This window comes from Daphnia pulex, chromosome 10, assembly GCF_021134715.1.
Source record: "Daphnia pulex isolate KAP4 chromosome 10, ASM2113471v1".
In the NCBI taxonomy this organism is placed as follows: Eukaryota; Metazoa; Arthropoda; class Branchiopoda; order Diplostraca; family Daphniidae; genus Daphnia; species Daphnia pulex.
This window is the reverse complement of record NC_060026.1, coordinates 8,084,533-8,226,013: the sequence shown is the minus strand read 5'-3', so window position 1 is coordinate 8,226,013 and position 141,481 is coordinate 8,084,533. Positions and strand designations below refer to the sequence as shown.

Below are 141,481 nucleotides of genomic sequence, written 5' to 3'. Positions count from 1 at the left end.
GTAAACACGTTTAACTAAAAAACTACGCAACACCTTAGTGTGGTGACCTTAGTGTGGTGAACCCCTTAGGGAAAAATGATATAAAGCATGCATGATTGATTATACTTGTGGGAACTAATTACCGTTATTTATATTGCGATTGAAATGTTTGATTTCGACGGACCTTGCATGGCGTCACATAAGATAGAAAGTGCTCCTCGGTACTGGGTTTGGATTGCACTACAGTCTTTTCAGCCAGCACATGTAATTAATTGGTCTTTGGTGCTTCATCACGCTAGTTATAGTTCGAGTTATACAGGAAAAAAGGAAATTGCATGTGAAAACACTATGTACGAAAAACTAAACGAAGAAGAGCGTCACAAATACCAGGCACGTCACGTCTTGCTGCGTTATGAAAAATTTATATTGTTTTTTTTTGTATTTTTTGTCCACTCCACACCCTACATTCATTTTAAAACTCTTCTCGCTTGAAAAAATAAACGCCGGGAAATTTTGCTTTCGCGAGCGCTAGGTGGCTTACGGGATGAAGGCCGGCATGGCCAAAAAACGAAGAAATTTTTGAAATTTTTTTTCAAAATTTCAATCATTAATATCTCGGTTTCTAAGCCGAATATTTAAAAAAAATTAAAACGGTTTGAAGAGACGGGCAATCCCACCATTTTAAACCAATTGGATTATTTTTAGGTGCAGCAGTTGACGAGAAAACTGCTGCACAAAAAACGAAAAAAAGTCCTAATTTCGGCTACCCCCTCTCAGTTTTTTTTAAATATCTCCCAAACTACAAAAGCTAGGCGATTGCGGTTTTTAGCAATCGACTTAGCGAAAAATTTTGCACAAAACCCAACTATTTGTTTATTTTTAGAACCCCCAGCGACGATTTCCGCTAAATCAAAAACCCCCCAAACGGTCTCTTTGAGTGGCGGATCGCTTGTTAATATTCTGCTTGGGGTTATTTCGAGTTTCCATGATGGCCTTTCTAATTGATGACACCTTTTCGTGTTTTTGCTCTTTGGAAGTTTGGTGTAATTAAAGTGATTCAGAGTTGGGTCTGCAAGTAATTAAACATAAGGCTTGAATTATTTGGAATATTATCTAGCCAGTTAACCAATAATCTGCTCCAATTCTTTTTCATCCATTGATGCTTTCCCAGTAAGTTTGTCACCCATAGTGTGCGTTTCTAGATATTCTTCCGAATACATGAGACGTTGTAGAGCAGCTACAAAACGTTATGTATTACATTTATATGTTATGTATTACATTTATATAGCGCCTTTTCCATAACATGATCAAAGGCGCTTCAGTTTATCGAGATGTATTATACATCATAGTACAGTACCCACCAAACTATTAGGTACACCCCCCTATTTTCAATGCATTCTTATGGCACTACGTGTCCTAGAAAAAATGCAATAACTCTTGAACCGCTTGGGCTAGATTTTTTTCCTTTTGGCCCTGAGTAGATCTAATGATGATCTACATTTTTTCTACACATGAAGTTATCGTAGGATTAACCCCCACGGCGCTACGGTATCGTTCAGTTTATTAGGTACACCCGTTTTCCCCCCATATGCGCCGTGTTAAATACGGCGTTTTCCAAAATTTACAAAAAATACTAAAAATCAAGCTAAAATCTTTTTCTTTGTGCCAAAAGATGCAGAATTCTTCACTCTATACGAATATAAAGAATAATTTACAATCAAATCAACTCAGAGAACCCTTCCCTATACCTCAAAGTTTTCCACTTCAAAATTTGTACTTTTTTCAACAAACTTGCACTTTCGCCAGCAGAGGGCGCCCAATTTCGCCAAATTTTGAAGTGGAAAACTTTGAGGTATAGGGAAGGGTTCTCTGAGTTGGTTTGATTGTAAATTATTCTTTATATTCGCATAGAGTGAAGAATTCTGCATCTTTTGGCACAAAGAAAAAGATTTTAGCTTGATTTTTAGTATTTTTTGTAAATTTTGGAAAACGCCGTATTTAACACGGCGCATATGGGGGGAAAACGGGTGTACCTAATAAACTGAACGATACCGTAGCGCCGTGGGGGTTAATCCTACGACAACTTCATGTGTAGAAAAAATGTAGATCATCATTAGATCTACTCAGGGCCAAAAGGAAAAAAATCTAGCCCAAGCGGTTCAAGAGTTATTGCATTTTTCTAGGACACGTAGTGCCATAAGAATGCATTGAAAATAGGGGGGTGTACCTAATAGTTTGGTGGGTACTGTATATTTAACGTCATGTTTCTTGACACTATTATCAAGAATCTGTGCTGTGCTGCCATTACAGGCGCGACTAACAATTTGTTGACGGGTTCAGCTGGGGATCGAAACCAGAGCCTCATTGCCTTTTTCCAGAGCGTTGACGCTCTAGTCCACTTCACCCCACATCCCCAAACGTTTGTCAGATTGTTGTTTTTTTTACGGGTATAAGATCAATAACCCTTTGGGTAATTGGGAACTGAGCCACGATTTACGGTGGGTTTTCTGCGTCGTTTTGAGATTCTGAGTTATCCTAATTAAAGAATTTTATTAATATGGTCAAATAACCCACGATGTAAAAAAGATGTATACTATACCGCTTCACTGCAATCGCGAAGTGGCTCATCGACTTGGCCCTGGAATCTGGCAGAGCTAGTTAACACGTTGACACTGCAATCGTGAAGTGGTTCACAAATTTTCCCCTGGATTCTGGCTCTATCTGGGCCAGAGCCCGTTGACATGTTGACAGTGGAAATAACAGCAGATGAAGATGACCGCTGCTTCGTTTTGTGTTTGGCGATGAGTTCGTCAACCCATGACCATTTTTCAAAAATTTCAAAAATTTCTTCGTTTTTTGGCCATGCCGGCCTTCATCCCGTAAGCCACCTAGCGCTCGCGAAAGCAAAATTTCCCGGCGTTTATTTTTTCAAGCGAGAAGAGTTTTAAAATGAATGTAGGGTGTGGAGTGGACAAAAAATACAAAAAAAAACAATATAAATTTTTCATAACGCAGCAAGACGTGACGTGCCTGGTATTTGTGACGCTCTTCTTCGTTTAGTTTTTCGTACATAGTGTTTTCACATGCAATTTCCTTTTTTCCTGTATAACTCGAACTATAACTAGCGTGATGAAGCACCAAAGACCAATTAATTACATGTGCTGGCTGAAAAGACTGTAGTGCAATCCAAACCCAGTACCGAGGAGCACTTTCTATCTTATGTGACGCCATGCAAGGTCCGTCGAAATCAAACATTTCAATCGCAATATAAATAACGGTAATTAGTTCCCACAAGTATAATCAATCATGCATGCTTTATATCATTTTTCCCTAAGGGGTTCACCACACTAAGGTCACCACACTAAGGTGTTGCGTAGTTTTTTAGTTAAACGTGTTTACATAAAAAATTGCGTAGTTTTAACAGTGATGTACGTTTTTTTTTATATTTATGTTAATTGTTTGTGGTGGACTCTTTGATGTTCCCCATTTATACGTAACGAAATTGTGTGATTTACCACGCAATAATTTGCAGTTATTTGACTTTTTGGCACTCATTTGTTTTGTTTACCTTTTTCACGCGAATTTCTAAGTGGGTGAGGTACACGGTCATGTTGCACGAGATACAGCGACAGAAGCTGAGAACGAATTTGATCATGAAAAACTGGGTGCTGTTCATAATTCGTAGTCAGATGGTGGTTATCATCCTTATATAAATACGTACATTACATTACATTAGCAAGCAGAAAGATTGGGTGAATCCAGTGACGACGATTACCCTTACTGTGATGGCGCTGACGGAATCGGCCCCAGTAATATCGATATAAGCAAAGGAGCCATCCTTTCCCTACTTTTTACGTTATTTATCAGATATCTGTTAACTAAAGGTTGTTTAGGTGATTTTTTACACCTCCTCAATCTTATTGTACCAAACTGTGTTCCTGGAACAAATTATTTTTTTGATAAAATGTTTTTCTCAGAAAATTTAGAGAAAATACACTTTTACTTTCACGATTGCCAATCATATTTGAGGTAACCGGGTTCCCCGGAACCCAATCTTGATAAACACCCTTGTAGGATCTGCAGACGGGATTTTGAGGAAACTTCTTTATTATTGCACTCTAAATCTTATTTCTTTTCTACCTCCATTGAAGCTCAGTTCATGGAAATTTTGGAGAATGATGACAGGTTATGGGAGAAAATTAGCGCCAATAAACAGAAAACAAACCAACAACAAAATTTGTATGTAAGGGGAGAGATTTATACAGGGACCAGTTACAAAACACCCGAAATCGTCCGATATCTTTTTTTTCGGGTAATAACTTCTCGTTAGCCGCCACTACGGATGGAATCCGTCCTCATAAATCCTCTAAATGAGAACTTTGGACTATATTTTGCATGAGTTAGATTTCAATGACAAATCACGGTATGTGAAACTAAGTAGCTGTTTGGAGCGGCCTCAAAAAGCCTAGCATAGAGACTTTTTTTGTTCCATTTCTAAAGGAAATTGAAAATCTTTTCATTGATGGTTTCAAATGGACGTCGAATCTGGGCATCACTAATTTATCAAAAATCATTTTTCCTCTTATAATAGCTGATTCACCTGCCCGTGCAATGCTGTCAAACAGCATGCAGTTCAATGCTTTTTAGGGTGTGGTTATTGCTTGAACAATAGAGTTATTATTGAAAAGGGTTCTGGATGGGTGAGAGTGTTTCCATTTATATATCCTATGCCTGAATTAAGAACCCAAAAATCAACATTTCGGCATTCTGTTACAGATACTAGACTAGGCAAACCAGTGCAGTTAATAAAGGGAACGCCAATACTTTTTGAAATTCTGTTTCTAAATGTTATCACTGGTTTGATTCCAGACATTATGCACTGCGTGTTTTTGGGTGTTGTTTCCCAGTTCGTACATTTGTGGTTAGGAAGCCCAGACCAATCTTATTACATCCCAAAATCTCCCCTAATCGATGATGAATTAGCCTATTTAAAAGTTCCCAATGCAATTCTGTGTGATTTCAGAAACATGATTTCTCATCTTGGTGACTGGAAAGCTAGTGAATACAGAAATTTCCTTTTTGTATGCAAGTTACTTTTAAGCGAATTTCATTGACACGGGATGGCATTTTCCTTTTTTAAAAATCCTGTTGGAATTATAATTTTACAGCAGGGATTATTGGCCAATGACACGTCACTGGATAAGGAAAAAATTGCTCCTACACAAGGTCATGAAGGAAACGGAAGTACTAGCAACGCGAAAGGATTTCCGGGAAGATTTTTGGTTTGCTGGTTTTAATCAAATTTTTATTAGAAGCCAAGTGTAATTCAGAAAATGATGAAAAGAAAACCACTGAAATAAAAATGACTGCGTTTTATCATATAAGTATTATATTTAAAATAAAGGACTGTGAAAGTAGATCTAAATTGAAAATTTTTGTGTCTTACGACAACAACGGAAACAAACATTATGAGCGTGAGGGATTGGAAAATAGCACAGTGCTAGTACATAAGCATTACAGCCATGCCTTCGAAACAATAACAGCCACCCCACAAACCATCATTACCGAATCAAACTAATGCAAGTGATTGAGATATTCACAAATAAAAAGACATTCTTACTGTAGATAGAACCATTAATCTCAAAGTCCATTGCTTTAGTATTAAAAGCTTGATAGTTGCCGAGACAAATAATTGCATTCTTGTAAGTTTGATGAGTGACAAAGGACACCAAACGGACGACGACGAGTGCTATTCCAAAAGCAACTGCAACATTTTCGAGAGTAATGATGACTCCTCGCAGGACTGGTTCTATTATATGCCTTCAAGTATATACAGGAAATGGTAAATTGAAAAATGAAACAATATTAGAGTAGACGACGACTTACTTTCTTTGCGCCCAACAAATGACTCAGATGTCAACGAGCAAAATTCCATACAAAACGATCGAATCTATTACATTCAGGATCGTGATGAAGTTCTTACCAGGCAAAGCCAACGGAATAGAACAGAATCTGTAGCAAAGGCGTTATGAACATAAGAATTCAAGCACGATGTTTACATTATTAGAATTTACCTTTACGAGAAGAAGGAATGACCCTACGAATACATTGTACAGCGAAAGTGATTTTTATGCTCAGATGGCGTTATTTTCCGTAAAACCCGTACTGTTTGTTTTCTATATCAACTGCCATCATTCTACTGTACTTGAATCGAATTTGAATTTAGAAGAAACTCTAACTGAACTTCTGACCTATCTAAGAGTCTATAACCACACTGAAAATCATGCCATGAATGGATCTTACACCACACTGAAAACGTTGCAAAACATTTGGTTATTGAAAACTGTAATCTCTCTCCGAATTGCAACCTTAGCAAGGTTAACTCTTTCGTCGAATTAAGTACAATGTAAACGATTATCACGTCATTGCTTATGGATTGAAAACTACAGATTTGTGTCGAATAACACAATCTAATATTAACCCCTGGAGGAACGAATCGACACGAAAGTGTTAATGAAAGCTCCTCAATGGAAAAAGTCGACTGATGCACCAGCTGATGACGGCCACACGGACACTCGTTTCACTCATGATTGATGTCTATCTTTTATTACTGCTTACTAGAATGGCAGAATGCAAAGGTATCATTAATCACAAGCTTTACAAGCAAAATATCATGTAAAGTCGTTTAGGATGAAAACCTGGAATACGACCTTCACTCGTCCTTCAACTTTTTACTGGCTGTACGTTAGAGTTCCATTTATAAAGTTTACTAATTTTCTTAAGTCAGGATAGCATAGTTATTTAAAAAAAGAGCTAAATTGAGCTATCTTTTAATAAGAAGGATATAGACTTTCGTTTAATCAAAATTGCTTTGTATTACAAAGGATTTAATTTCAAATAAACGACGGTGAAAGTTATCTCCGAACAATTTTGAATTGATACAAGGGAGAGATAGTATGCTAGTATAACATGACAATAGGAATAAGGAGAAGCGAAACCAACGTTTTAGGAGTAGAGAGGGGAGAGAGTCCAAAAATTAAGTTGGAGAACAGAAAATAGTTACTCAATACTTGTACACAAAGAGAGCACTAATCCCTTTAAAATTAATGACTACTTAAAAAAAATCATTACGACATAAAATATGAACTGATTGCTGATAAAATCTTTTGAACACATTCCTAACCCAAGAAGCTCATCAAAATGTGTCGTTTCATCCAGAAAATTAACAGCCAACTTGGTCTGAAGTAAAGAAATTGAATACGAGCAGGACGCGATGAGAAGTAGTGCATGCACACTTCGCAAACAAATTATACAAGAAATATAGAGAGTTGAAATGTCAAAATAAAATTATAAACAAAATGAAAGACAAAAATTCTAATTTTACGGGTTTCGGACAGGAGGACAAAGGGAAACCCATTGGTTGTCTACATCTTCTTTTCTGGGGATTCGTTGATGGCTTCTCTCCTTCCATGTTGTGAAGATTTATGCAGCCACGAGAGTGAAGATTGTTCGGGAGTAAAGTGATTGAACCATTGTTCTTTGAGTCATTAATCTAATGCTATAACCAATATTCCAACAGCGGTGATTATAACTGTTGTTAGAAGTTCAGTTAGAAGTGCTGAAAGAATTCAGCTTGCAAATGTCACCACATTATCGTTTTTGCCATACTAGATATGTAAACATGCGAAAAATTCTCTTCTTGGTGCATTGTGAGCTGGCCTATTTTTCCGCTGATCAATTACACCACTCAGCTCACTACCAATAATGGGCTCAGATAGGGAGAATCACGGTGCGTTAAGTGTATAACCTATTGTTATCGCTGTAAAAGAAATAAGGGGAAGGGCTGTAAGACTCTGCTTACAGACTGAAAAAGAAGACGTGTTGAAGCAGCAGACAGACGTATTGACGTGTGTCAAACAAGATGGAGTACAGAAGATAGATTTACATGTAGAAGGTTACAGCTTATATAGTGGGGGTTAATTAGAGTATAAATGATCCTGCTGAATCGTGTTGTTGGTCAAGCTGGACCAGCGTCTTGATTGAGCTGGAACGGCATCTGGATCCGCCTGTCGAGTCAGCGTGAAGCGACGGCATGTTGACTGGTTAGCGTGCCAATGTGACGTTACGGGTGTGACGTAAGCCGCTGGTGCTGATGTCACGACTGTGACGCAGAGGGTTGTGGTGGCCATCGCTGGAGTGGCGGGACCAGTAGGCCTCCGCGGGGAAATTAGGCTACGAATGGCAAATAGGCTCCACTGGGAATTACAAGGCCATGGCGCCCAATGATGATATCCCTACAAGTATCCAAGTTGAAAATTGGGTATCTCGCGTTCATCCAGACAGTTGTGGATAAATTCCGCCCAATCGAGGTCACATTTTCAAGCAGATCATTCAACGTTGATGCTTTCTCTTCAGTTGCCTTACTTCTCTCTGTGGATACCTTGAGAAGGCGTAATATCTGGACATCAGTTTATCTCCATCTTGGGCCGTTTTCAAAATCACAACGCATTTCAATGGGGTTCAACTTGAGTCTTGCTGAATGTTTTCATAACAAAAACTAACATGCCATACTTCAACAGCCTGTTCATCGACCAATGAAATGGGGCTTCACCTCCTAAACCGTCAATACTAATTTAGGAGGTTTATGGGTGTGCATTGTTCGTTCCATCTTGTTCGCTTTTTCATCCGTTCTGGGAATAAAAGTAAAAAATCCTTATCACTACGCTCATGATGCTTTCTGAAAATTGACAGTAAAAAACTAACAAAATAAAGCGAAGATCAATCTGACCCGAAATGTCTAACGCCAAATCACTTACTCTTTGCCAGAGCGAATCTAAACCACCTGATGTCTTTACTGAAAGATCTCTAGCTGCCAAACAAAGATGCACAAACGATAACGGTCCAATTTTGGCAGCGCTGGATCAAAGAAGTGTTAACGAGATTTTGCTGAAAGAGAAAATATGCTACTAGCAACAACCGAATCTGGAAGTAGGCGAAAAAATTGTCATCATAGATTCTACTTTACTCAATGGCACCTGGCTACCCAGAAGAGTTATCAGAACAACTCTTAATTTCTATTTCCGGGCCCCAACGAAGTCGTACGTTCTGCTATGATCCTTACTTACGAACCTCAAAGCCATTGCCTGGTTCACAATTTTCATTTTATTACTATCTATAAATGGCCAAAATTACTTCTCTCTACTAGGCTTAAAGTTTTGTCAGAATCCGGACGAATCTGGGGAGTTGCGGTTGGCCCAGCTAAACATAGAGTGGGCGATGCTACAGAGTTTGTGCCCACCAAGACGGGTCGTTTTTCCGAAAAGGCTAACTTAAAGGATCAAATCGGCATCAAATCGGCAGTCAAGAAATGGAAGAGTATAGGAATCAGTAACGAAGAAAAGAGACAACGACAAAACAAGTAATTTTTAGTCAGTTATCCGGCCATCTTTATCTTGTATCCGACACGCTCAGGCTATCAATGGACAATGGATCTCGTGTCCGGGAAATCTCCTTTCTCTACGTTATTTTTCCTTCTTCATTTGGCTTCGTGAAATCGAACTTGAATTCATTTGGCTTCGTGAAATCGAACTTGAATTCTTCAGTTTGTGTTTTCGAACATCTGGCATGCAACCAGCGTTCCTTTCGTATAGTTGCTCTTTTGTTCGAAATGCGAGTAAACGAACCATGCTATTTTCTAACGCTAGCCGCGTTTCATCTTTAGCTCTTTGCAGTACGTAGTATCACCGTAGTATCCCTTCCGCACTTGGTGTGGCATGTTAGCGCGAATAAATAAACTTCATTTTGTGTTCCATCTGACCCTATGTTCATTTCGCTTAGCTTGTGTAATCGGCAACAAGTGATCCGACTATTCTGAACGAAATACTAAAAAACAGAGTAGCGAAATTAAAAAAACTTGGACGTACTAAAACAGTCTGTGGTAAACATTTTAAAAGTTAAGTGACCATTAGAGAAATTCAATGACCCCAATTTCATCCCTTTTCGTCATCTGACTTAATTTGCATTTCTTTTATATGGAGCTGTTTCTTTCGCCAAAAAAAAACCTTATAAAAACTTAAATGTGACCGTATAATATGAAGGCTATGATTGATCAGCAGTGGGCTGAGATGATCAGCACTTTGATCGTTCGTAATTTTTTCTTTTCTCTATTATACACATCGTAGAGTTGGCTCAGAAGTTTTATCTGGAAGGTTTCAATGTTTGATTCGCTTGGGTTTCAATATACGTACAAATACCTTACATAGAATAATAGTGTGCAGTGTAGAAATCTGCGGTAGGTAGGTGTTCTTTGGTAGGTAAAGGAAGATAAGAATAGAAGAAAAAGGAAAAAGGGCGTAAAATACCGGAGGTACAGTAGACACCGTAGTATCCCTTCCGTCAAATTAAACTTAAAACAAAGGGAGCCATTTGCCTGCTCAAGAAACTTTCACGGATGACTGTATGTTTTTCATTGTGAAAGGTTTACTCCTGCATACCTACCAAACAAATAAATAAAAAAAAAATTATTAATTTTTAATTTTTTTTTTCGCTTTCCGAATTTGCATGTGATATTTGTTGTCATTTGGTCCTTTTGCTATTTTATTTTACAACATTTCACAACACACATTTCTTTTGGCCCGTGTTATCCCCTTTTTTATATTTTTTAACTTAAGGGAGTTGGTATCCCCTCGGCCATTTATCGTTGCTGACCTCTTGTTGACCATTTCGTAATATTTGGAACGTCATTGACCACCACCTGAAGCCAGCAGTAAACAAATTCGTGCAATAAATGAACATTTCAGTTCCTCGATTTACCCTTGGAAGTTGAACGTCTTAATAATTTATAATGGCTTTATTTTACCACAGTTGTTAACAAGGCTATCAGCATTGCTTAGCCTAGCAGATATATATAGGCAAATTTGCTGCAGCTCGTGTTCATCTCAACTTGACAAAATATCCGTTTTGTCTCTTTCATCTATGAAAAAACCTTTCCAATGTTTTTTTTAGTAAATTTTCTAAAATATAACATTAAGAACGAAAGTTTCAGAAGAACTTTTGATATCAAATTGCCAACTCTAGACAGTATTTACATTTTGCACAAGTCTGTCGTCGTTGCGATACTTTTTGGAAGAAATTAACTTAAAAAATAGATTCCCAATCAACATTTTCGTCGATATGTTCGTTTCTTTAGTGTATATGTTACACATGTCAATCTATCGCATCTCTCCTGTGACCCTACCTTCTTTTATGAAAGTCTCATTTGTTGGTGACGCAAAAAAATTTATTTTTCCATTTGCACTCAAGTGTTTACCAGATAGAGCACATGATGATGGAAAACGTCGAAAAAGATTATCTTATGGAAAAACTCCTTTCTTCTATTTTAACATTGGAAGAACGGTATTGATGTAGCAACTTTAGGCGTATGTGATGATTCTGTATTGCGGTTTTCGACATTGTCCGTACTTTTTCGGTGTATAACATTTCTGTTGGTTTTTGGTATTACCCATTTTCACCCCACTCGCCTTTTTCTCTGTCTTAAAGAGAAAAGGCGCGCTTATGAGGGGGCGACAACTCGGCTTGGGTGAAAAGAGGGGGAAGAAAGGAACTAGAATGAAAAAAAAAAAAAATTGGTTTTCAATTTACTACAATCAATGTGACGCAAAAATCTGAAAATCAAACTAGTGTAGAGCTTGTTCATGCTCACCTCTTCATTTCAAAGTTTTCTTGACACTCTAGCTTAACCCGTTCGATAGTTTAAAGTACCATAATTTACATATAGCTCTACGGAGCGTTCCCAAACTTAGGGCTGGTTAAAAAACCTACCCTTCCCGTGATTGGAAAAATCTAAAAAAAAGCTACTTAATCCTAATGCATATGGCTACGTAAAAAAATCGTCGAATTCCATCGAAAACATTATTTTTGGGAACGCCGAGAAAAACGCCTTTTCCCATATGGCGTTCTTGCGCGTTCCCAAATTTAAGGTAGGTGCTGTTGATCTGACCTTAATTCGGGAAAAAATTAGTGTTTCGAACCCGGATGCTGTTTTGTTGCCCCTAATTCAATAAATAATAGTTGCTTTTAATTTCTAAAATCATTTATTGATTTTTTTTTAAAGGATCAGGTCTTGCATTTTTTGCATTCTTGATCTTATGCATCCTCTGCAACTCAAAATATTGTGATTCTGTTCATGTTTTTACTTTTTATTTTTCAATGTTTTAATTTCAAGATCATCAATAGTCAATAATCAAAGGGATGTGGACCAAACTGGATAAACGGGTGGACGAAAATATGACAGTCTGACAATAAACACTTCCATTTTAATTAAAAATATGATAACCTTTACCCTTCCCATCCCCTTTTATAGCAGGTGGTAAAGGAGGAAGAAGATGCCGTTTTAGATTGGAATCAATATTGGCACACAGGAGGGTAGTGAAGTGGAGCGATTCCAATTTTTAATATTACAAAAGCAGTTTCATGATACCAAACTGTAAGTTACAGAAAAAAACAAATTATAGAAGAAATTAAACAAAGCAAGTGGAAACTGGGAGGAAGAAAAAAACAGAATGTTAGAATCCAAAATTCTCAAGCAAAAAAAACTGAAAAAGAAAAAGCAAAAAAAAGCCCAAAACACAAAACAATTGAAACGAAAAGTTTTTGTTTGTTTGATGTAGGAAATCCTTTTAAAAATAGTGTCTTTTCCTGAAAATACTGTTACCCTCTTTCTTAAACTTTCTACTTTTCACTCGATAAGTGTCCAGAAAAATAACACACAATTACAATCTGCCGGAACAAAATAATAGAACACTCACCAAAATTAAAATCTAACAAGAGAGATAGTTACCACACATGAACTCGTGTAAAAAAAGTGGGAGAGGATGAACAAAATATGTCAAGATGGCCGCCGCACATAGGGGACAGGGACAGGAAATGTCGTTGAATATGAACAATGAATGTCAAGGTGGCCGCCGCACAGAGGGGGATGAACATTAAATGCCATTTCATAGTTCATCGTACACGACAACAAGGTTCTCTACAATTACCTCTGAACACTGAGGGAGTTTAGCAAGTCTAAATGCGCCATGTTATGTTAGGGGACATAACATGGCGTGGACAAAACATAGGTTAGGGGACGGTAATTCCGACGTAAATGAATTTAGACAAGCCTGAGTATGTTGGACGCTACCACATGCGCACGAATCGCAAATTATACTGACGGTGGTGTAGAAAGCGATCGGTCGGAGGAGTGGGAGTTACATTTTGCTGTTGATATGGAAATTCCGCATGGCGGAACTTGAGAAATCGCTATGCAAAACCCAAACAATACAGGGAAAGGGGAGTTACCTACCTAACCTAGACTTCTGGACACTGCCCACCCTACCCAATAAATAAACCGCAACCAAATCTATTCAACTTTAGTGACTTCCGAAAAAATCATAATATTATAGATTATCATTCCTCAAATAACACAAAATGATACTGCAGAGCTTGTCAGGTTTTGCTCTCGATAAAACAACGGATATATCGTTGGCCCAATAGCTAACAACCGGTTGGATAATTAATTGCTTTGCGAGAAAAAAGGCCCCCAAAAACAGACACCTGTATAATACGGGTCACAGGTATAGAGGTTTGCTGACATGTCAATGAAAATCCAACCCAAATGACACAAAAAATACGAATTTGCAAAATCCCTCATAAATCCGAAAGGCAGGCCACACAGTTCCGTTATTTACGCAATATTTGAAGCGTAATGGCCAAATGGCACAGGTTAAAATTTTGCAGTAATCGGTAGCTACCTTACAAAAATCGGTAATCGGATGGTTGAACAATCCATTTTTCGTTACATATAGTGCTACATCTTACGTGAACATGTAGCTTTATGTATTAATTGTATTTGATTTAACTATGTAGTGATAAATGTAAAATATATATTTAGAAAATGAGCTTGTATGTAGGCTTTGGCAAAAAAAAACCTCGGTAGTATCGCTATTTCTTCCTTTTTTCACATCTAGACAACTAGTAAACAACACTAGCATTTTTTCAAGTGTCAAACTGGGGTGAAGTGAATATGCCAAATATCAGCCGGGTTGCCAAATTTCTGCAAACACACAAACACTGAATTACACACACTCTTAACACTTGTTGCGATTTCTCCTTTGTTTTCTTTCTGAGGACGGGTAAGTATTTCCTACGAGCTACGAGAACAAAGGTGGTATCCCTCCCCTCTTCGAAAACAAGGCAAAGGAGAACACGTTACGTTGTCGAATTGTTTAAAAATATGTAAAAAATAGTAAGCTCATTCAGGCGGATTCTAAGGAATTTGTCATTGGTCAATAAGCTTAGTCACGTGACATTTGACAAATAAGCGTTTACGTTTTGTAGCCTATTTACTTAACGCACCCCTGATAATTAGGTGAAACTGCGCAAGTAACGATTTAGCGTGACAGGCAACGCCGCATGAGCAAAGCTTAAGCTGAATTTTTACGCCCTATGGTTCCGCATGTGGAATGACGGAGTAAGCACGATATAATAGTAAAGGTACACTCTCGGCTATCCCGAAGACCGGCGGGTGTTTAGTAAAGGGTCCCAGGATTCCTGGAAATTTTCAAATTCATTTTTAATATTTCAAAATTCATTTTTAATATTTTTAAATCATTTTTAAAATTTTAAAATAAAATAAACAAAAATAAATAATAAAAAACACATTTGTTTTGTTTTTTTGCGCAATTTTCAAAAAAATTCGAATTTCAATCACGAATTTAACATTTAAAAATTGCCTAATCTAAATTAATTAGGTATTTAAGGATGGGGAATTAAATGAAGCTTAAACTAAATCAATTTCTGGACATATTGATTCGTAATTTTATAGATTATAAAAACCCCTATTTTTACTATACCCCCGAGAGGCGATCAGCCCCCAACCCTAGCGAACCTGGCGGGGAATCTTGGGGCCCTTTACTAAACACCCGCCGTTTCTTCCAAGAGAATGGGATAGCGCGAGAGTGTACCTTTCCTATTATATCGTGGAGTAAGTATGTAGATATGTGTGGCGTTGGAGAAACGCTTCACTGTGATGACCCCTTCTGGTGGAAGGTCACCTTATGGTATAAAAGCCAGTACCTCAGTCACTTTCTTTCTTTTTTTCTGTTTGATTCCTCGTCAGCTCATCTTGTAGTAGTTTTGGTGGTGGGCACACTGGGCACTGTAGTTTCAATATTTTGCGGAGACTTTGCTTAAACCCAGGCTAGACCACACATTTTTCCAATTTTGGAACGGGCAAACTAGAAAACATGCACCAAGTCCTGAAATAATTTTTTTTCTTCGAAAAATGTGGACACTCGGCCTAGACCTCTACCCATTGCATTTCACAATTGTCTGAGCAAAGTTTGAGACAAGAAAAACAAACTTACTTTTCTTACACACTTACTTTAGTGTAATCAGATTTTTCTGTTTTATTACGGGGGGTTTCATGAAAGTAGTTTTAAAACAATTTTGAATTGATACAGTCTCAGAATAGGAAGGACAATAGAAATGCATGTTTGAAGGGCGCAAAGCGGGGATAGAGTAATCAAGAAGGTTGGAGAACAAAAAAGAGTTATGCATACACAAAGAGATCACTCATCCATTGAAGAAGAATAACTACTACCCCAAAAGAAATCATTATGACTTGGTATATATACAGATTCTGAAAATATGGATAGCGAGTTCCTTACGAAAAGATTGTCTGAATTTATCGTTTCGCGACAGAGTATGTGATTATCAATCACTGGTAAATGACCTCTAGTATTTTCCTTTGAGGCACAGTACCTCATCAGTGCTTCAGTGGAGTCTACCTGAGACTCCGTAGAATTCTACACTGTATTGTGTCACTCTATGTAACGTATACGTATTTATATTGAAACCCAACTGATTCAACATTTCAACCTCCCAGGTAAACTTTTGGGCCAATTCTACTATGTGGATAATGAAGAAAAGTAATAAATGCAAACGAAGTGTTGCATCGTAGCCTTCAAAATATACGGTCAAATTTAAGTTCTGAATAGGCTTTTTATGCGATGAAAGAAACAGCTCCATATTATAGAAATGCAAAGAAACTAGATAGCCATAAAGGATGAAAATGGGGTCATTGAATTTCTCTAATGGCCATTCAACTTTTAAAATGCTTACCAGAGTTAATTCTTAGCTTCTTTTCCGCAGACGAAGCCAATCATCTTTTTGATATCGTTTAATTGTACAATCGTATCCGCTTATTCCACTAAAAACTCTGATGACATTTTCTCCGCTGACGTCAAAGGGGAAAGAAGGGAAATGCTTGTGCAACAGCTGGATTGCCGGATAGGAAATTGAAATAGACAAGGCAATTCATGTTTTTGAAAACAACATTGTGTTGGTGTTTTCTTTTTTTCTGTTTTTTTTTTTTTTAGATGGGGGTTGTAGGGGTTTTAACGTCATTTTCCACTGCCATCTTGACTTCTTTACCCCCCCTTTAGCAGATTTTACCGAAGATGAAAAGATATCGTTGAGACCGCTGAGTCCTGATACATCTTCGACGCCAGCCAAAGAGATCTAGTAAGCATGTTGTGGAAAGGCATGCAGTATGTTGGACATGTCACAAATGAAGGTAAGGCTGAGTTGGTAATCAATTAAAAAAACAACAAAGTAGACTGAATGGACAGTAGGGTTGATTGGCAGAAGGCAATCATCCATGGCAGTGATCAGGCATTGGTAGAAACCTATGTCAGCTGGACATGCTACGATACAAGGGACGCCAACATTAAGAGAACCTGGAAGGGATGTGGAGCTACCGAATCAAGAGCTTTACGTAGATTCCGATGAATTTTTGACTCTTTTGTCAGTCGAATGACGAATTTGTAGAGTCCATTTGCAATGTTGAAAAAACAACATGTTGACGCCCTTCTTCGGAAAGTTTGTTAGTCAAGTAGCTTCTATATGAGGCTTCAAAGACAATTTTAGAGACTTTAGTTTTTGGTGATGAAGAAACGTTTAGTACATCGACCTTAGTTTAAAAATCTTGGGTGGACGACAGTTTGCCGCATTTTGTCCCAAATGTTTATACCATCTTTAAAAGTTTGAGCTGCAACTTCTAGTCTTCGATCAACCAGGTACTTGGCCAACAGCTGGATATTAAAACGGAATAGCATCACACCCCAACGCTCTCCATCGACTTTGTCTATCCGTGGTGGTTGGTAGAATCGTTAATTCGTCGACTATCTTGGTGTGATCAGTCGCTTGGATGGATCGCCCGATGTGTCCGGCTCTATTTTCTTCCGTAAATCTAGTTCTTAACTACTCTGATTTGTTGATCACTGATCTCCAATGATTTCAAGCCAAATGTTCTTGTCTTCATTCCTGGACCGCACGTCCGTTTCTGCCTAGGCTGTTGCTGGTTGAGAAAAGCATCAATCATATGGCATAGGCTACAGTGTGTGTATAGTATACAGTTTCTTATGGATTTTGCATTTCAAGAGTTTGGTAGGTTATTGTGGTGGTTGTTGTTGTGGAGGCAGCACTTTTGATGTGCCGGGCCATTTTCCGTCTGAGGAGTTACATGTTGACGGCTTCCGGTATTTTACCAAACGGCCATTTTGGAATATGAACGACCAGACCAGCAGGCCCTTTTTGTTTTGTTTCAAATATTATATTCAAATGAATGAATCATAATTTAATAAAAATTTTAAAAAAGACGGATCATATATAAAACAACGACTATGACAACGGGCCAATGCCGGCTCCCGCTAAATGTTGTTGTTGGGCCTTCGATTAGGGTCTCTATCACCAAATTGATGGAAACTTTTTTGATATTTTCAATGTTTTTCGTGTAGCGGTCGACCAGCGTCATCTTGACGGCTTCAAGGAAAGGATTGCGGATTTTTTTGAAGTAAAATAACAAAAATCAGTAAAATTCTAAAAAAAAAAATGCCCGGACAAAAAATTCGGTTTATACACATACCCAAAAGTATTCCTTTAGAAATCCGGTGATGTTGTAGTGGGACTTGCCGACCTAGTGGAGGTAGAGGATGAAAGCGTCGACGTTGTCTAGCGACCTGATGTTCTTGTCCAGCGAGGTCATGACGGAGACGGCGTGCTCAGCCAGCTCCTCGCTTCTGGCCTGCTCGTCTCTCTTCATCAACTTGTGGAACTTTGTGAACAAACTCAGGAGCTCATTGTGCTCCTTGAACAACTTGTCACAAACATCAGTAACAAATCAATCCAAATCCAATCGTCAGCTCATTTTCCATTCAGCCATTGCCAACTTTTGTCTTTTCAGCAGCCTTCATGTAAATCAACACAAACAAGTGCCGTCGGAGCAGAGAGAAATTATAACACCAGACAATCCAGTTTTCTTACATTATATCGCCTGTTTACGTTAAAGTATACGTATATGTGACAAGAGCTGCCAAGATTATATTCATTTAAACAAAATTGCATCATTCCTTGGTCCTGACCTCTGCTCGTTGACCTTTTTTTATTCGGTCACTTCGGTTAGGCATTGCTCTTGTTTACCAGATTCACTTCACACCATTAGTGAAGTGCAACCAAGTGAAAATCATTTAAGCTCTTCGATTTTTCCATCGATTTTTTAGGGTCTAGATTTTTGTTCTAACAGCTTCGTTTTGCCACATCATTGTGTTCCTCAGAAGCAATCAGTAATGTTTATCCTGTCGGAGATATTTTAAATTTTACTGTTGTACGTGTTCATCTCCTCCACTCAATAAAACATAATTTTCGTCTCCGTCATCTAACAAAAAACTGTACTAGTGTTCTTTTTTTCGCGTTCTCAAATACTACATTGAGAAAGAATCTGTCGAAAACGTTTTTGACATTTTGCCACCTTGGAAAATTTACGCTGTGCACCTGTCTGTCATCATTCGATATGTACAAATTTCGTTCCGACAAGAGTTCTCAGCAAGAAATACGACTGACTTCCACCCAAGATTTGTTACGATGTCATCGGGGAAGTGTGTATGTTGCCTCACGTCAATCTATCGCGTCCCACTTGCGGCCATACCTTCTGTAATGATTGTCTCATCAGTTGGTGTCGCATCAAAATTACTTTTCCTGTCTGCAGTCAAGTGTTTACCAGACTTTAGCGCACCTCAGATGGCCAACCTCGCATCATTACCGTCAACAAGGATTTTCTTTTGGATAATATTCCTTTTTTTATTATAATGTTTCCAGAATGGAATTGAATTTTCAACATTCTATTCTTTATTTATATTTTAATAAACTTTACGGTTTTATCCGTACGTATATCATATGGTGTGTTTGAATTCTTGTCAACCTTTATTTATCCCACAAAATGCTTGTGTTTCAAATCCAGATGTTTCTTTTTTCTGTTCCTGGAACTCAATAAGTAACAGTTGCCTTGAAACCATTTATTGTTTTTTCTCTTCGACCAAAAATATTGTCATACTCTATAGTCTTTGGATAAAATTGGGCTTCTAGTCTACGTACAAACTTCCAATAGATCAATCACTGGATTTGAGTCCCAGAATTCCAATTCGTCTTTTGGTATCAACATTCTAAAGAATAAAAATTTATTGCTCTCAGATGCAGTAAGTTTTTGTACGTAAATACCGAGATTTTAAATATTAGGGGCAGGGGGAGAAAAAAGACAGGCCATCTCTAGGACCTTTTTTTAGACTTGGTATTTGGAAAACCGGCAACTACGGGAGGGGGGAACAAAGGGAAAATAACTGAGAAATGAAAACTTTTCATTTTCACATCGAAATTAAAGTGATTTCTCAAATGGCATGGAGGTCAACATTGCATATGAGGTTATAGAGCTAACGATGTTCTTTTTTTTAAACCCTAAAGAACTCTCCTAGCCCTATTTTCCGTCCAGTACAAGAGAGCCAAAGTAGTACGATTTACTATTGGCCCTCTCGACTGTGCGGAAACTTTTACTTCCAATTTAAAAGGGACGTTTGCGTGAACGAAAAAATACCCAAAAAATATATGCCATAAAACTTAAGTCTAAGAACCCCCTGTCCAAAAATCGTTTTCGTCCGACGAAAACTCGATTTTTGGCGAATTTTCAAAATACCCGTTTTCCCATAAGCTTCTCTCAGCTGTGCGGAAACTTTGTGTAGCTACTGTACAACAACAGCAGGAAGAAGAAAAAGAAATCAACCGGGGAGAGGTCGAGACTCCACATTTCCCGATCCTCGCCAAATGTGTACGCACACAACACAAAAGAATCGACGTGTCACCATTGGCAACCGATCCTTGCACCACATCCTCACGACAAGATAACCAAAACAGCAACACGAATCGATGTTTTCTTACCTGATTTGTTGACCAGAAGCCGAAATACGTCGCGTTCGACAAGACTTTTCACTGGAATATACTCGCACTGCTACTAGACACGACGGTCTTCCACTCGACTGCTGCCGTGACCGGTGTCGGCAACGACATCTAGGCCACTCGATCTGAATCACAACGATACATCGATCAAGTCACAAGTCACACCAACATAATCTTAACAAATAACAATAAGACATTTTATTCACTTTGTTAATAAAACTAAACCTTCTTCGGCAACAATCTGACTTGTTCATCTCCCATTTTTTTACGATGCTCTCTGCAAAGTCGTTGTGTAACTGAATAAAGCAGACTTGTCTAGCTTCTTTAAATTTTATCGGATTTATTCAAGTATAGATAGATTTCGAAGCGCATTGAAATGACTAAACTAACCAAATTAGAAAAAAACAACTTTTTCTTAATTACTAATATAATTTGTAAAATGTATTGTATTAATGCTTACTTGAATATTTGGTGTGGAGCACACGTGAATTAACGTTTTTAAAATGTAAAGGAAACTTGCGATAAGATAGATCTAAGATATATTGTACCTACCAGAAGTTTGGAAACGCGCGATAGAAGCGGAGAGAAGCTTATGTAAAAAGCCGATTTTCGCCGCGTTCCCAAAAAATCGGGTTTTTGACGGAGGGTGTTTAATTTTTTTTTGAAGTAGCCATAATGGTTGGCTACTTCCTGAATTTTTTTCAGATTTTTATATCTAATGGGAGGGCAGCTACAAATGGATCTAAAAGTTTGGAAACACGCTGTAGAAGCGTATTAAAAAGTGGCTACTTTGCCGCTCTCTAATTAGGGAAAAAATAACCCTACAAAGACGCCAAAAAAGCAAAAAAAAAGAGCTTCGTTAGTTCTATGACAAGTGTCATTTTCAAATTTTTTGAGTTTCAGTTAATATAATGAATTTTAAATTGAAAATGAGATTTGTCATTTTTGCCCATTTCTCCCCTTCTATCCCACCCCTCGGTGTTTTCGCGATTTCTCCTTTGTTTCATTTTCGGAGGTGGGAAATTTTCGCCTTTGCTCTAGTAGGTGATATTTACCCTTCCTACGAAAATGCTTTCTAGTAGATAGTTAATCTTACTAAATTTATATTTACTGTATTTTTCTTAGTTTTAATCCAGGATAATGAAACGCACCCCGAGAGTCCTTGTTACGACTGGGACAACATTGACTATGAAGGGATTGTGAGGATGGGCAAAGTGAGGATGATCAAGACGAGGTTAGAGACAAAACCGAGAAGGATGAGCCTAAAGTTGAGGAATCAACAGCGGCAACAGAAACTCAAGTCAAACAAAAGGATGAGGGAAGTGTTGCAGGCCCTAGCAACTGGAAAAAAGGCAAACCAGAAAGAGAGAGAGGAAGAATGCGAAGAAGCACAGAGCTGAAGCATCAACTGATGAAGTCAACACCACTTTGGCCGATGAATTTAAGGAAAAATGCGACTGGAGCAGTGGATTGTGAGGATGGGAAAAGTGAGGATGATCAAGACGAGGTTGGAGACAAAACCGAGAAGGATGATCCTAAAGTATAGGAATCAACAGCGGCAAAAGAAACTCAAGTCAAACAAAGGATGAGGGAAGTGTTGCAGGCCCTAGCAACTGGAAAAACTGGCAAACTAGAAAGATAGAAAGGAAGAATGAACGCACGAAGAATGAACGCACGAAGAATTAGGATCCTGGCCCTGTGATAGGTAAAGTAAAATAGTAATATTAATTTCTTATTTTTACTCATGCAGGTGCACGTTTGTTAACAAACCTGAAGACTCGGAATGCGTCCTGTGTGAACCCACTAGTACGTAAGGTTTTTTTATTTTAAGTTTATATTACTAAATATATATTTATTTGTACTGTATTTTTCTTAGTTGTAATCCAGGATAATTTAACGCACCCCGAGAGTCCCGACTATGACAACATCATGAATGATTATGAAGGGGATGAGCCTAAAGTAGAGGAAGCAACAGCGGCAACAGAAATTCAAGACAAACAAAAGGATGAGGCAAGTGTTGCAGGCCCTAGCAATTGGAAAAAGACGCAAACTAGAAAGAGAGAAAGGAAGAATGCGAAGAAACCCAGAGCTGAACCATCAACTGATGAAGTCAATAAAACTTTGCCCGATGAATTTAAGGAGAAATGCGACTCGAGCAGTGGTAAGAATGTGATTTTACTTTTATCTCAACAATTACTAATTAGCCCTAATTTTAAATTATAGATGACAGCGAGTAAAATCATTTGGGAATCAGCTCAGGACTACCCAAGCTTATTACTTTTTCAATTTTTCGATGCAAGTGTCTGTAGTCTTGTCTTTTTTTCTAATAAAATTCTCAAACTCAATTATTATGTCTCTATTCTTAAAAAGATGTGCAAGTGTGCTTAGTCACGTTGATAAGAAAAATAGGCTTTCCTTACCCTCCCTTGACAGAATGATAGCTTTCTAGTAGATAGTTTATCTTACTAAATTTATATTTACTGTATTTTTCTTAGTTTTAATCCAGGATAATAAAGCGCACCCCGAGAGTCCATGTTACGACTGGGACAACATTGACTATGAAGGGGATTGTGAGGATGGGCAAAGTAAGGATGATCAAGACGAGGTTGGAGACAAAACCGAGAAGGAGCCTAAAGTAGAGGAATCAACAGCGGAAACAGAAACTCAAGTCAAACAAAAGGATGAGGGAAGTGTTGCAGGCCCTAGCAACTGGAAAAAAAAGGCAAACCAGAAAGAGGAAGAATGCGAAGAAGCCCAGAGCTGAAGCATCACGTAGCTGATGATAGTTGCTTAGTAATTTTTTTGTTTGTGCATTTGTTAACAAGTCGACCGATTCGAAATGCATCATGTGTGACGATGCCGTAGGTAAGGATCCAACAAATTTAATATTTTTTAAATTTTACTTTAATTATTGAAGAATCCTAATATTTGCAGAGCTCTTGGTTGATAAATCAATTGATGTTGCTTCTTACCATTACGATTACAAGGCTTACGACTATGAAGGAGAGGGCGACTATGAAGAAGAGGGCGACTATGAAGGAGATGATAAAGATGAAAATGTGAAGCCAGATCAAAAGGAGGATAGTAAGACTGAAGAGAAACCAGAGCCAGACAAAGAAATTGCCGGGCAAAGTCAAGCCAAAGAGTTAAATCACCAGCATAGTCATTCTGTTAAAAATTCAGAAAAATTCTCAAATTGGAAACCAAAAACGATCAGAATAATGGAAAAAGAAGATGGATCGTGGGCCTGTGAAAGGTATGGTTTAGTTTTGTTTACTTTTTAATTTGTTTTCTCTAAAATATTAATTCTAATAACAAATTTTTTTGTTCGTGCAGGTGCTCTTTTGTAAATAAGTCAACCGACTCTAAATGCACCATGTGTGAGGAATCCGTAGGTAAGACTCCAACCAATTTAATCTTTTTTAAATTTTACTTTAATTATTGAAGTAATATTTGCAGAGCTCTTGGATGACAAGTCTATTGATGTTTATGCCTACCATTACTGTGACGAGGCTTATGGCGAATGTAACGACCACTATGGTGTAGGAGAGGGCGACGATGAAGGAGAGGGCGACGATGAAGGAGATGAAAATTTGAAGCAAGATCAAGGAGGAGTAGGAGGAAAAGAGGAAAAGGAGGATAATAAGACCAAGGAGAAAGCAGATGAGCAAGACGAAGAAATTGCAGGGCCAAGTCAAGCACAAGAAGAATTGAAATTACCAGACATGGCAGAACCCAGCAAAGGAAGAAAGAAACTTCTTCGTAAAAACGAACTGAAGCAATCGGCTAAGGGAGCCAAAACAGCTACAACCCTGGACGAAGAAATAAATGGGAAAGTGGCAGATGTCTTAAGCGACTGCAGTACTAGCAGTGGTAAGTTATGGGTAGGATGGGTCAAGCGAGGATGATGAAGTTGGAGCAAAAAAGGATGAGCCAAAAATAGAGAACACAACAGCGGCAAAAGAAATCCCAGACCAACAAAAGGACAAGACTAGTGTTGCAGGCCCAAGCAATTGGAAGAAGAGGCAGAATCGAAAGAGAGATAGGAAACAAGCGAAGAAGACCAGAGCTGAATTATCTTCTTCATCTGATGAAGTCAATACTACTTTGGCCGACGAGTTCAAGGAGAAATGCGACTCGAGCAGTGGTAAGAATTTGATTTTACTTTTATCTCAACAATTCCTAATTAGCCCTAATTTTAAATTATAGATGACAGCGAGTAAAATCATCTGGGCATGAGCTGAGGACTACAAACTTCTTACTTTTTCAACTTTTCTATTCAAATGTCTGTAGGCTTGTCTTTCTTTTTCTAATAAAATTGTCAAACTCAATTATTATATCTCTATGCTTAAAAAGATGTGCAAGTGTGCTTAGTCATGTTGATAAGAAAAATAGGCTTTCCTTAACTACCTTAACGAATAAGACCAAGGAGAAAGCAGATGAGCAAGACGAAGAAATTGCAGGGCCAAGTCAAGCACAAGAAGAATTGAAATTACGGGACATGGCAGAACCCAGCAAAGGAAGAAAGAAATTTCTTCGTAAAAAGGAACTGAAGAAATCGGCTAAGGTAGCCAAAACAGCTACAACCCTGGACGAAGAAATAAATGGGAAACAAACCCGAAAACTCGGAATATGCTGTTTGTGATCCAATCACTCGTAAGGTTTTTTATTGTAAGTTAATTTTACTAAATATATATTTATTTTTTCTTTCTTTTTCTTAGTTCTTATGGAGGACAATTTGACGCACCCAGAAAGTCCAGACTATGACAAGATCATTAATGACTATCTAGCGGATGGTGAGGATGGGTCAAGTGAGGATGATGAAGTTGGAGCAAAAAAGGATGAGCCAAAAATAGAGAACACAACAGCGGCAAAAGAAATCCCAGACCAACAAAATGACAAGACCAGTGTTGCAGGCCCAAGCAATTGGAAACGAAGTAAAAAGGAACTGAAGAAATCGGAGGGAGCCAAAACAGCTACAACCCTGGACGAAGAAATAAATGGGAAACAAACCCGAAAACTCGGAATGTGCTGTTTGTGATCCAATCACTCGTAAGGTTTTTTATTGTAAGTTAATCTTACTAAATATATATTTTTTTTCTTTCTTTTTCTTAGTTCTTATGGAGGATAATTTGAAGCACCCAGAAAGTCCAGACTATGATAAGATCATTAATGAGTATCTAGCGGATGGTGAGGATGGGTCAAGTGAGGGTGATGAAGAGGAAGCTGGAGCAAAAAAGGATGAGCCTCAAGAGAAAACAACAGCGGCAAAAGAAATGCAACAAAAGGATGAGACCAATACTGCAGGCCTAAGCAATTGGAAAAAGAGGAAGACTAGAAAGAGAGAGAGGGAACAAGCGAAGAAGGCCAGAGCTGAATTATCTTCTTCATCTGATGAAGTCAATACTACTTTGGCCGACGAGTTCAAGGAGAAATGCGACTCGAGCAGTGGTAAGAATTTGATTTTACTTTGATCTCAACAATTATTAATTAGCCCTAATTTTAAATTTTAGATGACAGCGAGTAAAATCATTTGGGCATGAGCTCAGGACTACCCACTAATTACTTTTTTAACTTTTCGAAGCAAGTGTCTGTAGTCCCTTTTGTCTTTTTTTTTCAAATAAAATTCTCAAACTAAATTATTATGTCTGAGAAAGAGAAAAGTGCGACCTTCCATGGCGCAGGCATAGTCAGTTGTAAGTTCTAACCTTTTGTGGATTAAAGAGAGGGGTGTTTGAAATAGGGGGGTGAGAGAGGGTTGCGAAACATTGTGGGGGGTACGGCATTGCAACATAAATAATTTTGCCGCGAAACAGAGTTTTTGCCCCACAGCAGAACTGTAGAATACTGGTACTGCCACTTATATGGCGAGCCCTTCCATTGCTTTTTTCTCTGGGAGTGAAACCTGCTTGCATGTGACCTACTCCTTAGCTATAAGCGCCACGGCGGGTGTGTGGGAAAGTAGGGTATAGGAATGGAGGGTAAAGTGGAGGAGTGGCAAGGAGCGAGATCGATATCTTATCTCCAATTTTCACTATCGATTCGTAAAGTTGGCTTCAGCCCCAGAGAAAATTTCCGAGAGGAGGAGTTAACATGGCAGTGGCGCTACCAGTATTCTATAGCTCTACCCACAGCGCCATTAGCAACACAGCGGGTGTGTTGGGAAACGGGGTCCGTGTTGATTTAATGAGTCCCAATGATTTTATTTAAAAAAAAAACTTGGGCCTGAATGTCGTCAAAATTGGGTCTGAAAGGCACGTAAAAAAAGGTGGGCCTGTAAGACGCGGGCCTGAATGACTGGACCATGTCGCACACCCACCAGAAATTGTTGTTTTTTTTCGTTTTTTTTGCATCAGTCATTGGGCGAACCAGACGGTTTAAAACAAAAATGTTTTACTGGATTAAAAATTTTGGACTCCTTCACAGACTTCTCGCCCCATTTTTGAGCTTTAATGTGATTAGAAGAAAAATTCACGATTGAAAATCTTAAGAAAATTTTACGCCATTTTCTAACGATTTTTACTAATCTGACGTCTTTCTGCTACGCATCTAGCGGACGATTTTGAAAAGGCATGAGAAAAATAATCTCCCGGCTATCTAGAATTATTTCAACACTCAACAACACTAACTAAGAATTTTCCCATGCTTGCTTGTATGCCTGAATGTTGAAAAGGCATGTGCAAATTCTTAGTTAGTTAGTGTTGAAACAATCCTAAATAGCCGGTTTATTTTTACAGATTTAGACGATTGGAACTACTGGAAATCAAAATTTTGATGAGTTAACTTAGCCTGCTGATCTTAAATGGATATATATCTTTGAAAAGCTATGTTCTATGAAAACTAAAAAAATTATAAACAAGGAAAACGTGTTGATCACGTGCTATATGACGTGATAAATGGACACCGACGTGGTGGGGTGTTACGTGATTCGTACGTGATACGTGAGTGTATAAATACCCTATAAGTATTTACTTTTGTCAGAACAGCATAAATCGAGCAGAAGTGTCTCCCGGGGCAAACTTCGAGTAACCTTCGATTAGCATTTTGCTGACTTCTCCGACGTCATAATAGTCTGTTGTTTGGCTATATCCTGCCCTTCCTACTTGCATTCTTAGTCGCTATCTTGCACAACTTTTGCGCAGTTCAGGCGATTCGCACCGGATGATAATAACCTTGAAACTGAAGAAATCAACCGTGACTACGTTGTTCCGTATATGTGGGCAGCTCCTCACATAATTGCATAAAAGACTGTGCTTGACTATCAACCGGAAGCATCCAGCTGGCCAGGCTTGTTTAATTCCTAAATGTTATGCAAATACATAGAAAAGTCATCATTGACTAAATTTACTTTCCCCTTTTTTTTTGTTGTATTCCGTTGGTCTGGGGCTTTAAATGACGCAATTTGTTGTCCTTGTTCAGATTCAGTAAAGAATACAAACCGTCAAGCACCATCCAATTTTAAAATCTTTTTGAAGTACTTACTTGGATTTAGGCCTCGACATCGTTACGTGACTAGTGGATTTTTAGAACGTTATAGCATTACCTGTTAAATTACGCATCCCCCTCCCCAGTGATGTGTACGTCAACGGGATTTGTTGACGTACCAAAAAAACGTAGAAGTCATACGTATTTTAAAAGTGCTACGTAATAAGTCAAAAAAAAACGTCAACGTAACGTAAATTTTTTCATACTTCAAACGTATGACGTTACGTCACATATACATCATTACATTATTTATTGCTATTGCCCATAATATACACAGATTGCATTTGGAAAAAATAAGAATGAAAATTAAACATGGAGGGCTATTTTTAGAAGAATTAAAATTTAATAAATTTAAAATGGCAGACGAATTTTCGCAAAGCAAATGTTGCCAAATTTTTAAAATTGTTTCTTGACTTTTACGGTAATAACTCATAACTGGACTTTTTTACACGTCAAAAGTATACGTAAAAAGTCAGTATTTTTTTTCACTTACGTAGAAGTCACCGTAAACTTCAAAAACAAGGAAAATTGACGTAACGTACGACGTAACGTCAAATTTTCGAATAAGTCACCGTATGACGTGCACATCACTGCCCCTCCCCCAAAAAAAAGCTTATTGGCTTACTTTATACGTTAGCTATCCTTAAAGTTAACGCAACATCACCATGGCAAAAACGGTCTTTTTCGGGTTTTTTTATTTCGGAAACTAACTTCGGTGTCCCATAACATTTGTTAAACGAAACAACCACACCAGTTTGTTAAGTCACAATATTTTCTCTTAAAAGAGACACGAGAATGTGATGCAATCATATGCCCTTGGCAAAAGAATTTCCACCTCTTCTCATATTACTAACGTTGCTACCTTCTGGTGCTGTCTTTTCTCCGTGAATAGGGGTTGTTCAGTAAACTCGCAACATCCAAGTAGATCAGTACCCGTGTCTTCAAATGTCAGTTTAGTTACATGACCCCTTCATCCTTAACAACAACCCCGGAAATCTATTTATAACAAAAGCTTTTTAAATACTCGAATGCTTTAACCGCAGTTCAAACAAAATAGTTTTGGTGAGTTCAATATTATTTGCAGGCTTAAAATTTATTTTTATCCACATCCAAGGACAAAGTTCGATTACTTTGAATTCCTACTGCTGTGCATCGCAATAAAATATTCAATTTTTGGCCTAGATTCGCAAGAAATTCGCCTAGTTTATTATAGTCCACGAAAACTCCAGATCAAATTAGCTAAAAGAAAATTTACAATCCCATATATTGCCAATGGAAATCGCTCCATGTTGCGATTCTATAAATAGAACAGAGCAACCAGTTATATAAGCAGCTTGTTATCGAAAAAGGAAGAAAAAAGAAAAACAGTAATTATAGATTTCTTGCACTATGGGATGAATAGATAAACAAACGAAAGTGTATGTGAAAGGAACAGTTAGCTGCACCAGGACTGTGAATTGCGTGAATTTTGTTTTAATCCCTGAAACTGCATTTCAGGCACCGTGATTTAAAGTTTTTTTACGTCCCATATTTGCTTTTGAATGCAAATCTTAAATCGAATGCAACTACTAAAACGAGTAATCCAAGGCTGTTAGAAGCGGATTTATAAAATAAAGGTACCGTTGGGATTTTCCAACTTGTTTTTCAAACAAAAATTCTGAAACACGAAAAACCACTGGAGGAGTTCGAAAAATAAATAATAAAACAAAACCGAAAGACGTGAACTGGCAACATCGCTCAAGCATAATAATGGCGTCTCTGTGTTTGTTTCTTCTTTAGGGTTGAAGCGTTCAAATATGTGGCCAAATCGTAAAGTCTAAATCATCTTTGCCATAAAAATTTGGCTAAAAATTAAATAAAACTGGCTTGATAATATAATCCAAAGTGAGTGTCAGTTGATTCGTGAAAACATTTATAATTTCGAAAAAAGGAGCATGTCGGGTGAGGAGTGCGTCCCTGTTCCATGACAACATAAAAATAGCATCTCAAATGCTGGATTTTTTGCTCTCGCAATTTTAAAAATGGAAGGATTTAAAGAATATTTGGTTGTCTATGCATTCAAAAATGAATTGGATCCTCAATTGGATTTGACAGTGAATGACATTATTGAAGTGCCAATCGGGAATTCACAGATGTTAAATGTTGACGTACCAGGCTGGATAAAGGGTAAAAACAAGCGCACTGGCATGGAAGGCTACTATCCAGGTATAGTGAAGACTCACATTTTGTGAACTTACCATGGTTTTAACCATTTTCTAAACCCCTGCTGTACTTGTTCTAGTGCCCTACCTCACTCAGCTAGAACGAAAACCAGATGTTCAACCAAGTAGTATAAATCCCAGGATTCAAGGTTCTCCCATCAAGAGCCAGATGATGAATAAACTTGAAGATTACAACGATTCAGGATATGGAGGATCTCCTCTCCCTCCAGGTACATAAAAAAAAAACACTTGGCAGTGTATGTTGTTTTTGCATATTTAGTAAAATAAGTTAAAAAAAAAGGTTATTTGAATCATATTATTAAGGTTAAATTATTTTGATTTGAATTTATTTGTGTCAAATTTGTTGGCAGACATGTAACATTGAAAATTCGCAGACTTTGGCATCAACATACGCCGACAATTTCAAAAAGGCTCGTAAATTCCGCTATGTAAAGAGCAGTGAGCTCATTGTCTAGAGAAAAAAACAAAAAAACGAAAGAGAATTTTGTTCGGTTGCGAAGCTCGAGTTTACGCATAGGTCGCAGTGTCCGCCTGTTGACAACTGTCCCATTGTTTATTTACTCAGTTGGGTGTATAAATTTCACGCGTATTCTTTTTGTTTGCGGAACTGACCTCGTTTCGGCCGCGGCGCAGTTATCTCATCTGTATTTTTTTTCTTCTTCTTCTCCTGTTTCCTTTAGCTCCGAGTCTACCCCCACGTCGTTGGACAGGATGCCAAATACCACCTCCTCAACCGGCTTCAATCAACTTGGGCCAGCAGCAGCAGCATAGATTTGTCGAAGTCTACTTTCTAACACCCATCGTCTGTGCACATTGTAAGTACCGCTACCACTAGATGTCGACACGCTCGGCTTGTGCATTATTGATGAACTGATCTCGACACCAAGGTGTTGTGATCGGAAAAGAAGATTCCAGCATTTTTGTTTGCTGACGATGCTCTTCCCCCTTTTCATTTTCCTAGTTGTCCATCGACTGGTTTACATGACTCTGGAATCGTTCCGTTCGTTCTTGGAACCATTATTCTTGACAGCTCATCAACCACCCTAGGGATGTTTTTTTCTTTTATCGTCTTTTCGCTCCCAGTGACTACCTCTAAAAACAAGTAGACGAAGCTGCCAAGAATCGTTTGTTATCGGGCTCCAAATATCATAATTGACGAAGCCTTTTTCCGGACAATTAACTCGACAGTGTTCCTGATTGCGAACAGGGAGTTTGGGGGAAAAAATACTAGTGTACGTGTTATTTCTAGTATGTTTTAATTCGAAAGGGGTCAAGGCACGCGTTGTATTTCTTTTGTTTTCTGTTTTGTCTTTTTGGGGGGAAACGGATGGGAAGACACTTTGGTGTCTTAATCCGGACTTGATACCAGCTGCCGCGTGTTCCAAAAAAGCTGGATGGGTTCCCAACGCAGCCGATTAACATCTGCGATGATGGAAAGGACATTCCATTTCTTTTATGGTCGCTTTTTCTCGTGTATAGAGCTATATTCACACGGCGGTTGGATAAAGTTTGCATATCAGCGGCGGCCAAGTTAGTTGTTTTGATCTCTGAAATGGGTTCTTGAGTGAATAATGATCCTGTTTCCCTGTTCGTGACGATGGATAGTCGTCCAGACGCATTACAAATGATGAAAAATCCCAGACGAACGACAACAACAACCGACGACTGAAAATAGATCCGATGAAAACAGCCAACCACTTTTCAACACCACTCAAGCAGGAGAGACGCAAAAGGAGGGGGGAAAAGGAGAAAAGTTGCCGGGAAACGGATCGATCCGTCACAAAAACCCCTCCACTCTTTTCCCTCAACCCTGCAGCATTCGCATGTAATTTTCCTACAGGTCCTTGACTTTATCAAGGGTCGAATCTTGCTACTGTCAACTTCTCTGATTGGGTCGTCAACTTGGTTGTACAAAGAGGTTACCTTTTCCTAGAAATTTAGACGACTGAAAGTTCAAAAGTGGTGGTGGGGGGGCTAGCGTTGCTATCGGTCATCTGCCAATGGCCAGCTGAGTCGATCAATATTCGTTAGTTCACTCGAGTTTTATTCACACATGGGAAAATACAGACATTGCCAAATGCTGTGCATTTCCTACTTCTAGCGAGTCTGCAGTAAATTAATGGGAGACGTGCGAATCTCATTTCATCCGCTCGTATCGATTCAATTCCTTCCCAAAAAAATAAATTGAAATGTTGCTCTGTTGACTGCCGTCTGGAGCAGTCGATAGGCCAAACTTGTTCCCTTTCAAACTTTAACGGCGTTCATATTGGACCTGTTTACCCTAACGCCCGTTGTTGAGTAACCAATGTTGAGAGCAATAGTTGGTTCCCTAGGCAATGATCCGTTTCAGTTCCATTGTTCGCCAGCCGTTTGCCAACCTGTTTGGAATGAATTTCGACGAAAAACTTTTTTTTTTTTTTTCTTGTTTTCCTTCTTTTGCCTATTCGGTGCATCTGTCGACTTGACTCCGAGCGACTTCATCAATTGCGAATTGGATGGGGCTCCCTCTTCGCCTTGGACCGATCGTCATGGCGTCTGACATTTTAAAATGGCCGAACGCCACGCGAGAGAGGAGGTGTCGTCGAACCGTTTCGGAAAGGGAAAGCGCTCATGGCGCAAATGTTAAATTCACGACGAGGTTCCCTCGTCTTATATTCAACCGCTTTCAACGAAATATCAAGGACTTGCGAGTTCTTGATGGACGATCCCATAATCACGTGAAATTCGCTGCTTGTTGCCATGCGGACGCCCGTGCAACGCCAGGTAGTCACGCAGTGTACACCCAAAAAGTTTTTTCAGCATTTGGCCGAGTCCATCTCTCCGGGTTGGAACATCCCACCCAACACGATTGTTTGGTTGGCAAGTGTAAGGCAATCCGTTCATCCCGACATAATTGCGGTTCATCTCTTTTTTTTGTGATGATTTAAAGAGTCGATATGGGCGTGATCGCCATTTGACCGATGACGATTTTTGCCCAGCAAAAAAAACCATTCAGCAGTGTCATTCAAACATCGTGATCCGAACCGGGTTTGGCCCCTTTTTCTTCTTCTTTTCTTCCATTTCGTAGCCTACGGAACTTGGTACACAACATCTTTTATTGATGGACGGTTGCCCATGGCAACTGAGATGGCTCCACGTGCCTTAATTGGATGGTTGAGTTGGCATAATAAGACATCGACTTATTGATTCCGGCAGCACTTGGGCGATTTCTGGGCCTTTTGTAACGGATTAAATGCGACATTTTGATCATTAAAAACTTGAATGCGGTCCGATATGGGCGGAGAAGATAGATGTCATCTCTTCTCAAAAGAAAAGAAATGGGCCGTCATATATAACTCATAATCCTTCGTGTAAGAATCCGTGAGTTGCTCGTCTCCACTCTTCCGGCAGGATCGGGCGGGAGGGAATTTGGCGAACCCAATCGATCGTGATTGTCCATATTTCATTCGTGGAATTTGTAATCGATCGAGTTGCCAATGCGCAGTTGAACTTTTTGGCCCTGATCTCTTTTTGCCCAAAAACATGTTGCAGTTTTTCTTTCAAAATCTAGACGATGGCGGTTTTCTGATGACTGGTGTCGGAAATTTGACGAGCCCCACATAAATGAGAGCAGGGGTGTGACTCACAACATATTGCGCATCTTGTTTGCTTATCCCAACAGCTCCCGATTTCTTCTTCCTCCTTTTTCCTTTTTTTTAAATTTTTTACGTAACGCCAGCAAATGGCCAATGCAGAAAAAATCTTTTTTACTTTTTAGATTTTCTCCCCCACTAAATTTCAGTCGATCGGAAAGGGGAATGTTGGAACTGAAACAAAATTCTCTCGACACATGAACGTGAATGAATGGACGGGGGCTGCTGTTGCTCTGCTCTCTCTCAAGGCTGCGTGTTTTCACGTGGCGCGAAGCCGTAGAATCAACAGAATGGCAAACAAAACCCGGCGATAGATTGATAGGAAAGATGTTTAGACGGATAGAGAGAGAAAATTCCCATATTGCCCCCGCTGCTGCATCTGCTTCTCGACATTCGACTCGGCTTCGAATGTTTGCTTTGTCAGTGTGTAGAATGCTACACCGGACGTCGGATGATGTCAACGAGATTCGGTTAATTTCCATCGTGAGACGCCACCACCACCGCCAAGTTATGCGCAACGCTCTCAAAAGTCCGTTCGACTTTTTTTTTTTTCGATGGACGCCATTCGTAATTGATGGACATAGTTTTCATTTGATTGCTGACGTCACCTATTGTTATTTATCAATGAGGCTTTACCACACGTGGAGAAGCCATTTATGAAAAAAGTGAGAATAATCTCGTTATCTTATTTTGTTTTCTACGCTGTAGTCGTCTGCTTCTATTATGCAAACCGATAATCTCCCACCCCCCCTGTCCAAGAAAACAAAAAAGATTAGTCTGGAATTTTACAACAGAATAATAATTTTTGATTTGTTTTGTCTTATAGGTCGAGATTTCGTTTGGGGCTCTGGTAAAGTCGGCCTGAAATGCGAAGGTAAGACAACCCATTTTTGGTTTCGTGAATTATTTTAAAATTGTAGTAGTAGTAGTACCGTAATAGTTTTCTCTACTCGCTGCCGGGTGATTGTAATATCGGTTGACATGCTTCACATTTCCCGTCTCCACCCTATACCCCTGATCTCTCTCTCCTTTTTCTTCGTCATAAGGGCGATTAAATTTCGTCGAATTGGCGGCATCTCTTCTTTTTCTCGGTTGGTCGGAGCGAAAAAAAAAACCCACCCTCCCTCCCTTGCCCACCCTCCGGATGAATCGGAGAACTTTTGACTGCTGAAGTCATCTCTCGATCGCTCTCCTCCGGTTCATGTTTGTTTGATTATCTCTCCCGAACCCCTTTCACTCGCCTTTTTTTTTTTCTATGTGGCTTATTTGACCATGCGAACGGAAACCAATATGATGCATCCATCCACCACTGCCGCCAATGCGGTGGCGGTGGCGGCGGCTGGGTGTCGGCTTTGAGCGATTGGCGCGGGGGGAAACAATTTTCATTTCGTGGAAAATAATAATAATAATGCCACCGAATAAAACAAACAGATAATAATATCGAATAAGGACGGGTGCTCCCCCCAACAGCAATAACGGCAGGTGAAAAATTATAGGATTTCCACGGAAATCCTGTTCCTGCTAAATGCTGTAGATCCCTTTGGGGGGGAACAGTCTGCCATCACGTGATGGGCTCGTGAATGTGAATCTTCCACCTCACGAAAAGATGTCAACAATTCCGCGCACTTAACACGCGCCATGCACGTGTTCCCTTCTTCTTTCCCGTCAGTCCCAGTGCGTGTGTGTGCAACAACACCTGATCCGTTGACACAGATGTTGTACGTACACCTATTTCTATTTTCTATTCTATTTTTTCTTTTTACTTTTTTTTATTATTTTATTTTATACCTTTTGCATTTCCAAACCGGTGCACACAAGATAGATAAGCTCGTCCAGGTGGTACAGTTGTATAGCTGGTGCATTGTCGTTTTGTCATTTCCAGTTTTAGATTGTGCACGTATAAAAGGAGACTATTCTATTTTCATTTTTATTTCGTGTCTCGATTCAATTAAAAATAAAACCAGATGCAAGCGAAAGAATGATGACGGAAGGGAACAATAGGCCATTCAAGATCTGCTGGAAGTGTTGTTGCAGTTGCTGTTGTCGAGCGGGGAGAGTTAGAAGGTTGCCGGTTCGGGAGCGGAGGTAACGGGAGGGAGGGGAGGGGGGATGCCGGCTTGTTGCTAAGGGTGTTTCCCGGCCTGCATATTTTTTTATTATTTGTTCTCTCAATGTCACCTTTGCGTGAGTGGGCCGAAAGAGCTCACGGATTCACGGGGGGAGCAGCAGTTTAAATATACAAGGAAACGGACGTCTTGAGCGACGCCATCGTGAGAAGACAGCCGAGAAGAAAGAAAACAGAAAAATGGGAAAAGAAAAGAGAGTTGAGACTATTTATGACCGACGGACCATTTTGTCGGCGTTGCGTCACGTCATGCGTAATCATTAGCCAGTCGAGTCCCTTTGTCTGAGGCCGGTACAGTAGACTGTTGCTAAGCCCGTCTAAAACCCTTTGTGTGTGTCTGTGTGTGTGGTGTACGGCAACGCGCATGACGTCACGCTCCGTTATATGCCGGTCGACTATCCACGGTCGGTTTGAGAAGAATTAACTCTGATTGCCTCTACACTGTTTTTTTTTTTTTCTCTCTCTTTCACCTGGAAAAAAAAAGAGACGTGGAATTTTTTAGATTTTTGGGGGGAAAATTGGTCTTTCGATTTTAACGAGTTTTGATGGCATTTCGGGTGCCCTTGGTAACAGCGGAGTTGGATGGAATTTCCATTTTGGACCCAAGTTTGAGCTTTGCCGAGTTTGGTCATATGCTCTACGTGAATCGCATTGAATTATTAGCGTCTATTCCGTTTATGGTTTTTTTTTTCTTTCTAACTTTTGGATCAGGAGGTAAAGAAGAAAAAGAAGGTCTAGTCGTCAAGTGGATGTAACTTATTGATTTTCTATTGAATGATGGATGGGTGTGAGTCGGGGGGCTGCAGAGTGTAAGAAGCCAATGAGTTTGGCGAAGAAGAGGTGGTGGGTGGGTTGGGTTGGCGCGGACACACGAAATTTCATTTTGTCCACGGGAAATCGAAATCGAGATCGAATGATGACTCGTGCGCTAGGTATGTAATCTAAGATTTCATCGGGAATCCAATGTCTGGCGCGTGTTACACGTCCTCAAGTCGTCGTCGTCGTCTCCCAATCACCCGAGAATAGGAAGGAAGTGATACAAGAACGGGCCGGAAAACACACACTACTACAACCTCTCCCCCCAACTTTTTCTTTTCTTTTCTTTTTTCGCCTTCCTTCCCAGTTAGTGGTGGTTGTGTGATGGGCCTTTTTTTGCGCTACCGACCGGTGTAACATTTTTGTGAAAAAGACGTCAAGAGATTCGGGTGTTTTGGGGCGCGGTAGAGTTGGCTGTTTGGCTACTGGCTTTGCACACACTGTGCCGGACGGACGGACGGTGAAAGGAGAGGGGGGAGGTTCAAAGACGAGCGTGGTCATGCACGACTGCAAAGTATTTTGCGGTTGGCATGTAAGGCGTCACGCAGACTGGGTAAACTAGTTTGTAATGTAACATGGCATCCGAATTGGGGTCAAGTATTTAGAAAAGACGAAAAATATAATCTTGTCTTGGCGCTACATATCTCCAGTTCAAAATCAAATACGGTAACGTTGACGATCGAATTTCGATTACGTCGCTCCTTTTCCCTTTTCTTTGCTAACAAAATATTGGCCGTCCAGCAAAAAAAAAGAAATTGGTTCATTTCAACCCAGCAAAAATGGTCGGGGGGTAGTAGTAGTAGAAGTAGCACTACTAGTAGCATTAGCCAATCATCCAGCCAGCGGCCTTAGACGTATTAATAGCTTGGATGGTGGTGCGAGATGTTTACCGACTAGACGGACGGACGGCAGACGCGTTCGTTTGGTACCACCGGTAGCAGACAAACAAAGGATGTGCGCGCGCGCATCCAACAAGTTTTTTCTTTTTATTTTTTGGCCCGTCGGGACGGGAGAGAGAGAGATGGACGGGCGGTCGTTCGTTTTTAAAAAGTGCCGCATTTTTTATTTTATTTTTCTCACTCGGTAATTTTCGATCGAACGAAGGAATTTGAAATATTTGAAACTGAAAGGATCGTTTTGCGGCGCCATGGCCGACGGGAAAGGTAATTGATCGATAACTAAGTCGAGTGTGCAATTACATCATCTCGATAAATTTCTGATTGTCCAGGAAATACCAAATAGCTCCCCCCCCCCACCCAAAAAAAAGGGGGAAATAGAAATTGATCCACGCCTTGGAAGAGTTGGAGATCAATGACCATAGCGCTCTTCTCTCTCTCTTTTTGGTGTTGTTTCCTATAAAACTCCTTAGCAATCGATAGATAATCTCCGCTCTTCTTTTTTGGTCGATGTGGGGAGTACAAGCGTTTCGGTACACACACACACCCAACCGCACAGTCTTATAGATATTATTCGCCTTTTTTTATGTCTAAAATTGGTTACCAACGACGAGAAATATCCCGAAAGGGAAACTAAGAGAAGAATAGACGCCATGGCGAACGAACTCAATGACCTCTCCCGTTTGTCAACTCTAGCCAGGAAGCATTCGCCAAAGGGAGGGGGGGGGACCTTGGGATTGAAAACGATATCGTGTCCTAGTCGTCGTCGTCGTCGTCGAAGGTACACATAAAATGAGAAAATGCTGGGGGGAAAGAAAGATATAGAGGATTGCTTGGCATCCACAGCCAGTCAGAGTCAGTGGGTTTTCTTTTTTCTTTTTCTGGTGGTAAGAACCGCCCGCTGGGTCATGCGCCAGCCAAAGTTATGATCCTGTCTTCATGTTTTCCGATACACACACACATTTATACATATAGATATCTTTTAAGAGTGTAGTATAGTACATAAAAGAGACGAAGAAGAAGAAGCATCATCCGGCTATTCAGAAAATGTTTTACTCGGCTGACGTCAATCGCCAATGACTGGGCGAACGACGAGGAAAAGACTCTCTCTATACATACAGTTGAGTTGAGAAAGAAAATCTCCCGATAATAGTTTAGTTGCAAATCTTTTCAGTGGCCATTGAGACATGGGCTCCATTGCTTTTAAGCCGGCTTTGCTCTGTATATATACGTATCAACTCGCGACTGGATTTTTCTACCAGCTGATGAAAGTGTACCGTGTACGTGCGGCTCAGATTTCCTTTACCGTCTTGTGTTTTTTTTATTTTATTTTTGACGAGTGGGTGGTTGCAATATACCGGCAGTGGGGGGATTATTAATAACGAACCAAAGTTTTTCACCCAATGATATCAATCATCCTTAGTAAAAATATCCTTCCATTTCTTTTTGGCTTTGAGACGGGCGATTTACCTTGTCAATTTGTTTCACTCAAAATAGGAGGTTCGACGAACCCGCGTGTGTGTGTTTTACTGGTCTCGTTACTTTTGCCTGGACGCCCAGTTACTGAGACTGCCCAGTGTCGAAATGCTAGCCCCAACGACATTGATCTATTTATATGAGCGGTGGTTGGTTGGTGGGGAGTGGGTGGGTGCTTGTAAATAAGTGGGTGGTTGTAGTACATGGTAACACAGGTGAATGACTTGATTTGTTAATTGCACAACTGAAGTATTGGCCTGGCTGACAGACGAGACTTTTCTTCTCGATAAGGGATTCATATTTTTATGATTCAATTAAAGGGTTTTCGTCGAATCACTTTGCATTACGAGTTCGTTACCTGTTCAACCGGGAAAAACACCGTCTGGCGGTTGGTAACCGAGCCGGTCAGTTTACACACGTCCATTTCAATATCCGACTCTTTATTGCTAGATGATTGGCAGCTGCCCGACACCACCACCGCTGATTAGGAAAAAGCTCATTCAAAAAAAAAGAGTCTCGAAAGCCAATTAAAAGCGAAAGGTCATTCATCGTTTTTGTTTCATTCGAATTATTATGAATGAAACTCTGTTTGCATTCGATCTGATTTGTTAAGGAGAAAAAAGATAATCATGCAGCCAGGCCAGGGTCAGAGCTGCTGTAATCGTTATTACCTCGCGCGAAGCTCGGCATCATCATTACCTAATGAAGTCGTGAAGTCATTCTCGCCAAAAAAAGAATAAAACCAGAAAGAAAAATAAAAGAGAGCTAGTGGTGCGTGCGTGCGTGATTGGAGGAGCCGGTTGTCAAGGGCGGTTGCCGCTAGATGGCGACAGCGTCGGCTGGCGCGCAGCCGCACTGGCGTTGGCGGCCGCCATGAGGCGAGGGGAGGGGTGGGTTCGTACGTTACGTACATATCGTTCGTGAGCGAGCCAGCGAGCCACGAAGCCCGGCCATTGGTTGAGCAAAGAAAGAAACCGGTTGATATTCGTGAAGATGACAGAGCTTGGCCAGCAGTCTGGGATTCGCCGCCGGTCCGCCAACAACTAGTCCCGCGCAGCGAATAACAACGACAGCAACAACACACAACAACTTTTGTGTGTCTTTCGACTCGCACACAAAACATTTCGAACGCGAACAAAATTTTCTTTCTTTCGCTTTTCGTGAGTGGTGGACTCAAGTCACGCGGCACTCACGTTGACTGAATCAATTATTTCTTAACTCTTTCGGGGTGAGTGAGGGAATCCATCCGGAATTGTTGGCGAAAAAATTAACAAAGGGAAAATCGAGTGGCGTTTTATTTAGTTCTTTCTTTCTTTCTTCTAGTGTCGTCTCGTGTGTACGTGTGTGAGTGTGTGTGTGTGTGTGGAATATCTTTTTCTGTTGAAGCCGAGTTGGTGAGAGCTCACGATAGGTGCCCTGTGTGTGTGCACTGGCCATACTCTAGCGCTGCAATTTTATAGGCCGCTCGAGCGCGCTGTTGCTAAGCGGATTGTGTAGCTGTGTGTGTGTGTGAGTGTGTGCGCGCGCCCTGCGTTAACCGGGGCCCTTGGCAACTGCGTGAAAGAAAGTGTGCCGGTAAGCCCCGAAGGCAGACTCAAACTTGGTAGTGAAATATATATCTATCATCAAATGATAGTCGACTAGATTCCGCACAGTCGCCGGAATCATCTCTCTCGTGTTGAATGGCTGCCTCGTTGGTTTATTGGTTTGCGTTTGCCGTTGGTCGGCCGACCGACGTGTAGTTTTTTTGTTTGAGATAAAAGACGGACCGACCGAATAGAAACAAAAAGTCGTACGAAAATTGAACTTTGGGCGTCCTGCTGCAATTGGGACGATTTCGTGTGTGTCAGACCCGGCCGTTTTGCTTTGGTTCTGCCCAATTTTGAGCAGGCAGCTCGGTTGCTATGTCCATTGCGGCGCTGAGCTGTTCCAGCAGCCAGCTCGGCGGCTTCACTTACGGAGCTCCGGTGGGACGAGCTGGATCCTCTTTGGCAGTCGTGACATTAGCCTTAGAAATGGACGATCATCACTCGCATTGTTTGAATCGCTCATCTCCCACCTCCTCCACTTCTTCTTCTTCTCACTTTGTGTCCGAGATAACCCGCTACAAACTCGCCTTACTCCAGCAGCAACAACAACAGCACGGCGGAAGCGTTGTTGTTGTGGCCGGCCAGCAGAATGGAAGCGTCGAGCCGAGATTGGCCGATGAGAATAATTACATGCTGAGATCGGGAGCGGCAGCAGCAGCAGCTTCTGGTGGTGTCCAATGTTCAGTGTCGGCAGCTGGAACGGTGGTGGTGGCCGGCAGTGCCTCTGGTGGCCAATCGCTCGAGTGCCAACCGATTCCGGCCGCCACCGCCGCTGTCGTCTCCCGCCCGCGTTCGGCCAGTTTGTCGCTGGTGTCTCGGCTCTCTTCGCCCTGTCGCCATCCGACCCATTCGCACCCTCCGACTCCGCCACCCCTCCACCTGGGAGACTCGGCCACTGCTGCTCCGCTCTTATTGGCCCGGGTGAAAATTCCGGCTGCCGCTGCCCCAACAGCCTCCACTTCCTTGCTTCCTCCGGCTCCTTACAGCCGCCTCTTGTGCGCTTGTTTGCCCACCTGCTGCTGTGACTGCAATTTGCTTTCGTCCATTGCAGAGTGCCAGGCCGTCTATCACCAGGCATGCGCCCGATACATCGGCAGCAACAGCAACAGTACCACCGCCAGCGAGCCGGCCAACGCCGGATGCTGCTCCTCGTCCGTCTCATCCATCACGACCGGCACCAGCGAAGCGGCCTTCAATGACGTTCCATCACCGACGCTGCCGCAGACAGTGCCTCAGGATGTGGTAAGTCTCTCTCTCTCTTTATCTCACAGCATCCGTTTTTGTTTTATTTTTATTTTTTAAAAAATAAGAGAAAATCTATTTCGCAGTTTAAGGGAGAAGACAAAGGATGCATAAATCATCAGCCTTTTTATTTTATTTTATTTCGGTGGTCGTGGTGGTAGTGGTTGGGTATCGGTTCAGTTTTGTGTGTTGAAGGTCGTGAGTTGTCCAAGGTCCCTCCCGCGTGTGTGTGAACAGTTTCTAATCAATTTATATCTCTCTCTCACGTCTCACCTACACTTTATCTCGATAAGATGATCCATTTCGTACTCTTATTTTTTATTTTTTTATTTTATTTATTTAATGTCGGCATTAAAAAAAGGGAGGGGGGAGAGAAAGAAAAAAAACTGCGTTGCGAAAAATAAGAGAAAGAAATGTCCGAATAATCTGGCAACGCTGGCGTCTCCTATATTTATCCTCCCAAGAGGCATTTTGGGTTTAACGACTCTGGGTTATAAGTAATGGGTTTGTCGTTGCCATGATTATTTTTGGGGACCGTGCAATTTTTTTCTCTTTTGTTGTGTACATGTTATATACTAGTACTACGGTACTACCCCCACCGATAGCGAAAAATGAAATTTTAAAAAGGGAGGTAGATATTCTGAAATTTCTCCTTTCGCCAACACGCACGCATGCTAGACATTTATACATTTATTTATTATTTTCAAGAAAAGAAAAGAATGAAAAAACAAACGCTGCAGGGATGGAAAATGGAATTTTGCTGGGTAATAGTAAATAACAAGTCCGTGGGTCAACGAGTTGATTGTTATAGCCAGCTTTTTTAGACGTGTATATTTCGCCTAATAAGGTCATAGTCGCTGAGTTGGACGTTTCGATTCGCCAGTCGGTTTTTGGTTCTGGTGCAAAAAACCCCACACGAGGAGAAGTAGTCTGAAACCGGGTGGGAAAATTTAAAAACAAAATGGGTAACGAAAACAATGGCAATGCAACACTTTGGCTCCATCATCAGAAACCATTTCCCGGCTGTACATTTGCTGGGAAGAGATTATTCAGCAGCAGCAGCTTCAATTTCTTCTGTTGAACTGAACCAGGGGGTAGTAACATCATCCCGGTCAAAACCATATGATTCTGGTCATATCGACAAAGACTTCGGTCATCAGTTTGATCATCGAGATCAAAAGTGAGATGACGTACACACACGCAGAGGTCGTCTCCATTACAACACCACCATTACAACAGTTAGCGCATACACAAGAGCTTCTCTCTCGTCCAGGGTTCACTGGTCCTGGACCTGCTGGACCAAATATTTGGCTTCATTGGCCAAATTGGGCGGTGGACAGTAACAAGGACCCAACCAACTTTTTCGCCGTTTCCGACGCCATTTGGTTGTTTTATTTTTCGGCGGTGGTGGTGGTAGCGGCTCTCCGTGACACGAATAAAACGTTTTCTTGATTTTCCCACTGCATAAATAAATACGAGACGAGAAATGGGCGTCTAGTTTCTTTCTCTCTCTCTCTCTTTTTTGATTATTCAAAGAAAAAAAAATCAGGAATTCAAAAAAGGTGGTAAAAATAGTTTGGACTCGGACTACTAAACAGGTTGCCGAAACCCGTTTAGTCAGTCTGCAGGCGAGCGCCAACGCGCACAACACACATTTTTTTATCCCACCATCTTTTTGATATTTATTTATTTATTTATTTATTATTTATTTATTTTGCATTTCCAAGTTGCAACTGTTAAGGAATACGAAAAAGAAAAAGGGTCGAAACTTTTTTGGTTTTTTTGAGCTCCACGTGGAGACGGAGACCCCAGATGAAAATTGGTGGAAAATGTTGGCATAGATTCGGAAGACAGTGAAGGACGGCCAATCCGTTCCGGCGAGTCACGGACGTGTGAAACACACAGACACACAGCTGGACGGGGGAAAAAAAAAAAAAATTTTTGTTTTCGTCTATTGAAAAAAAAATAAAATAAAAGATGATGGGTGGGTGGGTTTTAGACGTCACCAATTTACGCAGCGAATCCAACATGTAATTCCAAAGAGATACGTAAAAGTAAATATCAGTCTTTTAAAAATAAAATAAAAGAAAAAAATAAGATTGAGGAGCATTTCAACAATGTTGTTAGCATAGTCCTGCCCATCAGCTATACAGCCTTGGCGATTTTCGACTTCTCGGACTGATGAATGTTCGCAAAAGTCGCCGGACCGAACGGTTGGTTGGTGTTGCGCCTCTCCTCTCAAACTCCCGGCAACCACCCGGCAACCACCGCCACCACCACCCCGTCTATAAAAGCTAAAAGCATCGATCCGTTAGACGATTGGCTGGCGACCGGGCCAATGGGCGAGGGCCAGACGTTCGGGAGCGGCGCGCCTAGTAACGTGCCGTTGTCTCTAGGTAGTCTCTCTCTCACTCCCGTCATGGCCAGCAGTGTGCCAGTGCTCGCGGACCGGACTGGACTTGACGACCTGCGCTAAAAATGGGAATGCACAACTCACATTTCATTGAAATGAAAGTCGCAGCTGACGAAAAAGCTGCCCCGAAATGCAAATGATACTCAAACCAAACAAGATTTTCTAGTTGAAATCATTTCGACTTTTGCGTTGTCTGGACATGGAAAATCGCAAATGAAATTCGAGGATCGTCTGCCTATTGTCTAATTCCCATTTTTTAAAAAATGGCCTCGGCCCAGGTGACCTCGGCCTTTTTATTTTGAATAAAAGAAACGGATAAATGGAAATGCCGTCGTGTCCGAACACTGAGATAATCCCATAGAGACTCCTGGCCGTCCTTGTCGGGACTGAACTTTATGAGCTCTAGCCCCGTCTAGAAAGGAAAAAAAACCCGGAAACTCCCTTCTCAAATCCCCCCTCTCTTTCTCTCTCTCCTTTATAAAAAGAATCATCTCATTGTGTGGAACGTCATTTTTAGCTTCTTTCTTTCTTTCCTCCTCCCTATATAACCCAACGTCCGGACTAGTTAGAATGTCAAGTCTTGGGGTGGCGTTTTCGGTCTTCTGGTCCCTTCAAACAACAGAAATCGATCGCCATCGATCGGTCCCTCCACGTGCCTAGTCCGACCCTTCTTCTTCTTTTGAGTTGCTGGGCTGTGCGCTGCTCTTGGCCTCTCTCCCGAGCCTCTTCTTGTGTTCAGAGGCGTCCCCGGCGTCCTCTTGATTCCGCTGTACACCGCAAGTACACAGAGAGAGAGTATACCCACCCGCAACCATAAAAGAAAATGGCCTTCATTTTTATGTTTAAGGAGGCTGGTTTCCTCTATTAAGTTGTGTGTGTGTGACCTTTTGGTGATTTCCGTCACCCATAGAAATAAATTCACGATATTTTTCAAAATGTTTGTGCGTGTGTTATCCCTTTTTTGGGTGGTGGAATTGTCTTGAAGGCGACTTCCTTATCGTCTGGAACCGAATGTTTTAAGTGTTTCCCTTCCACTCTCCATCCTTGGTCGATTGTAGACGACACATTTTTGTTGTCTAATCCAGTTTGATTTTGAATTTCGTCTCTTTTTTTCTTTTCCTTTTTTCTTTTATGTGGAACGAACGAAATGTGCAGCCCATCAGCCAATGGTCGTCGACACACGTGGTGGAATGGATGGCGGCGCTCAACCTCTACCGCTACGCTGAACTCTTCCGGTCCAAAGACATCAAAGGCGTCGACTTGCTGAGTTTGGACAAGGACAAACTGACGGTAATTTCTTCTTTTTCTTTCCTTCTTCTCTTTTATCGTGAAAAGAAGAAGATGGACGCCTTCATTGAGTGTGCGTAGAGATTGGTGGGATTTATTGGCAGACGTCTGTCTCAGTTGTTATCCGATGGCATTGGTCTGATAGCTAGAGGCCGGTATATAAATACAACCAGCCTCGGCTATAAATCTCGTCCTGAAAAAGAAAAAGAAGTAGAAGAAGAAAAACCTCGTCGTATTTATGAGACTATTGTGGTCGTCGTTCGCCATTTGCATTTTGTGTCAAAAAAGTCTCGTTCTCTCGTCCGTCCGTTTCTCTATATCTTTTGTGGCCAATCTCTCTCTCTCTCTCTCTCTCTCTACTAGCTCCTAGCTCCTAGCTGCTCGACGACTGCCTCGATTCCTCCCGCATTTGTCGTCATATATATCAACTCCACATTTATCCGCGAGGTTGTTAGCTAGTTTCTGCCAACAATTCATTGATAAGTGCATCTTGGCGACTTGCCTTTGTGCCACTGGAGGTCGTACACGTGGAGAGAGAACTGCTTGCCTTCTTCTTGTCGTGATGACGCGCGCGCACAGAGACCACCCCCCTTCCTCCGCTCCCGAGATCGATGTTCCGTTCCAACAAAGAAAAAAAAAGGAACGTCCGCTGGAATTTCCGTGACCTGATTTATTCTCCCACCCGAAAAATTTTTACAAATTTTTTTCTCGGCCTGTTTAGATTTTTATTTTTCTAGAAACAATCTCGAGAGGCTGAAATAATTCCATCGATTTCCCTTGCAGTGTTAAGTGGAACGCACGTTGTTTGATAGTCGATTGATGTTTTCATTTTCGGGAATAACACTTTGGCCAAAGAGAGTGTGTGTGTGTAAAAGGCCACAAACATTGAGAACGAAGTAATCTGAGGTTATCCGGCGTCGAGTTACTACAGTCCAGGAAAGAAAAGAAAAGAAAAAAGGCGAAATATTAAAATAAATCTCTTTTCTTTATTATAATGTTAGTCTCGACACTCTACTACTTCACCGAATGCTGAATGCGAAGAATTTTTATTTACTTGCCTCCCAAGTCCCAACCACCCTTCTACTTCTTTTTTTGGTACAGCCACACATCTGTCGGTTTCACTCTCTTGATTGATATCGTCGGAGAGTGGCTTCCACCGCCGCGCCGATCTAGTCGCTCTCGGATCGAATGGCACATGCCACGAAACCAGAGCCAACTGGTTTCCACCGGTCTCCACCAATTCCTTCGACCGGTTGCCAAGAAATCAAAAAAACGATAGAAAAGAAACTTAAGAAAAGGAAAAAAGATACAACACTATTTACGTTTGGTTTCACTTCAATGTAGCAGTCAAAATAAAAGAAGCAAAAAGAGAGATGATTGATCTCCGAAAATGGCTTCGTCAATAAAAGGCCGTACGTTATTTTCTTTCATTTCCGGAGAGACTTGTGTACACACGCTCTCTTCCGGACCAGATTGGCGGCCACCAGCTTCTCTCTCTCCTTCAGGGGGTGTCAATCTGATGGGCGACGTTATAAATCTCTTTTTTGTGTGTGTGCTCGTGATGACCTCCAGTCTTGCGTGTGATTGTCTGGGCTCGTATTTCCTTATTTGGTCCGTTAGTTGAACTATGTGTGTGTGTGCTTTATTTTTTGAGGTTTTTTTCTTTCTATTTTGACTATATTTTGATTTTCACTTGTTTTGTTTCTCGTTTGATAGAATATGGGGGTCAAGGATGAGTTTCACCAGAAAGCCATCCTCGTCTGCATCGACGAACTGTGTCAACGTTCAACCAGCAAAGAGTCGGAATTATTGGCTGTGACGGCCAACGCTAATGGCGAAGGCGACTCGAGCTGTCACACCGGCCTCACTCCTCCTCACCGCATGGTCGAATCCAGTTTCCAGTCGCTGGAACGTTGTGACAAATGCCACAAGTTTCTGCGCGGACTCTTGCACCAAGGACTCATCTGTCACTGTAAGTCTCATTTGCCAGCTGATTGGAAAGCAGCGCAGCACATCTAAAAGCTGACCGAATTTTATTATATTTTTTTCTGAAATATTTCAACAGCTTGTGGATTGATTGCGCATCGAACTTGCTCGGCAACCGGACTGCCCGCTTGTCTCCAAGGATTACCGGAGCGCGCCAACCGGCTTCATAATCGAACAGGTTTGTTCTTTTTTTCTTTTATTTCTTTCATGTTTCGCCCTTGCTGGTGAATTTCCCTTGGCACGAAAAAGATCTAAGAAATTCTTCAAGAGTTTTTTGGGTACAACCTCAAACAAAAGGTTTGAATAAAAAGGGATTGAATGTCAAAGTTCAAATGAGAGCCGCCGCCCTCCCACCGAAAATTGGACGTTCAGCCATTTTCGGTAGGCGGAGCCAAATGCAGACGAACTATTTAGAGTTGTCATTTTCTCCTTTTTTGGTCGACTGTAGTTATATTTGACGTTTAATTTATTCAAATCTTCTAAACAGTTTTTGGAGTTGGGCTGTGCCGACTGTCGACGGGCAGTGATCCGGCCTCTGTTCCGGCTGTGGTTTTGCGGCTTGTCCAGGAAATCGAACAGCGGGCAACCAGCACGTCCACTCTGGATCTCTACCGTCTCTACCGGACGACCACTCCCAGTGCCGAGACTATAGCTCAGTTTTGCCTCCAGCTGAGCACCGATCCCGGTATGTTTCACTTTCGCTCTCTCTCTAGATCGGAATTGTTGACTTAACACTTTCCAATTGTATTTCTTTTAGACGGCACTGGTGGTAGTGGTGATTTGTCGGCTTTTGAACCGCACGTTTTGGCCAGCGGATTCAAGAAACTCTTGCGCGAACTGCCGGATCCCATGATCCCGTCGCAGTGGTACGACGCTTTCATCGAAGCTTCTCGTAAGATCTCGGAGAGATGATTTGTTTTTAAATATTATTATCCACTGTCTATTATAACTGGTTTTTCTATTTGATTATTTTGGAAAAAAATGTGTTGATAGGTATCGGTCGTGACGACCAGTGCGCCGCCCAGTTGTTTCGACTTGTTCAACAACTTCCAGACCTTCACCGGGCCACGTTGCGCTGTCTGCTGGCCCACATCTGCCGGCTCTGCCAGTGGCAACACGGACGAGGACGATGTGAACCTCCCACCCTGATCATTCAAGTGTTTGCCCACATCATTCTGAGGCCGCCTTGGGAGCGGATCATGTAATCACTGAATGAAATTACCCATCCATCATTTCATTCATTAATAATAATTCCTTTTTGTTTGTTTTTTGTGGTTGTTTGGCATTTTACAGCCAAGTGGTCCATAACGCAGAGGCTCACGTCCGGGTCCTGGAATTGCTTTTGCTTCGATGCGATTGGGGCGAAACGATGCCGGAATTCGCTCCGGCCCCTACTCTGCCTCCGCGAAACCATCTCCGACCGACGTCGCAAACGGCGGCCGACGCCGGTGCGGTGGCGGGTCCGTCGACTGCCGAGGCGGACCTGCGCCCAATGAGCGAAGCCGATTGGTATTGGGGCAATATCACGCGCGAAGAAGTCAACGATCTGATGAAGGACACGCCCGACGGAACCTTTCTGGTCCGCGACGCTTCTTCCAAAGCCGGCGAGTACACGCTGACACTCCGCAAGGGCGGATCCAACAAACTCATCAAGATTTGCTGCAGCCGACAGGGCCGCTACGGCTTCTCCGAGCCCTATCGCTTCAGTTCCGTGCCGGAACTCATCCATTTCTATCGATCCGTCTCGCTGGCCCAGTACAATCCGACGCTGGACGTTAAATTGCTCTATCCGGTTTCACGGTTCCAACACGTAAGTGAAAATTGGTTGACGTCATCCTCTTCTCTCCGGTTTTGTTAACACAAAAACTTTCTAATCCAGGCGGAAGAAGTGGAAGCCGGTAATGGCGACGTTGAGAAAATGAGACAGCGACTGGAGGATGTCCATCACGAATATTTGGCCCGGTCGCGCCTCTACGACCAGTACCACGACGACTACTCGCGCTGTTCGCATGAGATCCAGTTCAAGAAGACGGCGCTGGATGCTTTTGACGAAGCGGTCGCCATGTTCGAGGAACAGCTCCGTCTGCAGGAAAAGTTCCAGCGCGAGGCTCACCGTCACGAAATCCACAGCCTCAAGGAGAACAACGAGCTCCTCAAGTCGCGCATGAACACCATCAGGCAGTCCCGCCAAGTGTTGCAAGAAGAACTACGGGTCCAGGCCGTTTTGAGCCGCAACCTGGACCGCGAGATGAACGCCCTCAAGCCGGAGTTGCACCAACTCTGCAAAACCAGAGATCTCCTACAAATGTGGTTATTACGTCACGGGAAGAATCCCGATGTAGTCCAGCCCAGCCGCCTGAGCAACGGAGAAGACAGCGGGCTGCCTCCGCCGCCACCCGCTCAAGCCCTCAACGCTTCCGCATCATCGAGTCTCGCCCAGATGCCTGCCGGAATTGAGAATAAGGCTTACGATGGAACTGGAGACGGGCCGGCTCCTCCAGTGTCCATGCCTATTCAGGAAGTTCCGCTTCCACCAGCCGTCCAGCAGCAAGCTCCGCCTCCTCCTCCTACTCCAGCTGCTGCTGCTGCCGCACAACAACAACAACAGCATCCCTTATACATGCACGCCGACAGCACTTATTGGCTCATCCCCGACTGTACGCGTCCGGACGCCGAGCGTCTCTTATCCAACAAAGCCGACGGGACCTTCCTGATCCGCCGCAGTGCCGCCGGAAGCGCTCCTTTTGCTTTGTCGATCGCCTACCGTCGAGTCGACAAGGGCGTCGGTCACATTCTGATCCATCGGTCGGAGCGAGGCTTCGGCTTCACCGAGCCTTACCTTCTATTCCCCACGCTGAACGATTTGGTCGTCTACTACGCCGGCCACTCGCTCGAGGAACACAATCCACAGCTGACCACCACTTTGGCCCATCCGTTGCACGGGCCTCAACCGCTGGAGAGCAATCCCCACTACCCCATCTAAAAATAAGAAAAGAAAAAGAAAGAAACGGCCGCCACCATCGCTGATGGAAAACTGTGATAATCCCGTGTGATTTAGAAACAAACTGAAAAAGAAATTGGAATCCGAGAGAATGTCAGTGGCGCCATATTTTTTGTCAATGGCTCGTGTAGATTAATTAACGACACTGTGTTAGACTTAGCAAACCGTTTTCATGTCGCTGTTCATATTTTTGACGAAAAAAAGGGAAAGAGGGGGAAGGATTAAAGTGCCGTGGGATTGTTGATACGCAATTGTCACTGGGAATCAATTTGATAAAAATTAAATGTGCGATCATTTTGTCTTGTTTGTATACTTTGAGATCGAGAGAAAGAGATCACGAAAGAGAAGTCAGAGCTCAGTACAAAAATTACTGGCAACCTCCATGGATTAAGTCGGCCATCAATGAAAAAATGGCCAACCCACCCAGAGACGGCCTGTTATTAAAAACAAAACAAACAAAAAAATATGAGAGAAATCCAAAACCCCACTGGTGTTCACCCCTTTTTGTGTGCACGTTATTTGACCACCACCAAAATTGTGAAAAACGTCTTTTTTGTATAAAAATCCTTTTTTTGTTTTCTTTTTTCTTTTTCGCCCAAATTATTTTGTAATCCTCATTTGTAATTGGAAATATTTTGTTGGTTTTCGCGCCCGGGGGGGATTTCTCTCCCCCTCAATGCTTGTGATGGTGATAATACCACTTTTGTTACGTGTGTGAATTCCTCGCTGTAATATGGAAGAAGACGAAACGAAATTCGACTCGGATGTGTGTGTGTGTGCGTGTTGCTGCGTGATCGATCTCAGCTGTAAACGGCGACTATTCGAAACTGGACGCTGGGAGCGAGATCAAGGTTTGATGCGGTCCCTAAATCTGTGTTGTACAGTGATAAAAGCATGCGAACACCTACACTATATTATATGCATATATATACATACAAAAAAAGAGACGCCATCGAGCTGACAGAGGATCCGAAATGTTCGCCCAATCCTAAAAGTCTCGTTCGAGCTTCGGACGAGCTGTAGCTTGACCGCGACATTATAGATAATAAGTTGTAACGCGTCGTGCCACACGCCGTCTAACCCAACTCCAACCATGTTTTTCTTTGTAATTTTTTATTTTTTTTTAGTTCTCCCAAGTGTCATAATTTTGTAGATTCTTGTCAGAGTTGAATCGACTATCGCGTCTACAACTCTTTTGTGTTTTGACTCTCCCCGCCCCTTAAGCACTCATAACCTGTACATTTTGTACCAAATCACGAGACATTCGATTAATACATGCAAGTTTGTTATAAATTATGGTCAAGGAAGATTCGTTTCAACTAGAAACGAAAGATACAAATATACAAATACTAAAAAAAAAGAAAGAATGGTGCCGATTTCCTATTTCAAATCTGGAGCTCAAATTTTCAAGAAAGATTGGATGAAGCCATCTGTTGAATATTCACAAAACTAGAAACAAGGAGCAGCTGCAGCTCCTACAACGTATAGCAGACGAAACTTGGAATATTTATTCAGTTGAGAACTTTTCGAATCTCATACATGTGTTAAATACACGTGGAGAAAATACAAGTGTACATTAGCGAGTATGTGAGTTATTCCTTTCTATTGATGCCAGTACAAATCCCTAACAATTTATTTCGTTCATTGTTTAAAGGCTGTTCATAAAGCTGCATTTTGCAGCATTTAAAAAATGGCTTTCTCCGATCACGTCAACGAGTTTAAGAATCTTACGCTCAGAGATATTCGTCGTTCTCGAGATAACATTCAGGAATTTCTAGATACCACTTATGGCTCAGCTGAAAATGCCGTCGAATCTTTGTTTAGGAATACTAATGATCCAGATGTATTGAAAAATCTTGATGATATGAACACTGTGCTAAAGGTATGCAGAGAAAACCTTGCTAGAGTTGCAAATGCAATTCCAAGTAACACAACTGAAAGTCTTCAGCCAATCAAGCAGGTACTGGCACATAATATTTGTTTTTATTTATGAATGGTACTTTATAATTTTTTTTTTAATGTTTGTATGTAACACGTTTTTAGTGCTCGGCTGTAACTCAATCCACAACTGATTTGTGTGTGGTGAAAATGAGTGTTGTGTACGATAAGCCTTATTTGGTGAAGGTTCTTTCACCTGGTTCACCAAGCAGATTTTGGCTTAGTCTAGAATCCACTCCGACAGACAAGATTGAAAAAGAACTCAAAATGTCATACAGTAATTGTGCTCAATTAATTACTCTGCCTCGCCCTGGCAGTTTTTTGGTTTGCTTGAACGCTGGAAAATACTGTAGAGGGAAAGTGGTAAGATGTAAATGTTTCAAAACTTAAAATAGGTAATCTGTTACATTATGATTTATAACTAGATCACCACAATGGAGTTCAATTCAGCATCTTCAACAATCGATGTAATGTTGATTGATTATGGTGAAATCATTACAACCACTGTTAACCAACTCTACCCAATGCAACCCAAATTTTGTCAAGAACCTGCCCATGGTTTGCTGTGTTGTGTGCACGATTTAGAACCAGCAAATCAGATTTGGGATCTAGAAGCTATTGTTTTCTTCAATCAATTGTGTGAAGATATTACGGCAACTTTCCACCGTCCTCCGAAGGAACACGTAAATCCGGATACATTTTCCATTTATTCTCCCGACTACCATGTCTCTCTTCAAAAGAGAGACTGCAAGAAAAATGCAGATATTCGTTTGGCTATGATCAGCGAAGGAATGGGAATATCATCACACCCTCCGAAATTACCGCAAACACTTCCGAATGTAGTTACGAATTCGCTGCCTGAGGCTTCGGCTTCGCTACCAAAAGAATCATCAAAGGAATCTGACCGAGATCGAATGGCATCGAATAAAAGCTCGAAGACGCATGAGGCAGTAGAAGAATTTCAAACTCCAGAGTCTTCTCGGGGTAAATCATCTGCATTGAATGATCCAGTGGTAGATTCTCCTTCTTCCCAATATTCTGTGATCGAGCTATCAAATTCCACAAACTCTTCGCTCAAACCTCGAATTAACAGTGCGCTTCCGAATAGTCGGACATCTTCATTTCCAAATTCCAACGCCAAAGAATTTTTGTCAGCTTTGAACACACCATCACCTTCCATTGCAAGCCAGCAACAAAACACTGAAAACCAACGATCAAACCGCCCATTTCAGGATGGAAACCTGATGAACTTCAACCAAACTTCGCCTTCTGGTTCGGCTGATGTTGGGCAATCAAGTAGTTCTACAGATCAGATGGCCAAAATTCGTGCAGTTCCATTCAGCAATTTTCCTGCCAATCCTGTCACAAATAATATGGCCGATGATGTAGATGACCTCTTTTTCATACCTCACGCTAACAGACCTGTACCTATCCAGCCCTACGATTCAGGTATTATCCTATTTCCGAAATTGGTAATAATATGCACACATTAACTTTGTCAAAACAACAAATAGATCAACAATCATTGGATCCCAGTCCTTATGATGGGCCATTTCGTGAACCAAGTGATCCGCAGTTGTTGAACAAGTTTTTGGACTGCGTCAATCTTGCAACTTCATTCACTCAGCAATCATCCGTGGTAAATAGTGAAGTTGACACTCAAAGCTTCTTCACGGCGACATCTCAAATGCAGTCGCCGAATCATCAAGAGGTGAGTTTTCGCCTCGTTTTTTTTGTTATTCACTTTATTTCTTAGTGACGACCAGTATTTAAATATCCTATTGTTTTTATCTTACAGTTCTCTCACGGGAATCTTAATCCAGGATGGGAATCTCAGAAAACTCCCATCTCTTTGGACTATCAATTCGGATCTATATTGAAGCCGAGATCTCTACCAATGTTAGGAAGCTCTAAAACCATCCAATGCTGTTTCTCCCATGTGATATCTCCTTCACATTTTTACGTCCATTTACTTGACGAAATTCCGTCCTTGGTGAGACCTCTCAGCGAACGTTTAAATGAATTGTATGAAAATTCCGAGGAGGTTCCAGTCACACAGCCCGAAGTGGGATCGTTTTGGGTAGTCCAAGAACCCCAATCGCAGTTTTGGTCTCGTGCGAAGATACTTAGTGTTGATATCAACGATGAAATTGGATGGAAAACTCCAGGGAGAACTAAACATCCCACTTGCACGGTATTTTTTGTGGATTGGGGGAATGTCGATGTTATTCCCATATCTCAACTACGACCTCTCGTCAAAGAACTCCTGGACATACCTTGTCTAGCACTTCGCTGCCGACTTGATGGAATTTATCCCTTCGAAAGATCATTGGTATTTCATTTATTTTTTCTTATTCAATTATGTTTTATTTTTTAACAAAGAAAATGTTGTGGATTGCAGAACTGTGATGAATGGTCGTCTTATGCAACTGACAAGTTCATGGAATTAGCTGGCGTCGATAACGAGCTTACAGCTTTGGTTTCGTCCACTAATCTGGGAAGAGATGGTGCTATTTCGCTTCTTTTGTTGCAAGATGGCAATGAGGATAAATACTCGTTGAACGAACAGCTGGTTTTCCTTCGCTGTGCTTCCTCTGATGTTTTCCAACAGGCAGCTGGTATAAATTTAATTGAATGTATTAATAGTTTCAAAATTATAGCATTAAATATTCACATTTCAGAAGAATCGGAAATAGCCGACGAAGAAACAGAATGGGGTGATCCCATGGTCGATGATTATTACTCGCCTATGAACACACCAGCGCTGAACACGGAAAATTATGATTCCGTAACTACTGGTTACATCCCAAAAGACGAAGAGAGAATTTGTCGTTTTTATGCGGCCAAAGGAAGTTGTTATAAAGGTGATAACGATTTTAGTTACAAGACGTCATATGCAATATTTGGGTTCGTTTTCTAGGCATTAAATGCGACCAGCTACACAGCAATCCACGCAAAAATGTATTTACAGAAGATACCTTTGAAGTGTATGTCGACGTTCCGTCATTACCTTCGTTAGTTTCCGGATCTTTGATTCACATCCAGGTGACGTGCGTTACCAATGCGTTTCGTTTCTATGCCATTTTGCCTCATGGAACGAGAAACTTGCAAAATTTATTTGCCAATGACGACGAGGGCGAAACGCTAGAAACAATGCAGGTAATCTTCAGTTTGTGACTCTTGGTATTCGTTAATTACATCATCTGGTATTTTCTTTCACTCATTTTTTTAATAGCAAGCTCTACAGGAAGAGTACTCCTCAAACTATTTTTCTCACCGGATGACTATTGCTCCCTCTGCTGGTGATGTTGTTATTGCCAAATCTCCAGAAGACAACAGATGGTATCGTGGACGAGTGATGGAAGAAAAAGAAAACGACTACTTTGCCATTTATTTCTTGGATTATGGAAATGCTCAGCCAGTTCACTTAAGGAATCTTTGTAATCCCGTACCACGTTTCATTCATTTGCCAGCTCAGGCAGTTGAAATGTATTTAAACGGAATCGACACTTCACGAGCAGCTGATACAATTGAAGCGAAAAATGTGCTAGTGTCACTGGTCAAGAACCGAGATCTAGTAGCCAGAGTCGTTCACACTATTCCTTTCATATGTGTCGATCTGTACAACACTTCCGGCCCGGCTGAAATCGACATTGCAACCGAAATGGTCCGCCGTAAAGCTACTACTGCAGGTAGAAGAAAGCCTTTCTGTCTTCAGAAGCGGGGTAAAGAATTTGCAGGTTGAAATATTTTTCCATCTTGTAGATTTGTTGTACCATGTTAATTACTGCCGATTTGTTGCTGGGTGGTTTTGTGATATCCAAAATGTTGTTTTTTTGCGTCACATTCCGTTATCGATCCGTTACATGAAAATAAATCGTGTAATGCAGCAATAAAATTGCTTTGATTGTGACTGTGAGCTCTCGTAGATTGCTGTTCATTCTATACCATTACGCAATTAAGAGTTAAATTTGTTTTCTTTCTCGTTGAACTTCTCAAACATGTTTACCATTTGAAAAATTACTCCCCCTTCCCAGGAAAATAGGCAATGAGCAACTTACAGAATAAAATGAAAAGAAAAATCAGCTAGACAGGAAAAATTACCAAATAAAGTTAAATGTTGGAAGCCAGCTCATCTATTAAAGAATTATTTAAGAGCTAATTGGAAAAAAAGTTAAACATTCAACTCAAGATTAAATTTAGATTTTGAATGCGCTTGATTAAAGCATTCTGCGTATTCAAACAAAATTTCGAATTACAGATTGGTAAATAACGGATCTAAGACGATTTTTCGCTTTCTTCTTCCGAATCATCTTCGTCGTGATTGTGCGTGACTTTTCTTGGCGTTTCAGCCCTAACATGGGGCACGTTGCTTGCAGTTCGTTCCATCTATCGATTTATTATAACTCATTTATGTTAATCTCAAAGTATAATGAAGCAAATGACTAGATATACCTTTGGTCTTGGCAATGCAGGTATCTCATCGATAGTCGAGCTCGGAGTGAGTGATCCTTGGCGCGAGCGGAAGTACTTTTCGGGATTTTCAACGACCAGACGCTGTTCGTGAGCCACAGCTAATGGAAAAAAAGAAGAAATTAAATTTACGAAATTTGTCCACACCCCACTCGACCAGCCCTATAGTCCACTTACTGGATTCGTGAGGCATGAGCATAGCCGGCGCACGGAACATGTAACTGAACGGATAATAAAGAAGATTGAGCACAGTAGCAGCGTAAATGTCCGCATAACGGACGACTTGCGAAGAAAAGAAAGTCTGGCGAGATCCTGAACGGAAGAGACTGCCCATGATTCCGTAGGCTAAATCCATTTCGTGTGTCACTTCACGCATGGCCATGCGAACTTTACTGATGTCGGGTTTGACTTGGGCGGAGCTATCAAGGTTTCTGTTTCACACACATGAGAAAAAAGGGGAGCTTAGAGAAACCATTCTCGTTTCGTGTCGAGTGGATGATGTGCTCTATACTTGTAAAGATTTCCCAGACTGATATCCAGATTCTGAAGACGGGTGTACAGCTGGCATTTATCTGTCCAGACGTGCAACTCCTGGACCAACTCTGGGATGACTAGAAAGGTCCGCCAGCCCCGGATTTTTTTCGATTTCAAAATGTCACCAAAGATGTGATCACCACAACTGACGGGTGCAAACGAAAGATAAAGAATGTTGACATTATATCAGTTCATCTATTTACTCGTCATATTCCACTTACTAGAGCACGTCTTTCCCTTTGGCACCGATCAGATCAGTGAAAACCTCACACGAACCTGGACGCCAACGAATGGTTTTTATAAAATATTCAATAACCTAACCACATAGTATAATCATAATAATACCTCCTGAATACACTTGGCCCGGCTTCAAAGGACCCAAGTGAGTGCCGATTTTCAGAGCTCCTGTTGTGGTATTAACCTGTCGAAGAACGGTTCCTTCGCCGAAGAAGAGAGGCTTTTTGGCATCAATCACGATGTAATCAAAGTAAGTCGACCAATCCCGACTGACTTCAGTTTTTTCCAGCTGGATGGATCAATCCGAACACAGAAAGCGATTAATCTGATGAAATCGATTAACAATCCTTTGAGTTCTTACCGGTTCCAGAATGTATTTCATGATTTTGTCCGTGTAATTGTAATCAGAATTGGTCAAGAGGAAGACCTTGGCACCGTTTGCCCTGAGTCGAACGAGTAAGGTTGGCAGGCGGTCGTCACGTTGAACGAATTTCGAAAGATTTTCAACCGTCAAACGTTTCAAATCTCCCTTAAGGTGGACGTAATCTACAGCTGTGCGCACATCTTGAAACATGGACTTGTACGACATGAACAAATCTCCTAGCTTGATTCCGGTCGATGTCCTGTCGCAGAAAAATGCGGGAGTATATAAATAACCACTTCAAATGAACTGATGACAATCTAATTGTGTAATAAACTCACGCGTCATTTTGTGCTTCTCTTTGACCCATAAAGTAATCAATTAGGCAAGCTAACAAGTAGCATTCCGGCAAGTTGAAAAGCGTATTGAGAACATAGACACGTGATTCGTCGAGTTGAATGAATTTGTTGGGGTACAGTGCGTAAATTTCCGACCTGGGGGAAACGAAAACAAATTATACAAAATTTTTGAAATTGAATTACAAATCTGATGTTGAGTATACTTACGGTTTCAAGAATTGAAATCCTCTGGAGCAAACCAAGATATTACCATACGCATCGACTTTGAGAAGATTTCCGTACAGCGTATCGAACCACAATCCTCTGGCAGGGTACATTATGCAAGCAAAATAAATTAACTTCGTTCGAGTATATAACGACTTTTAATAATTTGGTTTTTACCTCAAAGCGAAGGATGGATCATACTCAAACTCTTGAATTTCCTGCGGGTATCCCATTGTGACGAGGTAATCACGGCATAAATCGAATCCCATTTTCTCGTAAGCCGGTGAAATGTATTCTGTCCATCAAGACGGGTGGATTAAATTCACCTTGAAATTGGAAGCTAAGGGGGGACGAGAGGGGTTGTTGGCGTAGTTTATATCTACAACACCCCACATCACGCCATGGCCGAAGAAAGAAAAACTTTCTTTTTTTTCCCGAACAAATTGTATGGTGATACGGGCAGTAAGTTCTCTAACGTGCCAACAGCACCAATTTCTAGAATAATCGTTACTCATCCATCTTTTTTTAAGCCCCCAAAACAAAATACAGAAGAGCAAGCCGTATCACACGCTATTGTTTTGAAATTCCTTACGTCTAGATAGGTACACAGAAAGAATTTCGACCATTGTGGGCGGCCGTCATCTATAACCGGGAATTGTTGCAATTCAATACAGCAGAATATTTTACCTGCCAGGGTGTAGTCCATGTCGAATCCATAGAATTTGATTTTCTCCAAATGCAAGCTGCGATTGACGAAGACTCTAATCAAAGGAATCAAATTTAAACTTTCAGAATATTGTCTCTTCTGCCTCAGGTAAATATTGAAACAAACCAATACCCTTAATCCCACTGCTATCAAATGTTTCAACCTTTTCTTGTTTTTGTTTACAACTTTAAAATAATCATTCAGTTGTTTTTTTAAAGATAGTGTTGCTAGGCTATAATGTTTTTATTTTGGATAAAATTCCAAAGATTATTCATAGTAGCTCGTCCAACGTTGCGATCAAAGTCTATAAATAAAACGAGCATATAACTGTCGCCTAGTTGCTGAAATTAAAAAGAAATATCTCAAAAAAACGATACGCAATAACGTCGATTGCTGGTCTTTCACCCTATATACTCTTTCATCCCTAGCTAACGATTAAAGCATGTCGACATTTACTTTGAGCCGTGACAACGCGATAAAAAAAAGATAACAAGTATTTAGTTTCGAAAGAAATCGATGGAATGACAGATGCGCAACCACAAGAAGTCCACAACGGATTCCCTGTCTAGCATATAGCAGAACGGAATGTTTTAGATACCAGCATGGTTTCATCATCCTCCTCCTGAAGCGGAGTGCCGGAAGGCCACTAAATTGAAGGTTACCACACACAACTCAACTCAATGCTGCTGCTGCAGTGGAATGTTGGAAAAGAAATCGAAAACTCCTGCCACATCACACGACTAGGCCAAGGGCGTATAGGAAAATTAAGGAAGTGGCTAACAGCTTGTGAGACTCTAACCTGTGTGCCAATTCACGCTTGTTGTAGGTACTTGGATCGAATTTGGGCGTAGAATCCACGAACGTATCGGCCCAATCATCTCCCATCTCGGAATCTCGTCGTTCCCCGCGTTCCACGACTGCATTGGCGTGAATTTCTGCAATCCTGTCCGCCATCGACACAGGTGGTGGAATAGCTTTTGAACTGCTGCAGAGTCTCACTCGACTAGTGCTCCACAACGACTGACTGGCAAACCTTGATAGACTGATGATCCGTCGATGGATCGCGACCGTGACTATCATACGTTCTAGATGCTCGGGAGCTCGAGTGCGACTGCTTGTTCAACTCTCTCTCTCTCTCTCTTCACTCTCCTTCCCTCTTTGTTTTTATTCTCTCTCTCTCTCCTTCTTTATTTCGCCCTATCAAACATGGCGGAGCCAACCGATAAAAAAAGGAGCGGAAAAAGAAAATATAAAAATATAAAAAAAAAAAACAACATCAAACAAAAACATCGGCGACCTTGTTCTCTCTCGCAACATCTAATACGATTAATAATACGCACTGGAGTCTCAACAACGTGGTAACAACATACAAAGGAGAATGCCTGATTCGCGTGACGACCAACTTTTGAGCTCGTACAACCGCAATTTATAGACTGGCAGCACGACTTTCCAGCGGAATTCTCCATCGATTTTTAAATTATACTCTCTACGTGGCGACAGTCATCAAAGAGCAGGCGATTGAGTGTGTAGGGGGCGACGATGAGTTAGTACGAGCAGCCTTTAGGAGTAGTATTTCTTCTTTTTTTTAAGAGAGAAGAGGAGTCCGAAAACACGCCAGTATAGATACTATTTCTGGAGTTTTTCTCATCACTTGACACATCGCTCCTAACTCTTTAGGGTAGTCTTTTTTGACGCTCCCAATTCGGCTGCTGAAGGTTCCCTCGTAACGAATCACTGAATCAGTAACATTCACTATTCATGCCTAAGATTCGCCATTGCAGAGTCTGCTGGAAACTTGCCCAGTAGCCTCTTTTTTACCAGAGCATAACTCTCAGCATGTCGCAGTGAAAGCTGCTCTAGGTTCCGCCAAAGCGCCATAGAAAATAAAAATCGATGGCAGCCGCCCGAATCAATACGGCGCATTACTACTGATTGCATTCATTCACTTGCTATTTAAAAAAAAAAAAAATAAAGAGATGTTAGGGTACTATCGGCAAACCTATGCAAAGATTACATAATAAATAAGCACTGCACCATTGCAGAGAAACTTTCGGATCAATGGATTCAGCTTCCAGGGAGGACCCACTCCTTTTCCTTTATTCTGTTGTAATAAATGATGCTCGTGTGCCCACCGTTTACGTGGTGGCGTCTGCGTGGTGCATCAAATTAAACCAATTCCCGCTAACCAGCAACTATATAGCTGAAAGTCGCAGACGAACGAATAAGCCCTTGGTCTACTTTGATAATAAAACTAGGATAAAATACTTTTTAAAAAAGGTTCGTAAATGTATATACTCGAAAAGATCATTCAACCGGTTAGAAAACGCGCACAAGTCAATTATCGACACACGTGCCAGTTGAAATATTAGACTCGTAAAACGAAAACAGCATTATGTTACTTGGCCAAACCAATTTCGGCCAATAGGGTCGACGACGAATGCCGAACAAGCATTTTTAATAGCATCTTAACAATATTGTGTTGAGGTCATTTTAGAGTGCACATAAAAGAAATCTTGACACAATTCAGTTGCTGAATTTGGTGAAATTATGCACACCAATGGTGTATCATTGGAGTGCAGTCATGTATTTCTTTCTTTTATGGAAATACAATCTGGATTATGTCATCACAAGTCAATGACTTATGATTCATTCCATATCATATCCACATAGGTTAGTAAGTTCACACATCAAATAAAACATGAACAATAATTTTGTGAGAAGAATAATAAGAAGAAAATCTACACACTTGATTTTTACTTATTCCAATTAATTATAATTTTAATTAATTGGATTTAATTAATTATAATTTTAATTAATTGGATATAAATGTTATATAACGATCATGGACATTAAGAAGGGTTTATCAAAAAAGACACTTGCCTGTGAAACGGCTCTCTGTACCATTTTTTAAGCGTCCCTTGTTGATTGAGTTTTCCGAGGGAATTTGATCTTTCGTCTGGAAACGCTGAATCGACCAGAGATTCGTCTTCGACGGCACTAGATTGGTTATCAGTCATTTTTGTTTCCGTTGCTACCCCAAGGAGAAGTACAACAAGTTGAAACAATCTTTGGAATAAGACAGTGTACGCAGAGTGATAAGGAAAAACCAGCACCAAAGAAAAAAGAGAATGAATAATGATCGACGGTTGGTCGTTGTTGTTAGGGGGTCTAGGCTCTAGGCTTTATTGTTTTCGTCTGCTCATTTTCTCACTTGCAATTCCTGCTAGTAGATGGTGTTAATGTCTGATGTAGTTTTCCCGTTTTGTTTCAATTTCCTTTACATTTACATAGAATTAAATTTTAAAATGCAATATAATACATCTTCTAACGTAAAATTTTTTATTTTACCCAAATTTGGCATGTAAATATTGTCTATTTACCTTGGGTAGCTCCGCCTACATGTCCTCTTATAGACTTGAAGAAAGATGGAAAGATAACATCAGCTGATAGCCCTCTGTTGGCAAAATGCCTGAACCTATTCTCGAACCAATGACAGAACGATTCACGAATTTCCGACGTCAATCATAAATTACCTTTAGTCGGCAACAAAATTTGTGTACCGTTCTCCGTGTAAGATATCGAAACGTCCAAGTTCTTTATTTGAGTGAAAGGTTTTCTGCTTGTAACTAGCGATTGTGTGATTGTCGGTCGTACCGTTTTTTTACAATGCCATCCACTATTGGGGACAAAACATATTCGAAGAGCATTGAACTGCCTGAAACTGAAGTGTTCCGCAATTTGAAAAATGCTAAAAGATTCGCCATGGATATTGGTATGTCTTTTATTTTAAGATGAGCAGTAATAATTCCACCAATTGTTTGAACACATGTCACGTCAATTGACAGACAGAGCACTTAACACAAGTGTAATGAACTATATACATGCCTGTTACTATATTTCAACCTTTTAAAATTTAATAAAGACCTTCCCAAAATGATATTACTTAATTGCAAATATTAACCTCTTGGGAACTTGCAGGTGGCTCATTGACCAAAATTGCATATTACTCAACTGTGCCTTACAGGAAAGTTCTGTACAACAAAGACCAGAAAACTCTTGACAGTGAAGTATGTGTCAATGTGTCAATATTGGAAACATAATCATTTCAAACCCAGTTCCCGTTTTGGCCTTCAGGGTCAAGAAATTAACCCAAAGTATGAAGTATCTCAGGGAGACCGTCTTCACTTTGTGAAGTTTGAAACCAAATATATTGAGACCTGTCTGGATTTTTTGCAACAAAATTTGGTCGCCTCAGCCGATGTCATGAAAGAGAAAAAAATCAAAGTTACCGGTGGTGGTGCGTACAAATATGCCGACCTTCTGCAAGAGAAATTAGGACTCACGTAAGATTTTTGTTTTTTCTTTGCTAAATTATGAGCAATTCTTTTGTTGCAAAAACTTGTTTATCATAATCATTGTGTATACAACAGGGTTGACAAGGAAGAAGAAATGACTTGCCTCATTGAAGGCTGCAATTTCCTCTTGAAGAACATTCACGATGAAGTATTTATTTACCAACGCCACGGGAATCCCGAATACCGTTTCCCGAACGTTGATCCGTGTATTTTCCCTTATCTTCTCGTCAATATTGGCTCCGGTGTCAGCATCATGAAGGTTTTTTTTCCTTTCTTTTCTTTTCGCATGTCCATCACATTTAAACTCATTATTCTGTCCCTTCTGCACGTAAACAGGTGGAAGCAGAAGATCGATACGAACGGATCGGTGGAACGGCAACGGGCGGAGGAACGTTTTGGGGCTTGGGAAAACTTCTCACGAAAGCCAAGGTAGGCCTCCCCTGATTTGATTGCTCCTTTTTTAAAAGTGTCGACACTCGTCATTTTATCGGAATGGAACAATTTCAGCCTTTTTGCAAAATATTTCGGTTATAAGATACGTACACTGAAAAGAAATGACCGAAATTGACCATAAGTATAGTAAAAGCGGGTGATAAAAAATCGAAAATATGTAACAGCGTGTTGACGTAAATGTAAAACGATGATCCAACTTGTATAACGTATAAACCAGTTATTTATAATGCGAACTGGTAGAGGTAGCGGTCGCGTTCTCCTCAACGGTCGTTGTTGTCGCCACGGTAGTCGTCGTGGTGGTGGTTGACTCGATCTCTAAATTGTCTGGCTCCTGAGCGCTGCTCATTGGATAATTCCTGCGACTCCGGAATACCGGACGACATGTTCCTTTTTTTCGTTCAAGGGGGATGGCAATTGCCAATTCTTTTATAATGTACATATAGCTTTAAATCGAAAATGAATTGTAATTTATTACCTAAAGAGCTTTTCTTAAAGCCGAGCGGACATTGAATAAAGGGCGCCTTGCCAACCATTCCGAAATATTCGAAGCTGTCTCGTTCGCCGGAAGACGGTTTCCGCAGAGGCTGGATAATCATGTGGCTCAAGTCGTGCATCCACACTTGCGGAAGGGTGACCAGCGTCGAGAGAAAATCGGGAGGATCGTCGTCGTCGTTGTGTTGATTGGGAGACGCGATGGGCGAATTGATACTTCTGCCGGAGACTCTGTTGCTTTGGCCGTTGTATTCGGCAGCATTGTAATGTCTAGGTGTAGCCGTATGCATGTACGACGGAGGGGGTAAAAGTAACGTGGGTGGAGGACGTGCTTCAGGTGCCCGACTGCGTCGAGGAACAATGTATACATCGTAGTAATTGCCGCGCGAAGTGCCCGTCTCCATGTACTCTGGATCTGAGGGCTCGTCCGGCTCAGCATCCCGGCTCATATCACGGGCCAGTCGAGGTGCTACACTGGACTCTGACCACTGTTGATTCAATTGGAAATTTTCCACCATCAGTAGAATGTTGGGATCGGATGTCGCTAGATCCTTGCCGTTCTCCGCGGGTCCGTCGTCCTGCTGGACAACCCAAAGGACGTGCGGCTGGGCCCACTCTTTTTGATTCGTTTGACTTCCATCGTCTTTTTTGACAAGTTCCACCAATACCAAGACTTCTGGCATGTAATTTTGAATCGTTTGAACCAGGCGAGTTGGTGTGACGACATCGGCCAGGGGAGTCGAGTCCCGCGGTGCGATGGGTTTAGCCTCGGCCGCAGTGGCCAAGAGAGTCAACAAAAAAAGACCAGACTGCCAAACGATTTTCATGTTGACATTTTGGTATCCCGTCTTCTTTGAAAGATTTGATTTTGAAAAATTTAATAATTCGAATAATTGGCTTTCGGGTGCCACACTGGTTGACGCGTTTGAAAATCCAACGTGATCGCCGTCATTCCGCACTGCACTGCACTGGAATCGAACACTTCCTTGACGAGAGTCGCCAATGTAACACAAACACTGAATGAGCCAGTAATAAATTCTTCACTCGGATGTAATAGCGACGAACGAACGGACGGACGGGGGGAAAAACGTGTGTCCAGCTCGACACCGCGCGCGTATAGTGTAACTCTTGAAAGCAACAAAACCAGAACGCAGGTCCACGCTTACTCAGCCATCAGACAAAAGCCTCGAAAGTGAAAGTGGACAGAGGTTTTCAATCTTGACTATAGCCGCGCGGCCACGGTCTTGGCTTCTACACATGTACACACTCTTACTGGCGACTATAGGCGACGACTATTTTATTTTTTCTTTCTATCATGGCTTTCCTCTCTCTCTCTCTCCCGAGTCCCTGTTTTTTATTATTCTTATGTAAAAGAATATCAAAATTATGAAGTTCCCTATAGCTACTCGTACAGATTATTCTATTTTTCTTGTAGCGACTACTACTAGATCGATGATCTTTTGAATCTTATCTAGGAAAAAAAATTAGTTTTCTTATTGTGCCAACTCATTGGCGATGGTCGCAAATATTTGTGGCCTCTTCTTGCCTATGCGGTTGGGAGTGGGGGGGGGGAAGAGCAGCACATCGCTTTCGCTTTCTCATTTTCTGAAAAGAAAGAAAACGCCACTGACGTTGTTGGTCATGAAAGAAAAAGTGAACAACAATCGTTTTCACCGGACTTTTCTTCATTGTCTTTTATTATTTTCCTTACGCTCTTCTTCCCTTTCCATGGCTCGTTCACCTTTTCGTTCAATATTGACCGTGGGTGTGTGGAAATAGTGTGGATGAAAAGAGAAGGCGGGAATGCGACGCCCTTTTTATTTACTCGGGTTTTTAAAACCGAAGGAGAAAAAAAAATGATGTCCCATACCCGTTTTCACTACTACACCAAGATTGGCCATATTTTTATAGTCCACACACACATTAATGCGCCAGAGAGAGAAAAAAGGAAACATAGCAAAGCGAAAAGAGACGGCCAACTTTGGGATCGCATTTCCATTTCCCGAATAGAACAATTCTCTCCGTTCACCAATGGAAAAAGAGACTAAATGAGTACAGTTGTGTAGAAACCTGTTGTCGAGAGCGAAGAAATCTCATTTGCTTGCCAAAGTGATTGGGTCGGCCAGATTGTTTTGAGTGGGAGAGTGGCTAATCGAAAACGAGTTTTGTTAGAGAGGAAAGAAAGAAAGAAAAATAACGCGTTCAAATAATTGTACTTTTTGCGGTTCATTATTGCGCAAGATAAAAAAAAATAAGGTACGCATAGGTATACATACAAGAGCGAGCGCGAGTATATATATCTTGCTCTCGCTCTGCCATCAACTCCATCCTTGTCCCGATTCAAAGTCTCGAAAAATGTGTGTGAGAGAAAGAGAGAAACAAGCCACTTTCGGGTCACACATGAATCGAGTCCACTGGCCGTGCCAAGGTCTTTCTCGCACCTGTTTCTAGGTAGTAGTAAGGCAGCCAAAAGAGTACTATACCCCCGATGAGAGCACAGAGGAGGGGGACTAGTTCGTGAGCTACTGCCAATGCGAGGAGAGAAACAAAAAGAAATATCTAAGCCAACCAACCAAAAGTGAGAGCATCTCGCATATGCAGCTCGACCTTGAATGGAATCGAATGCGATTGCATCTCAAATGTTTTTAAGCGTTTACTACCCTCCTTTCTGAATAAATAAAATTTATTTGGATTCCTTTTCATCTCAACAATATTATAAATTTCGTAATCCCTTAAATAAATCTGTCGACCATGATTTAAAAAATAAAAACTTGTATGTATGTATTTAAAAAAACCTCAATCGCTGAGGGTCGAAAAGCGAAAGTCTGTGAGTAGAATTTCAAAATCCTCTACCGAAAAGTCAACAAGATTGACCCCAATCGTTTCTTCATTTCGGACGAATGGTATAAAGTGCAACTCGGAGATTTGCGCTCCATTTCAAATTTGTGTTTGTTTTTTTCCCATCGGTCGAGAGTGTCATTGAAACGGTTTGGAATTGGGTTGGAACTAGGCGACCACAAGAAAGCCCGTTCGGTTTCGGTACAAGGTTCAATGAGGACAGTCTGAGGCTCGATATCACGATGTTTTAGGCCTTTATTTTATTTTATTTTTTGATTTTCATTCCTTCTCTCTCTCTCTTTCCATCTTTGGGGTTTTGACGCCACAAACAGATAGCGTCGCTCAAGGTGACGCGCCGTCAAGGAAGAATTTGGTGGCGACATCTTGTCTGATGTCTTCTGGCGCCTTAACTTTTATGTTTACGATTACTTTCCATGTTTGTTTTGTATTTTTTTCTTCTTCAATTTATCTTGATTGTCGTTGGTTGTTCTAGGGATTCGACGAATTGCTGGCTCTGGCCGAGAGGGGTGACCATCGAAAAATTGACATGTTGGTAAGAAATCACATCATACAAAATGCTGGTTAAATTTAAAATGAATTTGCCTATTTTTTCTTTTTTTTTTAGGTGAAAGATATTTACGGTGGTGATTGCACTTCACTGGGTCTGCCTGGCGATTTGATCGCGTCCAGCTTCGGTAAAGCGGCACAGGCCGCACCCGAATCGATTCAAGGTGTGTGGAACTCTCGCATCAATTTCTTTGAATCACGTTTTTTTTTTATTTTCACTATTTTTCAATGACCGTGTTTGGTTTCTTTCTTTCTTTTTTACATTGAGCAGAGGCCGATATAGCTCGCAGTTTGCTATTCGCCATATCCAACGATATAGGTCAGATAGCTTCGCTCTATGCCATGATGCATGGCTTGAAGAAAGTATATTAATTTGATTTACTTATAATCTGGCTGATCTAGTTTCGGTCGCCATCAATCAAACCATTATAATTTTGTTTTTTATTCATTATTTTAAATCGCTCTTGCTGGACGGGTTTAACGGACATCCCCTAAGGTGTACTTTGGCGGCTACTTCTTGCGTAACCATCCCCTGAGCATGCATACGGTCAGTTTTGCAATTAACTACTGGAGTCGCGGCCAAGTTCAAGGACTTTTTCTGCGACACGAAGGCTATTTAGGTGCCATAGGAGCCTTTCTGAAAGGGGCAGAAGAGTGTGGTAATTCTTTCCTACCCAACCGTTTCAGTTCGCATCACCACTCATTCGTGAAAATGTCTTTTATTTTAAAGATACACTTAGTTTTTGTTTGACCTAGATTCTAAATTTGTCCCTCACTATTTGTGATTCATTGATTTTTTTTTTAAATTGAATTTCAATAGATGCGGATAAATACTCTTGGTCGGAGAATTATGCAGGCAGTTCTGGATTACAAAGCCCTTTGCCCGGTCATAAATTGCCCTCCTTACCGGTAGCTGTCAATGTCGATCAGCTTGAAATGGACCGAATCGATCAAGGTGTTTTGGTTTACTGCCCTTTGCTCGACGAACCCGCCTCTTACATACCGGATATGGTGGACCTAACTGAAGACTGTGAAGCTAGGTATAAAAATAGTTGTGCTCAGTGATAAGATGAAATCAACGATCAAGGTTTTTTTTTAGACAATATTGGCTGGAATGTTTCGAAGAGTCCTTGGACAAATTTGTATCGCAAGCTATCAAAAGCCAGCCTCATTCGGCTGACGCACCTGCCCGTGCTCAAAAATTTAAAGAGAAATACATTAGTAGATTGCAGTACCTGAAACAGCACCCCTGGTAATTGCTCCTTTGCAATAATGATGACTTTAATCGACGAGAGAAAAGGATCTAATGTTTTGTTGATTTGGACAATTCTCCTTCATTAGCGCTTTTGGCAATTTAACGGTGAGAAGTTTGCTGGATACGCGTGAACATTGCCTGAATGAGGTCGATTTCCCAGATCCATATTTACAGGTAATTTTTTATTAAAAAGTCACAGAAAAAAAAGGAGAATATCGTCTAGAATTCTATATTTTAAAATACTGAATTGAATTTTTCATTTGTCAACCATTCACATACACGCATGCACTCAACAAACATCATCACATACATTATTACATACGGGGAATTTTAAAAATAAAAAAAAATCATTTTAATTAACGACAGCAAAAACAAATGGAGAACGAAGCGGCCCTACTGCTACTGTCTGACCACTTGGCTGAGCTGGATGCCCTTCCTGGACGTCAGAAGTACGAAACGGCTGCCACCAACTTATTGGCTGGCAACGTCTTCGACTGGGGAGCCAAAGAAGCGGCCGCTTTGATGCAGATTCCCGGTTTCGGATTCCAGCAAGCACTGGCTCACTTGCAAAGTATTGTCCAAAAAAACAATTTGAATCATCTGGAATTTTATTTCATCATTTTTAAAATTATTATTTTTTTGTTTTGTTATTCATCATCATCAAAAGAAAGACCCTGGTTTATCGATCATGTGGAAGATTGGCTTGTTCGGCTTGAGGAGGGACCCCATCGATGTGCTGCTATCTTTGTCGACAATAGCGGCATGGATGTGATCCTCGGCGTTTTGCCATTTGCTCGAGAGCTGTTGAATCGTGGAACCAAGGTAAAAAATGCACTCCTCCCTTATTTATTTTGTATTCAAACGTCTTCACTCATCACCGTCGTCTTCCGCGTTCGTCTCCATTTCGCCTGTTATTCTTTTTCATCCGGATTCAATTGAATCATTTTTGTCATGACGACACCGTCGAGGAACCTTCCGGAACGAATGTGACTAGGCGATTGGCTAACTTGGCAGTGGGTTCCAAGCCGGAATCGGAGGGATCCGAGTCGGAATCCTGATTTGGCTCTTCCGTTATATTGGCGGTTACCGCGGCTTGAGGATCCGTCGATTGAGGATCCCGCCTCTTGTAACGATAGTTGAGTAAACCAGAAGCCCGTCCCACTGGCACTTGGGCGTGCAGGAATTGCGGAACGGTTGGCGTGTAGGCAAGATAGTGCGGCGGCGGCGGGGATTGCAATGGCGGCGGCGGCGCTACAGTAGTCACGGTTTGCCTGGAGCGTTGAATCCGTGGCGGGGGCATGTCGTCGGGTCCTCCCGGGAAAATCGGTCCGTGATTCAGTCGGCACTCGCCACTCAGGGGTTCCAAATCGCATCCATTCTTAGCATTTCCCCATTCTCCGCGGAAGTTGAGCCATTCCAATTGCCCGGCGTACCTTGTGAAAATGAGAAGATAAACTTGAAAGAAAATGATAATAACAGGGGAACCAGATGCTGCGGGTCGTGATGTACAGCTTCTCTGACTGCCAGGTATTAGAAATTTGTTTTTTTTCCGAGTTTCACCATGACTGGGCAATTTCGAGGAGAGCATGGGGGCAACCTGCGTGTCCATTAATGAAGTTTGACGAGAAGAGAGTGAAAAGAAAAAAATAAAAATGGGAGAGAGAAAAGGTTCTTTCCAATTGTCGGTTGGTGCCTGCAGACATCAGGGAAAGACTTTCACGTTCCCTTTCAACGCGTGCGCTCCTTCTTCCTGTTCAATCATGCATGAGGGGAAGAAGAAAAAGAAAAAAAAAAGAGACACTAACATCTCCTTTCCCTTTCCCTCTCTCGCCCAAGTCTACCATGTAGAAAAAAAAACCCAAAATGATAAAAAACGACTTTTGCTTTCTATCGGTCCGGGGGCCCTTCCTAAACCAAATTTCCTTTCATTTCTCTTGCAAGGAGGGGGGTTTCGCTTGGACTGACACAAACATATTGGTCTTAATAAAGCGCTACAGGAAGAAATGGGAAAAAAAGGACTTACGGGTAGGGAGTATCGTTCCATGGGATAACGACCAAATTCTCCCAGGTGTTCCAGGCTACACCTTGATCGGTGAAATCTTCCAGTAGTGGGAAGGTCGAGTATGTGTGTTTACCTGCGTCAAACATTTGATGATTTAGAATCGTTTTCCCTTTTCATTTTTTATTTTTCTCTGTAACAACACGCCAGGGTGTGTTTACCTGGAGTGGCCCAAAGACCGTGAGATCCGTTGGCGCTGTATAAAACTGGATGTTTGCCCGAAACGTGTAAAACGGTGGGGAAAGTCACCTGTAAATCGCGAGCGAATTTACGTCGTCGACCCCGACGTGCCGCCTACATAAATCGAAATTTTTCAAATTTTCCGTTTTCAAAAAGTTTAGACAGGCGGTTCTTTTTTTGTTGCTCAATTTCAATGTACCCTATGACCTTTTCTTTGGGCGATTCTCCTTTGTGCAGTAGGAAATAACCGGCGCTTTCATTCCATATGTAGTAGGCGCCGAAATTATGGACAGAGAGGTAAATGACGTGCGGTTTCCCGTTCTGGAAATGTTGTTCAAAAAAGGAATTTGATAATTCAACAATTAAAATTTGAACTATCTATTCACCTGAAATCTTAACGTCACGTGTTCCCAGTCCCCTGTAAAATTTAAAAAAAAAAACGATAATTTTACAAGATTTCCCAAATTGTGTTTCCGTAATAATTATTTGACCTACCAACGTGGTGGCCGAAACTCTCGACGTTACCCAAACACTTTTCCTTATCTTTACCGGTCGAAATTCCTGTACATAATAAGTCGTACAAAATAATTAAGAAAACCCGTTTTGTTTTCCGGAATCGTAGAGATTTTCCATATCCGTGTAGTCTTACCGATGCACACTTGTTTGCCGCGGTTGTACGGGTAGAACGTGTGGTAGACAACGTCGACGGTTTTCCAGGCATCTTGGTACTCGCGAACGATGGCGTAGGCAGGCACGCCGCCGTTGACGACGTTCTTTCCGTGGAAGAATGTCGGTCCCAGGCAAGACGGGCAGGCTGTAAAAAGCCAAGAAACCATTTTTTAAAAATTTCATTTTCTGACTCGTTAACTTTGTTGTGTGGCGTGTTTAACTGAGCTTTTGACGGGATTGAAGATGAAGGCCGGTCGATGGCGGGCCGCCCGGCAGTTTGTTAAGAGTTGGTTGCTGGTCGAGGACGCGACCCTTGCGGTTCTGTAGCGTGACATGTTCCAGGAAGAATTCGACGCTGCTGGGCATAAACTGTTCGCCGCTGTGGAGCCAGACGAGTGGCGCCCATGATTGGATCATCTCCGCCACTTAACAAGTTCCATTAACGGAAAAAGAAAAAACAGTCCGTAGGGAAAGCCCCCCCAACGAAAAATAAAGATTACAAAAAAAAAAAGAATCATGTTTAAATGCTATAGATCACGACTGGGGGGAAGAAGAATAAGAAAAAAAAAATAACTCGTTAGAAAGCGCCTTGTTGGCTTCAACGCTATTGGAATTGTGTGGTCCGGTGAAATTCACTTGGTTTATTTCTTTTTCATTTTTTTTTTTTGGCCTGGTGCCTACTCTCTTTTTCGATTGATGCTACCTTCTTTACGTTCTGTTAAACGATCACGCCAGAACGCGATATATACAGAAAGAAAGCCCCACATCATCACAATTCCAATTTGCCATTCCATTAACTTCCCGGGTGTCTCCCCCACCACCCCACATTTTCTCTCTTTCTTCTATTAAAATCCTAGAAAAAAGTTATCGCCAATTCGAATTGAAACAGCCCGTCATTTGTCTCTTCCTCCCAAACCGAAAAAAAAACTCATTTTTCAAATTCAATCACGGTTTTGCTTGAGGAAGAACCATAGCTCTTGCTATGGCTCTGCTGTTGGCTTTTCTTGTGTGAGGGGGGGACTGGACTGCGCTCGTCTGCAATGAAAGGGAAAGTGACCCCAATCGACAGTGTTTCGTCCCTGATGGTCTTACTGAAAAGAGATAATTTATTTCTAAAGAATCCCCAACACTTTTTTGAAAAAAACTGTACCAGGTGCTTTCCTATTCTCGGGAGCGACAAGATTGAAACACCCAGGCCAGAATTTTCTCTCTCTCTCTCTTTCAGTGGTCAAACAAAAAAAAATATGTAAAAGGTACGGAACTAAACGCTTAAAGCCCTCTTTAATACAAAAATAGGCCTACCACTGGAAAATCATCCTATGTATACCGTTCAAGATGGTCAAAAGAAGATTGCCATTAGTTAAAAAAAAACAACCAGCAAGAATGACCATAGAAAACTTGGCGACATTTTACCACGGGGGGGATCTGAGGGGGGCTGCTGCTGTTGTTGTTGTTGGCGAAACTTTCTCTACCTTTTCTTACAATGATGAACGAAAAAAGAAGAAGAAAATTTTGTTTTTTTCTCCTTCTTTTTTCGTTCAGCGGGGGAGTGCGGAGCTGCTCTCTTCGCTTTTTCTTCAACTATGGGATTATTTTGTCTCGTTACTGGATGGGAAAGTGGAATTCTGTGCGCTCGACGGCCCTTTTGTGATAATCCAAGTCGCTTCTAAAGGGATTTACATCAGAAGGCAGCAGCAGCAGCAGCCATAGCTTGGAATAGAAGAGATGAATGCATAAATTTCACTTACCTTCGGGAGAAAACGCCGCTCGAGTCGCGGTCAAGACAGACGATAGGGCCAGCCATCTGGTGAGGCTCAGCACCCACGAGTAGCTCATCGCTACCATTCCATAATCGAATGACTTTATCTTCGATTCGAGACCCACCAGAATGTGTTTTGGGAGGAAAAATGAGCCGACATCAAACATTGCAACATCGTCGTTGTTTGTTGTAGGCGTGTGGTGTGTGATTGGCGAGCGAAACCATAAAAAAACGGGATCTTGCGATTGTCGTTTGTTTGAGTTAGCACCGTTATTACCTGGCGAACGGCATATCGCCGAGTGCGACGAAAAAAAAACCTTAATCAAGATATATCACACTGCTTCCTCCTCCCTTACCACCAGAAAAAAAGGTAAAATAAAAAAAAAGGAGGACGGGCGACGGAAGCCGTAGCCGGAATGATAATAAGTCCACGACGAACTCGTTCTTGTATGCGGGATAGGAAGTAGCGATGGACGAAAAAAAAAAGAAAAAGAAAAAAGATAAAATAAATAAAGAAAACAACACACACAAGAGAGAGAACACAACTTTGTAACGAATCACTTGTGTACAACGGGTGTAACAACAACAAGATGTCGGGACTCTATCCGGAACGTGACTGGCGCATCGAGCGATCGAGACCGCCAAATTTAAACAAGTCGCACCGTTGTAAAAAAATCGTAATTTTCTTTCTTTTCCCTGTTGTTCTTTTCAAGTTCCTGCTTTGCAACGTGTTAAAGCCCCTCCTTTTGGTATGACGGTAGTTAGCCAAGGAGGCGTTCCGTAGGAAATGACGATACCGTTACACTTTCGGGAGTCGGGAATAGACGAAATGTCTTGATTGCAATCGATGCAATGTGCAGGATATTCGGCGACAGTGTCAGAAGAAGAACAGCATCTCACCGACCAGACTGGTCGGCTGTGGATGAGTTGGACTACTAGTTTGGGCAAATGGGCAGCCTTGTCGTATTGTATATTTGGGAAGAAAAAAGAAAGGGAAAGTTGGAAGACTCGGAGGGACGACGAGAGAGAAAAGAGACTTTTGGGTACCATCCCATCCCTTAAAGGGGTAGCGACTACCTAGAAGAAAATGCGTCGACTATGCAGGAAAACCACAGAGCGCCAGCTGGTCCCGACGTATACTAGAGTCCAGGGAGTGGCTCTCTCGTATCTCTCTCTCTCTACCTTTATATATATACAGACGGGCGAAAACATCTGCTGCTGCTGTAGAAACAAAAATCCCGCACGAGTGAGCACCTGTTTCACTCGTTTCATTTGTAAAGCTATCAGAATGAAGGAGGTGTCTGTCTGTCTGCTGTGTGTAAGCTCCCGTAGGTTTTCGGATGACCATAAAGAAATCGTGTGTGTTTGTGTGTTTCATGAACACACACGAGTGAGTAACGCAGCTGACGTAAGACGGAATAGTACTCACTTTTCATTTTGTTGAACTTGCCGAGCAATGCTTCGTTCGTAAAACTTTAATTGGCCATCATTCAATGTAGTATAAACGCATGGCGCAAAGATGGGCGAGAAATCGACTCTCCACTTGATGGCTTGAGACTCAAGGTTGCACCTAATTGCCCGTTGATATAAATTATACAGCGTTTAAATATTCCCGCCGAATTTGTCTAGCCCAAGGTAGTCGTCTGACAGGTTCATCACGATATGAACAAAATTGTTAAGCTAAGAACCCGTTCAACCGGTTGGTGATTTATTGAAATGTCAAATTCTGGCGCGAACATCTGACCCGATTCAAATGAACGATTCATCTCAAAGAATAAAAGCCGGGGAGAACCCACCCTATATATTCCATCTTTGTTATGTTTTTTAATTCTGTCAATCAAGTTACGCCATTGACAAAAAAGAAAAAAGGCCTGGGTAACCGATCTACACCTTGCGGAAATTTCAATCTATATAGCGGTAAGATCCGCCCCGTTCTGACGCTGGCGGTGTGTTTTTGGCCCACTTTCATTTTGGGTGGCAACTCTGCTGCGTCATCAAAGAAAAATTCATTTTTTTTTACCGAACAATTCTTCCTCTATTCAAACTGTATTTTTTGTTTTCTTCTTCTTAAAATACAAATTGTACTGTTAATGTCACGATTCAGGTGATTCTCTGCGCCAATTCGAAACCGGCGCTCAACGACGTGACGTACAGCGAATTGGTGCTGCTGCTGGAACAAGCGGCGCTGATCAGCAAAGACCTGGGCTGCGCGTTGGAGGAGGGCCGTCTGTGGGTGATGGATTCCGGCCAGGCCAGTCCGTGCCTCGATCTCGGGTAATAACGACTACATGCCAAAATAATAAAACAATAGAAATCAAGCCGTAAACTATAATATTTCCAAAATTATATGCAAAAGCCTTGACCGGCTTAAGATATTGATTTCTTTTTCGGCTGCTTTATTTCTCGTTGGTTGTAAAAATATGTGTTAACTTTCACTCATATTACGATGAATCTGACTTTTTGTGAATTTTTTGTTTGTTTTTTTCTGAAGGAGAATTACCCGGTCGTTGGCCGATGCCATGATAGCCAATCAAGTGGATCTAGTCGTTATTGAAGGCATGGGTCGTGTCATTCACACCAACCTCCACGCGAAATTCAAATGCGACGTTCTAAAGGTTTGGATTTCTTACTTGAGTTGTTTATTTTTTAATATATTCGTCGTGATGATTGTTCTTTATCTTTTTTTAAATTTCCAGGTAGCAGTGATAAAGAATCGCTGGTTGGCTAAGCGTTTTGGCGAGCAAGAAGACACCTTCCCAGTTGTGTTCCAGTTTGAGAGAAAGATAGTGTCATGATCAAAAAAATTTTTTTCCGAGCCTACATTATAAAATTGACAACTTAAACAATACTATTCTGTTCGAAATTGTGTCCTCTGTGATGTAGGCACCACTGAAAAACTGAACGGCGTACACAATTTATCAAGGGATTTTTAAATTTAGAGTTTCATGCGTATACATCATTAATAAAGCAACTGACTTTGTTCCGTGTCCCTTTGAAATGGCTAGGCCTAGATTACCCAATGTATACTAGATACAGTGTACACGGAATTGAGGAAAGAAACTATCCGAAAACCTCAAACCGACACACGCAGCGGGATTTCGCCCACGGAAACAGAGCAGAACCAGAATCGGGAAAACACCATGAAGACCTTCCTGTTCTTAAAAGAAAAATAAAATAAAAACGGGTCGAACCTGTTCTCTCAGGAAAACGAGATCGGAACTTCCTTTCGGATGATAACGGCATGCTTTCAAACTTTTAGTAACGTATAGCTACTAGTCTGACTTTGTAGCATACTTCTGGTTCGACGGAGAAAAACGGATGTGACGCCGAGTCATCTGCCTTGTTTCGTTTGTTCCTCTTTGTGGTTCCACGAACTTTGATCTCGACGGAAGAACAAGGAAGGAACAATGAGAGACACACGAGAAGCCCACTTTTTTTTTTTTCCTCAAAAAGGCATCCGGTTTCTTTCCTGATTCCCAGGTCGTCGCCGCCGCCCTGATCTAGTAATTGCATTTCGGCATTCGCGAACTTTTTGTCGCTTCCGCGTGCGGAATTAGAAATGGGATTCGGTCGCGTTTCAGTGCCTCGCCTAAAGGGAATTCAAGAAAGTAAAAGTAGTAGTACTGTGCACCAATATTCGAGCAGAAGAGATAGACCCTCCTTCTGGTGATACTATGCCATCTTTCGTCGTCATCGAAGGTATTTATACTACATTTACTAAAATCAGGTTTTTATGGGCTAATCTTTAATCTATTTACTGGACCCGTAACAGGGATATTGACGAAATAGAATAAGTGACTGACCGACTGATATTCTACTTCGTCAAGTAAAGGGAGTATAATATTAACTGGCCTTATCGACGTAAAGATTAAATAAAGTCAACTTTTTTCGGCCCGAATCCGATCCTAAAGTGCGCAGTTTAAACCGACGTTGTGCTCCCCAACACAGCACCAAATGGATACAACCCTTAATTTGGTTTTGTTAACAGTATTTTTAGTTAGGTTTTTTAAAATTCTAATTGCGTTATATTTACGATTTACGATGACGTGCTCCTCTTCAGACGCCAAAACGCTTTCACAGAAAAAAGGTTCCGATTGGGTATGTGCCAATATTTTTAACGCATTATCTCTTGGCACGCAAGCATAAATTTTCTTTTTTTCATTCGCTATTTTTATTCTTAAAGACACGTTTTTAAAAAATAGTGGGGATTTTCTGAAAGACTTCTTCGCAGCTTTCAATGCTTCCTTTACGAATGCTTATTATTAATTTCTCTCTTAAAACTCAATTTTTGAATTGACTAAAATATTGCTTCAGATATTTTTTTTATTTATTTTTTATTTTATAGATACCGTAAATTTACTTAGTCAAGTCAAGATAAGAAGTGCAAGTGCAAGATTGCTTTTAAAAGATATTTCTGCTTATCAGCCTCTATGAACCCTACTGTTCTCCACCGCTAGATAGCACTTGTCCACTCCGTTCATGTGTTACAGTCGTCTGTTGCTTTTGGGCCCTTTCAGTCAACAAACTGCTTTTCCTTTCAGTGTGACCTAATTTTTGCATTTGTTTATTTGATGAAAATGCTTCGCTCCGGTCGCAATTTGCAATTCTTGTCGAAGAATCTTGTTCGCGAAAATTTGAGGTACCTTTTCTCTTTTAATAAGTTATAAATTAAACTCGAAAGAAAGTTAGTGTGAGCTCTAAGCTGCTGATGGTGTGGCTGTTGCGTAAGTGTTTAATTTGTGCTCGTGATCTTTTACTACAGCAATAGCAAAGGTTACCTTTTTTTGTAGATAAAACTCAAACGGCATATGGAACTTTTCTGTTGGTTGTAACAAACAACTTGTTTTTGTTTGTGGGGCACTTTTGTTTCTTAATTTTTATTTTTTGTGTTATGTAAAGATTAGCATAGATATGAATGTAATGATATTGAGCTAATCACTAGGGTTTGGCACCGAAACGATCAATTTATTCGTAGGTCAGAAATAGATTCATCTTTCTTTTGTCGTTTGCCCCGTGGCCCGATAGGGCAGGGGGAGAGGATTTTTCGCCCTGAAAACCGATCGTTTTCCAAAATTAAGACGGAAAAGCTAAAAGGCAAAGGCCAAAAATTTAAAAAAATTAAGACCAAAATTAACGGCCTAACGAAGAATTCGGGTCGGGATGAACTGCCCCGAATTCTGCACCGCTTTTTGGCCCACAGTTCCCCTCGCTTTTTTGTTTTGTTTCTAGTTGTGCTGCGTTCTGCGTTACAATTTGTGTATTTTCTATTCCTTTGGGAATAATGTAAGGTAATACAAAGTTGTTTACACCGTGAACAGAAGAAATATAGGTGAAGTTTTCATTAAGCAAAACAAATTCAATAGATTTTGAGGAGGAATGCAGGAGTTTAACCAGTAGAGGGGAGAGAGAGGTTTAACCAGTAGGCCATGGGTTCATTACAGAGTCTTAAGTTTCTTTATTACTGGCCCCTTTTGAACCGATTTCGCCCTTCTTCGGTGACACTGACCATCAGGAACATATGGATTTTCGAGATTGGGCCCACTTTTGAGGATGGTAATAGAGTCATATTTAATGAACTGTTCTTCGACTCCCATTTTCTTAAAGGTAATTTCATACTTCCTTATAAGAGGAAGAAAGTCTTCGCCCAACGTCAGCTCCATATCAGATATGGACTTGTAACCTTCTATTTTTCTTGCATAATTGTTCATTTCGAATACGCTTTTTGGGAAACTATACTTGAGACCTCACGCCCTTTCAAACCCTCCGTTTCCACATCAAAGATAACTTTTGTAACGTTAGGGCATGGAAGCAACGATTGTTCCAGACTTCCAATTTCGTAGACTGTTTGACCCAGGACATGTAGCGTTGACAAAGAATAGTTTGGTAATTTTAGCTTTTGATCTAACGCGATTTGGGCGATTCCAGCCAACCATTCAATAAGGAACTCGTGACGCAGTATTTTTAATTCCGGCAAATTGTCAAGTGCCATTTGAATTGCTTTGGTTGTACACAGCTCGCATCCGGTTAAATCCAAAACACAAATGGATTTACAGTTTCCAGTCACGCATAGTTCTCGAATTCCGTCATAGGAAACCTGACAGCTTTCGGCAAGTAGCTCTCTTAATGGTACACATAACAAAACTTGTTGGAATCAATTAAATAAAAACAAGCTTTTTGTTGGACAATTAGTAATTAACTAATTACCTTAATTCTGGACAATGTGTTCCAAGAATCTGGAAGCAATCGTTTCCTGCTTTTGTAAAGGATATTTCCAGTACTTTTAGTTTTGAAAATTTTGAAATGAAATTTAAATGCTCTTGATAGTGAGAATGGAAGGAATCAAGCCACAACGTTTCCAGATGCTACGAGTGTCATACAAGCCAGAAAAAATATGAATTACATATGCGAGAACAAAAATCCTCGAAAAATTTAACAAATTATGCGTGCTATTACTGTGCTTCTGGCTATGGCAATATTAAGAATACATGATTGTAGAGGCCATAAATTGATGCCTTCTTCGTCCGTTTGTGTGAGATCCAAAGTGCGTCGATTAGAAGTTGTGAGTAGCTTACGAAGGAATGGACTGACTTTATAACAATGCGTTTTTCTCAGTAACTTCTTCCTACCGATCTTGAATAGTTTCTCTGACAAACAGGAAGCTAAAAGTTTGATATTGATCAATCAATAACAACTTATTTAAAAAAATATTTAGTAACTTACGCAATTCATTAAAGGGATTGATTGCAGATTTTTCTAAATCCAAGTTTTCCAGCCCTCCATCCTTCAGTTCACTCATCGGCATTTTATCACAAAAACTATCCTGGATTTTAATTATGAAATCTATGCAAGCTTTTGATAAAGATTTTACACTTTTAACTCGCGGCATACTGACGAAGTTATATTGCTTGACTAAAATAATTCCTATTCTTTGCTTTGGCACGGATGAGGTGCTGAACACAACGCTGACTATTTTCTGGCGACTCAATGTTAAATATATTGACAGTGTAGGTGTAGAGAGGAAAGCGATTTCCTTTTTCTAAGCCCTGATTGGCTCGAAACAACGAAAAAGAAGGAATGAAACGATGATCCTCTGACGGATTTATCATTCCAAGTATGCATATCCGAATTGTCCCATGGGCATGTTATGGGGGTCAAAGATATCTTTTAAGGGTATTTAACGGAAGAAAATCAGAACAGAAGGTCAATAAAAAAAGGACACACGGTTCAAATATTTGCGCCCTTTACTCTACCGCTAGATGACACTTCTCCACATTATCTTATTTTGCTTTTTAGCCTCAGTCACGAACGGGCGTCCCTAAACTGCGAAAGCGAAACGCGAAACGCCTAAAATGCGGAAAAGCTGTGCGAAACGGACCAAAATTTTGGGACCGTTTCGCGGGACCAAATGCCGGAGGGCATACTAATGAGCGAAACATCTTGCGAAACAAATAGTTTTCCTTTTCCCCACAGAGGTCCAAATTGACGGAGATTGCCGCCATTTTTCATTGTCTCACGCTATGATGAGGCATTAAAGGAGGAAGGAGGTAGGGGGGCAATCAAATTCGATTTCTTCGGCCACTACCCCTGTTATGTTTTAATGCGCATTTTACGATTAAACTAAAGAATGACATAGAGCAGCACGGTATGGTGATATTTGTAAATAATAATATATTAGATAATGGCACAGGGATTACTATACATTACATTAAATTATTTAAATCAACTAGTAGGCTACGTGCACAAAGAAAAATCGGCCATTACAGCATGAGTGCCTTAAATCAAGCTAAAAATCAAAGCTCATCCCACGATCCCATGTTCCAAATGAAGCTAAAATTTAATCAGCTAAAACTTTCCTTAAAATTAAGAATGTTAATCTGATTGATACATGAAAACGAGAAGTTCCATTAATTTTTTTATACCAAAAAATTTAATAAAAACACCTATTGCATTCAAGGTAAAATTCCGTATTCATGGTCAACACACAAATAGACCGGCCATAATAAGGTGCGCGAAACTCGTAGTCGCTTCGAAAAATTGAAACCCCAACAATTTGTTTGTTGATGGCGTCCATTGTCGTCTGCTACCAAGACGTTTACACTGCGACGTTTCGCACACACCGATTTCGCAGTTTAGTACGGACCCAAAGACTAAAATGCGAAACAGGGTCCCAACTTTTTGGTCCGTTTCGCACAGCTGTTTCGCATTTTAGGCGTTTCGCGTTTCGCTTTCGCAGTTTAGGGACGCCCGTCACGAACTGCTTTTGATTTCGGTGAGACGGTGACCTAGTTTTCCCATTTGTTTTTTAAATATTAAAATGCTTCGTTTCGGTCGCAATTTGCAAATTTTATCGAAGAATCTTGTTCGCGAAAACTTGCGGTAATTTTTCTTGATTAAATTCTATGTTTGTGTAATCAACCCGAAAGTTCATATGAGCTCGAAACTGTTGTTTTTGACTGTTGTAAGGTGTTTAACATGTGCTAGTTAATATTCTACCTTTTGCTTTAACAAACCTTTAGCAAACTACCAAAGGTTACATCTTTTAAGTATAGAAAAAGCAAACAGCATATGTCATTTCTTGATCAGTTGCTTGTGGAACACTTTTGGTCGACTTGATTTGTTCACATTTAAAAATGCATTTTCTACTTTTAATTTACAATTGCTTTTTATATTTTAGGCTACTTTCTTCAACTCCTCAGCCAGCCCCTAAGGATGTCACCAAAAAGCCTGCAACTGAAAAGAAACTTGACAAGAAACCAGTCAAATCAAGTTCTTTTGTTATGAACTTATTTCTTGGTTCCACCAACACATCACAAGTTTTCCCTTATCCTGATGCTCTTACTGCAGACCAGAAAGAAACTCTGCAGCTTTTAGTTGATCCCACACACAAATTTTTTGTAGAGGTCAATGATGCAGCCCTCAATGATCGTGAAGCCTCTGTACCTGAAGCAACAACACAAGGTTTAAGGGAGCTTGGTGCTTTTGGCCTTCAAGCACCTACTGAATATGACGGTGTAGGGTTAAACAACACTCAGTATGCACGCCTAGTTGAAATTGTTGGAGGGTTTGATTTAGGAGTTGGTATCTTTTTAGGAGCCCATCAATCCATTGGTTTCAAAGTATGTTCAAATGTTTGTTATATTTAGTGTGTGAAAGTTTTGTTGCAACCATATCTTATGTAGGGCATCACTTTATTTGGAAATGAAGAACAAAAGAAGAAATATTTACCAAGAGTTGCCACTGGTGAAGCTTTTGCAGCATTTTGTTTAACAGAACCTTCCAGTGGTAGTGATGCCAACTCCATCAGGTGATGGAATATTTTTTTAGACATTTCATTTCTTTCCTTATTTTAACATTATTACTCCTCTATATGTAACGCAGATCTCGAGCTGTATTATCCCCTGATGGCAAACACTTTATTCTAAATGGATCGAAAATCTGGATCAGTAACGGCGGATTTGCCGAAGTCATGACCGTTTTTGCCCAAACGCCCGTAACTGACCCCGTCACCGGTGAGACGAAAGACAAGGTGACTGCTTTCATCGTCGAAAGGGCATTCGGTGGTGTTACTTCCGGCCCTCCTGAGAAAAAGATGGGCATCAAGTGTTCCAACACTGCTGAAGTGTACTATGATAATGTACCCATCCCTGTGGAGAACGTGCTTGGAGGAGTTGGGCAGGGTTTTAAGGTATGGTTTTTTGCTTGATTATATTTTCGCCTTTTTTAAATTAAATATGACATGACTGAATTAATCGATTTAGGTGGCCATGAATATTTTAAATAACGGCAGATTTGGCATGGCTGCTGCTTTGTCAGGCACCATGAAGTCATCGACCAAAGCTGCAATCCAGCACGCCACTGCTCGCGTTCAGTTTGGCCGCCGCATCGATTCGTACGGAACCATTCAGGAAAAGTATGAAGTAATGCTCATTCATAATTCCCTTTCCTATATTAATCATGTTGGGTATATTTAGACTTGCCCGTATGGCTATGCTTCATTATGTTACCGAGTCGATGGCGTACATGATTAGCTCGAACATGGACAAGGGATCTACCGATTTCCAGTTGGAAGCAGCTATTTCCAAAGTGTTCGCGTCAGAAGCAGCATGGTAATTTTAAATTGCTTACTTTTTTAAAAAGAACCAGGCCAATGTTTTCTTAATTTCTTTGCCCTTAGGACTGTAACTGACGAAGCCATCCAGGTATTTATTGCTGCATTAGTTGTTGCTGTTTTCAAATCAACTTATCGCATCATTTTGTTTAGATTTTGGGCGGAAATGGATTCATGACTGGCAACGGATTGGAAAAAGTTATGCGTGATTTGAGAATCTTTCGTATTTTTGAAGGAACGAACGACATTCTTCGTCTTTTCGTTGCTCTCACTGGTACTTACTAACTGCAATTTTTTTATAAGTTTTTGAAAATAGTACAAAATTCCTTTGCAATAGGTCTTCAGTTTGCCGGTGGACACTTGAGGCAACTGCAAAAAGCTCTGAAGAGTGGAAACGTCGGTGTTATACTGGGAGAGGCGGCCAAACGCGCAAAGCGAACCGTAGGATTTAGTCAGACCAATTCACTGGCTGAAGTTCATCCTAAACTTGCTCTTCAGGGACAATTGACTTCTAAGGTAAATATTGTTTCAATTTATAATGAATCAAATCCTAATAAAATTTTGTTGCAGGCTGTTGAAGGATTTGGTATAACACTCGAAAGCCTGTTGGTCAAATACGGAAAAGGCATTCTTGATGAACAATTTCTGTTAAATCGTGTTGCGTCTGCTGCAATCGACATTTACTCCAATGTTGTCGTCCTTTCCCGTGCGACACGTGCCCTTAATATGAACATCCCCTCAGCCAGTCACGAAGAAATGATAGCTCGTGTTTGGTGCAATGAAGTAAGTAGCTTTTTTTGTTTGTTTTTTAAGAATGTCATGTTTATTCAGAAAAATTACTTATTCTAGGCATTGGATCGTATTCAATTGAATTTGACTGCTGTCAAGTCGCAGTCCCAGCTGAGCAATTTCACCGCAATGAGTCAAATCGCCAAGGAAATGTGTGAGAATGGAGGTTTGATCCAACAAAATCCGCTGGGAATTTAAAAACTACCTTGATTCACTGGATATATAGGGCTGAAATGAAATGTATTACATGTCAAAACAATGCAAATCTTCAAACGTTTATAAAAGCAAATACGGAAATTATACTGGTGGGAAATACGCGCGCTACTAAAGTATTTATTACTTAGTCTTTAAGAGGAAAATAGATTCATGAGTAAACCAGATTATAACTTTTCTCGCTTTTTGGCCAATCGTTTGTACATGTAACGCTGGATAATTTCTTCGGCTCGGGGCTTATGATCAAAAATTTTTTGCACTTGATTTTTAGAATCCTCCAAGCCATCCTGGATGACTTTACTTCGTTGTAGATTTCCCTGTGTACGAACGGCGTCATTAGAAAGCTAAAAAAATTTCTAAAAAGTTATGATATCACCTTTATAAGTTCATTCACACGCATAAGGTCACGATCTCCGCCTTTTCCAGCCCCTAGTTTTTCCATAACGTCCAGAACCATACTCAAACGTTCATGAACTTGTGATTCAGAATGAGCCTAAAGAAAAGCATCGTATGAACATGTCACATGGTTAAATTGTTATCGCTTACTCACCATTTCTTCAATTTGTGCGGTGAGATGAAACACTTTCCATCCGTGCACTTTCTGCATGATTTGCTTCTGATTGGCCAAATCGGTGACCGTCGGACGCCGCTCATCTTTCAATTTCACATCCGAATAACGAGTAAAATGATGATTACGTGGTTTCCAGGTTTGGCGGTAGGAACTGATCAAAGAAATGCGTGGCCGTTTGACGACAGCAGCCGCTTCTTTAGGTTCAGCTAAAGTCGGAAAGAAATGAAGCATCGGATTTAAGAACACAAAACCGATTTGTTTGTTCTTCTCAAGAAAGAAAAATACATACGTTTCACAGAGGTTTCAATTTTCAATTCTTTTATGTTTAATCCTGCATGCATTTCATCATCGCTCGAACGTACTTCTTGTAGTTCTTGGCCGAGCCTGGAGTAGAAAAATAGTAGTTATATAAAGATTTTGCAAATGACAATAGTTAATGTAATTACAATTGCTGCTTCCTCGGCTTTTTCCTTGGACTCATTTGAACTTCGGTGGTAGCAGAATGCACGTGTGAAGATGATGTGCTCATTCTCATCAACGACGAAATGGCTCCACTTGCATCACTATTTTCTATTGCTTCTTGCTTCACCTGAATACTCGACAAGGCTTTACCTGTGAGCACAATTATTATAAAATAAATAACTGATAAGTTACATAAATCTTGTTAAATTAAGATAAGACTGTACCTAAAATTGCCGCTCCTGGTGCAGTTGGAACGATGGTTGGTGGGTTACTTTCATCTAGATCGGGCGGTATACCGGGAGAAGACGATGCCGATAATGTAGTTGATCCGCCACTTGAAGACCGAGATGAATCTCCATTAGGCCCACCGGGTGTTAAACCAAGATCCAAACGACGAGGTGACGGCGGAGATATTGCTGGAGCTGCAGATATAGTCGCACTATTAATCGACGGAGTATTAACCGATGACGTCATCAAAGTTAAAGTAGTTGTAAGATTCTTTTGGGCTTTCAGTGGAACACTAGGAAGAAAATAATTTCAAACATTATTCCTGTCGCAAAAACAATATCATTTTTAGGACTCACCCTTCGTAGTCCCGCTTACGCAAAATGCTAGGCCTGGGTGATGTTCCAATTAACTTAGAGGGAGTGTTGGGTTGGGTTACAATCGGATATGTGATTTGATTACCGCTGGTCTCAACTGTCGCTTAAGGATGTAAGAGGATTATAATAAGTATTGAATTGTAGTTTCTCACATTCATTTAGTAACATACCGGTAGACGATCGGGATGTAGCATGCAAATACACCCCAGTAGAAGAACCAGCCGATGTAGTTCCGGTTCCTTGAATTTCGTTTGACGAAGAGGTACTGGATACGTTGCTGGACGTCACACTCACAGTTGCTAGAGGAAAACTTACATGAATATATGTTTTTAAATAATTTAAAAGAAAGTCAATGCATTTACTCTTGGAAACTGAAGGTCCCATGACCGTCACTGTCGAGACAATGGGTTGAGGTAAAACTTTTGCAACTGGGATAATCGTCGAAGGCGGTGCCTGAGTAGTAACAAGATACGTTCTGGAACTACCAGAAGCTGCTCCGCCTCCAACGGATACAGAGCTCGACACCGCTAAGAATGGAATTAGGAACTTAGAAGTGAATATCTAACAAACAGGAACTGAGTTGGTCTTACCAGGTCGAGTTCCAGCGACAATGGTTGGTTGAGATGAACCTCCCGATTTCGTGCCGACTACAGGTCCCGACATCTGAGGAAATTGCACAGCAATACTTTGCTGACCAACCTATAGATTATTCGTTTTTGAAGCAAAGAAATACCTTAGAAGAAATAGTACATTAAACAACTACCTTTCCAACAGCTGTAACGGTCGAAAGAGGCGTGATATTCTTTAGACCACCAGTAAAAACAACAGGGGTTACTCCTACAAATAAAACGACCGATTAAAGAGTTATATATTCAAAATGTTTGGGGATATTAACCAGAATTAGCAGTAACAAGCGAACTAGCAGAGGTAAGAGGAACTGTTCCAGCTGGCGGAATCGTTCTTGCGGCAATTTGAACCGGGCCAATGGAATTGCTTGCAGGGCGAGGTTGAGAAGATCCTGGGTTATTGATGCTAGAGCCGACTGCCACTCCAGATCCCGCAACCGTTTTTACGAAGTGTTTCTCAGCATTCTATGAAATATGGTATCATTAGTTTAATTTCAGCAGTCTTTTTATTTAGTTTTCTTCAGTATTTAACTACAAACCTGAGCAGAAGATGCCGATGTTATCATCATAGAAGAAGGGCGTTGTGAAGCACTTTGTAGAAGTGCTGCTGAGGTGGATTTTATTACATCAGTTCCCGGACGTTGTCCAACCGTCATGGTTGGATTTGCTAGAGCACGCGAATTAACAACTATTCAGAAAACAACAAAGCATTTAATATCACGCAGGAAAAATTGTAAAAAGAAGTCCTAAATCTAACCTGCTTGGTTGGAAGATCCCCTGACAGAGAAAAGTGTAATGTTTGACGCCGGTGTAGGAACAGAAGCCCTAGGAGGCCCAATAATTGAAATCGAACTTGCACTTGGTGCAGGAGTTAGTACGGGTGCGGATTTGTGACCAGTGGCCAGAATGAGATTGGTCGTGCTCTTGACAGAAGTGTTAGCTGCTGCGTTTGCCGTTGCTTTATATAAAGTAGGTACGGGAGGTGGCTGGATGACGGCAGTGGCTGGGGTTACTGTCACCCAGGTACCACTCAGAGTAGCAGCTGCAACATTACCGACATCAACACTACTCGGCCTAACTGCCGAAATTGACGTGGGTCTTACAGCACGATTTGAAATCGTAAATCTAGTTAAAGCAATCATGAATGAAACAAAAAATGAATAAACGTGAGTAATAAACGAGAAAAAAAAAACGTTTTACTTACCCAGTCACTTGAGAAATGGCAGAACTTGCTGAAGGAACAGGCCTTATAATCGCGGCCGAAGCAACAGCAGAGCGCGGAATCGCGATACTGGCAACTGCGGCTGGACCTATTATATTTAAAAAATTAATAAATGCCTCATCTCAATGGAAATATGTATACATACAATAATAACGACAAAATACCTTTTGGCACATGTGATGATAGATTCGCATAAGTCCCAGAAGTTGTTACAAGAGCTGTTGGCACTACTCGAGGGGCAACTGTGGCACCTGGGCGTATTGCAGCTTGGAACTTGGTCATTGGTATGGGCACAGTAACGGCTACTGGCACAGGAACATTTTGGATAATAGTAGAAACAGTGGGGTTAGTCCCGGTATTAGATAAAGACATCCCAGCCCCAGTTATAGTAGGAATTGGACTTCCTGATGGTTTGACCTGCTTAATGACGCAACATTGGAAAATTACGAAATTAATTTTTCTAGATTTACTTTATTATCTGAAATGTTCTTTAAAGTTCATACCAAGAAAATTGGTTTGGCAGCTTCTCCAATTACTCTGGTGGGTATAGATGTGGCACTTCCAGTTGAAGTAATCATGGAACTGGACTTGTGTGCTAGATCCATTGGCTGAGCCTGCAACTCCACTTCATTGTCTGCACCCAGAGCACAGTTTAGTTTAGGCTGGGGAGTACTCATTTCTTCTCTTAGAAGACGGCACTAATATTAGGCGATAAAGAAACGGCGAATTGTCCGGAAGCTGAATCAAGAACTAAATTATTCTTGTCTATCAGCAACCAAGACGTTGTAAAATGTGAAATACACTAATGAAATCCTATTCTGACGTGAAGTTTACAAAAACAGAGGCTACGGGATCAACTTTAACATTCTCCAGTGGTCAGTAATTATTAGAAAATGGTCAAAACAACTTTCGATTTGCTTCAAAGCGTCGACTATTTTTTCGAAAAAACATCGAAAAATGCTTGTTGGAGTTTTGGACAAGGGGCATGGACTACTAAAGCTAGAGGACGGGTCACTTCGTCAAATCCTATGTCGGCTACCATTTTTTGTTTGTTACTTTAATGAATCGAGCTTCAAAAATGAGCTACAGTCTATTAAATTATCCCTATGCGGTAAATATTTAATTTCGGTGCTATTTTAATTAGAAATTGACGTAGGTGTTCGTTAGTTGTCGCCGCCTAGCGGTGATTGTTGGTTTACCACTCTATGATTCTCTGGTTTTGTTTTGGTTTGGTTTGATTAGGTGCGTCTGCTATCTGTGATTCTCTGGTGATTCTCTGGATTCTGTTTGTTTCTAAAAACCATAGTTTAGAATTCTTAGCGCTAGGTGGAGACAACCAACGAACACCTCTCCCGTCCCCTCAAAATTTAACCGCAAATATCTTTTAATTTAATATCTTCACAATAAAGGTGCTTTGGAGACTTAGAATAGCTTTTTAAATCTCTATCGATTGACCCTTCTTTAAAAAATATGATTAAAAATCCACCCGACAAGCTATAACACGGCGGGATAGTCGTGAGTCCCGTCCTCTAGCTTTAGTAGTCCATGCAAGGGGAAGGGACATTTTTTGAGCAACGTTGTCGTGTTGAATATAAATCTCTTTATCTGCTTTTTGTTCTATGCAAAAAAGGTTTATTGCGAGCCCGAAGGGCAAAGCTAATAATCGCATACGCAGAAAAAAAATACCATGTCACTTTGTCTGTCTGTGTGTATGTCCCGCTCCATAGCTCGGGCGTTTTACGACAGATTTTGGACTTTTTGGTCTTAAAAATTAGACAAAAATGCGGTGTGACCAGAAAAAAAAATTTTATTTACTTAATTAGTTCTCCCGTAATTAATGAAAAATCCTATACTATTCCTATTTCCTATAGACCTTATTAAGATCCAAAGGTATGGGTCAAACCGACCCCTTAGTGGCGCGTTGCAGTGTGAAGGGGTGCCTTGAACAAGAGATTTTATTTTGGCTCGCCCCGGACCAGACTTTTCGGGTTAATCGTGCCCGAGGGAAGAAAAGGGAGGAAAGGAAAGACTGAAAAAAAGAGGGGACCAGACTTTCCTTTCTGGATTTTTCAAACTAAGGCGAGGGCAGCTAAAAATGAATGCAAAAGTTTGGAAACATGCTGTAGGGGCTTATTAGAAATCGGCTACTTTGACGGTCTCTAAATAGGGGAGAAATACACTTACAACGACGCGAAAAGTTGTGAAAAATAGCTTCGTAAGCTTTACAACACGCATCATGGTTTGAATTTTTCAAAACACATGTAGTATAACGAATTTTTAATTCAAAAAGGGATTTCTTATTTTATCCCTTTTCTCCCCTATTTTCCAACCAAACATTGTTGCCGCTTTTTCCCTATTGTCGTGTTATCCGAGGGAGGGAAATATAGCCTGAATTTATTCAAGTGCCGCAAGGGGCGCTGCAAACGGCAGGTCTGCCGTTGGAGGGATGGTTAAAAAAATTTCCAAAAACAAAATTTTGGTTTTTTCGAAAACGAACTGAAATGCTTTTCGCTGTCAATACTATTTGCATATTTTCCTCTTTTTGATTTTTCCACATAATGAAAAGAATTCAGTAATCCTTAGTCGTTCCCTGAATGTCCTGTTGTGCTGTTCCCCGCGGATCGCGTCATTGGTGTTACGATGGGTGTAAAAAAAGAGAGCGAGCAAAAATAGTTGCACTGTTCACTGAAAGTTTTCGCCGATTTCTAATAAGCCCCTACAGCATGTTTCCAAACTTTTACATGCATTTTTAGCTGCCCTCCCCTTAATTTTAAAAATTTGAAAAAAATTCAGGAAGTAGCCGACCATTATGGCTACTTAAAAAAAAAATGTGGTTGTCCCCCGTGAAAAAATGGATTTTTGGGAACGCCACGAAAATCAGCTTTCTAGATAAGCTTCTCTCGGGCGTTTCCAAACTTCTCGTAGGTACTGTATAAAAAGTAAATTATCAATAAAATAAACACATCATTCTCGTCGTCATCGCTCAATGAATCCAAAATACGTTTTACTCGACAGTGGGGACAGGTTACTAACTCTTCAATGCTAGAATCCTACAGTGATTTTTAAAATAATTTCGATTGCAATTAAAAATATTCTTGAAGAACAATTTCTTGAATAAACATACCGATTCACTTTCTTCTGGTTGAATATTGGCTTTCGGCATTTTCCATCGAAGTCCCCTACATTGAGAATATATAAATTAATGAACGGCTTCTAACATGAAGACTTTTCTGGAATGCGACTATTATGATTTGCCAGTAGACATTACGTGTGAAATGTGATGTTGTTTCCCAATTGACATCCCCATGACAAGCTATTGAGCTTACTGTGTCGAAAATGAACCCTCTGTTAAGATGATTTATTCATCAGATTATTCTTAAAAAATCGCAGAAATGTGCAAATGAACTATTCAGAGATTTGCCACTGTGGTTTACTATCAAAGGCTTACTGCCAATTTCATGATAGTTATCAATGCATTGCATACTTTTGCTTCACTATCTTTTTATCTGCTCCAAAGAACCCAATTACTTTAGTTCGTTCTTCACGTTGATCAACTTTAGATTTTTATTTCTCTTAAGCTTGTTCCACATTCTTTCTACCTTGATGTGAGTTACTAGTCTACTTTAATTTAGACGTACACATTCCTTTCCCTGGTTCGCTTTAAATGCTACCTCAAGTTCTCTTGCAGTTTTTTTTACAATTATTAATTCGCCTGTGTTTTTTATGCTAAAAAAAGAATCTTAGGCTTTTAAGGGAGATTTACTTGCAATTTTCTGAATGAATGTATCCCGGAATAAATTTCTAAAAATAATTTTCCAAATTAAAAATATTTTTTATGTGAAACCTACCCCTAGACTAGAGAGCATGGAGGCGAAATCGTAAGTCAACATTAGAAGTTTCAATTGAAATAAATGTTGTTGGCCATGACACAGAACTTTATGATCCAACTGGACTATTAACAAACAAGGCGACAATGGGCATGATGACTAATGTCCAAAAACATTTGTCTGCTACGCTAGAGAATTAAAATAAAACGGATCCAGGCTGTTAATGCCCCTTACAGAAGAAAAAGGGTTATGGAGCATGTCCGTTGGTTACCAAAAAATCAAAGAGACTGTGAAGAAACACAACAAATGAAATTCAGAGTATTTCATTGTTAACCCGTTATTGATTCAATTTTTCAGATAAATCATAAACCATTCTATGCCAGATTTCTCCTTGAACGCAGGGATTGATTTGAACGCCTGCGAAGTTTCTTTCGCTTCTCTAAGTTCTTAGTCCGAATCCACACAATTTTTCCTGTCGTTGGAATGTATTATTGCTAGTTGTGGGAAAACAATTGTTGAATTTTCTGAACCCGAGATGAAAGTTAGATCGCGAGAAGAAAAGAATTGTTTAAGGAATATTGATGGGGTTACCATTCACGTAAAATGATGACACAACGCTTGACGATCCTATTGTGATCGAGTTCAACTTTGATTGCGGCAAATTTACTCGATTTCTGTTCGAATAAAGGGAATAAATCTGGCGTCTAGCTTCGATTCTGGCATGTTGCCCGTGATCTGTTCACCATGCTTGGCTCTAATTTGCCGAGGAAAACTAGCTTCTGTGAATACAACATCGCAATTCACGCCCAAATGGACCTTTAAAATTCACTTAAGCTGAATTTGGAGCAAAAATCCGCCTTTGACAATCAGGTACTTAATCATGCATTTCTAATGGAAAATTACTTTTCGGTGACATATGTCATGACATTTGACATTTTGATTCTGACTTTTTCCGATAGTAAATTTAGTGAGGTTTTACTTTTTGGTGAGTTTAACTGCGTGATTGACGTTTAGCAAGTAATAGGGAAGAGAAGAGCAATTATCAAGCTTCTCTACTCTCCAGTAGCGTCACTATATCACTTTTGAGGGTCACCCCAAACAGTGGTTTTGTAGCAAGATTAATACCTTTCAAGTTCAGCAGAGCAAAAAATACTTAAAAAAGCAAAAAAAAATAAAAAACAAAAATATTTTTGTGGCTAGTAGGAAATACATTAAAGGGTCAACGAAGTCTTGTCATATTCAATGGAGCCTCGAAGCCATTAACGGGCTTCGACGCTCAGTATTACGAGTTCATTATCAGCAATCACAAGACAAATAAACAATTTTAGGACGAGCAATAAGGAAATAGAAAGAATAAAAGAAATGATTTCTTTGAGTTAATGACAATGTTTCCATAGTGTGTTATTGTTCCGTCAGACCAATATAGGGCTTCTACAGTAACACTTGCAATTTGGCATATAATAGCGTTCTTTCGTTTAGAGCACTGATGAGATACACCCGTCTCCATACATATGTGACCTTCCCAAACGGCAGGAAATATTGTAATTCCACTGCAATTATTCTTGACACTGAATATCATTAAAGCGTTATGCAAAAAAATTTTTTTTGTATCTTTCACTTCTATTTTTTTTGTTTTAGCTAGCGCGAGTGAAGGGGGATTCTAAAACAAAGGATTTCCTCCAATTTTAACACCTCCATATCCTTAGGTCATATCGCGGGTAGGGGCAGGACATGCGACACATTTTTGGGGGTTGATCCAATATTTAAAAAAGATACAATAAAATACAGATCCTTTTCACCATTAAAAAAAATCATGGATATAAAGTATTTATTTGTCTTTTCGAGGAAAAAATTGAAGTCGTAGCTCCATTTTTGGTCTACTAAAAAAATTCCCGCGCAAGACACCGTTAGGCCTATCTCGCGCGGGCTAAATCACTATTTTTGGACCGGTGTGATATTTTAACCAAATATAGGGTGATATTTTTTAAATCTTTCTTTCCTCCATTGCTGAATCAAACTTTATTTAAATAAATCATTCAGGATGTTCCGTTTAATTTTTTATTATAAATGTACTGCAGCTTGTGAATTATTGTCTTCACGATGATACACGACAAAGAATCAGAAACGTACGATTTTTGATAATCACAATTTTTAAAGGCCCTAAGGCTATTTTCAGCATGGAATTGACATATTCATGATAACTCGTTGTTTATGACAATGATTGACGATACTACAAAGTAAGCAACAGAAATCCTCTTGCATCATGTCCACCCTCAACTATTGGATCTGAATATCTGAATCACCGACGTCAGCGGAATACGTTAGCCTTGGCATTGCAGGAAACAGCAACTGGCCAGTTGGCACCAGACGCCATCGGTGATGTGTGATGAAGTCAAAAGAGAGAGAGAGTAGAATGCGGCTCGGATCAGTGTATTGGATACGACCAGTGCTCTATGAAGAGCAGACGGAGACTGAGAGGCATAGGGAGTGCCGTGTTGCCAGATGGCATCCTCACAGATGAAGATTGGATGACGTCGGAGTTCTGCGACATCGTCCTGGCGGAAAACGAAAACCAGCCATCCAATCATCAACATACGACTGTCGAACAGTATCAAAAAGCGACCTCAATGCTACCAAATAATTTCCTTTCTTTTCCTTGAACCAAGATGGGTGCCTTAAACAAATACGTACCTTTTATGATTTATTATATTTTCTACGGCACTTGTTCACAAGCCACAGAAGCCACAAGCCTCGGTAATCTTGAGGTAAGAAGCTCTCACAGGTTTTCCTTACAGGCGAACATGTTATCCGACAAGGCCGTACGCACTGAAGCGCTCATTGAACAGTTCAGGTCCGACGATTCGTCTACTTTTATTTAACAAAAAGCGTAGTATTAGTCATTTGAGGTATAATTTGGGCACAAATAGTGCCTGAATTGGTGAACAAGTTGTTTACTTTTACATGTCTTTCCAAGAGTGCTTTTTACGCATCTTTTAAGATGCATATTTATGGATGAAGAATTTCGTTTTATTAAACGACAAATTTTTCTTACGGTTTTAATATGTATTTGAACATTTTTACCAGGCCATCACTTCGACGGATATTTTCATGATTTAAATCTGTGGTGGTGGCTAGATATTATATGATTACTTCTTCAAATGAATAGGAGAGAATATGCTAGACAAAAGGATTTCTAAAACTGGGACAAACTAATGGATGTAAATGACTGACAGGGTAACTCTGATGATCTGTGACATAAAAAGATTGCCTGTATTTATTAATTCATGGATATACTATTTATCTCTCATTCTTGATCATATTTTATACTTTAACCCATTTTAGTATAAATTATATCTTATGAATTTTTTTCATTGCGTTGATGGTTGCTAGGCATAAAGAGCTGCTGAAATTATGCCGGCATAAACATTATGCAGGTGATGACGTATAGTATACAGCATTGACCTTTTATGACTTTTAATCAATTTAATTTACTTAACTATTTTTGCCTGTAAAATTTTAAACATGGCACCAATAAATGAAGACGTTATTACCGACTAGCAATTAATGTCGACAAGGGCGACACATTTTTTTCTAAACCAACTGAAACAACAGCAAGGTAAAGTTAAAAAGTCTCTCAATTCAATTCCTTTATGAATCATAGTTATGCTATTTAAAATATGTCTTTTCACGATGGGTATATCATTTTAAATTTAGATAATCATTCCAGAGCAGAAAGTCACTCGAGTGAAATTTTTTTTTCTTTTCATTATAAAATGTTAGAATGCTAGTAAGAAACAATTTTAACTTTCAACAGTCAGCATAGAAGCATGTTTTGGATCTTGCTATGGTTTGCTATGTCTGGCCAATCGGTTCCATAGTTGTTACATTTGGATACATAGTCTTCCAGTGGAACATCTCATACCTGATTGTTTGCTGGTATTATCTTAAAATCAGCAAAACTACTACTTATTTTTTTCTGCAGGCGTCTTCAGTTTGATTTCTGATTACGTACGTTGCGTGTTGAAAGGCGACAATTGCTGTTTTCGATGATTTTTGTTTTGGTGGTCTTTGGATGCGTTTGCCGACTGGGTAAGCCTATATCTCTTTTATGATATATGACAGAAAAACACGACTGGTGTTCAATCCTATCGGCTATCATGGATGTCCTAGTTACCTCTCATTCTCGAATATACTTATCTACTATCTCGAATAACACTTAAACCTATTTCAGTATAAATTGCTGTAGCTAATGAATTGTTTTCATCACGTTATGGAGGCCTATGCTAGGCATGAGAGGCTGCTGATATTATATGGATGTAGAAACATATTTGCAGCTGATACTGAAATAGTTATAGCGGTAATAGTAGAACGTCATTTATTTACGAGATTGAATTCGCTGTCATAATTTTCCAATAATATTTTATTTCAGCACTTATAAATAGTGTCTAGAACTTAATTGTAGTTTATTTAGTAATTAGTTAATTAGTACACAAATGCACGATGCCCCTACGTATGAGAAGAAAGGCGAAACCGTTTAAAAAAATAAATCGTCTGCTGTTGCAGTTCACTGCAAATTTTTTTCACATCTTTTATCTTTTTCTTCTTTTTTCACATCTTGAAGGGTCTTGCCCTTTAAACTGCTGCTGGCTTTTTGACCTTTTCTAACTTTAAACTAACATAATTTTGCCTACAATTTTTGCCTGTGAAGTTTTAACATGGAACGAGGAACAAGTGAAGACGTTACCGACGTAACAATTAATGTCGACAAAGAAGACACCTCTTATTCTAAACCAAATGGAACAAAAACAACAACTTACACTGGAAAGATATAAAGTCTCTCGTCAATTCACCAACTGTATAGATTAAAGTATTGCTGTATAAAAAAATGCTTTCCATTTTATTTTTAATCACCATTTCAGTGCAGAAAGCCACTCAAGTGAAAAAGGAGTTTGCGTCCTTCAGAAATGATCTGCTTGGTCAACTGGTTGGAGAATGTGTGTATATGTATATTTATTTTCATTGTAAAAAGTTAGAATACTAGTAAGAAACAATTTCAATTTTTCACAGTCATCGAGGAATGTTGTGGATGCTACTATGGTTTCATATGTTTGGCCATACCAATATGCATGATTACCATCGGATCAATCTTTCTTCAAGAATTTCTTTCAATGCTGTTAATCACATCTTGAAAACATTGCTCTTTTGACTAATCAGATCCTATTTTTAAGTTTGTATAGAATTTTTATAGAATTTTATATAATAATTTGTATAGAAATAGAACTACAAATCCAATAATTTCCTTTAAGAGGCGATATCAGAATTTATGATTCCAGAACAGTTTCTGGCATTAAATATTCAAAACTAATGTTGGTCTGTCTTTGAGACGTTTTTAAAAATTTAAGAATTCTCAACTAAACTGAAAATTGGTTGTGATATGACCCCTCAACTTGAAGGGTCATGTCTCAAATTTTTTTCGTAAAACCATTTGGAGAACATGTATAGACAATTAACAAAAAAACATCCCTATGGAAACTTCGTGTTGAGAAATGTGGCCTTACAGTATGTTTTGAAATATTACTAAAGTCAATTCTATCTCTAGAGACATAGAGCTCTTTTCCTGACCATTTGATGAAATCAACTGGAGTGGGTCCAAAGTAAAAAAGGTTAGCTGGGCTATCAGTGTTGAACGTTTAGACAGCCTGGTTTTCCTGATTTCTTGAATTTCTATTGGCCCAACGTAAGGAATCGATTATTTTTTGTCTTTTGTGTCCAATATTATTTTCTATGTTGCCAAATAACAGTATATGCAACAAAGAAAGTCAGGTGTTCCTGTGTTGTATGTACCCGTCATTAAAAAAACTGCGGTCAAAATGGACGACCTCAAGAAATTTTTTTCATTTGATGATAACAACACGGATTTTGCTTCCCTAATAATTTCATTGGGGCTTCGCTGAAAATCTCAAAAGCTTTTATTTGAACTGTCTGGCAACAGTTTAATGTTTTGAACTGGGTATCTTCACTAACGACAAAGGAAGAAAAAAAGTAGGGTATGTAAGATACCTAAGAAATTGAATAATAATTTTCTTTCCTTTTTTATCCGTTTTATCCCCTGTTTCCGAACAATTAGAATTTTGAAGCGGAAAATTCTTTTGAGCCAGCCAATTTCAGTCACCGGTGCTATCACGTGACAAGCTAGCACGTAGCTAGCCAGGCTGTCTTAACTTTCAAGTTAGATAGCCCATGTATATTTTTTTCTTTGGTCGCACCCCTGATGTTTTTTTCTGAAAAATATACAGCATTGCCAATTAAAATTTGAATTTAGAATGTATTGCATTCTACTGAAAACTAAAATAGATGCCTTCTGGCTAAACCTTCGGGTCTGTAATTTTGCAAAATAAAAATAAGTTACAGTATGTCATTCCTTTAGCTTTATCATTTCAATTGACGATGTTTAGCGTAATGGATAGAAGGCTAAGCTTTTAAAGAAATAAACTATGTTCAAATCTTTATACGGAATCAGATATTGATTATAGTAAAAAAAATTTCTGTGAAAGTTTCTGAAATTGATGAATTGGACAAATCGGTGAATTATTTACGATCACGAACAAGATCCGGATAATTTTTTAGCGGAGGAGAAAAAAATAGATACCAATAAAATTAGTAATTGAAGAAAGTTTCAAAATTAGTATATTGAAATATTTAAAAATTTTCCTTGTCTTCTTCGTTGATAGATCTAAATATTCTCAGTCTTATGCTTATACTCAGAGTTTGAAATTTTAATAGTTTCCGAGTCATATAGTTGTTACTGTAAGCCTGTAATTACCGTCTAGTATGAAATCGCAGACCCCTATTAACTGCTAAAAAAGAAGCAAAGATCCTATAAAAATATCAGATGATAATAAGATCAGTGAGTGCCACAATTTTTGTTCATCAGTTGTATTTCCTCGTGTTTCCACTCCAGGACAAAATCTTCGTGACCAATAATTCTACTACAATAAATGGAAAAATTTGATTCTTATGAGTATCAAATACCGAACACGCAGTTAAGGAATTGACACAACAATGCCAATTCTAAGTACTACCAACTCACATAACAAATTTAGATAACACTTAACTTGCCATGCAACACTTCTCGAAATTTGAATGGTCTGACAAAGGTGCTTAAATTCAAGTTAGTGCGAGTAAGAATCGAACCTTGTAGGTAAATATGTTTTTATTTATATGGCGCCTTTCCATTATATGCTCAAAGCGCCTTCAGTTTCCAATTAAAATGTGATTAACAATTCAGAGTATATTAAACGTCATATCCTTGAAAGCAATCAAGAACCCCGTGTAATGTATGCTGTCTCCAGGGCACTACTTTAATTTTTCTGACGGGTTCAGCTGGGGTTAGAAACCAGAGCCTCATTGCCTTTTTTTACACGGCGTTGACGCTCTAGACTACTAGATCCCACATCCCACATTCAACCTTACGATTCGGATATCACCAATCTGCTTCTTCTGCAAAAGTACCTCATACACATTCAGAAGTATAAAAATGTAAGCCAAAATAGCTCAAAGGGTATTGTTATGTAACAGCTTTCAAATATAGAAAGTGAATTAAAGGGTTCAGTAATCTATCCTAGACTAAGAAGAACTTCAAAAGAATTTATCGTAAATTTACTGAAATAATGAAATTGGATAAGATATCGACATTCTGGACAAATTCATCGGTGGTCGAAGTCTTATTTGCTTACTTTACTTGTGATATCTTTCTTCCTTAACTTTTGAAAGTCAACTTTCAAAGACAAAGTAAGATTTTCAATTCCTAACTTTGACCGAAAAAGTTCGATTCTGAGTCAGACTGAACTTAAAAACCACGTCTACAAAGTAAGGATCTTGATTTCATATAACTGTAGGGGAATTTATTTGACAGAATCTCAAATAATCAAACCTAGGGAATGCATCGTATACAAAAGCGATTGACAACATGGTCATATACCATTGTTATTGTTTTTACAGCCCTGCTTAAGTGCATTCACGCGTATTTTCTTAAAATGGGTTCCAAAAAGACTTCTTGAAAGGATATATATGTGATTCGGAGTAATAGAAAGAAAATAGATCATTGGAAAAATGATGATATTATATTCCCATATATGCCTGGTACTCCTACTAATCAAAATATCTACCTATTAATACGCAGACGCAGTGGAATGGTGTTTTCACTAGTTTAAAGTAAAACAACAGTCTGCCTCAGTCTGTGTCGGTCTGTGTCAGTTCTCTAAAGCCTGTGCTACACTAGAGTTTTTGTAAGCGTTACGTAAAATGTTTTCAGTGGAAGCAACCGTTGTTTGGAATGAAACTAGTTTTGCGTCGTTAAAATGCGTTTTCTGAAACCAAAAATATTTTACGTAACGCTCAATAAAGCTCTAGTGTAGCCTCGACTTCAGTAACATACTTAATTTAGTCCTGTTCATTTGTTCCAAGCTCAAAGGAATTTAAATTTCCTGTTTCTGTTGCTTCATGATGCCTGACATCGGGCCTCAAGCGGAAGTGTACAAGAATTAAACGGGGACGGTTATTTAGTTGACTTCACTAGACTTGTAACACGAACAGGGCGTGGAATCGCCTAGCTGGAGGACAAAGCTAATAAATTGTGGTCAATCTTGTTACAATATGTTGCAGAAAAATCGGATCTTCGACAAAGACAACGAAATTAAAATAGCTTTCAACCCATTTTTATCAATGCAATGTAACGTTATGGATCCATATTGTAATATTAGCGTAAGTGATAACTAAAGGTACGACACTTCCTTTCTTTTTTCAATAAGTTCCAACTCAAGAGACACTGCTTACTAAGCCGAGTGATGACGAAGATGATGAGGTTTTTTTGTATTTTTCCATTTGTTGGTTGGGAAACCTCATCTTAATAAAAGATATTCAAGAAGATATAAGTAGAAATTTGATAATCAATTTTTTTAAATATATTTTAAATACTTTTAATTCAGTACCTGTAAGAAACTTCGTGATCAATAACATTCCTTGTTGCATTTGCAGGGAAATCTTTTTGTTGTCTGATTACATATTTCATTTTATCTGGATGACCTCTGGATGGTTGGATGATCTGGATGGTTCCTTTAGCCAAACTTCAACAAATGCCAGCAATTGACCCTGGCTGTTGTTTACAGTCTTTGCAAATGCCGTTCGAATGGTTCGACTTTCGGTTTCGTCATTCCGATGGTACATTGTTCCAATCTACTGGAAATCACTCCAAGTCGTTGGACTAATGTGATACGTAGTAAGAATACTACTTTTCCATCTATACTTCCCCCTGTTATTGTGGTGCTCACATTTTAGCATTTTACCATGAATTGATTGTAATTTCAGGCGGGTTCCATTACAGATTCCATCTTTCGGATTGATATTACTGTGAGTATTATCAGCCTAGCAACAATTTTCATCACTAAACTGTGTGGAGGTGAGCCATTGGCAGTCGACGAATTTTAATATTCTGTTGAAAAACGTGAGGAATCGTCTTTGTCAACTGTGGAGTGCTGTAGCTTCCAAGTTTTTCTCCAGGAATCAAGTCGAGGCAAAGTTCATTGATTTCTTCAACCGTTAAGATTAGTGGAGCTAATATACTTCTCTCTGCTGACCAATTTCTGTTTGAAACATATCTTTAAATGTCAGGGTATACAAACTATATTAGGTCAGCCATTCCCTTCTGTAATGTCCGATGATTTTCGTTACTAATGAAGAAACAGTTTGCTTCTGTAAGTCCTATGAAATCAGTTTCATAATACAATGGAGTTATTTATCTTTCCCCTAGAAATAAAATCAAATTAACAAAATCAAATAATCGGTCGTCAATTCCATTACGTAGCACACGTATATTTTCTGTAAGCTTGATGATCTGAAAATGTCGCCAAAGTGGTGATCGATTATTGACTACATCGAAAGTTTGTCCTCTAGAACAATGTTTACTAGCAGGTAGAATTTTCCGAAATTCCCAAGCAGCAAGTATAGTTTTGCCACCGAAAGGCAAATTGTTCGATGTAATGTCCCGAAGGGACCTTTCTAGTGCTTCAAGCAAATGCCTGTTGTTCATGGAAGATGTGCCCTACATTATTAATCTACCTCGTCGAATCAATTCAGCTAAATTGCTTGGCTGATGAAATTCTGACAATTAACCGTTTTGGGAAGATCAAGGTTAAAATATGGGAGAAAATTGACACACCTGACGAGAAAATTAATGGCAAGTTTAAGGTAGCACCAGCAGGTAGAGGTGAACGAAAGTCTGAAAGATTAAAACAAAGAAAGGACACGACTGAAGAAACTAACCAAACAATTAAACCATTAACACCAAACCTATATGTTACAAGAAAACCACTGAACCAAAGAAAGCTTAACATCCTTAAAAGCGAAAACACATTGAAAAAAAAAATTGTGGAACAGAAAGTAAAGTTTGTTTTTCTTGTAAGCAATTTTTTAATTATAATACATTTTGGTTGTTTCCTCAACTTATTTCAGGAAAATTTCAACAGCCGTCAAGTTGAGGACAAGCCTGGCACCAGACATGCTCGACTGGAAGCTTATCTAGCAAAGTGATGATCAGCCAGTCAATCATTCAAAAAGAAAGAGATTTTGGGGTCACTCGGGAGAATCGACCACAGTGGAATTAGAAATTGCTGATTTTTCCAATTCCAAAATAAATTTACAAAAAAATCTTTATTTTATTGTGATAGTGTAGTCATCGACAAATATTTTGATTTCTAGGGTAGTGCTACTTGCAAGGAAATCAACAAAATAGTTTCGTCTCCCAAAGCCCGAAAATTATCCTCATCTTATAATGCCAAAAACACTCTTTCTTCTGGTAAAAGAAGCAGTGGCCCTCCTCGTCTTTCGTATCAAAAAGCCGCTGGGCAAACATGATCGACATCGGCGTCTTTGGAGACCGTGAAAGCCGAAATGAAGCCAACGTAATCCGACGAAGTAAATAAGGCCCTCAAAGACAAGGTGCGAGCTTTAAAAGAGGAGAACAGCCACCTTAAATGCGAACTCAAGTTCTGCAGAGGTAGATCAACGTGCATTTCCCCTATTGCTCATTAATTTTTCCTGATTTTCACTTTTTTTAAAATGTCTGAATTCAGTAGCGTCAGGTCATGGGTTGACGAGCTCATCGCCAAACACAAACGAATAAGCAGAAATCATATTCACCTGCTGTTACTTTCACTGTCAACATGTCAAAGAGCTCTGAGATAGAGCCAGAATCCAGGGAAAAATTGGTGAACCACTTTGTGATTTCAGCAGTGTCAACGTGTCAACTAGCTCTGCCATATTCCAGGGCCAAGTCGATGAGTCATTTCGCGATTGCAGTGAAGCGGTATAGTATAGCTTCATTTTTTTTTTTATTTCGTGAGTTATTTGACCATGGTAATAAAATTCTTTAATTAGGAAAACTCGGAATCTCAAAACGACGCAGAAGACCCACACCACACCCACCCCACACCCACAAAGAAGACCGGATATCGTGGCTCAGTTCCTAATTACCCAAATGGTTATTGATCTTATACCCGCAAAAAACCAACAATCTTACAAACGTTTTCTAGCTGCTCTAAAACGTCTGATGTATTCGGAAGACTATTTAGCAACGCACACTATGGGTGCCAACCTTACTGGGAATAAAGCATCAATGGATGAAAAAGAATGGGCACAGATTATTGGTTAGCTGGCTAGATAATATTCTGAATAATTCAACCCTTACCATATGTTTAATTACTGTAAGACGCAACTCTCAATCACATAAATTAAACCAAACTTCCAAAGAGGAAAAAGAAAGAAAAGGTGTCATCAATTAGAAAGGCCATCACAGTAACTCTAAATAACACCAAGCAGAAGATTAAAAAGAAGTAGAAGGTTCTGACATTTAAATATTACGAGTTGCCAATGTTCTCACTAAAATAAAAGTGATTCAACTAAGACTCCACTCACCATTTGTTATAAAATTAATCTCGCATAAATATAAATTAAATATGAACCATCATATAGCTAAAATACAATTGATTCCGTGATATCCACAAAGTAGGGGAGTATTCTAAACCACGATGAATTGTGTAATAAGTAATAAATTCTAATAATTAAACTTAGAATGGAAAAGGAGCGCGCAATTTATTATCATCAATGAATTGTGTGCTATATATTGATTTGTATTTTTAGAATGAAACACGAATACACAATTTTTATTTTCAATAAATCATTCGCTAAATTGCAATTTCGATTTATTATGATAGAACATAAGTATACGCAATTTTATTACGGAAATATAGTATAATACAAGTTAGGCATGATTCATTATGCCTTTTATCTCACAACAATATTTCAGACTTCATTATGATCCCACCCGCAATTTATTTCGTTATAAAGTGAACTGAAAACCCACCTTTTTTGACGCATGAACAGAAATTGAGATAAAAAATAAGTAAAAAACAAACATATTCTTGTGGAAGGCAAAGAAAATGACACATCATTTATGTAATAAGTAACTTGGTAAGAGTGAAACTATTAAAAAGAAGAACATTGTAGAGTTGGGAAATAATGTATTCAACATAGCATTATGCTCATCTTAAGTACTCGAAAGGATACAGTCAAAGGTCTTGTAAATAAGGTATGGGTCGTTCGTTCTGAACACAACTGGTCTCTGCTTCAATTTTCAAAAGTTCAAACTCAACTAGTCGCCTACCCGCTTTCCATTTCTATTTAATACCTTTGTCATAAATGATAGCTGGGTAAATACTCGTAGCATTTTGAGTCAACTCTATGCTTGGAGGTCAAGCTTTGGTTTTTCCAAAGGGGTGACTTTTCTGGCCAAGTACTGTTAGGTTGACCTCGCAGAAGTGAGGGCAACGAACGTCACTGACTTCAGACGTCAGTCACATGACTGGTCTGTTGCTGCTGTGTCTCTAGCCGATTCCTTACATTAATGGACCGACGAATTAAACGCTTGAAAATTGGATGTTAAGAAATCAGCATCTTTTTTTCCTGTTTTCACAAATTTATATTTTTTACGCATAATTTCTATGTATAGTGTGTTAAGGTGTTATACTCTTGTAAGCTATAAAGATGTTATAAGAAATTACGTATATAATAGAGTAAATAACAATTTATTCGTATTACTTGACTGCAATTTCCTAAAGACATTCAATTTCTGTCATATTAGCAGATCAATAAAACGTAAAAAACTGATATTATCTAGATATGTTACAAATTATTACACCTAAGAGCATTAAGATATTGAAAAAAAAACTTTTATTGAGCTGACATATAATCAAATTTAATGTCATGAATTTCAGCCATGAATATTCAGCCGTCAAATTCTTATCAACATGACCTCAAAATGACAAGCAGTGCTACATGGGATTTGAAAGTTCCGAAAATCTAAATTAGATTTCATACCCAAACTTTACTGCTCAGCAGTAATAGTTCTACGCCAATACAAAACAATTATTTTTAGTCCACTGCCAGCAGAAATATTAAGACCTCGTGGAGAATGTTGGGAATATACCGACACCCCAACAGCCTATTTCCAGATCTGGCCGTCAGAGTCGCCTACCTCGTCATCTTCATGATTATTGCCTTCGGGGCCCCCGTTAGGTGGCCCCATTGTCACCATTTTTCCCTACCCCAAATGTGTAAATTGAATGTTCTGAGCTATCAATAGATCAGTGTGAAAAAGAAGTCAATGAGCCTACACCTCATTTCTAAGTGTTAGTTTATTTCTCTTTACTTTCGGTATGTAACCGGCAAACACTTCCGGGAAAACGTTACATCTCGAACATGGTCCTTCGAGCCGATTGAATTAGTATCTTTTTCATTTTTCCTTTCTTTTTTTCCCCTCATTCGACTCACACTCAAGTTACTCCCATCTCAAATTCCCAAATTTTCTTTCGTTTCGTTATGTTGGTTGGCTCTTGATTCCAGAGTCGTCGAGTAATCGTAGACAAATGTAAAACAAAATCGCGTTTCTCTCGACTCAAAACGATTTGCTTGTTCATGTTGCTTTCTCACATTGTCTCTCTTGTAAAACAATAGAATTTCGGGATCTAGTTGAGACCAGAACCCAAAATTCTCAACAAAGTAGAATTTATAAAAGTAAAGTTAATTGATCAAATTCGTATTAAAAAGTCGAGAGTCGCCATTGAAAAGAAAATATTGGGAAGTAAATTTTTTTTCTCTTAAAATCGTTAAAAAAAACACCCACCACGTGGGCAGCCATTTTGAAATTTTTTTTCTCTCCTCCTTTCTTCTCTCCTCCCTCATCTCTCACTCCGAGTTTTTCTCTCCCCTTCCATTGAATTGGCGCGTGTTGTGTGAAAGAAAAATCGTCCTCGGGGCGAACAGAATATAGTCGCCCCAGCCGGCCGTGTCTGGTATTTTTTGCCCGGCCGTATCTCATATTCGTTGCTCAACTATTTGATTAACACCGTTATTTCTTTGCCAACGTCCGCAGATTAGCGGAGCGCCTAACAAGGTACTCCACCAACAGCCTAAAAATAGGACGCGACAAGCAAAGGAAAGAGAGGCACGCAGCTCGGCTTCGAGGGGAGCTCCCCCCTTGGACAAAGGAACGTCTACCCAAGCTCTACCACAACACACCGGAGGGGAAGAGAGAGGCCGCGAAGAAGAGACGGGAGGAATACTTCAATAGACCCATCGTCCCAGCCAGAGATCCTGGCCCAGAAGTACGTGATCCAAGAGCAGACGAAATCCAACGTGAAATCAGAAAAGATTACGTGCTGCAAGGGCTGGAGAAAGGGTGGCCCCTGAGAGAAGACCCGCACGACCGCCGCATCTTTTACGCTCCGGCTCCAATTGAAGGCTTTATACACATCGCAAAAAAACTCCTGACACCGGAACAGCTGGCAGAAGCCCAAAAGCCAGTTTTTTCTGGCGATTTTCGCTACAAGCCGAAGGAAGGAGACGCAGCCGTGACAGCAGCGCCCCCAGCATCAACGTCGGAAAGGAGAGTCATATTTACGGAGCCGGCGCCATCGACAGCGGCTCCAGCGGCCGCAGACTCCAGCTCGGAGGAAGAGGACGTCCTGCAATTGTTGGCCGAGGACGACGAGGTGACTGGAGTAGCAGCGGCATTGGCCAGATCTTCAATCCGGGCCAGCCAAGCCGAGATCACAGAAAATTATCTTCAGGCACCCAAAGATCCAACCAGGCCCTTATTTTCAATCCCGACTGGAGTTGGCCGCGGTTCCACTAGGGGTCGTGAAAGAAGACAATATTGGCGTGAATAATTTGTGTTTTCCGTCAACTTAAAATACCGTATTGCATTCTTGAAATGATGGCATGCGCCATTAAATACAAACGGGTATAAAAATTAACCTCATTCTAAATCTTTAAATCTTAAAAAAAAAAGAAAACCGTGCAAAGTTGCCGGATCAAAAAAAAGAGAAAGCCGTGCAAAGTTGCCGGATAAAAAAAAAGAATTCTTTTCTTCTTTCCTTATTCTCACTTAATGTATTGTCGGAGCCGGTTAACAAACTAGCTCCATAACTGAAAATTTGTGATTCAATCATATTGTCGGAGCTAGTAATAATCTAGCTCCATATTAATTATTCTTAATTAGGAAGAGTGGCAACCGGCAAAAAGAGTGTTCCACAACGAAGGATTACGCCACCACAACAAAAGTGAAAATACGCGAACGTTGCGCCATCTCGGACTCAAAGATATAATTATTCAATTTGTATTGCAATCATTAATCTCCTGTTCTCTCTCACTCAGTAGACGGAGCCACTAATTCAAAATGGCTTCACAAACAGCAAAAACATTAAGATCTGCAACGAAAGGCCTTATCACAAAAAGAATTAATCAGCTGAAGACGTACGAGCCAGTCACAATGACGATGAAAAAGTCAGATGAGCTGGAAGCCCTTAAACAAGATCTGAAGACTAAGTTCGAATATTTTCAGCAGCTTTCAGCTAAAATTCAAGAGGAACTGAATGCAGCGGATACCCCTCCAGAAGATTTCCAGACAGAAAGTGACTATATCCAAGATGTCGAAGACGATGTCAGAGCAGCCAAAGTAATTCTGAACACGAAACAGAAAGAATGGGAGATTATTAAGGAAGATGAAGAAATGCAAAAAGCAGCGGATATAGAAAGGCAGAAAGAAGAAGACAGAGACAAGAGGTTGCTACAGATGCTCCAAGTCAACATGCAACAACTTATAGCCGCGATTCCAGCAGCTGTCGCTCCCACTGTGACTGTGAACGCGCCGGCCGGAGTCGCACAAGCAACGCGACTCCCACAACGACAGATTCGTCACTTCAAAGGCGATATCCTAGAGTGGACCTCATTTTGGGAGTCGTTCAACACAGCCGTGCATTCATCTAGCCTCTCAACGGTACAAAAATTTGATTATTTAAAAGAATACCTTAAGGGGGAAGCCCGTCTGTTTGTCGAGAATTTAGAACTCACCAATCGCCGTCGACGAGTTGCAAAAAAATTATGGAAAAAAGCAGGTCATTTTGTCAATCAGCGCTCATTTTGAAAAATTGGATTCTCTTCAGCCAGTACGCGAAGGACGTAGCAGCTCTGCGAAACCTTCAGCTTACGATCCGATCCCACATCAGCGCATTGGAGACTCTCGGAAAAGGGAAATCTACCTATGGGAGCCTCCTTGGGACCAAACTAATCAAATTGGTCCCGTACAAACTTCAAGAGAAATGGTCAGAAGTGGAAACCAACGACTCTACAGATATCGACTGTGTTCTTAAGTTCATCCGTGAACAAACAGAGGCGGCGGAGAGATTCAGCAGATTGAAGGTAGCAGAAAAACCGAAACAAGCCCAAAGCAATCCGCAACCAAAACATGCACCATCTCCGGCTACAGCCTCGCAGTTGGCAACGGGAGCCAGAATGAATTCGGCTAACCCGGTAAAACCAAATCAAAAAGCAGAAAATAATTCTCCTCATTCCAACACAGGTCCAAGAGAAGCAAGTAGACCTTGCATCTTTTGTAACGAAGGGCACTGGCCATCGAAATGCCCAAAGAATTTAAAGGAGAGGAAAGCAGTGATAGCAGAGCTTCAAAGGTGCACCAACTGTTTTGGAACACGTCATGCGAACAAAGACTGTACTTCGCCGAGAAATTGCAATCGATGCGGCGGCCGACATCACACAGCTCTATGTGAACGAAAAGACACAAGATTTTCAGAAGCATCCGGAGCCGGGGCAACCAGCTCCACGGTGTCAGGAAACGCCGCGACCATCACTACAGCATGTGCAAATATATTTGGCGATATTGTGTTAAAAACGGCGACAGTATTCGTGATCGGCCCGGATGGCCGAGAAAAGAAGACCATCCTGTTCGCCGACAAAGGAAGCCATAGAACATGGGTTCTTAAATCAATCTCCGAAGATCTTAATTTAGAGAAAAAACAGGTCGAGAGTCTCTCAGTCAGAGTATTCCAGCAAGAGAAAGAAAGTCCGCCGGAATTGAAGAATTTGGTGGAATTCAAAGTGCGGGGCACCTGGCAAGGAGCCCCAATAATCAATCTTCTTGCTTTAGAGTCTGAATTCATCGCGAACACAGGCCCGTACATCAAGTCCAGATTTGCGGAGCAACTCTGGTTGAAAGACGAGAGGTTGGCAGACGATAGATTCGACAGACCTCAGACGGAAGAAGAACATCCATCCGGAATTTTGGTGGGCATGGACCAAATAAATTTGATCATAGACAGCGGAGCAGCCATCCAAAGCCCCTGCGGGTTGAGAGCCTACAACACGCCATTTGGAAAAATGCTAGGCGGCCCATCAAAAGAAACATCATCCAAAACTGGTCAAAACATAATACAACACTTAATCTCTCAATCCAATTATTCATCTTCTCATGTCGTAACACCATACACAACAACTTGCGCCAGTTCAACGAAAGCCTTTCCAGTCCAGTCGAAAAAATCAACCTCGGAGACAGGAAATTCCAGTCTCCAAACCCCAACTGAAAAATCATCACTCTCAGATGAATCGGATGGGAAAGAGTTAGACTCCGACACCAAAAGGATGGAAGAAGACGAGCTGGATGCAATCAAATTTGATGTTTCTCTTTTTTGGAAATTAGAGAATTTCGCGAATCTGGATGGAGCGGATGCGGTGGAGCCGAATAATCGTTTCGACCGATTTGAAGACGAGATAACTTGACTTCCGGATGGCCGTTATTGTACACCATTGCCCTGGACGACGGATCAATGGAGATTGCAGAGAAATTTCCATCTGACCGCCGGAAGACTGGAGAGTACGCTGGCAAGACTAAGGAAGACTCCACAGGATCTCGCCGACTACAGCTACGAGATCCAGCAACTGATCGACAAGAAGTTCGTGGAAGAAGCAGATATGGAATACGATGGTCACCACACGTATGTACCAAATCATCCAGTTTTCAGAAGAGACAAAAACACGACGAAAATTCGCGCAGTTTTTGATGGAGCAGCTAAATCGAAATTTGGGCCAAGCCTGAATGAAGTGCTGGAAATCGGACCGAATTTGAACCCCGATCTCCTTTCAGTCACAATGCGATTCCGGATGACCAAGATCGCCTGGATTGCCGACATTGAAAAGGCGTTTTTGAACATAGCGCTACAGCCCGAAGATGCAGAAGCGATCAGGTTTTTATGGTCTACGGAGCCAAGTAAAGTTGGCTCCCCACTGATTGCTTACAAATGGTTAAGAGTTCCGTTTGGCCTGAGTCCTAGTCCCTTTTTGCTTCGAGCAGCTGTAAATAAGCACCTAAAATCCGTTTATTCTAGATATCCAGACACAGTGGAACAGTTAATGGAAAACTTGTACGTCGACGATTATTTAGGCGGAGCAGACGAAGTCAAAACGGCCAAATCAAGAGTCAACGAGACGAACATCCTTTTCGGTGAAGCACAACTCAACATGAGGAGCTACGCAACAAATAGCGAAGAGCTCCGTCAACACCTGGAAGAAAAAGGCCTCGAAAACCAATCAGTAGGTCTGCTATCTCCCTCTTTGGATAATCAACAGAAAGTGCTCGGGATCCGGTGGGATACTGGATCCGATACATTCCAATTCGAGCCATCCACAATCGTGCAAGCAGCGGAAGAAATCGGCGAAAGGATCACAAAGAGAAAAATTTTAAGTATTTCATCTAGAATTTTTGATCCTTTGGGGTTTTTTAGCCCCAACAGTCCTCCTGCTGAAGATCATTTATCAACGGCTTTGGGAAAAAGACGTAGATTGGGATGCAGTTGCCCCAGAAAAAATCCAAAAGTCATGGAGAGCAGTGATGCAAGGTGTCATCAATTTCAACCAGCTGAAAATACCACGCTGGGTAGGATTCGGAAAAGATGTAGTGAAGGCAGAATTACACGTGTTCGGAGACGCATCAGAAGCGGCGTACGGAGCCGTAGCTTACGTACGGCTCCAAAGAGCAAATGAAAAGCCGTTCACCACATTTCTCGTCAGCAAAACGAAAGTAGCGCCTCTACCAAAACGTAAGGTCACCTTACCACGTTTAGAATTATTAAGCTCTCTTTTGGCAGTCCGTCTAGGTGAAACTGTAAGAAAAGCGCTGCACATTGAAAACTGGAGAGTGACGTATTGGTCTGATTCATTGGTAACGCTCGGATGGATCCGAGATGACGCCAACAAGTGGAAGCCGTTTGTCCGGAACCAGGTGGAGACAATTCAAGGTGTCTCCGAGAAGGATTGGTGGAAGCACTGCCCAGGAGTCCAGAATCCAGCGGATCTTGCTTCGCGGGGAGCGCCAGCACAAGCGCTGGTAAATTCTCAGCTATGGTGGCACGGACCCGAATGGTTGATCGAAGAAGAAGACAATTGGCCGGATTCCAAACATGAAAAGCAAGATCCATCCATTCAAGAAACTATAGACGCAGAGTCAAGAGGAGCAGTAGTTATTATCACTGCTTCCGTAGCAATGCCAATAGAGCCTATCGACTGGGATTTAGATGTCGTATCAACCTGGAATCGATTTCTGCGGAGTCGAACCTGGATGCTAAGGTTCTCCAACAGAAGCCGTAAACGATTACGTGACCCAGGCGCAGGACTAACAGAAGCAATCAAAGTGAAAGATAAAGTTATCAGAGTGGCCAGGTTTGCAAGCGAAGAATTAGACGAGGCGGAGCTGACGATTTATAGGAAGCTCCAGAAAGAAAAGTATCCGAAGGCATACGAGACACTCCAGCTTGGTCTACCGATCCATCAAAAGGAAAAGATCGCATCTCTCAATCTAGTCTGGGATGAACGAGACAAACTAATCTGGATCAGTGGCCGAGTTATTCTCGCGCTCCGGGACAAAAATATCGAGCCTCCAATCTTGCTACCAGCTAACCACAAAATTGTTTCATTTATTATTGCAGATAAGCACGAATCGCTTCATCATGCTGGCGTGAAAACGACCCTCTCCGAACTCAAAGAAAGATTTTGGATCGTCAGAGGACGTCAGCAGACAAAGAAAGAGTTGTTCAAGTGCGTCAAATGCAAAAAACTGTCATCACCACCATTCAACGAGCTTGCAGCGCCACTTCCGCTCAATCGACTGAAAAATCCGCAGGCGTTTAACGTCACTGGTGTCGACTTTGCTGGACCGCTTTATCACAAGCTAGTAACAATCAAGAAAACAAAGAAAAAGGAAAATTCTGTCGAAGCGGATTCCATTCCGGAGCCACTTTCTGCAGAAGAGGCTCCCCAAGAGCAAGAGCCGGAGCCACTGACGGAAGCAGAGGCTCCAATCGAACAAGAATTCGAAGAAGCTACAGTGATCAATCATCGCAAGTGCTACGTGTGTTTATTTACGTGCGCCGTGACCCGTGCTGTGCATCTTGAACTTGTCATTGATTTATCTGCCCGCTCGTTTCTACTGGCATTCCGACGATTTGCCGCGAGACGAGGGCCAGTGTCGGTCATGTTGTAAGGATCGGCTTAACTATATGTATCTGTCATGTACTGTGTCCGGAACCAGCCACGGGAGCGCACGAGCAGCCAGCCAAGTATAGCGGCGCATCTAAAGTTGCGCGCGCATGCGCAACACACGCGCATGCGCAACCCGCGCTCATACGCAGTGCACGCGCATGCGCACCAGGGACGCGCGCAGTTCAAGTGCGGGTGCACGCGTGCAGCTCAAGTGCGGATGCACTCACGACCTTCACAGTAACTCCGTCCACCACCGTCTACAGTTCAACGGCGACACCGGCGTGACCTAAATACCCAGACGATGACTCACGATGACTCACGCGTCTCGGGCAGTATAAAAGGCCCCGTGTTTCCCTCCAGAAGGCAGTCTGCTCCGGACTCGCCTCTGGTAATATAAGCCTTAACTATCTCTTGTGGTCTCTTGTGAACTGTCTGCTTGTACTGTATGTGTAGTGTTAAAGTGTAATACATAAGCGTCATCCTCTGATGATCACTTGTGTGTTATTTAGTATAAGTAAAAGTAAGGTCTCGAACGACCCTTACAATTGGTGAACGTGCCATTTCGAACTTTGCCATTTGAACGAGTTTTTGGACTCTGCCATTTGCGTGGATTTATGAACTCTACCATTTGAGTGAGTTTATGAACTCTGCCATTTGAGCAAGTATTTGAACTCTGAAATTTGGGCGAAAGTGTTGAAGTGTTTCTACACACGCATCTACACATCACCACGTCCGCAGACCAGAGGCAAACGAGAATTCTGAGAAAGAGCTGTCGAAGGGACTCTTTTAACGAATTCTCCGTCAACAGAGTAACAAAGGCACTCTGTTGATCAACACGGCCATAGATCGAGAGGCAAACGAGAATTACGAGAAAGAGTTGTCGAAGGGACTCTTTCAAACGAATTCTCCGTCAACAGAGTAAAAAGGCACTCTTTTGATCATCACGGCCATATTAGCTGAGCCAACGAGAATTTTGAGAAAGAGCTGTCGAAGTGACTCTTTCCGGCAAAATTCTCCGTCAACAGAGTAACAAAGGCACTCTGTTGATCTACCCATCTACATATCACCACGTCCGCAGACCACGTCCGCAGACCAGAGGCATACGAGAATTTTGAGAAAGAGCTGTCGAAGTGACTCTTTCCGGCAAAATTCTCCGTCAACAGAGTAACAAAGGCACTCTGTTGATCAACACGGCCATAGATCGAGAGGCAAACGAGAATTACGAGAAAGAGTTGTCGAAGGGACTCTATCAAACGAATTCTCCGTCAACAGAGTAACAAAGGTACTCTGTTGATCATCACGGCCATAGTAGCTGAGCCAACGAGAATTTTGAGAAAGAGCTGTCGAAGTGACTCTTTCCGGCAAAATTCTCCGTCAACGGAGTAACAAAGGCACTCTGTTGATCTACCCATACCAGAATCGGAGCCATCAACAATTCTGGAAGGAGCCATCAAAGTGACTCTTCAAGACGACGGATATCACCCGTGGACTCTTCAAGACGACGGATATCACCCGTGGACTCTTCAAGACGACGGATATCAGCCGTGGACTCTGCAAGACGACGAATATCAGCCAAGGAATCTAACAACGTGGGAAACTCAGCACGAAGACAAGAGCTTCAAAGTCCTACATGACCGAAGAATATCAATCAAAATTGGAGGTAAATACAAAATCTGAGCCATCTCCTTCAATTAAAGAGAGCGTAGAGGAATCACCAGGCGCTAACGTTCGAAGATCCGAAAGATCAACCGCAATAAAAAATCGATTGGAGCAATTAAGCACAAAAACCTTGGAACTAAAATATAAAATCGAATACGTAAGGAATAAACCACAAACTGAAAGGAGACTAACTATAATCGCAAATCTAGAAAGAGAGTTAATTGCCACCGATAAGGAGTTCTTCGATACATTTGACAAAAGTGCAATCCCAGACCGTGTATTCAACAAAAGCCTGACAAACGTCGAGAAAGAAGACACATTTAAACAAACAGAGACAGACGAAAAAATGGCTGAAACTAGGGCGATACCACTAGGACTACTGGGTCAAAAAGGACCACCAGGCCAACAAGGCCCACCAGGCCAACAAGGGCCACCAGGCCAACAAGGACCACCGGGACAACCGGGGCAGGATGGCCAACCGGGGCAAAATGGCCAACCGGGGCAAGATGGACAACCAGGACCACCAGGTGTTCCAGGGCAAGTTGGTCAGCAAGGACCACCAGGCAACCAAGGACCACCAGGCAACCAAGGACCACCAGGACCCCAAGGCCCACCTGGACCTCTAGGACCACAGCCAGGGCCAGGAGGAATTGATCCGGAAGATTTTCGCACTTTTTTAGCAGCTATAACAGCTGGAATGCTAAATCTCGCGGCAGTAAATTACAGAAAAGATATTCCCGAATTCAGCGGTGACCTTGATGATAATACTACATTTGAGGAATGGCTGAAGAAAGCTAATCGAGTAGGAACAGAAGCCGGTTGGACAGATGATCAGAAATTTAAATTTTTTCAATCGAAGCTTATAAGAGCTGCAGCGTCATATAATAACTCGCTGGGACAGAATAATAAAGCAAACCTAAATGTATGGACAACAGCTATGGAAGCTGGATTTAACGACGCAACCATTCAGGATATGAGAAAGGCACAGCTCAGCAAGATAGAACAAAAATTCAACGAGCCCATTCGAGAATACAAAAATCGCATCGACGAACTATACAAATCGGATTACGGTAGAAACGCCGCAGCAAGCCAGGACCCAGAAGTCATTCAACTGAGAAATGCTCTTAAGAAGGAAGCTTTGTTGAAAGGCATGCGCTTGACTATAAGGACAAGTATATGGAATAGTTTGAAAGCAACAGACACCTATGACGAAGTAGTAAACAAAGCACAAGAATGTGAGCAAATAGTAGACCTGCATCGACTCACAGAAGAAGCTGAGTCACACAAGAAAGTTGAACAAGAAAAGAAGGAACAACAGTCGGAACTGCAGCAAATAATGAAAGCAATAGCTAACATCAATTTGTGTGCAGGGTCCGCAGTGGCAGGAGCAGGAACCGTAGCACACATAGCCGAGCAGAAGCAAGAAGAACAAAAACAAGTGCGTTTTGCAGAAAGGAACAGAAGTTATAGTCCCAGAAATAGAGACGGACCGAACATTGAAGAAACAAACGGTCGCACTCGCGCATATTCGCAGGGACAATCGCAGCAACGAGATTACAACTGGAGAGGAAATCGCCAACAAAGAAACCAAGGAATCCAGACTCAAAGAAATAATCAACAAAATAGTGACTCGAACGCTTGGGATAATCCAAGAAACGAAAATCTGTCATCTGAAAGGGACGACAGAACATGCTACTTTTGTAAAAATAGAGGCCATATCAAAAGAGCATGCCGAAAATACCAAAGATGGCGTACCGAATGTGCAAGGGCAACCCAAACCCTAAGAGAACATTCGAGGAACACGTTCAACAGATACAGAAACGCACGGAAATAATCGCATATGGACATACATCAACAAAAACATGTATGCCGCCGCCGTGTAAAGTACAATACAAACCATTTACTATAGAAGTCACAGTAGGTACCAAACGAGTAGCAGCATTGATCGACACGGGATCAACTACAAGCGTAATTTCAGCAGAATTCGAAAAACAAATACCGTCATCAGCAAAGAAAGAGCAAACAATAGACAACCTCAACCTAATCACGGCATGTGGAGACCCTATGGCAAAATTAAAAACAGTAGAGCTGAAAGTAAAACTACACTCCAACGTTACACTCCACACTACACGACCAACTTTACACTTGTGCACCCCACTTACCATCTGGCGACGATAAATTTACAAGAAAAGTTTCCAAATATTGACGATAACGAGTTGGAATATCAATTTCTTCAACATAAGGCCTACGAAACAAGTGAATTTGAGCGGCAAAATGTATTGAACGAGCTCATAACAAGAATACATGAAGAAGGGGGCGACTCAATTTCAGAACTCACGCTGAACAAACACGCTGAGTCTCGATTTTGGAGCCTAAGTAACTGGACCACTTCTTTGAAAACAAGCTTGATTTCAGCCACAGTTATCGTACCCATAGTCGCATTTGCCTGCCTAGCACTGTGTTATTACAGACTGAAACAAATAAAGCATCAAAAAGAGCTAACAGAATTTGCTCTACAGCTGCAGACTAATAGAGCAGTGGAAGGAGTTTAATTTCGGGAAAAACAAGAATAAATTCACGTGTCAAACAACGGAAGAGAGAAGAAAATAGCATGGGAAAAGATTTCAACGAATAGCAAAATATCGACGACTATTTACCAGCCTCAGCCAATAGGAAAGGCCGGGCGGCCATCGCGAAAGAGGAGGAGCCTCAAATTATGCAGAACTAGGGTCACGGAGGCCAGCCCCTTTTTCCGATGGGTGTGGCCATCTAACGGAGGACTACAGCTCCTCCCACCCTCCTATACCAGTACACAGTAATATTTCTTCAAGCTCAAGGGGCAAACTGCCACCCAACAGATGGTCAGCTATAATTCACACGTATATACAGTGCATACAAAAGTTCACGCAACATGTACACGAAAATAATACCCAAGAAAATACTGAAGAAGTAACAAACTATAAATCTCTTTGCGTGGGAAACACGTACAAAGTCAGAAAAATCAATATCAGCAATCCCATTTTACACTCAAGAAATATTAGTAGGCCTAACAGATGTTCACGGATACAATATCATATCAACAAAGAAACTGGTATATAAAGGAGAACGAAGGCCTACAAAATTCAGAAGAACTTTCAGTACGAATCTTGCACTCAAACAAGAACAACCAGAAGAAATAGAAATGGAAGTAGACGAGCAACCCACACTGTCTGTAAACGAGCAGATCGAGGCGGCTGCAGCATCAGGAGCAGCGGCAGCAGCGGCGGATGAAGCGGCCTACAACTTGCGGCCCAGACCCAGACTACCAGACGCTGACGACGCTGCCTTTCTTCTAGCCAGTAGAAGTAACACCACCATACACGCCATGGAGTTGCTGCAGGAGCCCCCAAGTCAATCATATCCTCAATCAAGATCAGCATTCACCTGCGTGCGTGAAATCATCATGGACAAACCAGCAGAACCAGCGCAGCCAGAAGAGGACATAGAGGTAGAAGACGCGGAGGTAGAAATCATCGCGGAACGAATCATAAGCGACTGGAGGCAATTGCATCAAAATTTGATGCATACGTCTCCTGCATCGCCGGACGAGCGAAGAAAAGAAGAGGAGGCGCCTACCCAAGGACCTGCGCTTCCCCCAATCAGAATGAAGAAGCGGTCGGCGTATACCACCGACCAGGAAGTAGAGGCATTAATGACGCATCAAGGCAGCTGGGACATCGTGGACCCGCAGCCAGCAGAAAAAAAGTCAAAGCGTCATCAAGAGGGGCCTTTCGAGGTGGAAGATAGTCTGCCGGGGCATTTGAAAGAGGTCCGGCGCACACTAACACGCCTTCGAGAGACCGCAAAGCAGGCTAGGCGGAACTTAGACCAACTTCGCCGCCTTGCTTACGACGCTGACCTCATCCAGATCGGGATCCAGCAGCTGGTTGGCGAAAGGATGTTGGAGACCGACTCGGATTTAAAAAAAATTAAACATTATTCTTCATTTTTTTATAAACAAGACATGTATCCTGTACTTTGTTTTTACCTTCAAATATTGTATTACCTTTCGTCTAAATATCTAGCAGCTTATACAGCTTTTCTTTTTACTCCCAAATAAAAAATTTAAATGAGAATAAGGGCGTAGTATACAGCCTTTTGCTCAGTTAAAAAAAATAAATAAATAAAAAAAAAAAAAAAATAAAATGAATGAGGGAAAAATCGAATTGTATTTTCAATAACACTTTCTTTGTTGAGATACAATGATCAGGACAAATTTAAAAAAAGGGTTAATGACGATCTGGGAGTATAACTGAATACTCGTCATCAGGCGACAAAGTATTGAGTAATGCATCCATCTGTGTACGGAAGGCGCGATAAGCAGCGATCCGTTCCAAAGTAGTTTGGCCTACAAAAATTAAAAAAAAAATAAATAAATTTTACAATAATAATAAATGAAAAATGTACTGAGCATTCATAATTATGAACGTAGAAAAATGTTTCGAAACAACTTACTTGTTAGTAAAGCCCCTAGATAGGAAGCTTCCAAAACTTGCTGATAGCCGAAATCATAGGGAGACGGAACACGAAAGCTTTCTTCTTCGGCGGGGAGGAGTGTCGGTGGAAAAATAGGCTCCAAAGGAGGCATACTGCTACGGCTACTTTCCCTTTCGGGAACAATTTCGATAACAGAAGGCGAGGCTGGGGAGAAGGGGAGTTGATCACGTGCACGACGTGAGCGGCGTCGTGACGTATCATACACTTGTGAACTAGGTTCTGTGAGTGAACTAATATCCGATTCGGCGTAATTTACACTTTTGCGCACTCGCTTAGAACGTGGCATCTTCACACGTAGACGAACAAAGTGAGAATGAATCCGTACAATACATACAAAATCTCCCCTAAAATAAATTTTGCCAGAAGCAAATTTGTTCGCCAGTTTTTAAAGAACCTCCACTCTCACAAGCGGGGTAGTCAGCCAAGAGCATATATATTACAAAGTCAACTGGTTGTAACAATTCACCCTCCCGCTCGGGGAAGCAAGACTAATATATATGTCAACAGCTCCACTTGCGCTAACCACCCCCTCATTCCCCTTAGCAGTAACAGTAGCCACCCTAATAAAATGTAAGCGTACTCCACTTGTCCTATCCACCCCTCTCTCTCGGTCAGTAGCTGGCCTAAAACATATAAAGAAACGAAAAAAAAATACTTTTTTCTAACAATTTGAATATTAATTTGGATTTTATATTTCTTTTTCCATCATTTTATGAACGGAAACAACATATAACCATTTACTTTTAACACATTTCAAAAAGAGGATGACCAGTATTTAAATTTTATGTCTTTGAAATATGCTTCTTTTATTTGTCTGCCTTCATTTCTGGACAATGTTTCACTCTCCATTATTCCTTTTCAGTTTTGTATGACATGTATTTTGAAATATTTTGTTTTTCAATAATCATGTATACTGTATTAGTGTCCCGATACTTATCCCAAATATTTTGATTTGCCCGGAGTGCAAATAAAAGAGGGGGAGTGTGTAAGGATCGGCTTAACTATATGTATCTGTCATGTACTGTGTCCGGAACCAGCCACGGGAGCGCACGAGCAGCCAGCCAAGTATAGCGGCGCATCTACAGTTGCGCGCGCATGCGCAACACACGCGCATGCGCAACCCGCGCTCATACGCAGTGCACGCGCATGCGCACCAGGGACGCGCGCAGTTCAAGTGCGGGTGCACGCGTGCAGCTCAAGTGCGGATGCACTCACGACCTTCACAGTAACTCCGTCCACCACCGTCTACAGTTCAACGGCGACACCGGCGTGACCTAAATACCCAGACGATGACTCACGATGACTCACGCGTCTCGGGCAGTATAAAAGGCCCCGTGTTTCCCTCCAGAAGGCAGTCTGCTCCGGACTCGCCTCTGGAGAATATAAGCCTTAACTATCTCTTGTGGTCTCTTGTGAACTGTCTGCTTGTACTGTATGTGTAGTGTTAAAGTGTAATACATAAGCGTCATCCTCTGATGATCACTTGTGTGTTATTTAGTATAAGTAAAAGTAAGGTCTCGAACGACCCTTACAATGTATTCCGACAATGCACAAACATTCCGCTGTGTCGAGCGCCACTTAAATATTCTACAAGCCGATCCAACCGTCCTAGATCTACTCGCCAGATGAAAACTTCTTTGGATTTACTCCACCAGCCTAGCGCCATGGTGGGGAGGATTTTGGGAGCGGATGGTGCGGAGCGTCAAAGATTTATTACGACGCTCCAACGGCAGAGCCTGTTTAGCCTACGACGAACTCGAAGTAAGTCTTATCGAGATTGAAAGTGTAGTTAACGCGCGTCCTCTCAATTATATCAGTGACGGAGCAGATGAGCCACTCCCTATCACTCCCAACCAATTTCTTAACAATCGACGATCGACTTGTGCCACCCCGGAGCCAGCCGTCAACTTGCTGGCTCCCACTTCCACTAGTGCCACTCTCATCGCGATGGACCAAGAGAGAAGGGAATATGTGAGCAACATCTGCGCCCGATTCATCGATGATTATGTCATGCAACTGGACAACTTCCACTCAAAGGGGAAATCCAACCGAAAAATTCGCCTTGGTGAAGTTGTGCTTATTCACGACGAGCACACCAAACGCCTGATGTGGTCGACCGGATTAGTCACCGAACTTAGACCGAGTCGTGATGGACTTGTTCGATCGGTCGTTCTCCGGACCGCTAACGGTAATCATATTAATCGTGCCATTCAATGCTTATATCCCTTAGAAGTATTCCAAGAACCCGAAGACGTAATCACCCAAGATGAAACAGGACCAAAGCCAGTTGAAGATCTGGCTCCCCTTGATCCAGCGCCAAACGATCCAGATCCAGCAATCGGAGAAGTCGAGCCGGACGATACGGGCTCTGGTGGGGAGTATGTTGGGAATATACCGACACCCCAACAGCCTATTTACAGATCTGGCCGTCAGAGTCGCCTACCTCGTCATCTTCATGATTATTGCCTTCGGGGCCCCCGTTAGGTGGCCCCATTGTCACCATTTTTCCCTACCCCAAATGTGTAAATGGAATGTTCTGAGCTATTAATAGATCACTGTGAAAAAGAAGTCAATGAGCCTACACCTCATTTCTAAGTGTTAGTTTATTTCTCTTTACTTTCGGTATGTAACCGGCAAACACTTCCGGGAAAACGTTACATCTCGAACAGAGAATCCAAAAATTGTTAAGCTGTTTTTTTTTTTAATTTGCAAAATTGTGCAATTGCTAAGACGGAATATTACGTCAATCTTGATTTTCTTCGAGTTTCCATTTAACAAGAGCTACGTGTAATGAGCTAATAATGTCACTCGGAATTTTTATGAAACCATGAAGTATGGAGAACCCAGTAAAAGGTATGAACTTGTTCTCTAGTGTTTATCGACTGAGTGTGTGAATTTTGTATTTCAACTGACGCCAGGGCCTGACTGCCATGCTAAACTTGGGTTTTGCGGGTAATCACTCGAGTCTTTCTACCCTCTGGGTTACTCGACATCATTACTCACCAATTCAAAATTTCAAATGTTCTTTTTGCTAATGTACAAAATTTGCTGAAATAAGATTCGAACTTGGGTTCTTTCGTTTAACAGCCCAGCCTGCTGTCAATTAGATTTAAAAATTACTTGAAAACAATGGAAAAAATGGGATCGTATGGTTTTGCACTGCAAACCCCCTGTTCATACACTCCTTCTCGACCTCTCTTCCTTGGGTGCGTTCAGTCCCCAACCCTTGCTCAAACCGTTGTTTGAGAAGTTAAAAATGGTTTAAATTCGTAATCTCGTATCTGTTCGATACAATTTTTCTCTTTCATTCTTTCCAAATTATAATTTTTCTGATTTCATTCACATTATTTGTTGTCAGAAGAGTGATCCTTGCTAAATTGATCGTTTTAGCAAAAATTAAATCACATCTATTAATGAAAAAATAAAACATTCAATGAATTTACTGTAGTTGAGAATTTATCATGGTGTGAATATTGACGCTTGTAATAAGGAAAATATTAATTTTTTAAAATAATAAATTGTGATTTTAGAAAAAATATTTAAATAATCCCAAAATAATATACAACCACAGAAAGAAGTTTTTAAACAGGATTTTTAAACATTTTATGTTCCATCCATAAATCCATAGTTGGAACGAAAGTACTCTTAAATCACTGACATCGACAAATGTAGGGAAACCGCCATTCTCGCTTTTCATTCCGTAATGCACGTAATCAGAAACCAAACTGACTACTCCTGGCGACAGTTAAACGAAGTAAAGCTTATAAAAAGTTATACAAGAATGAGACTTATAGCTGATTATTTCTAAAGAAAGATGTATCCATTGGTAGTCATATATATTGGTATGGCCAGAAATATCAAACCTAACACAATCCACAACATGACTCAATAACTGTTGTGAAAACAAAGAATTTTGATATCAACTGTTGTTCCGTATTTCAATTAAAATACGTTAAATTAAAAAGTTTCCCTTAATGTTTGTATTTTTAGAGACTGAATCCACAGAAAATTGGGTCGAGGGAAGAAAAGGGAGAAGAAGTATGGGCTCCTCTTTATTTCATACTTTTCTTTTCTGCTCTTTCTTCCCTCGGGTGCTTTTTTCAAAATTTTGATTCAGCGAACTTAAAACGGATGAAAATGTGTGAAATTTATTCTCGATTAGTGATGAAATTCAAGATAGGGCAAAAAGACACTTGGACTGTTAGTTGTTACTCCCAAAACTGTATCCAGGAAATTTTATTTGTTTGACCATTTTGTTTTTTCCTTATTTTGGAAAGATATACTATTTTTTCTTTATGTAAATATATATACTTTAAAGTATTTGTCAACTCGTTGGTTTTCTTTTTCTTCTGATCTGATCCCGATCTGACCCGACAGAAAATCCATTCCCCCCAAAAGATTAGGGTGTGTACAAACAGCATTGAGAGGCGAAATAGTTTTATTTGTATTTTATTCGAGCCACATGGCGTTCCTGAAGCTAGTTCTTATGTAATGTAATTCTAATGTAATTTCTTAACTGTTGGATTATGACTCTCTTCTCGTTCGTCCATTAGAAAAAAAACCCAACCTGGTTGGGATACTGCCCAGCAAAAAAGGGTGACTGTTATAAGAGAGCCATCAGTGTCGGCGCACATACACAGTCCGGCTATATATTATTATAAATTATAAATTGAGAATTTAAAGTAGAAAAGGGTCTCATTTTGTGTGTATCCATTAGCTATAGACATTTGAGTTGTAGGTGCCCAGCAGTCAGCAGGCTCGGTTGGTGGATATCCGACACTTGGATCAATTTTTCGTTGCCGTCCACTTCAATGTTCTTACCTCCCATGTTCATCATTAGTTACCGTATACCGCAGATGTGGACGTTATGAGTGCAGCTAATTTGGAGCGCTCGGTCGGGCCGTTTGGTCGCAACGCTCCACTTTTTGTATAATATCGAAAAACGATGAAAGGACACCCGAAGAAATAAAAGGAATGTTGCGCTCTCCATCTACAAAGGATTATTATACGCAGTACATTATAGAAAACTGCTTATGACTTGAGGTTGAGAGTGTCAAAAAAGGGGACCTCTTGCTCTGGTTTTTGATCATTAGTCAAATGGCAAAACGGCATAAGCGCAAATAGAGAGACGAAACAGATCTAATATTAGGTCTGTTTTGCGATATCGCTTTTCCCATACAATATACTTCAATTGGGTAATGGAAACTACATCACCACAGGCAAAACAATCAGTGAAAATACTAGGGCAGAGTCTGTTTTTTTTTACGAGTTCCCATATAAACCACTCTCTCAAAATGGTTGTTGTGAAAAAGGCGACAATGGCTTGTCAATTGCACTAATGTGATACACAGTCGTGAAAAAGACGACAAATTTGTACCCTTTAACCGTATATTTTACTATTGATTAAATATCTATGCTGTATAGTCTAAAAAACAGCAAAAAAAAAAACTAGAACGACGAACACTAGAAGCCGAAAAATGAAGACTGCTCGTGCCATTTTGTCCAACAAAGAGACGGCACTCTTTCCATCTGCATTTTGTGTGACCTCACTTCCACCATCTCTTGCTTTGAAGAGTTGGGTTTTTCGTTCCCTTTCCTTTACTTCAGCTGGCAAAAAAGGGGAACGAAGGCCAACATCATCTCCCGTACTCTTGTACTCCCCTTAGAAGGCAGTATGCTTCTGATGATCTGATCCTCTTTTCACACCCCCTTTTGTCCTCTCCTACCTCATTCTCTATTTTTAATAGCAGGTGTTCACCACCCACTTGAATATCAGTGGAAGAAACATGGCAGCTATCCATTGCATTAATTGCCGTTTGGAATAAACGGCAAAGTCTAAATTCAAAAATTAGGAAATAATGAAATGTGATGCTGCATAGTCAAAAAATAATTTTAATAGAAATATATGGGCTATAAGCCTATAACCCATTTGATGTCTATGCTTCTTGCTTGTTAACAAGCGGCTTGGTTTAACATTCGCTTATCTTCCATTTTTCGGAAACATTTCTTAATTCCAATCGTCGTATTTTTTAATCGGATATGACATGATGTAATAACAGGTAGCTCAGTTGATAGATATCGGAGCTACGAAATAATAGCTTCAAGTTAGTCGGATCGATCCCTGTCAAGGTAGAAAAATGAAATGAGTAGAAAACGACAATCACATAATCTTTTGGAAACTCAAACATTGAAATGGGTGGGGTTGATACGTGAGATAATTGCATCAAGAAAGCAACTTCTAGGAGAAAAGCGCAACATCGCCAAATTAAGATCACTGAGAAGAAACCAATTGAGCTTTTAAGTGATTTGGAAACATTTGTTTTTCTTATTTAGCCAGAGACATTTACAGCATTTTTTTTTAAATCATAGAATAAAGACCCTTTTTCTCTCTCATCGTAATAGATAATTATCTTTTTTTAGACTTGGGAATATTTTTTCGGTATAAAAGAAAAAGAAGAAAAAAAGTGTAATGTGCGCCAGAGATTGATGCGATAAACTGACAGCCTGTGATGCTGTTCTATATATATTGGCGTCGATCTGAAAATAATAAGAAAGCGATTTTACGTAAGAGGTCGGCAATCGATGATGGATCTCTATATGAGGTTCTTCCTCCGCTGGCTTCTTGTAAATCTGCTGGATGTATCACCCATTCGAGTGAGCTGTTGTTGCGCGCGCCCACTTGCTGGTTGCATGGAAATAAGGTGACGGAAATCAGCACCAAAGAAAAAAAATGGAACCGAAGAATAAAAAGGGCAGCCATCGCTTCATAAGCCCCAACATATTATCGTCATCATCATAGCCATCGAGGGAGAATGGCCTGATAATATTAAGAGAAAATACTCATCATATTCTCCCTCTGTGTAGAGACAACGCCTCATGGTACTAATCATATTAGTTTTACGAGACTACATGTGAAGCGCGAGACTTCTCTAGCATGAGACGGGCAATACATTCAACAATTACACAAATAAGGTCAGACAGGATAGAGAAAGAACATTACTACCAGCTATACAGACGGGGAATAACTCCCAGCGTACTTTCTGAGGCCTCATCCCGCCTGAACAACTAGTGACAATTGAACAACAGAAAATGGGCTAGAAAGACTGAGCTCTAGAAGGATTGAGACAACATCAGACCGACTGAACAGCCTGGCATTGACTGAACAGGAGCCTAGCGTTGACTGAAGAATAGCTGAGTTGGCTTGGGATTTATACAAGTCAAAACAAGGTCAAACGTGGTCATCGTTACGTCCGCCGGACCTTGTCTTCATCGGCCCAGCAGCCGCAACACCGACAGCTCCGTCGGCAACAACGACAACATACGATCACCGGCAGCAACGATGGTTCCGCACATGTAATGAAGTTGTTGTTGTTTTTGTTGCACGGCTGCTTATGGGCATAAGATACGACGTCCGGGACAAGAACAACAAGTGACGCAATTAAGGGGCGTTAGAGCGATTTTGGGGCTGGATGGTCACAAGGAGAAGAGGAAGGGGGAAAAAGATAATTATACACTTCCGTCCAACTTATATGAAAGCGTGTTGTGTGTGTAGGGTTGTGCTTTGGCTTGGGGGACGCGTGCGGTCAGTTAATCGGAACTATTATATGATGAGAACGTCTTCTAATGATGTTTGGTAGCGTGAGTCACTCAACCTTTTTCTGTTTTCATTTTCTGTTTGGGTTGGACAATCCACACACACTCAAGGGAGATAGATGGCTTTATTAAATCGCCGTGGGGAGGATTAATTAGCGGGGGCATATCCACCAGCAGCAGTTGGTGGGGGAGAGAATAAGCTAAGCTTCAAAAATCTCATTAAATCTAATCTATTTCATTCTTGTTGTCTCTCCGATGTGTGTTTGTACGGCAGTTCACGTAAAAGGGAGGGATAGAATCAAGTTTTATTTCTACGAAATCCTCCAATTTCAATTGTTTAATTTACCTTTTGTTTTCTCTCTTTTTCTCTCTCTAGAAGATGGATCTGATGTAAGGAAATTTTCTAGCCAGTCTTCACTGGAGAATGGCTAGCAAGTATGGCCTTGATGGCCTTGATGGTGAAGACTCTTCACCATCAAGGCCTAAATCACCACCACTACCACCACCCGTCCTGTCTTCCCAAACTGCCGCCGGGCAGTAAACTCCGCTGCCAACTTCGCAAGCACAAGCCCAACCGCAAGTCGAGAACAACGTTCAACACCCAGCAGTTGATGGCCCTCGAGAAGAATTTCAGGGAGAAGCAATACCTGTCCATCGCTGAGCGCGCCGAATTCTCCGCCCTCCTGTCGCTGAACGAGAACCAGGTGAAAATCTGATTCCAGCACGGATTATGCGTGTTTGGTGTCCATTAGTAATTTGTTTTGTGATTGCAGGTCAGTTCATTTTTTCAAGTCTTCTTGCACTTTGCGGATGAAAGAAATCGAAATCCGATCTTCCAATTCATCGGCTGGCGTGTACAGATTCAGATGATTGATGATCGGAAACACATGTTGAAAATAGTACTGACGTCATCGTCGGATTTCTTAGCTTGTAGCAACTGTGCGGCTTGGATAATAGGCTTCATCGTATCTACGATAGAAGCACATATTGTTTCCTGTCCATGAGTGTGCTGGTCCCATTGTTCGAGATGGCAAATGTTGTACCGAATCTGAATGCCTTTGGACCAGTGACACATTTCTTTACTCAGTAAGAGATTGTTTAAAGCACAGACACAAATGTAATAGAACAACTGAAAATAAGGAGACAATTATAGTATTGAATGAAGAATGTAATGTAACCTACATATATGCACGAAGGCAATACCTGACGGAAAGCTTGGGTGATAAACGTTGGATCTAAGCCATATAACTGCAACACTTGGTGAAAAAATGGTTACCTAGCGCAAAAGAATGTGTGATCGCTTATTGTGGTTCAACAGGACTTGTGATATCCTTCGTTCACCACGATCTGTAGTTGCCAGATAGTTATAACCCCCTGTTCTACTCTTATAGTGTCTATAAAAATCTAATACTTTACTATTTTAGATAAGTAGATGGCCAACGATTGCAGATTGTAACATACATTTTCTCCACTGTACTGCTTTAGATTGTGTAAAAGTCTGCACGTGTTGATTAACCAAACAACCGAAGTTTTCAACTCCTCACAGCGTTTTTTTTAATGAGACGACGAATTTCATTAATAATCAGAGGGAAAAAAGATCTGATTTTATCATCTTTGTTGATATTATCAGCTTTTCCGACACATAGACGTTCGACTTCTTCTCTTTCCATCTGTATCTTCCAATTTGACGAAGCTTTATCTTCCTGTAATTCATTTTCTAGGTGCCGTATGATATGCTTTTGAGATTCAAAAGCCACCAGGATCTCGTTGTCTTCAGCAAACGGCTCTCCTCCGTTTAGAGGCGACGCCTTTAATATAGTTTGCTCGACAATGTCACCTTCCAGAGTCATGTAAGCCAACACAGTTCTCAGCTGAATGCATTCCTCACGAAGTCAATTTACCTCATCGTTCATGGCATCGAATTGTCTCATAAGCATATCCGGACTGCGGGGCAAGTGAACCTCATTCTCTGTTGCTGCTTGTGACGAAGATTCTTTAAGTCATCTTTAATCTTTGTGTTTTACAGTTTTAACTCTTGCAAGCGTATCATATTCTGCACTCTTCTGACATCGGCAGTCGGATTTTTGCGCTCCAACTCTTCAACTCTAGTCGCCAATGATGCCTTGTTTTTTTCAACGGTTTTCAACCGCTGTTGCAGCTTAACAACCAGACCATTATCTTCGCTGTCCGACCGATTAGGGAAGAACTGATCCATAACTACCATTATCATAAAGATCTGCGATTCATTCACTGGCATTGCTGAGCATACAAATGTTCGAAGCGTTGCAGGAATAGCCAAGAACAGTTTCACTCCTGCTGCTTTTCTCTGGTTCCTCACAAAGTAGTTCAAGTTCTCTCTCAGCTTCTTCCATGCGCTCTTCCAGCTCGTGGTAGTCCTGAAGCAATTTCTGGTAGGCTGCTTTTTCTTGATCATATTCCTGATCCAGCATAACTCGTTCCTGGTCCAGTCTTCATAGGATGGATTATTCAACTTCCTGATTTCAAGTTTGGTTGATTTCAGTTGACTCAACGAGCTCTTTCTGAATATTGTCAAATCGTACATTTCAACCCTGTCACGTTCTTGTACGAGATCCATCTTTTCATCTCTCTCACGATCCAGTTGGGTTTGCAATGGTTTTACTAATAGTTCGAGTTCTATAATCAGTCCTACAGAAACTTTTAACTTATTGGCTAATCCGTGGTTTGCTTCACACTAGTTCACACTAAATCAGCTCTTTGTTTATTTCTTCGATTTTATGTTGCATCGTATTATTCTTTTTTTCCAAGCATTTGTTGAGATTCTTGAAGTGCTTGATAGATCGGGCCTTCAAACGAAGAGCTTTGTATGAACCAACGACGCTAGCAGCACTGCAATAGGATGATGCTCTTACGTGCACGAAGATAACGTCGTCCGGCTAAGAAACCGTGAACCATTTTTTAAATCATAAATACCTTGGGATTGCATACCAATTGCATGTATCTCTTGCGAGCCATGAACCCACGGCCATACGTCTGCAGACGGAGTACGTTATGAGACAGAACGTAATTTGGGGGTCCTTTCCGTTAAACAGTAAAAGAAGGAAAAAATAGAGTGGGGAAGAAAGGGTTCGATCCTCTTTTTTTGTCTTTCCATCAGTACCTCCTTTCTTCCCCTTGCTTAAGAAAAAACCCAAAACATGCCTATAATTGGAGTAGTGGCTGCAACGAAGGTGGAAAAATGACCATCCAAGATGGCAAACTCGAACCACCAAGTGGCAACCGTTTCTCTCAAGTCTCTTATATCATGGTAATAACATAAATTTTGGCTATTTCCAAGAAATACCATTTCTTTATTTTACATTAAAGCATGTTAGGTTAGGTTAGGCATTGAGGATGAGAGAAGGAGAGACAACGCTCCATAAGCCCATCAGAACGAATTGGACCTACTCATAAACCCCCTACTAAAAGATGCCAGATTGAGGAAATTGGACTGGAATATGAAATACTGGATGATAAAGGGTGCCAGTTTTGAAAAAAACTTCCTTGTAGTTAAAGAGTTGAAAAATTCTGCTTCCATGACGACAGTCGTGTCGTCTGTTCAAAGTGACTCGTTTTGTTGTGTGACACGCTGACTGACATATTGATATAATGAAAAAAGCAAAAGACAACTGTCAAAACAGGAAAACTTTCATTACAACCGAATTCAAAATATAAGTCATCTGAACCCTACTGGCAATCCTGGTCATGCAGTACAATTTTCTCAACCTGGCAACTTTTTAGAAGGGGTGTTGCTGGTAGTCGTTTTATTAACATGGCGTTGTCTCTCCTTCATCTCTGTGGGTTAGGATAGGTTAGGTTAGGGTAGGTTTGTTAAGTTTTTTACGATAAGTTTTTAACAATGGTGGCTGGGTGGGTATCGATGACTTCAACCATGAGATTGCATGCTGTTCAATTTTCCATTGAATGGAATCTTTTTTATTTGCCATTTACGAAACATTATGTGTTTCATGTCTTTCACAGAAAAAGTTGGCAAAAATTTAAACAAACAAAAAAAAGTCAGGAAGGAAATATTTTTAAATAATATTCTACTAAAAATAAAAAACACTTAGCCCAATATAGGACTATTCATCTCTTCAGAACTCTTCAAGGACTGAAATAACTTTTCTTTTATAAACTTCCTTAAAAAATTTCAATTATTTACATAAATGCTGACAAATAGGCCATTTTATGGATGTTTTGTTTTTCTATTTTATCTGGCAACGCAGCGTGGTCCCAACTCGTTCTCCACGCTTGGTTGCCAGATAAATAATGGCTTGTGCTGCGTTTAACTTTTGAATCACACCAACATCATTTACAAGTTATATCGTTTATTTTTTAAAAATATGCTATTTATTTTTAATTTATTTTGACATTTTAAATCATAAAAAGAATATACTCCTTTAGACCAAAATTTGGAAACCCAAAAAGTTTGGGAGCTTCCGTTATAAATGTTAGACTTTGAAATCGTAAATTTCAAAATGGATAGTGACACACTTAAAAGTGTGTAAGCACACCATTGCCGATTCACCACGAAACTACACTTTAGTGGTTACCGCTTGTTTAGTCTAGTGCGTTAGCGATTTGTAATAGTGTATAGATTTCCGTCGAAGAAAAACGACAGGGTTAGCTACGTTACTCTCATACAAAGGGAGAGGGGGAAAAAGAACTAAGAGAAAACGTCGTTGAAGAACTTCCGTCATCCAGACTTTTTCCTAAATTTCTATAGTTTTTGTTGATTATAAAACAACTCTTATTGGACGAACAGTAATTATCACAGAAGATTTTATTATCGATCTATCCTAGGCCTCTGTCATCTGGGAGACGTCTATTGGACGTCATGTCGCCAAGAATTCATCCTCGCCGTACGGAATGAGAAAAACCTCTTTATAACATTATATTCAGGATATGTCATGGATAGAAATCTTTGATGTCCTTTGATTATTGTATGTATAGTACCCACAACAGTAATTGGATTACCCCCAATTTTTTTTAGTATACTTAGATTGCACATACGAACTTATTATTTTCCCTTAGATATTGAAGTGACTACTCTTCATCCTTCTGATTTCTAACAAGTGATCCGTGACTCAAAGGCGTCCGAAATACCCCCTTTTCCGGAGGTAGTTTTTGGATCGTAATCCGGAAAGAGACTTTAAAAATCCGGAATAGGTCTATCCTACTCAGAATCACAAGGCTTTTCCAGCGGTCTACATTCCAGATTGTTTTTTTTTCGTTCCCGAGATAATCGGTATTCAAATTCGTGAAATATCACGAAAACCCAAAGTCTTCTCTTCCGTCCGCATCGCTCTTCACCGTATATTCGGCTTGTAGAAACAACTAATTGATGGAAAATGTAGCTGTTTCATCCTTCTTTCAGAATCCAAAAGCATTTTTTTAAATTCGTTCAGATGTCTGAGATATCACGATTATTGTGATTTTCGACCCATTGTTGAGCCATTTCATTTGGCGTTGCCGTTTTCAGTTTATGTGTTTTTTGCAACCTTTTTTGTCCACTCCTTCGCTTTTTCATTCTTTCCTATGTATCAAGTCCAATTTGTATTGATGTATAAACCCTTGATTCATACAAACAAATATACAAATATTTTCAATCATTTGAGAAAATTGTAATTGTTCATGATAAATACATTAAAAGTTTAGCAACGTTTTGTATTCGTGTTCGTTTTCGTTTTATATTTAAAAAAAAATAGTTTAGTTCACAAAAAAATGGAAATGGGAAACTGATGTGTTTCCGTGAAATAAACTTGTGAATTTCGTTTCAATTTCAACAGGATCAGCTGCAGCGAAAGCAGGGGTTGAAGCTGGAGCTGGAGCCGGGGCGGGTGCTTGAGAGGGAGCGGGAGCGGGTGCTGGAACTTTAGTGACAATAACATTAGCAGCAACAACAACAGCATGTGCTACAGCCAGACACGCAAAGAAGAAAACAAAAAAGAAAAGACCAAGATGTATTGACGGGTCTCTTAATGCTAGATTTTTCTTGAAAAAATGAAAGAGGAGAAGACAAGGAATTTTCAAATTTGGCCATTGATGTGACTGAAACATAAGGGGTTGCGGTTTAAGTGGATACGACAAAACTTTCGCCATATCTACTTTTTTTTCCTGGAAATTGCACAATTTATCCAATTACGTCGCGTTTCAAGGTCGCTTTCCTAATTCTTTCATCGGGGCCTTTTCCTTCAGCTTTCTTTGCTGCAATGTGGTAATTGAAATTGGATGGCTTCTTCTACATCAATTTTAGTGTTTTTCATACAAAAACACGTCAAACTGGCTAAAACTCTGTGAATGTGGAACTTTCTGTTTAAATGTAAGGTCCATTAGAATCAGAAATGAATTTAGATGAGTTATAGATCATGCTTGAATCCCTCGTTTTAGAAAAATATCATGTCAGTAGCATTAAACAAATATAAGATGGAGGAAGTGCGTGTAGTTAGAAGAAGGTCTCGCTCATTCGACTCTTTACCAGCTGCGAAAGCCAACACGTGAGCATTCCGATCTCCCTTTTTGCAATCGCGTTGAAGAAATCAGCATTTAATTAGATTAGCTTAAGGTAACAGACTATGGTTTTAAAAGAGAACTTAACTTTTCTTAACTCAGGTTTTTTTGTCGTGTTTTGATAACGACTGTTTTTGCGAAATCATTGGGGAAAAGTTTCTTTATGTTTCTATAGAGATAAATACTACAGAGAAAAATGAAATGTTCGAGAAATTGTCTATTACGCATGCATAGTTAGACACTCGAAGAACATTGCAGCTTTCTAGCACTATAGGTTATTATTATTATCTATACTACGTAGTTATTGAACTTCCGACACACGTAATTTTGCGATTGCTCTTTGCAACATTGAAAAAAGGAAGAATGGGATGAAACTATGTCTTGAAGTAGGATTCTCAATAATAGCCTAATACCCAAGGGTTTGATATGATGGAACATACACTATCCTAAAAAAATCTCTTGGAACCATCGTCAATCGCCACAAAAAGGCGACCCCCTTCTGGGTTTGACGACACTTTATTTTAAAATTTAGACGGTGAGTACCTTTGATTTTGGAGATCCACCTTGATGTCCACGGCCTGTAGACCACCCCCCCCCCCTTTGGCTTGTGTGGTCCAGAATTTTTGGTATGGATTATGGACCAGCAAAATGATTTGAATTTTAAAGATGGCCGAGTTTATCAGCTTTGTGTGGAGCTAGAAGGAAAAGTTCAGCGATTGAGACTGTATTGTGTATTCGATAACGTTAATTTTCAAAATACGGGGAAGGAGCAAGGACAAGACCAACTTCTCGAGTAAACCCGACGCATCCTATCTATGCCACCATGTGTTGTCGGAATCAATACAAAAACTCCATTTCCTTTTTCGGGCGGTTAGGTGGCCATGGGTTATTTGAAGATATTTTGCACCCTGGTAGAAAAAACCGACTGGATTAACGTCAAGCAAGAGCTGAAAGGCTTACATGGCTTTGACAGTGCATTTGATTTTGATGTTGTATATGATTATTGGGAAAATGCATCAGATATGTTCGGACCAGATACATTCTCTGGTCTAAGTCTGAGGCCATTGAAGCTGAATTTTCAAATTGATCCCCTCCTCACCCCGAGATTCGGGGATTTGGTGAGAAAGGTCAAAATATTGAAAAATCAGTCGGCTCCTCCCGCAAGGAACAATTCCGATTGAATTATCAGGCAATGGTCACCACGAAAGAAATTTTAAAGTGGATGATTTGGCCCCCTATTGTGGTCAGGCGTTGATGCTGATTTAAATACGTTCGTGTCTGTAGCCACTTTGCCTATCACCTCGTGGAAGCCGTCGACAAAGGGACATGGACCCAAAGACGTATGGCAGCTTTGGCTGCCTTCTTTATCACACTCACTTTACTTACCTGCCAAATAAAAAAACATGGGCCTCACCACATCTAAATAATAATACGATATTAATCTGTGGATCCAAAAAGATTGAAAAAAAATTATGGCTAAAATCTATCTTTATTCAATAAAACGTGAAATATGTGAATGCTATGTGGTAAATAAATTCAATTCCATATTATATTTTAGGGTCATTCCACAACATTGTTCGAATTTAAAGTTGGAAATGTCATGTCTCCAATTTGGTCTGTTTTATTTTGGATAAAGTCAATGGAAAGAAAATTTAGATATTATAAATTCTAAAACTATTTATTTATAAAATAACATGACTTTTTTTAGTAAAGGAAACAGAGGCACACATTAGTGATAATAAATGTGGATTCATAACTCAAAGAGCAATGTTTCACATTGCTTCTTGTGATTATCCTATACAAGTCCAAGTAAATAATGATAGTTTTGATAGAACTTTAAATTATTAAATTTAAAAAAAATAGATGAGCAATTTCTTTCATTTCGTCTACGTTATAACAAGACATGTATACGTTTCAATTTTTTATGTGGGGACAGGATTTAAAATAAGATAATTTCATTTTTCCCTTTGCAACATCTTATTGACCTTTTCTCGAAAAAATTTGAAGGAATTAACGTCTTATTATTCAATGGGAAAGTATGATTTTTTAGTTTATTTAAACATTTTTTTAATCACGTTCAGCTTTCACTTCAGAATTTACTTCTTAAGCTTTTCTATTTGTCATACTTATTCCTGATAAATTTTTTCCCTTTAATAATGCATCGGCCTTCAATCTAATCAAGCAAGGCCTATGAACTCAACAAATTTCCAACGGCCTACCGGCCGTAGGGTCAATTTGCATGTATGAATTCACGAAATCATCATGTGCAAACAGTATAGGGCCTATGGAGAAACATATAGATAGTACACATTCAAAAAAAATTATTTTCAAACTGTTTATTTGGTGTTAGGGAGGAATTGATTACATGTTAAACTTAGGAATGTACTCCTTACCTTTGTAAACGGTATACTAAATTAAAAAAAAAAAAGGATTTAATTTATTTCAATTGAATACCCCTAATTGTGTTCAAATATTTAGAGTGGACTTTTTTATTTTCATTGCGGGGGTTAGTCAATCAGGAACGGTCGACGAGATTGGAAAAAAGAAAATTTCCATGAAGAAAGTCTTTTTTTCCTTTATACAATTCAAAAATGGAATTTAGATGTTGTTTTCATGTAAAATAAAAGACTACTCTGGGGAGTTTCCAAAGAACTGATGCTAATGTGTTTGGCTTTACTTTTTCTTGTTGTTGCTATGAGATATGCAGCGCTCTTTCACAGAATGTGTTTATTTCAAGATGGCCCACATCTTGATAAGTGATTAAACATTATATCTAGATACAAGATAAATGATAAATAAAAATAAAATAAAATCAAGATGAATGTACTTTATTTGTTTGAATGTTTCTCACAAGATTGCCGAATAATAAGACAAGTGGGTTATTTGATGGAAAACACTTTAAATTTCATCTTGATTAAAAGCTGATGATGTTGTTTTAATAAAAAAACTTTCAAGTTTTTTCCTCCCATGTGCAAATCTGCCAATTGCACAATGTTTTTGAAGGAACTTCCAGTCAAATCCGTAATTGCTAATGGGTTTGGCTTCATTTTTTTGTAGGTGTTTGATAATAGGTGATAATCAGTTTTCAACAGTCTGGTCAAGAGAAAGAAAGAAATAATGTTGGCAGGGGTGGCCAATGATCTGATTTACAAGCAGCGTTTGGTACCAAAATGTTTGAAAGTCATCCAAAACAAAAAAATGCCATCATTATCTGGCAAAAAAAAATTGTCAAAACATTATTTTACCTTCATTAGGGCTAGAATTGTAAATTTCTGCATTAAAGGCCTATAATATTTTACAATATCTATTTTGGACGACCTTTTTTTTATCTTAGTTTGAGCATAGCTGAAGAAATGTCCTTTGTCCTACTGTGGTTGGAGAAGAAATTAAAAATCTCCTGTATTAATTATGGATTATAGGTCAATTATTCTACTCACTTGTTGGTCTTCCATTGATTATGATGGCAAATATCTCAATTATTGTCAAAACTCTCAGATACAATTAATAAAACTTACAAAATGTTACTCGGGGACGAAGGTACTTACTTGTTTTCCAAAATCTCATCATTGTCATATAGCAATCCAATTCACGTTTTTAATAAAAGACTTGAACATCTCTGCTAGTTACGTGTTTGAATGCCATGTTAAGCAAAAAAAAAAGTGAAATCTATTGTCCCCCTTCTTGATTCTGGGGATAATTTGGGGGGGGGGGGGTAATAGGGGTCTTCTTGAGTTGTTGTAAAATCACACTTCAAATAGTGTAAGAACAGTCCGAGAACTACTTTGAGGATTTGTTTGATTAATGTAAGAAATTAATGCAGAAGCCAGTGCTGCAAATTGCTGACTATTCGTTTCGGCTTGAATGGCCTTTCTTTCACTAAATTCATTTAAAGCCTCTGACGAAGCCTAGTCACATTTCTTTGTTTGCTTTGCTGCTTCGGTAACGCTGATCTTCCTTCTCCTCTCGCCTTCTTTCTTGAAGCATTACTTCCTCTTAGTAATCTGATGCTTTTAATTTCCTTCTTCATCTTTGTTGGGCCACTATCATCAGAATCTCCATAGTTAAAATAACTAATACTTTTTTGTTAAAAAGGGATATAAAAATATTTTAACCTAACCTAATCTACCAATTAAAATTATATGTCAGATTACTGTGCTGGGAATTATAAATAGTCTTGTGAATATCAATAATACCTTATTTTTTTCTCCAATATCTCTGATATTGGGAAGGGCAATTTCAGGTTTATTGCGCAATGCATCGTTAAAAACATCGTAGAATTTCCAAACCTTTCGTGGTCCTGTAGCATCCCGGATTTTCTCGAATTTTTGAACCAGATTTTTGTACTTACTTTGTACTTTTTGTACTGGTGATCTACCAGCTTTAACTTTCCTTGTTTCGTCACAACGACTACGTTACGTAGCCCGTAATGTGTTTAACTTTGGGGATTATAAGTTACTGAATTTTTTTTTAAATATTCCTAGTAAAAATTACATTTTCCCCCATAAAGTTGAAATAATCATTGAAATAACCAAATCTGAATGGATCATTTTCCAATTGTTCATTGCAATTGTTCTAACGTTTAGTATGCAATAAATGCATCACGTCAGAAGGGTAACATTCATTCTTACGAATATATCGAAGGTTCTTAAAGTTTTATTCGTCTGCTCTAGGCTCGAAAGTGGGGTTTTAAAAACATTAATTGGGAGTATTTAAAATAAAGAACCGGAAAAATGTCCAAATAGAGCTGACATTTGAGCAATCTCAAAAATTGGTTCAAACAATGCTCAAAATTGAAATATTAATGTTGGAAGATAAGGCGATGTAATTTTATTCCAGTCTACATTTAAATTTGGTTCAAGCTTAACTTTAATTTGTTGTTAGTGTTCAACAGATTATTTACATCCAAGCCTAAAAAGTTTTTTGAACAGAGTTGGCATTCATCTCTTCTCAGAAAGTTGCTCGAACAGAGCTGTCAGTTTATTGTCAAGTTAAGCACAGGTAATTTTTTTACAATCTAGCTACGTATTAGGTTAAAGCTTAACTTTTAATCTTTCTGTTTCAATGTGAAAGAGATACTTTACATATCAGCCTTAAAAGTTGTTCGAACAGAGCTGGCAATTGACCATCTCAGAAAGTTGTTTGAACAAAGCTGACACATCACTTTTTAGTGTTATAAGTTTATTATAGCCATAAGTTTGCAATCTAGCTATATATATTAAGTTTTAGCTTAACTTTAAATCTTCCTGTTTTAGTATTAAAAAAATACTTTAAATACTTTACTTACACTTTAATTACTTTAACTACAGGCATAAAAACTTTTTCGAGCAAAGCTGGCATTCATCTAAGCCCAGAAAGTTGTTCGAAAAGAGCTGGGAATTTTTGTGTTAATGGTGGAAAATTAGACCATGTCAGTTGACCTATGTGTTTATCTATATCTATACTTTACATTCCAGCCCAAAAAGATGTTCGAACAGAGTTGGCATTTGTTCCATTTCAGAAAGTTGTTAAAACAGAGCTGGTATTTCATATGTTAATGATGGAAATTTAGACCTCGAAAGTTTCCAATCTACCTATGTATTAACTGTATTCTATTTTAAATCAATCAATCTCTTTCAGTGTCTAAAAGATACATTACATATCCCAACCCAGCGTAGACTAGAATGTTGTTCGAACATGATGAGGAACTTAACAGAAAGATAATCGCTCCTTTAGATCCAGCATTAGTTAATGCTAGCGAGCGAAACCCCGTTATTAGCTAGAACCTCGAGAAAAAACAGGAAAAAAATTACCCGAAGGCTAGTTCCAAAGGAATCTTGTTTTTTACGTAAATCACAGCAGAGAAAATTGGAAATTTAGGGTGTTGTAACATATAGCTGACGCTGACTCGTAATTTGATAATTGTAATGTCAAATTTACGTCTAAAGTCATGCATCAAATGTGGTATACAAAAGCAGCATAAAATTGATAGAATCAAAACAAATAACACCACTTTGTGGTGGCCTTTAGGATTCGTTCTGGCAATAGGTGAGCTGTTCAGTTGTCTTTGAATCTTGTTTAGGGATCACATAACTAAAGTTGATGTAATCCCCTAAACGGTTACAAAATAATAATTTTTCGTGTTTAAAAACGAAAGAAATCCCAAAATACCTTCTAATTGATACCGAAAATTCTTAAAAATGGTTAAAAAATGTAGAGGGGCTCACCACTGAGGTCTTAGGTGTTCGAAAATTTGCGTTATGTTTTGCGTAATTTGTGCAATTTCCTTGAATTACACGTGATGAGATGAAGTTTTTGTGAATTTTTACACTTTCATACCATAGTTAATGATCATCAGTAGAGCAACGAGATCAAAAGCGACGACACACCTGATGCACTATCGACAACCGACTCTTTCCAAACTAAAAACCCACCTCTTTTGACGCATGAACGGAAGCTGAGATGAAAAATAAGTAAAAAAACTTATTCTTGTGAAAGGCAAAGAAAATGACACATCGTTATGTAATAAGTCACTTGGTAAGAATTACGCTATCAACATGAAGAATAATGTAGAGTTGGGAAATCATGGATTTACCATAATATTCTGCTCATCTTAAGTAATCGGTAGGATTCAGTCAAGTGGTCTGGTCAATGGAATGGGTCATTCGGTCTGAACAACACTGGTATCGGCTTCAATTTTCATGTTCAAACTCAACTATTCGCTTCCTTACTTTCCCTTTCTATTTAATACCTTTGTCATGTGTGATAGGTGGGTGGAACCTCGTAGCATTTTGAGTCGATATTGACGATATGTCTGCAGGTCAAGCTTCGGTTTTTCCAAATGGGGTCACTTTTCTGGCCGAGAACCGTTAGCTTGACCTCGCAGAAGTGAGGGCAACGAAGGTCACTGGCTTTAGTCAGTCACATGACTTTTGTGTTGCTGCTGTGTCTCTAGCCAATTCCTTACATTTATGGACCGAAGAATTAAACGCTTAAAAATTTGATGTAAAGAAATCAGCATCTTTTTTTCCTGTTTCTAATGATTTTTATTTTATATGCATAATTTCTATGTACAACGTGTGTTGAGGAGTTACCCTCGTAAGCTATAAGGATGAAATGAGAAAAAAAGTATATAATTTAGTAGAAATAACAGTTCATTTGTATTACTGGAATGCAATTTTTTCATAATGACATTCAATTTCTGTCATACAAACAACATCAATGAAACGTCAAAATCTGCTAAACTAGATTTCGGGTTCAAAATCGGATTTCGAGGAAAGTTTCGGAAAATCATTATTTTGATCCGAAAAATGCAAAATTAAAAAAACTAATACAGTTCTAGTCTAAACCAACGTTCTTACTTCGGAATACCAACTATGGATCGATTCATTCCACCAACTAAAATTGGGGAAAAAATTATTGGAAGATTAAATTAACTCACACTTCGTTGTCTCTGACTGCAACAAATGCTTAAAAGGAGGCACCAAAAAGTTTAAGTTTATGAAAATAATATGGTCATCGGCGTTACAAATTATATTTTAGGTCTGACGTGATGCATTTATTGCATACTAAACGTTAGAACAAATGCAATGAACAAATGGAAAATGATCCATTCAGATATAAAATTTTGGTTATTTCAATGATTATTTCAACTTTATGGTAAAAAATGTCATCTTTACTAGGAATATTTTTTAACAATTTACAGAAACTTCGAATCCCAAAAGTTAATCACATTACGAACTACGTAACATAGTCGTTGTGACGAAACTTGAAAAGTTAAAGCTGTTAGCATCACTGGATTATTTTGTTTCCTTCACATCCTGAATTCTGTGAGCACAAAGGTCAATAGCCAATTAAATGTTAAAAGAAAATGCTAATAAACATAAAGACAGTGATTTTACGGTTTTTCTGCCTTCATA

General features: G+C 40.3%; 10 protein-coding genes and 1 long non-coding RNA gene across 24 annotated transcripts; 7 read left to right on the top strand and 4 right to left on the bottom strand.

Annotated features, from left to right (window-relative positions):
• Positions 1–24,931: 24,931 nt before the first annotated feature.
• Positions 24,932–25,664, top strand: LOC124204149. Its single transcript, XR_006878762.1, has 3 exons — positions 24,932–24,957; positions 25,023–25,353; positions 25,417–25,664. It is a non-coding gene; the product is annotated as an uncharacterized LOC124204149 (long non-coding RNA).
• Positions 25,665–28,687: 3,023 nt separating this feature from the next.
• Positions 28,688–51,764, top strand: LOC124204142 (phosphatidylinositol 3-kinase regulatory subunit alpha-like). Of its 5 annotated transcripts, none has more exons than XM_046601157.1 (14): positions 28,688–28,848; positions 29,566–29,991; positions 30,068–30,217; positions 30,689–30,823; positions 34,467–34,514; positions 41,594–41,784; positions 45,353–45,487; positions 47,201–47,456; positions 47,550–47,648; positions 47,958–48,155; positions 48,228–48,362; positions 48,464–48,671; positions 48,764–49,280; positions 49,350–51,764. In XM_046601157.1, the coding sequence occupies exons 2-14, from the start codon at positions 29,808–29,810 to the stop codon at positions 50,451–50,453; spliced, it is 3,360 nt and encodes a 1,119-aa protein (XP_046457113.1). In that variant the 5' UTR covers positions 28,688–28,848; positions 29,566–29,807; the 3' UTR covers positions 50,454–51,764. The 5 variants fall into 5 exon arrangements, with proteins under 5 accessions (XP_046457113.1, XP_046457112.1, XP_046457114.1 ...); XM_046601156.1 differs by having other exon boundaries at positions 28,969–29,991; XM_046601158.1 differs by having other exon boundaries at positions 28,689–28,848; positions 29,941–29,991.
• Positions 51,765–51,929: 165 nt separating this feature from the next.
• On the top strand, positions 51,930–56,322 carry LOC124204143. 4 transcript variants are annotated; one of them, XM_046601160.1, is made up of 10 exons: positions 51,930–52,054; positions 52,126–52,431; positions 52,515–52,772; positions 52,835–53,858; positions 53,924–54,120; positions 54,208–54,741; positions 54,811–55,027; positions 55,091–55,273; positions 55,330–55,568; positions 55,645–56,322. In XM_046601160.1, the coding sequence occupies exons 2-10, from the start codon at positions 52,162–52,164 to the stop codon at positions 56,152–56,154; spliced, it is 3,432 nt and encodes a 1,143-aa protein (XP_046457116.1). In that variant the 5' UTR covers positions 51,930–52,054; positions 52,126–52,161; the 3' UTR covers positions 56,155–56,322. The 4 variants fall into 4 exon arrangements, with proteins under 4 accessions (XP_046457116.1, XP_046457118.1, XP_046457117.1 ...); XM_046601162.1 differs by having other exon boundaries at positions 51,977–52,058; positions 55,094–55,273; XM_046601161.1 differs by having other exon boundaries at positions 51,977–52,058.
• A 200-nt stretch (positions 56,323–56,522) lies between these two features.
• On the bottom strand, positions 56,523–62,475 carry LOC124204146 (cytosolic purine 5'-nucleotidase-like). 2 transcript variants are annotated; one of them, XM_046601166.1, is made up of 12 exons: positions 62,164–62,475; positions 59,265–59,338; positions 58,755–58,872; positions 58,581–58,676; positions 58,356–58,508; positions 58,015–58,276; positions 57,762–57,942; positions 57,638–57,692; positions 57,394–57,561; positions 57,060–57,313; positions 56,865–56,983; positions 56,523–56,798 (listed from the first exon to the last, which is right to left on the bottom strand). In XM_046601166.1, exons 1-12 carry the CDS (start codon positions 62,298–62,300, stop codon positions 56,688–56,690), a joined length of 1,728 nt encoding a protein of 575 aa, XP_046457122.1. In that variant the 5' UTR covers positions 62,301–62,475; the 3' UTR covers positions 56,523–56,687. The 2 variants fall into 2 exon arrangements, with proteins under 2 accessions (XP_046457122.1, XP_046457121.1); XM_046601165.1 differs by lacking the exon at positions 62,164–62,475 and adding an exon at positions 60,083–60,454.
• A 444-nt stretch (positions 62,476–62,919) lies between these two features.
• LOC124204144 (4'-phosphopantetheine phosphatase-like) lies at positions 62,920–76,844 on the top strand. Its single transcript, XM_046601164.1, has 17 exons — positions 62,920–63,055; positions 63,262–63,350; positions 63,418–63,626; positions 63,714–63,897; positions 63,975–64,067; positions 67,915–67,974; positions 68,047–68,152; positions 68,260–68,351; positions 68,485–68,647; positions 68,809–69,028; positions 69,088–69,240; positions 69,330–69,417; positions 69,610–69,814; positions 69,911–70,065; positions 76,015–76,184; positions 76,402–76,525; positions 76,607–76,844. Exons 1-17 carry the CDS (start codon positions 62,950–62,952, stop codon positions 76,703–76,705), a joined length of 2,316 nt encoding a protein of 771 aa, XP_046457120.1. The 5' UTR covers positions 62,920–62,949; the 3' UTR covers positions 76,706–76,844.
• Positions 63,788–65,764, bottom strand: LOC124204148. The gene is made up of 2 exons (XM_046601172.1): positions 64,567–65,764; positions 63,788–64,478 (listed from the first exon to the last, which is right to left on the bottom strand). Exons 1-2 carry the CDS (start codon positions 65,408–65,410, stop codon positions 64,309–64,311), a joined length of 1,014 nt encoding a protein of 337 aa, XP_046457128.1. The 5' UTR covers positions 65,411–65,764; the 3' UTR covers positions 63,788–64,308.
• LOC124204147 (putative vacuolar protein sorting-associated protein TDA6) lies at positions 69,457–75,072 on the bottom strand. Of its 4 annotated transcripts, XM_046601170.1 has the most exons (11): positions 74,457–75,054; positions 74,188–74,354; positions 73,900–74,017; positions 72,373–72,576; positions 72,132–72,296; positions 71,978–72,043; positions 71,869–71,900; positions 71,690–71,803; positions 71,464–71,596; positions 71,267–71,378; positions 69,457–70,676 (listed from the first exon to the last, which is right to left on the bottom strand). In XM_046601170.1, the coding sequence occupies exons 3-11, from the start codon at positions 73,994–73,996 to the stop codon at positions 70,193–70,195; spliced, it is 1,407 nt and encodes a 468-aa protein (XP_046457126.1). In that variant the 5' UTR covers positions 73,997–74,017; positions 74,188–74,354; positions 74,457–75,054; the 3' UTR covers positions 69,457–70,192. The 4 variants fall into 4 exon arrangements, with proteins under 4 accessions (XP_046457126.1, XP_046457124.1, XP_046457123.1 ...); XM_046601168.1 differs by having other exon boundaries at positions 74,188–75,054; XM_046601167.1 differs by having other exon boundaries at positions 73,900–74,354.
• A 1,439-nt stretch (positions 76,845–78,283) lies between the features above and the next one.
• Positions 78,284–85,122, top strand: LOC124204141 (very long-chain specific acyl-CoA dehydrogenase, mitochondrial-like). 2 transcript variants are annotated; one of them, XM_046601153.1, is made up of 11 exons: positions 78,284–78,549; positions 82,585–83,026; positions 83,090–83,214; positions 83,289–83,595; positions 83,669–83,820; positions 83,882–84,016; positions 84,085–84,109; positions 84,172–84,292; positions 84,356–84,534; positions 84,589–84,801; positions 84,868–85,122. In XM_046601153.1, exons 1-11 carry the CDS (start codon positions 78,482–78,484, stop codon positions 85,003–85,005), a joined length of 1,905 nt encoding a protein of 634 aa, XP_046457109.1. In that variant the 5' UTR covers positions 78,284–78,481; the 3' UTR covers positions 85,006–85,122. The 2 variants fall into 2 exon arrangements, with proteins under 2 accessions (XP_046457109.1, XP_046457108.1); XM_046601152.1 differs by lacking the exon at positions 78,284–78,549 and adding an exon at positions 82,127–82,286.
• On the bottom strand, positions 85,029–89,492 carry LOC124204139 (histone deacetylase complex subunit SAP130-A-like). Of its 2 annotated transcripts, none has more exons than XM_046601150.1 (17): positions 89,007–89,492; positions 88,668–88,923; positions 88,486–88,591; positions 88,039–88,406; positions 87,821–87,969; positions 87,551–87,746; positions 87,419–87,492; positions 87,246–87,354; positions 87,018–87,182; positions 86,826–86,954; positions 86,638–86,758; positions 86,278–86,573; positions 86,038–86,203; positions 85,881–85,975; positions 85,571–85,797; positions 85,397–85,513; positions 85,029–85,337 (listed from the first exon to the last, which is right to left on the bottom strand). In XM_046601150.1, exons 1-17 carry the CDS (start codon positions 89,178–89,180, stop codon positions 85,188–85,190), a joined length of 2,898 nt encoding a protein of 965 aa, XP_046457106.1. In that variant the 5' UTR covers positions 89,181–89,492; the 3' UTR covers positions 85,029–85,187. The 2 variants fall into 2 exon arrangements, with proteins under 2 accessions (XP_046457106.1, XP_046457107.1); XM_046601151.1 differs by having other exon boundaries at positions 88,668–88,920.
• An 18,721-nt stretch (positions 89,493–108,213) lies between these two features.
• On the top strand, positions 108,214–113,271 carry LOC124203484. Its single transcript, XM_046600159.1, has 5 exons — positions 108,214–108,720; positions 108,887–109,045; positions 109,095–110,468; positions 110,577–111,447; positions 111,518–113,271. Exons 1-5 carry the CDS (start codon positions 108,214–108,216, stop codon positions 113,269–113,271), a joined length of 4,665 nt encoding a protein of 1,554 aa, XP_046456115.1.
• A 7,883-nt stretch (positions 113,272–121,154) lies between these two features.
• On the top strand, positions 121,155–121,949 carry LOC124203483. Its single transcript, XM_046600158.1, has one exon. It carries the CDS (start codon positions 121,155–121,157, stop codon positions 121,947–121,949), a length of 795 nt encoding a protein of 264 aa, XP_046456114.1.
• The last annotated feature ends 19,532 nt before the right edge of the window (positions 121,950–141,481 follow it).

Bases quoted from the DNA above. Each gene is read 5' to 3' on its own strand.
- LOC124204144 (XM_046601164.1), top strand. From the start codon at position 62,950: ATGCCATCCACTATTGGGGACAAAACATATTCGAAGAGCATTGAACTG. The intron at 63,627-63,713 runs GTAAGATTTTTG...TGTATACAACAG, and splicing joins CAAGAGAAATTAGGACTCAC to GGTTGACAAGGAAGAAGAAA. The intron at 68,648-68,808 runs GTAATTCTTTCC...GAATTTCAATAG, and splicing joins GAAAGGGGCAGAAGAGTGTG to ATGCGGATAAATACTCTTGG.
- LOC124204147 (XM_046601171.1), bottom strand. From the start codon at position 74,077: ATGTTTGATGTCGGCTCATTTTTCCTCCCAAAACACATTCTGGTGGGT. The intron at 71,597-71,689 runs GTCATAGGGTAC...CGATTTATGTAG, and splicing joins GAGAATCGCCCAAAGAAAAG to GCGGCACGTCGGGGTCGACG. The intron at 70,677-71,266 runs GTAAGTCCTTTT...CATTTTCACAAG, and splicing joins TGGAACGATACTCCCTACCC to GTACGCCGGGCAATTGGAAT.
- LOC124204148 (XM_046601172.1), bottom strand. From the start codon at position 65,410: ATGAAAATCGTTTGGCAGTCTGGTCTTTTTTTGTTGACTCTCTTGGCC. The intron at 64,479-64,566 runs GTAATAAATTAC...AACGAAAAAAAG, and splicing joins CTTTAAGAAAAGCTCTTTAG to GAACATGTCGTCCGGTATTC.
- LOC124203483 (XM_046600158.1), top strand. From the start codon at position 121,155: ATGGTGCGGAGCGTCAAAGATTTATTACGACGCTCCAACGGCAGAGCC.
- LOC124204146 (XM_046601165.1), bottom strand. From the start codon at position 60,363: ATGATAGTCACGGTCGCGATCCATCGACGGATCATCAGTCTATCAAGG. The intron at 58,677-58,754 runs GTAAAAACCAAA...GTACCCTGCCAG, and splicing joins GATCCATCCTTCGCTTTGAG to AGGATTGTGGTTCGATACGC. The intron at 57,693-57,761 runs GTATTATTATGA...GTTGGCGTCCAG, and splicing joins GGGCCAAGTGTATTCAGGAG to GTTCGTGTGAGGTTTTCACT.
- LOC124204139 (XM_046601150.1), bottom strand. From the start codon at position 89,180: ATGAGTACTCCCCAGCCTAAACTAAACTGTGCTCTGGGTGCAGACAAT. The intron at 88,924-89,006 runs GTATGAACTTTA...TGCGTCATTAAG, and splicing joins CTGCCAAACCAATTTTCTTG to CAGGTCAAACCATCAGGAAG. The intron at 85,514-85,570 runs GTGAGTAAGCGA...GCTTTTCTTTAG, and splicing joins CCGCACAAATTGAAGAAATG to GCTCATTCTGAATCACAAGT.
- LOC124203484 (XM_046600159.1), top strand. From the start codon at position 108,214: ATGACGATGAAAAAGTCAGATGAGCTGGAAGCCCTTAAACAAGATCTG. The intron at 109,046-109,094 runs GTCAGAAGTGGA...TGTGTTCTTAAG, and splicing joins TACAAACTTCAAGAGAAATG to TTCATCCGTGAACAAACAGA. The intron at 111,448-111,517 runs GCGAAAGGATCA...GGGGTTTTTTAG, and splicing joins GCAAGCAGCGGAAGAAATCG to CCCCAACAGTCCTCCTGCTG.
- LOC124204143 (XM_046601160.1), top strand. From the start codon at position 52,162: ATGGCTTTCTCCGATCACGTCAACGAGTTTAAGAATCTTACGCTCAGA. The intron at 53,859-53,923 runs GTATTATCCTAT...AACAACAAATAG, and splicing joins TATCCAGCCCTACGATTCAG to ATCAACAATCATTGGATCCC. The intron at 54,742-54,810 runs GTATTTCATTTA...TGTGGATTGCAG, and splicing joins ATCCCTTCGAAAGATCATTG to AACTGTGATGAATGGTCGTC.
- LOC124204141 (XM_046601153.1), top strand. From the start codon at position 78,482: ATGAAAATGCTTCGCTCCGGTCGCAATTTGCAATTCTTGTCGAAGAAT. The intron at 78,550-82,584 runs GTACCTTTTCTC...TTTATATTTTAG, and splicing joins CTTGTTCGCGAAAATTTGAG to GCTACTTTCTTCAACTCCTC. The intron at 84,535-84,588 runs GTAAATATTGTT...ATTTTGTTGCAG, and splicing joins AGGGACAATTGACTTCTAAG to GCTGTTGAAGGATTTGGTAT.
- LOC124204142 (XM_046601154.1), top strand. From the start codon at position 40,858: ATGTCCATTGCGGCGCTGAGCTGTTCCAGCAGCCAGCTCGGCGGCTTC. The intron at 47,649-47,957 runs GTTTGTTCTTTT...TCTTCTAAACAG, and splicing joins CCGGCTTCATAATCGAACAG to TTTTTGGAGTTGGGCTGTGC. The intron at 49,281-49,349 runs GTAAGTGAAAAT...TTTCTAATCCAG, and splicing joins CGGTTTCACGGTTCCAACAC to GCGGAAGAAGTGGAAGCCGG.